The following is a 123,266-nucleotide window of genomic DNA, read 5'->3' on the forward strand; positions in this document are numbered from 1 at the left end:
TACACACACACACCTATATGTATATGATGCTAGACCTTTACCAGAAAAACTGTTTCCCACTGGAAATTACTCATTTCATTTCTTCTTATGAGAAGGGATGACTGTATATTCCAGAGTCAGAGTGGGTTTGTTCAAAACCAAGATCAAATGGTGGCTCCTATGTGTAAGTACAGAGGCATGCAAGGAAACTGCTCATCTGTAAGAACAAGACTAGATCATCTGTATTTCCTAGCCTCTATATTTACATACTGGAAGACTCTGAACTGGAAATCCAGTATTTTAGTTTACAAAAAGCACACAAGATTTATAACTTGTTGATTAATACGCATATTGCACACAAAGAAGTATTACCAGGTGTCCTGGGTGAATGCTATCTGCTGCCATAGACTAAAACCCACGCCTTTTCCTGTTAAAACCTACACAAACAAACAAATGGGAACAATAGATTAGTCAACTGAATTACGCTTTCCTAAGCCAGCACACAGCTGATGGTTGACTGTTAGCAAGAAGATGAACTGGATTTAAAGCATCAGCATGAGGAAGACAAGAGCTGGGCTCAGAGCACTGGGCATGGGACTACTGCAACCACTGATTCTACCCTATCATGAAATAGGTAACCAGTTCCCCAGAAAAGGAGGTCCTCTCTCCCTAAAAGGCAATTACTTAAGACTATTGTATAGGATGACTTCCAATAGAAGTCAACATTGACTTATGGCTTAATATCCTATTGGAGAACACAGCACAGAGATACATGTGGTAGCTTGAGTACTTAAGGCAGGATAAATAAGCCAGGCCAGAGCTTGTGCTGTCCCAGCTTAATTCCTTTGGTGGCTAAGGGAAGCAGGGCAAGTATCCCAGGTAAGGCTGTTAACCCTCACCTCTGCCTGGTCAAGTAAACAGATAGATGGAAGCTAATATCTGAAAAAGAAAAGAAAGTAGCCCCTTTGCCAAGCTTGCTTCCTCAAAGAGGAAAGAAATATTTCACCTGTTCCTGTGCTTGTCAAATTTTCCCATGTTATTCCAGTCCCAGGTTTCAATCCACTTGTATATTAGTTAACAGGAAAGAAAAAGCCTATACTGCATTGTTAGCCAAGAAAACATTGCAACCTCTGGAAAACTTCAGTGGGAGATGTTCCAAGTTAGGTACAATTCACTGCTCCTAAATTAGGACGTTGGGCTTTCTGGATAGTCACCAGGAAGGGACACGGGTGCTGTCTGAAGACGACTGTGGGAGTATGTCTCAGGTTGCTTTATACAGTCAGTAGCTTCCTGTCCCACTTATAATTTGGGGGTTTTCTAGAGTGAGAACAGAGGGATTTCAGGCAGGACACCATAGCCCAGGATGCATGCCCCTTTTCTTAGTGGCAGCAGTCAGCTCTAGGTGCTGGCATACTTATTGTCTGCTGCATCCATACCCAGGCAGGCTGGAGCTCTCGGATCTCACTTTACTAAAGTATTACACTATATGGCAAAACTTGGTAGCTGGGAGACAAATCCTCAGTTCAGATCATCAATTAAAAATGACCCGCTTTTCCTATAGAGAAGAGACAGAAGAGATGGACAGCAAGAGTCTTTTACCACAGTTCCAGTTTGTCTTCCCCATTTCCCCTCCACTGTAGGAGAGATTACAAATAAGAGTCGCATCTAGTTGGATACACTGAGATACAACTTCAGACCCTCTAAAGTAAAAACAAACCAATGTTGAGAGCTGAGATAGCTTTGAGGAAATTTAAATTCAGTCCAGCACATCTAAATGTAAAAACATGAAAAGGCTGTGGCTTCCTTGCTGTCTGGGTTTCCTTAGGAAGGGTGGGCCCGTTTCCAGATAGCATGGACTTGGGTGGAGGGAAGGGGGAAGACACTAGCAGCAACATCTGACATGAGTCTCTGCTCTCTAATCTTAAAATACAACAATGTGAAACCAGAGTGAGTGTGAAAGCTGGAGACTCCAGCAGGGTTTCACATCAATCAGGTTTTTCAGGCTGAAGTGGATCAAAAACCAGGGGCAAGACAGCAAACGTTAGATGTCAGGATGATTTCTGAGCTCTTGCACAGTCAGAAGACAAAACAGGTTTAAATCCACAGCCCTTAGATTTACAGTTCACGTCAGAAGCTCACACTGCCCCTGCCCCACTCCCAGTCTGTAGGTGGCAGGGGAGGTTACAATACAAACAATAGCTATCTTTGGGGAAAGGACACTTAAATAAATAGATCCTGCCAGCTCTCCTCCTCTGACAAGGGGCTCCGACAAGGCCTGTACTCAAGCAGCAGGGGCTTCTCCCGCAGCAGGGCGTGTGTGCAAGCAGCAGCGACGGCAAGGATTTGAGGAACGCAAGCACCAGGAGGGAGGTGCTCTTGGTTACCCAAAGGAGAGGGAATAACTTGCAGAGTAGCACAATGACAATAGACAAAAAGGCAAATTTAGACCTAATTTCAGAAGGATACATTGCTGCGAGTTCTTATGACTGGGGATTGTGCCCCCTTGCTACACAGGCCATTGCACCTGCTCTGCCACAGAGATCAATCACTCCCTCATGGTCCGAGACCAAGGTGAGACAGAATAGTGCATCTTACTCAAGCTCAGTGCCTGGGAACACACACATAAAAAGCAGGCACACAATGGCATAATTGCAGGACCCCCCAAACCCGTCAGCCCCATGCAGTATAACAACCAGCTCTTGTCCTTCAGGATTCGTGTTCAGGCACTGCCAGGAAACCAGAGCTGAGCTGGAAAGGAGATCTTGAAGATGGAACAACCATGGAGGTCGTCCTGAAAGGAGGGTCACGAAAAAAGCAAGCTAGACGTCAGGCATGTGCATACAGACTCACTAGCAATGAAAATATTTGGCTTCTGGTCAAGCATTTTGTCTTTTTTTTTCCCCAGTTGTTTCAAGTGGTTTTAAAACTAGCTGTAGGTACTCTGAATCATCTATGCATCCAGGCCTAGCATTTCAAATTTATTATTTTAAAGGCATCATGAAATACAATCATGAAGTACTAAAAATGGTAAATGAAAACAGAATTTATATGTCCCTGCTGTGCTGGGCCACTTATAAAAATACTGAAGTAATGATAATATTAAACATCAGTCTATAATAATAAGAGTTTAAGACCGGGGCATATTATTCTAGATTTTATATATTTAAAATAAATCTGAATTTAAACATAAGAGCATAGTATTTCTTTGAGAGCACCAAAACAGAAACAGATCAGGCCACTTTTTACGCTTAACCAAGGTGAAGTGAAAAATTAAACAATCAGTTTGAATGTCAGTAACTTCTTAGTTACAAAAATCCAAGTGCGTATTTGGAACACCAGAGAATCCAAGAACATAGACGCAGTTTCAGCTGCACGTACATATCATCACAAGGAGACTTCAATAGCCTTTTGAATTTTGAAACATCTATGTCAGTCAAAGTTGTCAGCTTGTGTATTCAGGGAACAAACAGAAGTACAGATTTCAACCTCCCTCTTCCACTGCCCACAGCAAGCCAGTATCTGGCAACGGACAAGCAGGAATACTCACATTCTGCTCTTACACATGGTCTCAGTTTCGAGCTGCTCGATCAGCAGGCAGATCAGTTTCCACCAAAGTCCTGACTGGTGACGGCCAAATTTGCTGCACTGATGTGCCTGTGAACCTGTGTCATAGATGCAAAGTGGAGCACATCAAAATTACAGTACTAAAAACTATTTGGATGTACCGAGTTACTGGTCATCTTGAATAAGTATGTGAGTGAGAGAGAGACTGCGTAGTTTGGTCCCGATCAGGGCTGAACTACGACAAAGTACAAACATTTATTGCAGGTTTCTGGAATGCATCCTTTTAAAATATTTAAATGTGTAGTAGAAGTTTACAATTCCCTAATTAAAAATCAACCACCTTTTACATGCTATTGTTTGCAACTGAGTTTAATGCTTATTACTCTGAGATCCCATAAGTTATTGTAGTCTCAAATATTGTGGTTTACACACATTTTCCAGACATTTACTCCCTCTGTACTGTGTACAAGAGTATTTCAATGCAAATAAGGATTTGGGGTACCTTTCTCTCCCTCCCTGCTGTCTTGACTAGACTGATTGAAGGTTACATACCTAACTTATCCAGTGCACCTACTGAGCTGTCTCAAATTCTTGCGTATGCGCTTAAGTATCGTGCAGTTAAAATACATTAGTTCAAGTCCCATATTGCTTCTCAGCTGCAAATGATGAAAATGCCAGATAGAGTAACAGTTGAATTATAGCCTTTATTACGACATCTTATTTTGGTAAGTTATCTTTCCCCAGTGCTGTTAAAATTATTTCACTTATTCAAACTTCTCTTGAAAGTGATACTGTCTAGAGATGTCAAGAGGACAGTTTCTTGAATTATTGTTTGGTAACAGCATGCTGCTCACCTGGGACATATTAAGCTGTGCAGTTTAAAAGGTCCTTATAGAATTGAGAAAGTAGCAGAGCTTACCTCCTGGCTAGCCACTGTAATCCTAGCATTTTTCAATTTTATGTTGTTTTGCTTAATACTTCCTGAATTACTTCTTTTCAGTTTCTTTGTGTGAGGATAACGCTACAGAAGAGAAGATGAGAGTAAGTCATTATCTGTCATTTATCTTACAAAATTCATAATGCTCGTCTTTGTGAAAATTACACTCTTTCAGGGCTATGCCAAATAAAATACCTCCAGATCATGTAACCATGCATTGCTAGAAGAATTCAAAGTGGTGTCAGTGTAACACAGCACTCTTTATTTCTGCCCTATTTAGTACTGTAATACTGCTGTGAACTCTTAAAAAGCTAACATATTATACTCCCCAAATGTAAATAAAGCTTCTCTAATAAGAAAGGATCAAAGAGATTAAGCTACACAACTACACAAGTTGTATTTCAAAAAATCAAGAAAAATGGGACTCAACAAAAGGAGAGGAAGGTCTGCTACATACAGTTTTATGAATACATGACACACAGGGAAACCTGGTTACCTTTAGTGCATATTGATGTCAAAATGAGCTACAACTGGCACTTAACAGATTCAGTACCATGTCAGGAAAAAAAAAACCAAGCTATTAGGGCATTTAAGAAAAGCCCAAAATTTTAAAGTCAGATGAGACAGAACCCTAACTAAGAACATGGAATAGAAAAAAGGGTGAATAAGGGTCTTGGACAGCTTTGCTACTATGGCAGCCATGAATTCAAGCTTCATCAGATTGAAAACAGCATATATTAGGAAAATAGTTTGATGTTCAGTCATGCCATATTGGATCATCTGGAAAATATTTGGGAGAGTACTATTATAGATTATAAAAACAGATATTGAAAACATAAATTTTAAAACCATAGATTAAAATATATATTTAAATAGACTATTTTTTTAATTAAAAAGTGAAGGAGAGTATCAAACCTTGTACTGCAGAATGGCGCCAACAGAACTCTCCACTCAAAGCACTGTTAAACCCATCTTTCTGTGTTGTCAGTCTTTTCAGTATTGAGTTCATGTGCCTTCAGTTGCCTGTTTCTGTTCATTTTTTACCTGGACTGTAAGGACATCCTTGGGTTCTGCTTTTGCACATAAACATCTCTCTCAGAAAATGGATTTAGGGTCAAACACTAAAGTGTACTAGGAATTTTTATGAGAGCCAAGAACTCAGCAGTTGTGATATCTCTCTTTTTTTATATACCAATACAGCTCCAGTAACTCAAATTAACTTACTTTTTATTTATACCATTAAAACAAGAGTTTAATTACTGTCCCAGCTTGCATAACACAGGTTTACTTGGTACAAAATGAAGAACTTCACTGGTGAGAGAAGCGGAGAAGAGGTGGCTGATGCAGTTATTGCCCCAAACAATGCCGTCACAGTGAGGTGATTTCAGGTGCCCTACTGCTAGGACTGGGTGAGGGCAGACAACCAGAGGTGGCACCTCTTTAGTCATCCCAGACCAAGCTGTCCTCACTTGTCATTCGTTTGTTCTGAAGATGACTTCAAATATATGTAAACTCAGTAATAATCTTAGTACATCATCCATCTTAAGATTTAAACTATGAAAGTTCCTATTATTGAATACTATTATACGCAGAAGACATGACTTAGGTCAAATTTTCAGGAGTCTGACATGACTCAGTTTATATCTTAGTCATACTGTTTTCTGAGGATCAGGGCACTGTAAGATAGTCAGCATTACTAAAGAGTCAGTTATGTTCCTTTCCTAAGCCACAGAGAAATGTGCTAGAAATGCTATTAAGATAAATCTATGGACAATTTTGGTTAAGACTTTACAAGAGTTTAAGAAAGCTTTTTTTTTAGGCCTCAAAGCAAAGCCATCCATCTGCTCTAAAGATTCATTGCTGGAAGAGTTCAGCTTCTAACACTACCATCATTGTGGCCAGCCTGCAGCAAAATAACATGTGTTATTCCTGCTGCTTTTTAGAAGACAAATCAGCACCAGTTTTAATTAAATTTAACGGTTTGGGAACTAGACTCAACATACACTTTTAACTAACAGAATTTAAATAAAAGCAACAACCATCTCCTCCTCTGGAATATGTCTGTCCATTTGCAGGTAAAGTGACATTTATCAAAACGTTAAAATTGGAATCCCAACCCAAGTGGACATACTACCTTTAAGACATTTCAGGAATAAACTGGAAATCATGTGTCTCCAGTAGGGACCTGAGTCTATGCATCTTTCAGAATCGGAGACCTTAGGAAAAAAACACACCAAATACAAGCTGCCAAGTAAAGGGAAACAGCAAAGTCAGTCCTCGGTGTGTAAGACTACTTAGCTGTGCACAATCTATTTTACAGGCTCTCCAGACCTGAGAGACCTTATTCACTCATGAAGTGGGGGAACTGGTGAGATATACAGGGGCAGAATGACTGATGCCAGACCAATACTGCATACAGAATAAACAGTCAAAGGCCAACAACATTAAAGTGAGGGTAGTTCAGCGATAGTGACACTGGATCCAAATTCAGGGGTGTGCAGAGATCTGTTATGAACTCTGAGAAGCTATTGCCTTTCTTGCAGTCTCTTTTACTGAGCTTTTTTTTTGCAAAGGCAAGAGTTGTTTCATACTGGGGGAATATGCAATACTTAGCGGTATGGCATCCCAACTCAGCATCGTAAATCAAATGCTAGATGTATAGGCACTTCAGATATTACTGGCAGAAGTAAAATTTAATATAGCATGCCAGCATGTGGGAAAAATTTAAGGTCCAATTCAATGAAGTCACTGTGATTCTGGCCTGAATCACCCATCTGCTACCTATATTAAGTAGTATAACATTCTCTCTATAAAAAAAAAAAAAATATTCCATTTTGATCGTTTGCCATGTCTTACAGTGCTAAAATTTTTGTCATTTGTCAACCTGTATTTTTAGAGCTCTCTCGGACTGACTGCCAGGGCTCTATCTTGCAAAATTAGAGGTGTTCCTAACCCAAGACATTTCAAAGCAATTCTCCTACATTAGTTTAAAAAAGATCAAATTTAAGTGATTGCAGGTGATTTTACAAGATGGATTTTAATTTTCTTAAAAAACACAATGAAATAGTAACTTAAAAAATCCTTTACATTACTATACCAGCTACCCACTCATCTACCAATACTTTGTACGAGATAGGTGCATTCAGAGTGATTATATATTGAGCATGGTGTAATATTTTAAAGGACTTACTGTAAATGATACAATTTTTTGTTCAACTAGTCACTGTATTACCCACACAATAAACATGATTGTAATCTGAAAAACACAGTCCCTAAGGACAACACAGACAACTAAGTTATCTAATATGTTAAATACATTTTTTTTTTCCCCTCAAGAGAAGTGAATTTGAGACAGCTGGTCTCAGATGCAAGTCCCATTCCCAGGATGATTCCTTACTCCTGAAGAAAGCATACTAGCAACTTTAAAGTCACAAACAGAGCACTGTCTTCCCACATAAAGTCTCTCTTTCTTCCCTTGGATAATCAAAGAGATGTCACTTTAAAGACTCACTGCGTGTACAAGTCACAGTAGAGTCTTTCCTAGACTTTGAAAAGGCAGAAAGGTCGACTGTCGTGTCCCAAGCTACACGTGTCACCGCTGCCAGAACAATTACCAAATACCCTGCCCAATTTGCTAAATACCTCAGCATGGATTCTCCATAGAAATAAAGCTCTACATGTTCTAAAACCAAGATCCTGTCACTTCCTGGAGGAAGTGCTAGCCAGTGCAGCATGCACACATCCAGATTCACTATGCGATCCCAGTGCAAGGGAGGACCTCAGCAACAGCAAATCAGTTAATGGAGATCAGAGTATTCTAGGCTCATCGGCTTCCCTTGGGACTCAGTGATCACTGGCAACTCTCAGAGAGATGTCTCAGTAGGATGTAATGGTCCCTGTTAAGATTTCCTGGAGTGGAACAGGTTCCCATCTCTTCTTGCTATAAAAACTTAATTATTAATTTTTAATTTTTTCTCTTACAAGTTTTCGGAGGATAGGGTAATGCATAGCCTTATCAGCTTTCAACTGTCACTGGAACTAGCTCTGCTTCTCTTGTGCTCTCCAGGAGTTGTACTGGCTTGGATTTTAGAGTTTATGCATGCACTGACAGAGATGCTGCACACACGTAGAGCTACATACATAAATATTAAACGTATCTATTTCAGTGATTGCTCCTTGTCCAGCTAAGTGATTTGGAAAGAATAAGGAAGTTAGCAGGGAGGTAATGGCAAAGTCACAACAGGCAAATACAACAGCGATACTGTTTGCTAGCCAAGTACATCAACTCATTTTAGTCTTTTCTAAGAGTACATTATGACTCCTTATCTGCCCCATTTTTTTTTTACTGTATCAGCTTTCAAGAAAACATAAACCATAATGAAAATACAACACTAATCTTTATCACTTACCTCACCATTATAAAAGCATTTATTAATATAAGCAGTCAGAAGGGGTGGGTTTCCTTATACAGAAGGTAGTTGTGAAAAGCTGGCTTAGAAAAACAACCAAATTTTGAGCTCAAAATGTCCCATGTTCTGTAGATGTGTTAGCTGGGGACCTCCCCTAAAGGCCGTGTCTCAAAGGCACAGCTGTGAATGACAGCTGATGTGGCAGGCACTACATAAGCATTACACACTGCTTTGGCAAGGTCTGACTGCAGGTCAATTAAACTATCATAACATTGTTTTTATTTCAGGACGATTTATTGCTTAGCCTGTTACGTACACCCCTCATAGAAACTGCACCCAAGCAGGTGCAGCGGTCAGGGAGAAAGCGGGACGATAGCAACAGCCCAGTCTCTTTCTTAGCCCTTCTAAATTCTCTAGATTGCTAGCACTGCAAGTCTTAGCTCTTTATAATTAATGGCCTCTACAGTGTCCAGAAAATCCTTGAATTGCTTTCATTACAAACATTTAGCAAGACTTTGGCTCTAAATTGAGTTATGAATTTTAAAATAACTAAAAGTGAGTTTTATTCTTTATCTAAGAAAGAATGCCATTCTTCTGAAACCATGTAAAACCATTTTAGCTTTTTCTGTAGATTTCCACCTCTTACTCTGCACCAGACACTGGGATATATAAGCACCGACATCACTACTCCCAGACAAACCAAAGCAGTTTGTCGTGCAGTACTAATCTTCTACATCCCTTCGACATGAACATTAGAGCAGAAAAAGCCAGGCTTTTCCTCCAGTGAATCATAACACACATAAGTACATGATACCACACCAGTTCATGACATTTATCTTCTGTTATCTGCGTGTAGTAAATCAATATAATCGGCATAACCAAATGATTATAAGAAGGGAGATTTGTCATTAAGGTACATACCAATTATGACATATTACACAGTTCCAGCTCTCAAATCCACTCTCCCTGAATGATGAGACCAGCAGCATTCCCACGGCCAAACCGTAGCTGCCATCTGACTACACCCTGCAGTTACGCAAACCCAATGTCTGAAATCCAATGTCCTGGATACATGGTTTAGTTCAGTATTTGCAACTACACCTTGGAACTTCCCTGGGTAAGAAAACTCAGAGTAAAATATTTTAATTTATGTGCTTGAGCCTTCTGAATTGACTTAATCTGACACTATTGACAGTAAGTCTCGAACATGTGCATTAACTACACCCTTCTCCACAACAGATTTACTTCTAATTTCCAAACTTTGTGGGAAAAAGTTCAGCATTGCAAGGCATTTCATGCCCAATTTTATAACTCCTGATTTTATATACACACATGTCACACACATGAGTTAAACTTTTCTTGTCATCACCAAGAAGTAAATAATGTTCACTTAACTATCATTTCCACCTGTATTCCCTGGTGTTTAACGGTAAGTCTATACAATAACTGCCAGAAAGGGCAGCTTAAATGTTTTACCGTGCTATATACACAGACACGCAACAATGGCAGTGCAAGTGCTGTTGACCTCTGAGAGCTTTTCTTTAATATACTCCCCAAACAGGCTACCCTGCAGAACTGGTGTCTCAGACAATCCTGAACGAACACAGTTACAGTACTGCTGCTGTTTCAAGGTGCACGCAAGCCTCCCAAGGCAGCAGTAAGAATAAAGGCAAATGATGTACTTGGAAAACAGGGCAATCTCAGTCTGTCCCAAACGTTACCAAGCTCACAAGCCCTGGCTTCAGAGAAGGGAGAGTTCCTTTGTAATGCTTCATTTCTTGAGATGGTTTATAAGGAGAATTCAAACTCCAAAGCCCTGGGACGAAAACTAAATTAAGCATAATCCACCTTATGAATTGCAGCAAAAAAAAAAAACCAAAACATTCTGGACAACATCAGGTTTTACTACACGCAATGGCTTTATGAAATGTATAAATGTTACTGTTCCATAACATACATTTTTCATTCCAAAATGCAAACTCGTATTTATTCAGGACTTTCCTTTTCAGTGTTTTAAACTTACTTTTAAAAGAAAGACACAGGATTGCCAAATTAAAGATTAATTATAGTGTTTTTATTAACAAACTTTCATTGGAAAGTTCTGGGTGCATTAACATAGGAGGCACATTGGCTTCGATGTTTGGCATTTGACAGTCAACAGAATTGCACTTCACTGCGATAGCCTTGCTACAACAGTGTGAATTTTCTCGGCAACCCTCGTAGCAAGCCTCTCTCACTGACCTATTCAGCAGATGTTTTCTATCATTTTGGTCAGCCTTCAAAACACGGTCATTGGGCAAAGAACACTGATCTACCTTGCTCCCAGCTTTCTTTTTCTGCTTTGACAGAGAGGCTTTCTTGCTTTCAACCCCATTTGCTTCTATACCACCCTTTTCATCACACTTGTCTGTCGGCTGACAGAATCCCTTTTGGTTATTTGATACACCATTCTCACATTCAGAGCAACGCACTACTAGAGGTCCTGAGTTTCGGCAGAGGAACTGTGAGGAGCTCATCACCTTTGGAACAGTTCTTATGTTTTCCTCGGGGTTTTGATGAGCATGTGAATCTGTCCTGTTTATTCTCTGATGTGCCTGAAACTGTTGCACGGACTGGAGGAAAAAATTTTTGGGCAGAGAGTTCTGTGTCATCGCTCTTTTGAGCCTTCCTTGAAGGCAACTGCAGTGGAGAACGTGCTGGACTGGGTGCACGTAACCTTCAGCAGCTTGCTGTAAAGCGCTTATAGGAGCTACAGAGCTTTGGATCTGTACAGTTCCTGGTGAAGGAGAACACTGGTAACAGAAGGTATCGCTTAACTGTTGACATGAGTGCGGACTCCATGTCACTGCCACTTGCTTATATGCATCGGGACAGCTACACTGCCTGTTCTGAGAGAAGATTGGGCATATGGTGTGTGGGTCAACAGAAGTCTGTAGCATAGCTGAACTACTAACATTTTTTATGCTTTTACTCACTTCGCTATTATATGCTGAATGCATAGGCATACACATGTTTTGGGGCCTGCTGCTGAAGAGCTCTGAGCAGATATGAGTTTCTTCATAAGTCACTTTCTCTGCAGGGTTGCAGACACCGGTTTGTGACGCCAGAGGCTCGAGCTCATAGTGCTCATGTTCCATTTCTGGTTTTTGACTTCTGGAGTCCAGCTGGTATTTGCTAACAGGATGTGATTTATTTTGACCTCTGCCTCCTTGAGCTTCTGAAAAGGTCTGAGAGAAGGCATTACACCGCAGTTTTTTTGGTAGTGGGATCTGGCCACAAGTGCCCTGGGGTCCAAGGCATCGGCACATGCACTGGAAGAAGAATGTTGCAAAAGCCCAACTAATGCACATTATAAGCATCATAAAAGTGCCAAGCTGTGTGTATGCCAACACTGTAGAAGGCATCATCATTGCTCCAGCTACAAATGTGGTCAATGCAGCCATTGCAATGGCAGAACCCATACGGCTTAAAGAAAAAATTACTTTTCCCTCTCGGTCAGGGTCAGGGGCTAAGCGATAAGCCACTCCATAATGAACAGCAAAGTCTACAGATAAGCCAACAGCCACGGAAATAGTGACAGATTCTAACACATTTAGCTCCCATCCAAGAAGAACCAGAGAGCCTACAGTAACGAAAATAGTTCCAGCTATTGAAACTATTGCATAAAGGCTTATAATTATATTCCAAGTTGTAAGAAGCATTACACTAAATGCAACAGCAACTGAAAGACCCATGGCAATAAGAGTACCATCAGAAAGACTGTCCTGAAGATCATAAAATTCGAGGTTACTCACAAACCAACCATTGCTCAGACCTTCAGGAGCAGAGCTAAGCTCACTTGAAATCCACGAGTCCACCTCTTTGTAGAACTGATGCATTTTCTCATAAGCCAGTGTGAAGAGGTAGGTGCTTTGGAACTCCAACACCACTGCCCTGATGGTGTCATTGAGGTCAAAGCGAGGCCCTGGGGTTTTACTATCTAGATGGTACCCTGTGCTTCTTTCCAGCTCCATTATCGCTCTCTTGATACATAATTCAAAAACTTCTTGTTTGTATGGAAAGCTCCAGTGGCTGCAGCAGGGGTAAAGGGATGGCTCATCGCAGTCTTGATTTTCCATCCACTGCTTAAATGTTTCAATAAAGCAGCTTGTGAAGTCTTGTTCGTCAGTCTGATAATAAAATGTTTGATTTCTTAACCTCTGACAGAAACGTAAAATCCAAACCTGTGAAGCTGGGCTAGCAATATTAAAACTGCTATCTAGTTGCAGCTTTCCTTTACTTTTAGGGTTTAAAGGGTCACCGTTATCCTCAGGTGTGACACCCCAGATTACTGTAATCGGCATGTGGAGCTCTTCTCCATGGTGGACACGTTCAAACATAAAAAGCTTTTTGTATTCCGCATCATATCGTTCAAATGGGTGAGAAGACCTGAATACCTGAAACTCAGAGAGCTCCAACGATGGCAATTTCATCTTTGGATTTACACACACAATATACGCTCCACCAACTGTTAAGGCAAGGAACCAGAAAAGCCAAATATATCGAAATTTGATAACAATGCATGGCAAAACTTTTTCAAAAAATATCCTGGATGCTTCTGACACTGCAAAAATAATCTTGTGGAACATCTGGCACAACACTGTCCAGCAGTTTTTGTTGTTGTATACCCTCTGCTGAGGTTTCTTAAAGCAACTGAAAATATTGAGAAGGTATCGTTCATGTAATACAACTACAGCAGGTAGCCACGTAACCATTAAAACATAATTCACCAAAATGGCAGTGCCGGCATAAACACCAAAACACCTGATTGCTGTGATATTGCTGACATAGTTAGCATAGAAGGCAGCAGCGGTAGTAAAACTTGTGACAAACATGGAAAGAGCAGCATGTTGCAATGTGATGCTCACTGTCTCACAGGTTCCAGCATGAGGTTTGTCAAATTTTGTGTAGTTCCAAACATCACATAAGACAAAAGCATCATCTGCTCCAATCCCAACAAGAATAATCAATGCAGTCAGATTCATGAATGGAAAGAACTCAAAATTAAATACTACCCGATAGAGAAAATAAGAAATAATCAAGGAACTAATTATTGCAAACATAGTCATCAGCGTGATAAACATGGACTTCGTGTATACACACATAACTAATAAAACAATTACAATGGCTATGGCAGGATACACAGTATCCATCAACAGGTAATCTTGAAACAATCTGTGTTTTATTCCAAACTCAATCCCTGTGACGGTTGTTACACCATCAGAAGCGTTCCAGTTCTCAAAGTTATCTAGGTAAATACTCATCATGCTTTCCCCTTTCTCAGTTGGAGAGAAGAGCATGCTGTATTTTAAAGCTGGTAAGACATAGTCAGCTGTCTTTGGACTTAGAAAATCCTTGTCCACTAGATAGTGAAGGATCTGGTAAACAGCGTTGTACTTGGTACATTTGCGAGGCACGTTTGTACACTTGAGTTGGTCCTTCCTTTTGGCGTTCATATCCCAGCAGTCTGGCCCCAGTGTTCCGTTGTAGTAGTATTTGGCACATGTGCGAAGCAGCTTCAGGGTGTGAGAGACGTCCCGTTCTACAATTTTTTGACACGATGACCTGTTGTTTAGAATAGCAATGTAGTTGCCCAGTGTCCAGCTGGGACAGCACGAAGCAGCAGTAGCTCTCTGGCAGAGATCGCCAAAATGGGAATGGGATCTGATCTGTATAAAGACAGGCAGGGCAAAAAAATCCAGTTTAAAGTAACAGTCTCAATTATTAGAAACATTCACTCACAAAAAAAAAAATCCCAAAGTGATGAAAATTCAGCTTACAGTCCTTTCGTGTAAATATTTTAAATTCTTATTTCCACACACATTTTTTTTTGATCAGCATCCTCTTACATGCAGCAGACTAAACCAGCAGTAACTCAGTATACTGACATGTCACAGTGGCATAAAAGTGGCAAAAGCATTAAGAATTTTGTAATTCTGTTGTCTGAAGATGCACTGAAGTGGTTTTTTTCCAGACTGAGGACTGTTAACTGTCTTCTATTATCTCATGCTATACTCCTGAAAATAAACAATCAGCCATACAACAATGAAGCTCCATTCTGCTTGGACTCACACACTGAAGTTCCTAGGAGAGGCAGGCACTTACCATCCAGAAAGGAAGGACGTGACAGCTTTACAACAACTGCCATCATCTGACCTCTCTTCTGCAACCTTAACTTTTGGGTCTTTTTTAGCTCTCTCGTACAGCTGACAGACATTTCCCCCAACCAGGTCAAGTCTGCCACCCAGGCACTGCATGTCCCTGAGTCATGCCGGACTTCGAAGGCACAAGCGCAAGATCATTCCGCTGTGGCATGAAGCACCCCAAAATAAGCCCTGCTGCACAAAGACAGCACTCATGCCTCTGAATGCTGCACCCACCACGGGATGAAGTTCCAAGTGTTGATTCAGGAGTGGAATGGAGGCAGATGCAGCAGCAGCAAAGCCAGAGAAGTCACAGGGACAAGCAGGCACCCGTTTCAAGTACAGGCAGGGCACAGAGCTGGGTCATGGGGGAGGACTCCTGTTGTCAGCTCAAGTGACTGCCCAAAACCTAGGAACTCCTATCAGAGCTTTTCAAAAATGATAACAGTTTAAACATTTTGGTTAAGGAATCTCCTTAGCAAAATGAGTGCTAATCCCTTATGTGGATACTCTTCTTTCACTTTAAGAATATTCCAGATTTAGTTGACACCAGTAAGAACATGATTTAGCTAAATCACCACAGGCAAAATTGAGAGTCTCTATAAAATAGAACTGAAACCCTTAAGTAACAAGGTTAGATCAGGAAAGTTTTCTCAAGTTGGGAAAACTCAATCTTGACATGGTACAGGGAATATAAGTCTTAAAAGCCAGAACTTCTGGCTTGTTATATGTGACAAATTAGAATTAATCCTTCAAATACTTAGATATATGTAAAAATTCAGTCTTGATCAAGTCTTGATTCTAGAATGAACACATACTAATAGAGCAACATTAATAAAGCCATGTGCTTAAGATTTTATCGGATTGGGCCCTGAAACCATTATCCATGTATGTTTTAAATTTAGGTGATCTGAAACATACCACTTAGCTTTTTTTTTTTTTGGTTAGCAAAATTACGTAGGTTTCTTATTAGCAATTCTTTATAATGCAGACAAAAAAACCCTGTACTTAGGGATTCTCATGGCAGTTATAAAAACTGTAATATGGACTTAATTTTGTCAACCAGTTTCTGAACAATAACAAACTGGCATTCCAAGAAACCAGGATAATTCATGTTTGATTGTTTCCAGATAAAAACACTCACACAGGCAAACTCAGGAAAAACTGAACAACCTATTAAATAAAAGGAAGCACTGGAATAGCATATCTGTATTTTTCATGGCACATCTCCAGGTTAATCCTATGAGGATATAATAGGCAAATTGGGAGGAAAGGATTGTATTGTCTTCTTGAAGTATTCAAGTTCAAGACGGGACAATGAGGTTTATATGCTGTTCTTCAACACTTGCTGCAGGCCATAAACATCCACTGGTAAAGTAACTGTTGCCAAAGATAAAGTAACATGAGCTGTCAGCTGGAAATTAGAAATTAAAATACAAAATTTAGCTCCGGATAGCTCATTAAAATACTACATTAAATGTTAATATGTTGTAGCACTGGGCTTTGTTGGTGATCCAAAGGAACTGAAAAGGCCATTTTGCTATTGCCAGATTTGGTCTGCCACTGGCAAAACTTTCATTTATTTTGGAACAAGTAAGGAAACTAAGCCGTGCAACCTGCACACATGCTGCATCTGTGGGCAGATCTGCCTGAATTGGTCTAAGCAGGAACAAAGAATCACAAATACACAGTTTTGGGGAAGCAGTCTGAAAAGATAATTTACAGTCTTTGAAGTTTATAAAATAACTGTTTACAGTTTATGGGGACAACATTCTGCAATTAACAGGTGAAAAAAAGGCTCTTCTTAAGCAGTAAAAAATTAAAACACCTCCTATAGCTATTTTATATGTAAAGTTTCCGTGAAGATTATAGGACTCGCATATGCTGAGCAGCTGCAGGATGGAGCCCCGAAGTGTCAGTAAAACATATATTTAAAATAGTTACAAGCAGATGGGAATACAATTAACACATAGGGGATATATTGTTAGCTTGTACTAAAGCAAAAACTAGTGGTGCTGAAATCCTGCTTATCTTCAGAAAAGTACATGGATTCTAAGGTTTGCATTTCCAGAAAATGGTGTCTGATTTGCCTGTCTTTGAATACAGAAAGCTTTGCCACTTATTTAAACAGAACTGTGGCTTTAAACAAGTATGAATTGAACAACAAGAGTAACTACAGCCAGAAGAGAGTCTGTAAGACCAGAAGGTCACTGAAGTCATCAATTTCTTCTGATAGCTGCAGTGCAAGTCAGCATCCTCTCCAGGGACTGGCTGCTAGCAGAACTTAGCATTCAGAAGTGGAGCATATCGCGGCACTTCATGAGTTCTACAAAGTGTTAGAAGTGCTTAGATATTGTTAGAAAGTGTTAAAATTGTTTAGACATGTTATTTGTAAGTAACAAGCATTTAAAAAAAAATTAATGAAAAAAGCTTCAGCCCTGAGCCCTGAATATCTAATTTTTACTATAAATTTACATATATAGATCAGCAATAATTGCAAAACCTATCTATATCAATTTGTTTTGTCTACTAACCAGCCAAAACCCAATGCTGCTATCATGATGCACTGTCATTCTGCTCAGCTGAGATGTTCAATTACTATATTATTAAGTAAACACCTAAATTAGAAAGAGGTTCCACAGAAACATGATGTATCTGCAACAATATTATTTATAAATATCTACCCAAATGTGGGTGCAGCTGAAATAGCCAACATTTAATTTTCTGCAGTGTTCTTACTTCAAAGGGAGAGCTATTTTTATGGATACAAGATGCATGGTGCTTGTTTTTTGAAGTAAAGTAGTTTAATCCTTCCCTCACTAAGTAAAGCAGTATTTGAAATAACATGTTACTATCAAAGTGTGCATATAGTGAGGGAAAAAAGAAAAATTCCTCAGGAGTAATGCAACCGGTACAAAGATTAATCTTCAAAGGTAATTAACTGTCCTTATTCTGTTATATAGAAATATTTTTCTTTTTTTTTTTATTCAGACTACATTGCTTCGCAATGATCTACACTACCTGGGATTTACCTGCACCTACATGTGCATTTACCTGCAGTCTATGCGACTGACCTTCTACAGTTAAAAGCACAGATTAGCATCTTCCCCCTAACTCTCAATTTTTACCCTTCTAGAAGGTAATTCTCTGCTGTATCTCCTCATTGAACTGACAGTATGAACACTCCCTAGCTCAATTCGTTCAGAAGTGAGCAAGGTTAGTTTAAATACTGTACTTGGCTCATTCTGATCGAAAGAGATAAAGGGTAATCACAGGAGCCATCCTGCTGGTGCAATAATCTCTGATAGGGAAATAAGGAACATTTCATAAGCACTTAAGGATAAAAACCACTTACACCAGAGGCCAACCAGGACAAAATGTGTGTCAGCAGACTGCCAAGGGAGATTCATTATACAATGCTCAATACTACAGCTCAACATTTTAAGTAAGCAAATGCCAGCTGTTAAGGAAAACAGTTCAGGAATTTGCTAAATTAATACAGTTGTCTAAAAGGCAACAATAAATCTAATAATAAAAATATTCCTCATGAAATAAAAGTCGTATAATATGAAGTTAATTGTTTATGATTATTTTCATTTTGGAGGAGAAAAAAAATTGAAATAAACATATAATTATTAAGAAAAGAAAAACATCTTGCTCTATTTCCATACAAAGTCACCAGTACACAAAAATTTATGATTACTCAGCAGTTCAAAGGAAAAAAAATGTACTAATTTCCAGCAAGTGACAAACATATTTCACGAACATGCCACCTGAATGCTTATTTTATTTTAGCCTTTGTCAGTTGATCCTCAGTTGAAACCAGACACTGATTTCAATCAAGAGTGCTAAGTTACCTTCTAACACATGTAAAAGCAGCTATGGTAGCCTCTGAAGCTGGCTATTACAATGGTTATTTTGACTATGCAAGGTACTGTGCACAAGGAGCCAGACAGACAAGGTGAAAACGTCTTTTTTTAATTTTCTCAGTTTTAAAGAGAAATTACTATTCTCTGGAAGTATCATTATCCACATCTAATAAACTGGACTATATTTCTAGCTACTGTATCTATGTTCCTTTGTTGTCCACCTGCCAACCTATTTTCTTTCAACCTAAAAAAACCCCCAAAAACCCAAACATCTGAGTGTCCCACTGGCTGTCGGAGAAAAATGCATATGCTATGAGGATGCAGCGAGTTCACTTGAAGGTGAAAAAGCAAGAAAAATTGATTTGCTGGGAAACAAGAACAAAAATCCATGAAATAATATTCTTAGAGGAAACACACTGCAAGAGTTAAGACAGTCCTTTCTACAAAGAAACTTCTAAAGCAACCCTCCTCCACCCCATTCTGGATGGTATTAGAAGCAAAACCAAATAAATTCCTCTATATAATCTGACTGTACAAATTGAAAGTTGTTTTTTTAACTTTGTCTGCATGCTGATTGACCATTCAAAAAGGTTGTGAACAATGTGAAGGCTTCTCATATGCTACTGAATGGCAATGGGCAGCAAAACAAAAGTTGCAAATACATGCTTCATATAAGCAAGTTAAACAAATTAAATGCCAGCTTTACTTACCCTCAAGTTATCTACATTGCACATTGACTTAATTGCATTCAAATTCCATAAATTCTCTCCTTCTGTTGAGGTAAACACCACTCGTGAATAGCGATCACCTGAAATTACAGGAAGGGGGGGTTTATAGATTATTTGGGTGTGTCTGGTATCAAAGACAGGCAAAATCTCACCATTTAAATGACACAGATGAAACCTTGTCAGGTCATGGGAATCCACCTCTTTTTCAAGATGAGCTATGTATTGGTAAGACTCAGTCCACATGAAAGTTTCAGTTTCCTTAAGCTGCTTATAGTAAATATGGTATCTTCATATTATATACCACTTAGAAGCTCTACAGACTTCTATTCAAGCAAACTATCTTCTGAAATATGCCAAACAAATAAAAATCAAAAGATCTAATCAGCAAACTATGGAATTCTTGGCACAGCATAATGGCAGTACACAGATAATAGTAATCAAAGGCTGATTTAGTAAGTAATGTGGGAATATAAATAATAATTATAAAGCTGTTTCTACAAGAATGTTTTTGCTTTAGAAGCAAATGACTGCATTGGAAATTACTGTGATATCCTTGAGGCCATTTTTACGAAATCTACAGTTTAGACATACACAGCTTAAATTACAGATTAAATCACATTTATTAGAAGACAACTTTTAGGAAAGGAAACTATTACTTAGTGACAGTGAGATCTTTATGCATAGCTAACAAGGGAAAAATATATACAAACACAAATATATGGCACTGTGTAACACAGTATAACACTGTGTTAAGAAACGCTATCACATTAATTACAATATTCCAAAAACCAAAAGACTGGATTTTTCCCACTGCTGTGAATGTACAGAATTTTTGCCTTTCACAAGACTGTAATGAAAAGACTCAGGGGTAGTGCTTTAGGATCAAGGAAAATGAAATCTGCAGATCCTGGAGCAGACAAAGAAAGATACCAGGAATGACAAAAATGGGTCAAGAGGAAATCAACTGTTTTCTTTACATAATGGACTGGCAAAGCACAATTCCTTCATGACTGCCACAACTGAGACTATGCAGAAACAGTGGTGGAAAGAATGAGGGTTAGACTATGCAGAAACAGTGGGCAGGGTAAGAGGAGTTAATTTTGCTTCAAGTTGCAATTAATGCTCAGTAGAGTTGTGACTACATTTCCTCTTCCTTACACAAGACACGCTGAGTCTAATTTGGTTCTGCTCACAGGAGCAGAAATTACAACCTTGCTCACATCCTCTCACTTAGGTGGAAGACCATATCATAATTGTTTAAAAAAAAAATAAATAAAAAGATCTGTTTTTCACTCTGGTTTTTACTGGTCACGGGTCTCTCAGATCAAGTAATATAAACAAATAATTTCACAATTACGTTTTTGTGCTCTGTTATCAGTCCTCACATATTGAAGCAGCTGCAAAAGAGTCCAGGTCATTATATGAATAAAGGCAAGATCTACATCTGCTAATGCATGTTTGCTGCCAGAACAGGACTTATCAAAGTTTTGCAGTATGCCTTGTAAAAAGTCAATAAACTTTGTCTTTTTGTCCTCTAGTTTAATTTAGACAGCTTCATAAACCTTAGGTACTTTAAGGCGGAGTTTTGTTGGGTTTTTCTTTCTTGGAGGGGGGTGTTTTGTTTGGGTTTTTTTTTTTTGCATGTGTGTAGTTTTTTTGTGTTGTTTTTTTTTTTTTCCTAAACAATCCCCTGAATTCTGGATAAGATATGACTTGTGGATGTATTTTAGGACACATACAGGAAAAGTATTTTGATTTAGATTTTTTTTAGTTAAGTTAAGGGCACAGATAAAAAACGCCTTCCCTAGGGTCAATTAAGTGCTACCTCTATAGCCATACAAAAAACACTGCTTTTACAATTATCAGCATTACCAATAACTAACAAAAATCTTTACAGGAAACAGAACCACTTAAAGGAAGCACTTTATGTAAATAAGGTTGCTTCCTAGGAAGAATCAACAGAACACAACATTTCAGTCCAATTTCTTCAGAGACTTCTGCACGTAGAAAGAAGGGGCTTATCATGAATACACTAGTCAAAAAATATCTTCCTAATAAGGCATACAATACACAGAAGAGCTCAGAAATCATTCAACTGGCAGCATGTTTAGAAGTTTTCAGCTTTCCTTATATAATTTCTCCACTTACTTGGAATATCACAGAAAAAGGTATCCTTGTGGAAGTTCCAGTCTGCTTGCCTCTTCTCTCTTTCGTAGTGATCATCTGACCATCTGTCATCTTGATGACTAAAACAGAATAAATAGTTTTACCTTACCTTAGCAAGGAGAATGTTAAAAGGAGTATCCAAACAAGTCACACGTCTTCATAGCTCTTACATATGAAAAAACATATACTACGTGACTTTGGTAGTCAAAACTGCAAACATTCGTCTATTTTTTTGTTATTATAGACTTCAAAGGAAACTACATTGAGACCAGTACTGAAATTATACAGAATTCAAAGAGATAACTAAAATGATACATTCTTTTAAAGAGCTTGTGATGGGAACTATCTAGTTCTATATGAAAGGCCTTAAGAACTGTAGGAGACTAGATTCAATATTTATATGAAATCAGTGGCAGTATATACATTAACTTCAGAGGTTATCGGAGCAAGTGCTATGTACACACAAAAAAACTTCAATAAAACAAAATGCATTTTTAATACACACCTTTTAGCTTGCTCATCTGCATATTTGAAAGGATAGTTCGCAAGCGTTGCTTTGTATCCTGTGTTTTTCACCATATTGTTCCATGTGACCAATCTCTGTCCGATGGCCGTCCCTCTTGGTTCAAAACCCTAAGACAGAACATTACAAAATTCCATTAATACTTTTCATTCCTTAGCTCAAACAGGAAAGTGGAAACATGATCAAAGTGATGGACAGTTTTCATTATGAAGCACAGTTTCCCCAGGCATCTACTTTTAAAGGTAAAATGCTTTATGACAGATGAGACAAAATAACGACCAACTGTATAGAGCGACAAGGAATTAAGAATTCTTGCATGTACTACTTCTCTCCCTGAGAACTGATCAACGTTCAACGCTTAGTTTTCAGAGCAAGGATGTTCTACAAAGACCTTTACTGCATCTCAGTATCACTCTTTACTGATTAAATATGACTAAAAAGCACTCAAGTGTACCTTCTCAATTTCTCCAAGAATAAGGTAAATCTTTAAATAACTTGGAAAAGGATTTTGAAACCATTTTAATAACTTGGTTGTTTTCAAGAAACATCCATTACATATGGACACGTACAGATACATGCTACTATAGTATAAATAACAGTAACTTACAAGAACAGTATATTTTTATTTGAGGATAATGATTAAATACAATATTTTCAAGAAAAGTCCTGAAAGCTACTCAGGGGTAAGATAGCTCATGAAAAGTAAGAAATGAGTGGGATATTCAATAGAATCTGACAAAAATTACTTTCAGTTTTTAAATCTGGATGTCATTTCACCCCCAGAAGGCACTTAGAATCTTCTTTCCCTTAACAGATCCTGGCCCTAACTCTTTGAAATCTGAGTTAGAACGTATGGTCTGTGTTGTACTGTGCTGTACATCTAAACTGGGATGAATTTACATTATTCAACATAGAGCACTTCTGTTGAAGGACATACCAGTTTTCAGCAGCAAAATGCAAAAAGAATTTAAACTAGTGGATAACACTCTCTGATGGCAACGTCATCGTTGTATCACCATTAGCTGCTCCAATGTCAAGATTTAATACTTTTTAAAAAATAATTAATTACAGGAATTACAAGGCTCTTCACCATCTCATTTCTTTTGTGGATTCACCCAAAAGAACTTGCTTCTGCAAGCCTACTACCAACTGAATCTCTCTGGAAACTGATTCCCAAACAGATTCATAGTACAGGGAACCTTTTAAGGCATGACCAGAGTCAGTTTTTTCCTCCAGGCAGATCTCAATTTAAAAGGAATGTATCAATTGCTGCACTTGCATCTGCAATTTACCAGTATTACTGAAAGAGCAGCAAACCAAAAAGACTTATTTGACAGTACAATTGATTAATATTTACCTACCAGCAATGGATCAGAGAAATCTGGAAGATCTGGAACTAATATTCCAACCAGGGCACATACCACAATTAACACAGTACACATGCCCAGGACCACCACAGGCCAGTCGGCTATCAGCGCAGCATAGCTACATGGAGAGGAGCAGAGAAAAAGACATTTCAGAAATAAAAGTTATACTCAAAATTAACCCGTACTTCTCTCAAGAATCACATGGAAACATTGACCGTTTTTCTTTGTTCTACCTTCAGGAAATTAAGTGGATGGAAATTGTTTGGAAAAGTTTATTTCTACACTTTTTTTTTTTTTAAAGTAAGACAACATAAGCCACCCTCCTTTCTATCAAATCTCCCAACTGAAGTGTTCTATTCTTATACAGAAAAGCCTTTCATATCAGACTTTTTTTTTTGCCCAGGATTCTGACAAAAATGCAGGCTTTATCTTAGATTTTCTTTGTGCTGCTACAGAAGTGATTAACTATAGGCTACTGAAATAGATATTTCTGTCTTTTAGTACATGTTCAGTATTTAAAACTGCCATAGCAATAATTTACATAAAATATTTCTACATTAAAAATGAAAAAAAAAATCCTATATGAAGCAAAATCCACCGTTTAAGACTAAAACATTTTTTTTTATATATAAATACTTTTTCCGTAGCTTTATACTTAACTTTTGGCATGGATATTATCCACGGTTGGGGATCACTAGAAAATAGATGTTTTGCTAAAAATTTAATAACAGAGAATATCACAGTTTCTTATTTGAAAGCTTAAGCTTTTTTAAGAAAAATATCAGAGAGAGATACCAATTTTACAGTAGAATCCAAAAGAAAACATTTCTTCTACATTTAAAACCATCATTAAAAGAATACTCAAACCCTAGATGCCAGTGATTCATAAAATCTGTTGTAAATTCAAAGGTGCAAAGGAGTTGTGACATGATACCTAAACTAATCAGCATTAATTGTTTAGTCTTCTAGTGTAACACATATCCTTGGATTTTAACTCCTAGGTCATTCTAAATTCAGACTGCAAGAATTTTCATATGCAAATCTAATTTTCACCATTTTATAATGCATTTTTATTTTTGTTAAATAGACAGAAAAGTATCAGAAAATAAAATGAAACCCAGTAATCTTAATTTCTTAACAATTTTTCTTACAGTAAAGACTTCAGTTCATAGAATTTATCTGTCAAGGGAAATACTGTCTAATCTTGGGAGCAAAGAGAGCACAGGAAGTCCCACAAAGTTTAAAAGGCATTAGGAAAATAATTACAGGCTATGAATCATTCTATAATGATAGAATAATTATATATTATAATTTCTCTTTACACACTAAATATTGACCCAGAAGATCCATACTCTCATTTCTTCCTCAACTGACATGCAACATAACATGAAAGTTTATAGCAGAGCGCTCTCCTTACTTATTTCCACCGTCTTAAAAGATTATGGCTCTTTTTCTGTTTCAGAGCAACTCATAATCTAATCACAATTCAGTTATCGGCTCTACAGAAATTTTCCGTTCCATTGCTAAGAAGGGAGGTAGTGCTCAGCTCCTCACTCCAGCAACAGCTTCCCAGTTTTCTAACTGTAAAATCAATGGCAGTGAGCAAGCTTACTGCTGACTTTCCGTAGCATGCGGAAACAGGCACGGTCTAGGGGTCCTAGTACAGCTTTAAGGAGCAAGGAAGTCCAAAGCACTGGGCGTATCTCAATTTCCCGTTAGATAAATGTGGAATAATTCTTACATACTCACACAAGAGATTAATTAGCAAAAGCTTGAAAAGCAATATGAAGAGTAATTTTTTATTGAAGTCAATCACAAAGGGGCAACTTGCCAAATGAGCAATTGTACAAAGCACAAGTGAAGTAAATGACCTAAAAGAATTTTCCTATTTATAGGACTAAATGTTTTCATAAACACCAAGCGCTAGATTGACTAGTTATTATAGACATTTGCTCTGAAGTCATAAAAACTATACTCAAAAGATTTATTTTCTTAGTCATCGCTACTGCCAGATTTACTGCTTTGACATGTTCTCTCTACACTCCCATTTTCAGCTGAGCAGCTTCAGTTGCTTGCTGTAAAAGAAACTATGTCTTAGGTGAAGTGTTAATGAGCCATACACAGAAGCCAGTGCTTGTTTACACCTGCAACTTTGCCCTGTTTCTTGTATCACATACTGCAATTCAGATAAGCAAAGCTGACCTGGGATAGAACATCAAAAAGGACTTAACTACACTATATTTTAATTTTATTTGTCTGAGCATCATTTGGTGCAGCTCAGGGCTCTAGCTCCAACCAAGTTGCCTACAGCCAGCCTCAATCCCAACCCACTCTAAGTGGTTAAACAGATGGCAGTATTTTTATTTTTCACCTATTAAAAAGACATAAAATGAGCTCAGTTACTTGTTATTTTCTCTGTGAAAAGAAAGATTCTGAATAAATGATCACTTGCTGATAATGTCCAAGTTCAAGAGGAAAGCACTTAAATCAATTCCTCAGTCAAGGAATCACTCACATTCAGAAAGCACATCCTTAGTGCTAAGCATATACTTAACACATTTCTAAATTCTACTTTTTGATGCCTAATTAAAACTACAGTTGGTCAATGAGCGGGGCATATGGCTATGCTGGTATAGTATAATTTTTTTTTTCCCTCCAAACTATTCAAACACTAAATAATGAATTCTCCATAACTATGACACTGACTGAAATACCTTTCTTTTATGCCATTTCACCCTCTTTCAATCTAGTTGTTAGAATGGCAACGCTGCTGTAATCTGCCTTGTACCATGACAATGCATGCAGTTTTAATTAATTTCTTTCCTTCTGCCATTTTTCACACACCTGAAAAAGGCTTGAGTTTTTTGGTGTTTTTTTTTATTTTCTTCATGTGGTAATCAATTAAAAATGCTTAGGAGATACAGGAATTAATTCAATCTATAGTTGTCTCGCCCATTTAGCACCGCTACAGACTGGTTTCAAGTGATTTGCCCCAAGGTGATCTAAGACTTCAGATGCTTTCTTTAAAAGGAGAAGGGAGGAAAAGGAAAAAAAGAAAAAAAAAAAAGATAGTGCACAACTTTTCCTTCTGATTTCAAGCTATAGTGTAACACACAGATAGTTTTAAACTTTTCAATTCAGCACCTCCATGTAGACATACTCAGGTCAAACCACTACCCAGTCTCACATAAAGAGTCAGAAACATAACATATATAATTTCCTTATCATAAAGGGGTTGCTATCAGCAATAGGCGTTTGTGTGGCTGAATTCATATTAACAAACAGATTTATGTGACTCAAAACAGACATTTAGCAAACAGGCTTGTTCTTTACTGAAAGCAAATCTTAACAGTTTTAGGTAAGCTGCTCGGTTGTTTTCTCTGACCCTTCCATTCCCCAGAGCATATGCAGTCCAAACCCAGCGTTCTTGACTGCATGGGGTTTCTGCTTTTAGGAAGAAGAAAGATCATTATGATGATATTTTTGAACTTTTCTGTCAGGTTGTTTTATCACTGTTGACGGTACAACCAAGCCACTTCACAGAATAACCCTTAATCAAAAAGGTACTGAGTCACAGGGCTTTTATGCTTGTGCCGAGTGTATTACGCACAAACAGAATGGCATGAACTAGTAGAAAATACCACACGTGCCAAAAAGGAACACTGAAATCCGCATAATTTTAAAATTCTGGCCCAGTATACTCTCTCCAAAAGCCTCTCCAACAGAAGCTATTTATGGAAAGACTTCTTAGAGGGAGCACAGGAGTTTGGCCACCATCTGTGGTCTATCCTCTTCCTGCTCCTCCAGGATTCACAGATGTGTGACCAGGGAAGTTAAAAAGCTCGTCCCGGGCTGCTCCTTTCAGTGTTTACTTAGGGACCCATTTTAGATCAATTCTTCAGAATGTTATTTGAACTTGCTGATGCTATCTGCCTCTCCTGTGGTGGCTTCAGAAATTCACTACCCACTGTATAAAGAAATATTTTTTTTTCTAATCTGTTTTAATTTGATTGCCTACTGTTTTCCTTTCCTTACTCTTGGATTGCATGGGGAATAAAAGTTTTGCCATCATCTTATCCACTGCCTTTATGATTCTCCAAACCTCCCACATGACAGTATTAGACCTTACCTTTTTGGTAACTTGAATGGTCTGGCTGGCCTGGAAGAAGGGGAAAAAAGAGAGTAATGGAAAATATATGAAATATACATACACGTGCCAATTTGTTTAATTCTTCCCATACATGGATAAGCAGATAAATTATAAAAATCAGATATTTTAGAATATGAATTATTTTAAAAGGCATACAATCATTCAATTGAGTCTTTGCAAACAAGTAATTCAGAGAATAATTATAGCTACAGCCAGCTGGGTTTTCCAAAGTGGAATTTTATGCAGCTGATTTTTGAGATTACTATTTAAGAGGCTTTTACAGTTTTCAACAAGAGACCAAATAAATTAACATGATAAAAATTCAGTACCATTGAAAACCATGACATAGTTTGCACATGATGGGGAGAGACAACCAAAACACCACATTCTGACACTGCAATTCACAAACCTTCTTATTTGTCCTTCATAATTCCACTACAAAAAATGATTTTGGACATAAATTCTGTCTTGTCATAATGCAGGAAACAGAATGACAAAAGGTACCTATATAAAATAACTTTCCTGTGTAAGTTTTTGTTATTTGTTAAAAATCTAATACAAACAACATTACTTCAATGAGGAGATTGCAAATCCAAATGCAAATTTTTCATCTCTGCTGCTGGTCAGGGAGCACTTAATTTTGTTAGCTATTGAATCAGTAAGCTTCACATAAATTTCACTTTAAAAAATTTCCCATGAAGAATTGGTTAGTCCTTTCAAGAATTTCCTGTCTATGAATGTGACATACAATCACTCCAAAGATGTAACGATACTACAGCTTCAGCTAAGTTCCGGACTTAGCCTATACTTAATATTACTTCTTTAAAAATGTATAGAAAACAATCAATTATGAAACAGCTGCTTGTATAAAATAGATCACTCTGTATTTCTGCTCTGAGGTCCCCAAAAGAATAAAGATTTGTATGCTTTCACACCACCGGAGAAACAGCTCAAACTTCAGACTCCTCAGAAATTTTTCATGGAAGTTTAAAGCTTAATTCAGTGCTCAGGAATGAGATTTGCCGTCCTTCAAAGGATAAGGCTCAACGCACTGGGTTGAAATTCCAGCCCAGGGCAACCAAAACATTCTGGCACCATCAGCTCAAGGTAGCTGTGACCATGCCCATACCAGGTGCACGTACTGCTTAGACTGTATCTATTTCTAACTCTGAGCAACCTCAGAGGTAAGGGGGAAATATAAAACTAAGCCTCAAAACCACCATGCTCTGCTACACCAAACAAAAAGTATAATCTGATGCAAACCAGCTGTTAATGAAGTAAGAGGCCATTTCAGATATATATTCAAAGCACTGCTAACTAACATGATAGCAAAAGGGTGACAAAAATGGAACTGACAGCAGAAAGTAATATAAAAGTAACCATTCCTATTATCACCTCCTCAGCAGGAAGAGTGGAAGAACAAACTAAACTAGCAAAGCTAAACTCTGATGCTAAGCTCTCTTTCACTCTTCATCTTCATTCATGATGTGTCTCAAGCAATATAGCACATAAATATAACTACGATGGAACAATCCCTCAAGGAATATAAAGCTAATATATTTGTTTTCTTGAGAAATAGAAATAAATTTTAACTGTTATAGGAAATAAGAATTGTATAAAAGCAAATTTCTCTCAGTTGTAATTCAGTGCAGTCTGGAAATGCTCCAACCCAACAAAGAAATAGAGCTCTTACTGTAGGTAGTACATAACAGTAACAATTGCTCCTTGTAGCCATGAGCAAACTGGAGAAAAGGAGGAGAAAAGCAGAATAATCAATCTGCAGTTGCAGTAACTCAAGGATTAAGGAAATGCACAGACAAGGATTTTCTGTTAAATCCAGTCACAAAAATTAAGATTAAATTTATGATGTGTCACCAACCCTCAGTTTGTAGTCCAAGATGCACAAATCTGACTTTCAGGAGTACTGAACATACTCAATTTCACAACTAATGCCAAAAACTTCTGGTACCACAACAAGAACAACAGACTCGTCAGCGGTCAAAATGTACAGAAACCTAAATAAACAGAGTTATGAAATGACTTTGCAACAGTGTGTTGCCTGAGGCTGAAAAGAAGTTGTGGCAGGCTCAGAGGACTTCTTGCTGTCCTACCCACAGCCTCAACCACAAACCCAACTTTTCTCAACTAAGGCTAGGCTGAACAGTAAGAAAGTAGGTACCGAAGACAGAACTCACTAAACTTGAATCTGAAGTTAGCAGTAACAGGACTCTGTATGAAGAGAAACGCTGAAACAGAGAAGCCCTTTCATGGACTAACTCTGCACCAACACAGAGCGCAAACTGCAATGCGTGCTTCTACGCCTGTATGAAAAAGGGGACAAAGCTACAGAGTCAGGTAGCATATTTTCATAATTGCAGCATTCACTCTTGGGTTTACAGATTGGAGAGAAATAAATCCACACATATTTAATATTAACATGGTGATTTAAACATGTATTTCTAGCTTTTATTTGTAAAAGTCTGGATTTCCACATATGTTCAGTCACTTGGGAATGCAAGTCCTGTTTTCATCTGTGCCGTACTGGACCTCACCATGAGCAACAATACCACACAACTATTTGGCACAACCAATAAGCATCCAAGGACAAGTAATACAGGCTGTTGTAATTCAAGTTTATAGTGATTATATAAGTGTTTATATGACAATTCAGGTTTACATTGTCAGATAAAATTGCCTCCCATATCCTTGGAGAATCATTACCATCACCTCCATGACTCTATAAAGTGTTAGCTGGTTCATCCAGAGAGCTACGTCCACATCACTACGCAATCACCCAAATACAAGGGTTTGCTTGGACAGTGAGGTACAGAACTGCCACAGAATCATCTGAGGTCCTCAAAAAGCTGGCTAGACAAACATTTTTTGGGACAAACCACATGTAATTGATATCATTCTGGGGACGATGCAGGCACCCTCTCAGTGTATCTTCTTACTCACCCTTCCACAGCTCTCCCAGCCCCTTCTGCATGCAAAATCTTAGTACATGTGCACGTTTTAAATCTCACTCCAAACTTTACCTTGTCTTTCATTTATGTCTCTGTAACCACAGTCAAAACAGATTTTCTTAACAGAACATGAAATTTGTTTAGATAAGACTCTCAAAAATTAACTGAGGCTAATTTGGTTTACACAAAAGAGGTAAAAATACCAACATGACCCTTCCTCATCCTCCCCCTTTCCCATCAAAACCAAACTACATTTCCCTCTGTTTCCTCCACCTGCAAAATATATTCAGTGCTGAACAAATGATGATGATTAAGTTCTTCAAAGTTAGGGAGGGTTAAAGGTCACACCTGCTATCAAACTGTTTTGTTTCAAAAAGCATGCATTAAAAAAACCTGTGTACACTGGGGTGAATTCCAGCAGTGTAACCAATCCCTTGCAGCTGTTGTGATGACTCTATTATATCAGTCAATAGGAAAAAGTTATCCCTGAAAACTATGCTCCAAAAATTCTTTAGTTATGCTCTAAAATACAGAAATGCATGGCAAAATCAGATCTTTCCCATTTAATTAACACTGCTGTGTCTAATTTCTAAAGTATCATACTTCCATTTAGCCAGTTTAAATAACGTCACTAACCTCCAAAAAAAAAAGTCTAGACAGGAGGAAAAAAAAAAAAAAAAAAAAAAAAATCATCCTCATCAGTTTTCATGAGAAAGAAACAGTGAATTCCATAACTGTGCTGGGACAAAAGCCAAGCTGATCTGGGTATTAAATTACCTCTGTGCTTAGTTCTCACAAGTTCGGTAGTGGAAAGTGACAATCACAGTTGCTTGTGACAGAACTAGCACAACCAAGTTATTACCTAAATTACAGTCACTGATCAAAATCTGATACGTAGTACGCACCAAGGGGGGAGATGGGAAGGGGGAAGAAAAGGACAGGCCCTATTCTACCACCATTTATTGCAAGTCTCAGGCCTTATTCAACAGATGCTTTGCTTTGTCTTGTCCTTCCCTAATGGCAAGTTTAGACTGAGCACCAGACAACTAGGAACTACATAAAGAAAGGATAACTAGATTGGTCAAAAACCTCAGACGTTTCTCAACATGGAATTTATTTGGTGGACCAGCATCCTTCTGTGCAACATGGTAAAAGTGAGGAATGGTGTTTTTAAAAAGCACTGCTATAATATCCAAAAGTTTATTGTAGGAAATAACAAGAGTAGCAGGAAGACAGATCAGGGCATCAATTTGGACTGGACTACTACAGCGCTAATATTCACCTCTCCAGTCTAAATAAGCACTTAACCGCAGCATTTCTACCAGTATTTTGGACAGTGAGGAAATAGAAAACGTTTGTGCCTTTGTGCGCATACCAATCTGAACAGCGACACTTCACATGTATTAAAAAATACTACTGTTTTACATATTTTTCAGTCTGAAAAAGACGACGACTAGTGCTCTAGCTTCCAGAAGGCAAATATGCCGTGCCACTCGGTCACATCTTGGCTTCAGGTTCTCAATGAAGCCCAAGTTTCCTCTCAGTTACAGCACTGAATGAGTTTTCTCATGAAAGTTAATAGATTGATTGATAATTGATAAGAGAGGGGAGTTTAGTCCTTATTTCAAGAACCACAATGAAGTATAAGCTTTTGGAAGTCATAAGTATTATTAAATCTAGTTCTACAACCTTCATGTTCCCTGGACATTACATGGAACAAAGCAATGTTTCATGAGCATATTCCTCAGCATGGGACCGTTTCCAAATGAATTTAATGCTTAATAATAAAATTATGGACATTTTCCTGTTTTTGCAGTGCATTTGTTTCATTAATCTAATGCATTTCAGTGGAATACAGACCTGAATGTGTCAGAGGACAATAAAAGTACTTAGATATTCCAAGATATTCTTTCGCAGTCTTTCTTCACAAACCACAGTCATGAGAAAGGTATCAATTTAAGCAAGCAACTTTGCCTCAGACCACAAGAAATCAATGCTAGCTGCTTCCTGAGCGGGTGCAAGTAAGCCTGCAGAAGGCTATTAGGAAATTAGGAAAGTGGACTGTGTTTTGAAATATATTTTGAAGAGAGTATTCTACCTGTTATGGAGCAACCAGCATTTTTTAAAAGTGTTAGGTGGCTATCAACAATCAAAAAGGTTGAAAAAGATACTAATAAGATTCTGGACATCAACAGTCCTGCCTACATTGATAGTAAGGTTTTTTTTTTTTTTTTATTTAAAAAATCAGGGTGGTAGAACACTGGAACAGGTTGCCCAGAGAGGTGCTGGATACCCCATCCCTGGAAAAGTTCAAGGCCAGGCTGGATGAGGCTCTGAGCAACCTGATCTGGTTGGAGATGACCCTGTTCCTTGCAGGGGGGTTGGACTAGACGACCTTTGAAGGTCCCTTCAAACCCAAACCATTCTATGATTCTACAATTATGGACGGACTCCCAGTTGGATGGACCAGAAGCATGGCAAGAAGATATGCACCAGTCTTTGCAATCAGTTTTCCTATTTCATCGCAAAAACTGGTCTCAAGATGAAAAAGCATTGACTGCTGATAAATGCTATCCCTTTGCAAATCCAGCTGAAATCCATGCTTGGTGACGTTTGAACATGAACAGTGACAGCCAACCACAATTTCAAGGCTCAATCCTAGGCACAAGTGTAGCATGGAAATGGCGACTGACAGGAACGTGACAGATTAGGAAAAGCCCAATTTTCCAAACAGTCATTCAGAGAAAACTAACTGGCCAGGTGGCTGGTCACCTTCATTTTGGCATTGAGCTGCACAAAATTTTGAAAATAAACGTAGAGCTTACAGCTATCTTTCATAAAGTAGTTCTTACAGGGCTGAAATGATCACTAATAGTACTGCAGATAACACAGCAGCAGAAGCAATCATGACAACTTCTCCAGCAGAATAGGATCCAGAAAAAATTGAAACTTGTAGACAGTCCGTAACACCTTCAGTTTCTGGCAGTATGGACAAACCCTGATTGTTTCACATAATCTTAATTCTACTTTCCTCATGCAGGTATTCATAAAAGGGATGTATTATTTCTCTTGATACAGATAACATCACATCCATAAAAACACATAGTATTGTGATATAGTGTACATTTTAGGACACAAACTACACCTTCTTTCAGAAGCACCTTGTATACCACAGGTGTTTAAACACAGCAATACCAAAAAATTCACCATTAAAAAGCCTAAAAGAGAAAAACCAATTTTGCATTCTTGCCTTTCACTTAAAGATTCACTTGAGTCAAAAATGTTAAGTTACAACACACAGCTGTACTTACTGGGGAAAAAAAAAAAAAAAAAAGAAATCAATATAAAGACTCCCATGTCTGAGGATTATGAGGTGTGTTTAACCTCAATGCTTTACTTTGCCAGAGGGAAGAATTCCCTTTGTTGGTAGATCTGGTTACAAGAAGTGATAAAACATAGCTTTTTGTCATTATTACACTCAAGGATAAGCTGAATCCTTGCAGGATAGAATGAGATATGCATCATATTGTACACCTTCCACTAGAACATACAAAAACTAAATCCCGGTAGAGGAAGAAAATCCTTGTGTTTTCAGGATGTCATTGACCCATGAGAACAATCTGAATTGCTCTTAAATACCAAGCTAGCTTTTGTTGCTATATCAGGTGTAACACCTATGTACTTCATCATGTTAACAATCACTACAATCACTCAGACTACAAATCCAACAGATTAAGTGACCAAAAACTTTTTACAAGCCTCCCAATTTAATTTTTTGCTATGATGTGTAGAGTTTTCCTTGATTCTAATAATGAACTCTAGATGGTTTTTAAACATGTAGTGTTTATTGTCGTTGTCTGCACTTAGCTTTACTTACTTACATCTATAAAGGAAGAACAGGGCAACCCACAGCAGAAGGATGTTATAAAGATGACAGAATTCAGTTCCCTGATAAGGTGCTTTTTTTAAGGTTTTACTGAAAGCAAGAAAGCTGCAAAGAATTTTCCTGTTCTCTCCCACATAAAATGTCAAGAAATAATCCAAAAGGATTTTATTTCTTTATCTCTAGATTAGGAGGATGAGATGATCTGAAACTAACTGCTATTTCAGCCAACTAAAAAGCGTGAAATCTCAATGTTGCAGCTCTGTTTAACCTTATAGTTATAAATTATTTCTGCGCAGACTATTCTTATGCATAAAATTAACCAAAATGAAAGTCTGAAGTAGATAGACCAAAATTCAATATGCTATTTGGCAACTGTATTATAGATCTCAATTCACATCTTTATAGTTGAGATTATTTATCTGCTCTTCTTGTATTCTTACCTCTTCAGTTCCAACTGAGGATCTGCTCTATGTTCACAGTAAATATGAGCAAATAACATAACCTTTCTGCAAGGAAAGCAATTGTAAGGAAGGTGTTAACAATAATAAAGTAATTGTCTGAGTGATTCTTGCTCTGAAATAGCATAAAAGTGTATGCACCCTGGGTAAAACCAGATTCCTTGAACGTCAGTAGTAAACCCTTTATACTTAACTAAGCCAAGGCTTTGTTCACTTTCTCTCTGCTGTGAAATCAGTATCAAACTTTATTAACCTACTTTGAAAAAGTAACAGTTAGTTTTGACATTTCACAATAACAAACTTCCAGCTCATGTCAACATACAACATGAAAATATGTTTCCATCAAGTCAACTGAAATGGGAAAAGCTCGATGCAATCATATTGACATCTTATGAATATGTATTTTCATTTGGAAGTTATTTTGATAAGTTTAGTGTTGGAAAATGATTCATTATATGCTAAAATGAAAACTTCTGTAAATTTAGAGCCTACAGATGACTGGAAATTGAATGCTCGTATAAACATCTCCAAGGTTTGGGGACTGTTTTTTTTCTCCTTCCTCTCCTTTCCTCACTGCTCCATATGGACAGTATACATGCAGGAACCCAGGATTTACTTCAAAAGTTTTCAGTTTAAGGTTTCTTAGAACCTCATTTCTGCAATACTGACTTCTAATGCCTTTCTCTTTCATCTTCAACAACTGACTAAATATTATCAACTGCTAGGAAAGCTGGCTCTTTTCTTTAATAGTCTCTACCTGGTTCACTTTTCTTGAAAAAGAAGTAAATCATATTATCTGTTGGAAAACCTGAGAGTGTATGAAGGAGTCAAGTAATAAACACTCTGCAAATATTTTCCTTGTATTCTTTTTTCCCTAAACTTTTCTCCAATGACTGTAGCCACTTTTAAACACAGTTCTCAAACTGTCAATAATGAAATTGCCTTCAAACATAAACTCGATTGTCTCAGCTCTAAATGACAAAGTTTATACATAATTTAAAGTATATTCTTCTTCAAAAGGTTTAATTGAAGCTATATATATATATTTTTCCTTTAACTTATGAAGCACTAAGGGCAGGACCACATATAGCACTGCTCAGCAAGTTAAACAAAAGTTCTGAACTATTCAAGACAATAAAAAAAAAGGCTTAGTAAAATACCACCATGAATCATTATTTGAAAACAAGCCAACAGCTAATTTGGAGCAGACTAATATTATTTCAAGATCCTTCACAAGTCTAAAACCATTAGTCTTTTTTCTTTTCTTGGTAATTACAGCAAATTTAATAGATATGTTCTGGGATTTAAATGATGACTAGAGTAGTTTTCAGCATTTTTACTGGCAAAAAGTTCCTTCCTTAGAAATATTTTATTTCAAAGTTGTTTTTATTACACTTCCCAGTTGAATGGAGCAATGCAAGGTCATGGTCACATCTTTCTCTGACAGACAGGAAATTAACACGACCCAAGAAATCACAACATACACACAAGAAAAATTCTATTCCATTATACCAAAGAGAATAAGAGAGGTGTACAAGAGTACTTATTTTTATCAAGGTATTTCTCCACAAAAGCTGAAATCCATGTTCTTATAGGCATTAATGAGTGACATTAAGCACATGTAAGTTTGGCTCTGGAGTAAGGAGACTTCAGACTGTCATATATCACGCTTCAACTGGTACATGCTTCAGTCTTCCTTCCTGTGCAGATGTAAGAATTTGTGAATGTCAGTCACAAGGGGGTTCATTTTCGCTCTCAGAAAACCTCCTTTGACCAGAGAGCTTTTTTGAAGACAGACTACAAGCCCTTACAATTTCTCCAAATTATTAGACTGACTATGGGACAAATGCTAGCATTTATCTTTCTCTATATTAAATCTCATCCAGCAAATTAAAATACTGTTACTTAAGCAATTTTGTTCCAAATTTAGCAAAGTATTTCCCTTCAAACATACATTTCAGTGTTGAGCTGCTGTTCCAATGTCTGTGAATTCAGTCGCTTAAAATGCCATAATTTTTAAAAGACATAAAACAAGTGTATACTCAACACAATTAAAAGATTTAAAAGGATTTACTAAGTACTCACACAAAGAAAGCTTTTTAGCTTATGCTGACATAGACGAAAAACTGTACATATATAATGCGACATCACCTTCTGTGCCTCCTGAGATCACATTTGTTTGCTCAGTAAGAAGCAAGCAAAAAGGGCAATAGTTACTGAATATTTGAAGGTTTTCAGTATTGTAGCTAAGACCCCAAAAAGGCACTGCAAGATTAAACAGACTATAAAACAGATCTAATATAATCACAACTGTTCAGCAAGAAGTTAGCAGTAAGTTCATCCACCTGACTGAATGAACTAAAGACCCTACAAAATGGAAATGTAATGCAAGAATTTTGTGGAAAGGTATTCCATTAAAATCACAGAAAATACTGGGAAAGTAGGAAAAGTGATGCATGCAAGCTTTCATGCAAGTGATGCATGATTTTATTTAAAAAAAAAAAACCACCCTAATTTCCAATTAGAGGTGACAGGCTTTCTGAAATATGATCAGGATTTCTACCTGTAACTTCCCTTAACTGTACTGATGTTAGTGGTACCATCTCATTTCTATTTTGTATTGATAGTCAAGGCTTTAAGACATTTCTTTGTTCAGCAGATATCCCAGGCAGAAATCTCATAGCAATCTTAGTGTAGCAAAATTAATGCCAAATTGCTCAGGAGCCCTCCTTATTTCCTTCTTGCACTGTGTCTGGGGTTTTTTGTTTAGTTTTATTGTTCAATTACCACTGACTACTTAAAAGCATGCACATCAATTATTACTAAATCGGAGATGAAGACAACATTGAAATATCAGAGAGAAAGGAAGGAGCTAGAGACAGAGACAATTACGGCAACTGAAGAAGAGCTTTCCAAAGTCAGTGTTCCTCATTCTGCACTTTCTCCCATCACAGAGAAGAAAGAAAAGTTTTGAGAAGCAGGAATACCCAAATCTTTCAAATTCCATCTCTTTAAGAATGCTGAAAATCAGGTCACTGACCACATTTTGTTTAGACTTCTGCTCTTTGTTGTCTAGAGCTGTCTTGTTTCACATTTGAACCTTATCACAACTTACTATTAAATTAAAAGTGCATGAGAACAACTACACACAGTCAAAGCATTCCAACAAACTGCTGTCATTTTGGCTGTTCTGCCACATGTGTTTTTTCTTTTTCCTAACTAGGTAGGTAAACGCTCAGTTTTAAAAGCAGTCTCAAAAACCACACGAATTAGTCCTTTTCAAGAATGAACACAGCTGATGCTGGTTTTCCAGTCAATTTAGCACAGGAGAAAGGACCCATGTTTTTTACCATTTCCCTCACATTATCAGCTTTATGTCTTCTGAAGATCGCAGTTCAAAGGCCCAGCAGATGCCAGTTAAGTACTAGCTCTTCTGTTGTTCAAGGAAAGGTGAGGGATACAGGGCACAGGAAATTCATCTTCAAGCACACACAGAATCTAGAGTTTGTAGGTGGCAGAGAGGAAAGGTCAAAATACAGCCAGGCCAGTAGTCAGCTGCACTCAGACCAGAGCAGGAACCTTCCAAGCCTCTTTCTCCTATTGCAAAAATGCATGCTTCAAAGCAATCTGAAGTTTAGACAACTACTAATGCTCAATTAGTACAACTAAAAGCTTGCAAAAATCCCTTGGACTGCCTAATGAATGAGGTTTTGGGGGTTTTGTTTTGGTTTTTTTTGTTTGTTTGTTTTTGTTTGGTTTGGTTTTTTAAGTGCACTTTAGTTTTCCAGGCATGTTATTTTTAATTTGGTCAGCCACAAATGGCAGAATTACAAATGGCATTGTTTTATTTGCATTCCGGTCTCTGCATGTTAGTCCTTTGCTTAGTCTGTGCAAGTTAGTCCTGTGCAAGACTACTAGAAAGTGCAGCGTGTTGTTTGCATAACCGACAATGAACAAAAATTGTCATGGGAAAAGAAAATGAATTAATAAAACCAGAATAACCTCTTAAGGTATCACACTCAGCGATAACATAACAAAAGTAAAAAATGAGTAAAACGAGCAAAAATGAGAGAGCACAGGGCAAATTATTGACTGCCATGAGAAATTCTTTCAGAGAAAGAAAAAGAACCAGTTTATTTGTTTGGTTGCAGGGAGAGCTCTTCTTCCACACGTGCACAACAGAGAATCCCACATTTGGTCTCAGATTCAGAAGGATGCATGAGACTGCTACACATTCCCTTTCCTTTCCTCAACTACATTAAAATCTCCAAGTATGCCACCAGGCTTTTAATGCTGTGACATGAAAGGGAGATCTAGTTTGTGGTTCCCATGTGCGTCCAGCCTCTTCATTCTGGAAAACCATCGAATAGAGAATTCCTATTTTAACTTGGAATAAATGGCTGAAAAGAGAATAGAGTCAGAATTTTTATGGCTTCCATACAAATTACCAGCATGCAGGAACTCCCAATCTACAGCACGAACCAAGATATTTGCAACATCCTTAACACTGAAGGAAATTATGCTAACAGCTTTCGCCTTTCAGTTGCTAAATATTGATAAAAAGTTTCAGAAACAACCTTCAAAAGCCTGACCGAAAGGATTTTTAAAAAAAATATATCTATTTTAAATCTTCCTAGAGGGAGGGAGGAAGTCTCTTTTATTAATCTATAACACAGTATATGCATATGTATTTTGTACAAAATACATTAGTACACATATCATATAAAAATGAAAATAAAAGTATATTTTATCACATCAAATACAGCAGAAGCTAACAATTTTCAAAATGGAAAATATATAGATAGGTGGAAAGTATTTTGTTTACAAAACTCTATGTAGGAGTTCTTGTAAACAGCTAATGTTGCTGAAATGAGAATATCTGAAAATATTGTATACACATGTATACATATAATCAGCTCTGCAAGCCACTCAGAATGTACAAGATAACAATTATCCTCTTCCTGGAATCGAGTAGGGAGCTGTTTCATAATAAAGTCTTGTTATTAAGATTGGTATTTGGCAAACATTCGCTTGCTTTTTAAAAAAAAAAAAAAAACAAAAACAAGAGCTTTTTATTTCTTTCTGGTTCTAATCTTTATACCAAGCAATTGGAAAGAAAACATAAAATGGGTAAGAGGCAGCTATAAGGTTCTATCCTACTTCACAGCTTTTTCATTTTTATAAATCTCCTTTTAAAAGTATTAACTAAAGTGTAAGTATTCAAGTATGTCTGCAATACTGTTTAAACTGTGCGGCACAGAACTCTCTGAGATACAGCAGAACTCAGAATCCCAGAACTATCACATAAATCTGCAGTGTCAAAATAGTTCAAAAAAAGGCTTAAATCTAATTGAAAGGAAGACGTACAATAAGTCTGAAGATATTAATGCTTTACCAGTTTCCTAACTTTGAAGCACTATGTTTTTTGCCTTGCTTAGAACATAAATTGGCCTAGCAAATGAAAACTCTGAATCCAGCAATTCAAACAAACCAAGCTTTGGAAGCTAAAACCTCCATACTAGGCTGGTGGGGGATGAGGAGCGATTTACATACATGCCAAAGTCTTAAATCTTAGCCAAACGAATGATTGCAAGGGTTTAAACTGATTCTATTTTCATATTCTATCTTGAGATGACTGCATGATCATGAAGAGATCATCCCAGATGTCCTTTTAGCCTGTCTTTTTTTTACTGGAGAGAATTTAGATGCTTTTCAGAACAGGTCTCTCTACTTATCTGCCTTAGCCAAAAGCATTAACAGTACACCCTTGAAATGTAAATAATAGTGAGTGATATAGAGCAGGTCTACGCCAAGCAAAAAGTACTTGTATGAATTTATTGGTTCAATATTGCAGAAGTGCAAGCACTACACACACTGGCAGTTTGGAGCACTTTCCTTATCAGCGATACCATCGGCTGTTTTGCAGCTCCCTGACCTCTTCTCCCCTACCTTTTGTCTCTGAGTCCACAGACTTAAGTTTTCTAAACTGTATCACCAAAAAGAGATTCCAAAACAGGTGGCATCAGGATTAGTAAAGATACAGGCAGCTTTTATCTGGTATTTTCCCATTAAAAAGTTCACACACAAGTCTGAGAGAAGCAGTTCCATTTGCTACCAGAGGCAACAGCCGTGTACAGCAGTTACCTCACACTTTCCACCACAACCCTGAGACGACTTACTGAATAATCTCTGCACATTCTTCCTTTTCTGTTCCTCTCTACATGCATACATTCTTAATTAAAGAATAGATTTTTAAAAATAGCAGGAATGATTTTAAGAGTTTCCTGGTTCTACATTTCTTTACTCTACTGTTTAGTTCTGCTAGAATATGCAACCATTCATTATTTATTTTATCCTCCTTTCATCCCACTAAACACGCTGCTGGGCTGCATAGTTTTACTCTTCCCTAGTGACCTCTAACTCGATGCTTCCAGTTGTCAAGCATCAGTCTTCATGCTTCTTCCACTTCTTCAGATTAACAGCCTTACTTGGTTCCTTTTCCTCATTTCTACTGTTTACTCGGTGAAGGTTGCTGATGATTACAGAAGCAGATGGCAGAAAAGGAGGGGCAATAACTGCCCACCGTCCCAGTGGCTCTAGGCCCCACAGGTTTCTTGAGATACATAAGTGCATTCAGTGTAAAAGGGTTACTTTTTGCCCTCCAAAGGGGCAGAGTGCATAAAGAAATCTTCCAAGGTACTACCTGAAAAGAAGAACTAACCATACCATGCTCAAAACAAGTAAGTTTAGAAATCATTTGTCAGAAAGCAAATCAAGACTTTCTACTAGTCTTGCACAGGACTAACTTGCACAGACTAAGAAAGGACTAACACGCAGAGACCGGAATGCAGACAATTGCATTCTGATACGGAGAGATGGCTACAATGTCCCAGGTAGTGTTTGTGCAGTCAAGATACTATGCCCACTAAAAAAAGAGCTATGAACACTTTTGAATTAATTACATCTTTGATATGTGTGCAAAATAACACACAAAAAAAAACTTGGCTCAAGATCTTCCAACCTCAGAAAAATATCTAAAAATCATCAGAATCATTACTATTGACAATTGACCTATTTTACTTTCTTTCACAATAGAACTTTTTGACACAATCATGTTGTAAACCACCGACCACTTATGCTACAAGCCTGTTCACCAGTCAAAAAAAAAACAAACGCAGTTCCTCAGACGTTCAAGTTATGGTATATAGATGACATTTCCATGTAATTTACTTTAAACTTCAAAGCTGAATACACGACAAAATTCCAGATCCAGCCAGCTTTAAGAGGATAGGACAAGTGTGACATTATTTCAATCTGTCTTCTTTATACACTCCAATCCGGAATGATACACCAGAGCCACATTCCTTTACTATCAGGTCACTGACAAATGTTAAGCCTTGGGCTTCAAAACCTGACAAAACCTGTCATGCTGAAAAAATCAGTTACCTGCCCAGAGCTGTAAGCATTAGCAATACAGTTTGCAAAAAGTGTTCGCCTCCCTCTGTCTAATCACGTTTCCCTCGCCCTTAAACTTAAAACTATAACAATATTTGAATGCAATTTTTAAAAATACAAAGAACCCAAATGAAAGCTAGTTTGACTACACACTGAATGTAATTAATGTATCATATGAGAACCTGCATTTTGAACAATCCTGTTCAAACATGCACATGTTATAAAGCTGGATGATTTCCAACTAGCCTTGTAAGAAAAATATCTAGAGAAGAAGCTGCTGTGCAGATTATAGGCTCAAAATATAACAAAAGAAGAGTGTGAAACAGAGATCACTTTAAAATATCACGCACCTAAGTGCCACTCTTCTGTGTCCAAAAAGTTATCTGAGCATGTAAAAACTGAATACACATTTATCATCTATTCTCCCTAGCACCATAAAGTAAATACCAATTAGACAGTGTGCTTCTTCTGGAGCATGTATCCATCCAGCTGCAAGGTTGCATTCAGTTTCTCCCTGGTTTTACCACCTATAGACTATTGCATTTAGACGCATCTTGTAGAATATTCAGAGAGAAAAGAAGCCTGGTTCCATGATAATAATACAAGTGATACAGTCAGACGTATGGACTGTCCATTAATGCAGCAACAACCAGCTGAAGGAGTTAATACGCGTACAAGAAGTCCAGCTTCCCCAACACGGCACGGGACCCGAGTCCTATTGACCACCTGTGTAGAGCTAAAAGAACAGGTAACAGTAACCGAAGCTTGGCAGCTTTTAGAAGATGGACTCATTTAATTTGCTGATCTATGAAGCATATTGCAATTATCTTTTTGCTGAGAAAATCCAGTTGCTTTAGCTAGGAAGAAGTCCAGAAATGAAACAGTAACCACTTGATAGGAATATGTAGAGTATGCTAACACATACAGTTGAGTTAAGAAGTACAGTTGCTTTAAAGGTCAGATTGTATCCTTATTGTGACTACTAACAATAACACAAACATTTACCATAAATTATTATTCATAATTTACGTACATTTATATACAAATGTACATCATGGTAAGGAAGTGCAAGACGAAAAAAAGCATCTTGGCTCAACATCCCATCAGAGCAGCTCAAACAAAGTCTTCGTATTTGTGAAGTGGTATGGAAAACATTATTTTACCATATCTGGAAGAACTTTGCACTGTTCTTTTTTTCTAGACTAAGAACAGAAACACAGATTATGCATCACATTTGTTCCCTTCCTCAAAACTATGGAATACAGACGAAGTTTAACAGTCCTCCTGCACAGGGAGAAAAACAGTGAAATAAGTGCACTCATTTTGACAGTTTGAAAAGCATGACTGACTGATTCTGTAACGGCTCAGCCTCCTGCATACCTTTGCATACAAAATTACATAAAAGTTTTCATCTTAACATGTAAACAAGGATGGGGTGGAAAAAAAAACCATGTCTGATTGTAAGCAGTTCCAACGACTAGGATTTTTTCCATTTGTAAGAAGAAGAACTGGCAGAGGAAAGCTGATTTGCACTTTATATTATTATGCTTATTTTAATCTGCTTTCACCTTAAGGAAAAAAGCTTTATTCACTTTCACTTTTTCCACATTACATATCTGTCCCAGTCTGATATTCTCACAAGTTTAAAATTAGTTCATGCATTTCATCAAGACAAAATCATTATAGCTGATTGAGAAATACTTGTAGCTCTAAGTTTTTGAGCAAGGATGCAGGTGTTGGATGGCAGAGAGAAGGGTAGCTTTTAATACCTCAGTGAAAATTCATTGAGTCTGGCTCAATGGCAACTCAGAAAAAAAAATAACCTTGCATAAAAGCTTAGAAGTGTCTTACTGCAACAGGAAATTTGATTTTCAGAAATTGCCTCTGGGACTGACTGATTTTGCTGAGAACCAGCAGGCTGTGGAATATTTTCCTTGTGATTGTTGCTCCTTGTAGCTGGGACTACTGTCACTGGAATTCCAAAGCTAACAGATATAAAGAGGCAAGTTTGTATGAAGTGGAGCAATAGAAAGGATTAAAACCTGGAACAATCCAAAATTTCTCAGTCCGAGCACAACTTCAGGTTTAGCAGATACATACACTGACAAGACATGGGGCCAACTCACTGAACCAGCTGCCCTGACAAAGAAAAATCACTTATGAATAGAATTGTTGAAAGTACTTTTCAGTGCATCTTTCTGAGGAAATATGGGTTCTGATTAGACTATGCAGACATAGCAGTTCTTTCAGTGTTTTCTTAGTTATTTCTGTACTGGTTTGTTTCACACAATATAGGTGTACACCATGTCTTGTAAAAGAGTTAATGAGCTTCCACATAACCCCAAGAAAAAAAAAGCTTTTATTTCCCCCAGAATATTCACTTCAGGAATATTCATGTATAATAGCCAAACTAGTTTCCTGACTTGGTTTCTTCTGAGAGAAAAAAAAAAGAAGTTCAAAATTCACAAAAGATTAACTTGTAAAAACACAGGGGAAGAAATTTGGTTCATCTTCCTTTTTAATCTTCTGCTTCTGTAAGAAAATGAAATAGTTACGGAAAACGTTAGCCATACTGCGAACTAATAAATAATTCAATCTGCTTACCTTATCCTGGCTATATGTTGCTGCACAGGCTGATGCTGAAAATGATCAGGCCACTGATGGTGAAGGCAGAAGGACGGAGAGGGCTGAAGACAGCAGGCAGGCTGATATATGGGGGTGTGATTTTGGCAAACAGACGCTGAATACTCAGTATGTGGCTGCATGCAGCACGAAGTCATAGGAGATGGTGCAGAGCTGCCAACCACTGAATGACATTCTTGCTTGTTATTATGGCTACTTAAAGAATGATGGTATGGACAAGGGTGGCAGCATTGCGACAATATCTGCTGAGCTCTTTGGTTGTCTAAAGGCAGAAAGGACGGTTTGATTGTACCATTAAGTTGCAGGCAGCCGTTTGGACTTGCTTTCGTTCTTGGTGTTTCCTTGGATGGGAGCTGTTGGACCGCAACATCTCCATCATTAGCTGCAACAATACCTGGGCCAGTAGAATTTGACAAGATGCTGCCATTGCTCAGAACTACAGAGTCACTGACATTGCTCATAGCCATGCTCGAAGTTCTTGACAGATACGCGATGTTCCTGAAGAAACAAATAAAGCAAAGTTTACAGAGCTGCAGTGTTTTCAGATGCTCAGAAATAACTTCAGATTCAAATGAGTAAAGCTCCTCTCATCTTAATCTTCCATAACACAGGAAAATGAAGGACTCATACACAGACTGTTAGGAATGTTTTGAAAGACTTTCGCTTGTTCAACAAAAAGTTAAGAGTGAAGTTAAATAAATATATTTTGGTTTAATCAATAGGTCAAACGAACAGACATTTGAGTCTCTGGGTCACGGCTAACAAGTAAACGGTTGAGAAGCATGGGAACAAGATGATTCTGTGCAAGACTAAGTAATAGACACTAGTTATGAAAACAGATTTTGGTATAAACTGTGTAAACATCCCCACCTTGCACTGCAATTTGCTTGTGTGCTTTGAAAGCCAGCAGGAGACAGGACCACACAGTAGAGATTGTTTAATAATCATTAAGGTGCTGGTTTCAGTAATGTCCTTTCCTATCTCCAATTTCTATTGAAAATGAGGCATACCTGTATTTTCTAATATATTATTTTTAAATGTCTTATTTAAATAAATCGAGACACTTCAGCAGACATCTGTCAAAATTTCTGGATGGTCAACTAAGAGAAACCAAAAATGAACTGTTACAAATACTAAAAAGATACCCTGGAGGTATTTAAAAGACATATAGATGTGGCACTTAGGGACACGGTTTAGTGGTAGACTTGGCAGTGTTAGGTTAATGGTTGGACTTGATGATTTAAAGGTCTTTTCCAACCTAAATAATTCCACAATTCTAAGATAGAATACAATCACATGTTTTTTTCCCCAAACTTAAAAAAGATAATCCCAGGATTCAAATATTGCTGATTGAGAAGTTTATGCTTCTGAGTGACAAGTATTCCAAAGGCAGTGGAGAAATGCACTGTGCTGTAAATAAAGGATATTAAAGAATTTCTTCTAAAGTCTTGTCTTTTTCAAGCAAAATGGAAATAAGTGAAAACTATTAACACTGGAAAGGTGACGGAATAGTTTGGCTCAAAATCAAAACTTTTTAGGTGCTTGTAGCAGCCAATTTCCCCTGTGTTAACTATAATAGCATTTTAATAAGCTTTGAAAATAATTTGGAGATCATTATTTTGTTAAATGACACAAAAGTTCAAACATCACTCTTAGATAAGAATTTGTTTCCCAAGTTACATGGAGAGGATGGAGGAGGAGAAAGAAGGAGGAAGAAAGAGCACTAATTATATACTATTTAGAAGAATAAATCAATATTTGCTTAAAAACCAAAAACAGTTAATTACAACTGCTTTGGCTAACTTAGTGTTACCTTTTTGATACTGAATTTAATTAACAGCATTCCAAGTTCAAATTGCAAGGCTTGCATCACAGACACTGAACTTTGCAGAAAGACAAAATATACAAATTAAGACAGATAAGCAAGAAAGTTTCTAACTCATTTTCTTCCCCGATACCTTTGCTGAGAGCTAAGCCTGCTCAGCCAGCTGAGCTATTTAATTGCCTGAATGCTAATTTTGAGCAGAAAGAGCTTTGCGGAGTGGAATGCTACCCCCAGCAGCACCCCCCTGCAGCACTTCCCCTAGACATAGTTAAATCCTTCACTTCTGAAACAAAAATTAATCCTCTGCTATTTGTTCTAGATCATGTGCAGAGCCAGATGCCCTGGGAACTCACTTTCATTTAGATAACCGCTCAGAACAAGCGAATACGCTGCTCAATGAACATATTTTTTACAGCCTCCAATTCCACACATTCCTGCCCGGCACCCCCTTCCCCTGGCCCAGGCAAGCCAAGCCCATGGAGGACTTTCTGCTGAGCACAGAGAGTAAATTCAAGTGGCTGGCTAAACTTTGTTTCAGCCTGAAGAGATGTATTAGTTATGTGAAATACTGCTGTGTTTGAACAGGCTTCTCTCGTGCTCTAGGCAGCTTCAAAGCCTGCTGAAGTGGACAGAGCGAGAGCTGGACATCAAGGCAGAGAAGGCTCCTCTTGAGTCATCTGGCAGCATTTTAGGAATTTCTGTCTGCTTATTTTCACATTCATATAAGGGACAGGCTGCACAATGATGCTGTTACCTTTCTGTTTCTAAGTTAGTTTGACACATCCATATCATCGCTTGGAACTGCTCTACACTGATCAGTTACCGTTCCACAGGCTGCTATCAATAAAGTACGGCGATACTGCAAATACCTAGCCCTGCAAGATGACAGATGCACCATCCTTTTTTTGGCTTTAAACCCAGGACATCTGCAGCATGCCGAAACTGAGATAACACACAGAAATTTTTAGTAGCTGTTTCAAATCACTTTATAAAGGAAACCACACATTTGCACGCAAGGCACGCGTGTGCCAGACAGAGGTGCAGGCTGACTTGCATCTGCGGAAGCTGGGCAATGCCAGCACAGACACACAGGCTTGGCATCTTCAGCATGCGTGCCCCTCGTAAACATCAACACAAGAATTAAAATTTTCATTCAAGACAGCCCTGTAGCTTCCATTTAATATGATCAAAGATAAAATGCTTTATTTTCAATAACTGTAATATCCACTTGCATGCCTTTCAGTTTAAACACAATCTTCAGGAAGACTCTTTAGAAACTAGTAAAGGCCAAAGATCACCATCATCAGTACCATAACATATAATTCTGCCCTTGTTCTCCTTTTGAACAGGCTATTAATGACCTATTCCAAGCTATAAAAATTTTAATAGATCAAGCTGATTTTTTTTCTTCCTAAGCCTTGAGAAACTATTGAGTTCTGTCAATTTTCATAGAGTCTTTGAGCAAGGCAATGGAAGCAGCTGCTTACCCTGAAGCTCTTTCAATGACATATTAAAGTAAGCAAAATTACTTTGCATGCTTCAGGTAGCCATCTGATTGAGTATTTTATTCAATCACATCTAAGAAGAACTCGGACTCAAACCAATTCTCTAGAATATGCGTGGGGTTGTATATTTGCATTTGGTTTGGTAGCTTTTCTTTTTCTAAACAAATATAAGACAGTTGATGGCACCTAACAAGGCTAATGTTATCTGAGTTTGTTTCACTCATGTTTGAGGGTATTAAAAATTATGTACCGTGGTACTTCATTTGTGTCAGAATCTATACAAGTGACTGCAAGTCCACTGACAGCAAAAACTTCACCTGCAGCTGTCACACCAAAATATATTCTTAGATTATATTCTTATCTCTGCCGTATTTTGTCTCCTCTGCCACAACTGTAGTGACTGGGAACTTAACGAGAGATGTAGTAATGGCCCAAGCAAACAGTTAACTGAGAATCTCTCCTTTAGAGGACGCAACAAGTAAGATTTTAGTAACAGTAAGATTTTAGTAACACACAAACATGGAAAATCAAAGAACCTGTTCATCATGAAAAAAATCTAAGAATATTTGAAAATGCAGTCTTTGAGAATTCTGAATTCTTTCAATGCTGTAACTTTATTTTTGCTGCTTTCCTTAGAATGCTTTAGGATTTGGTATTCTCCAACAGAATGGGTTTTTCCGACTTATTCTAATTTACATCTGAAGGCTTTGAAGCAGTGGACAGGTATTCTGAATAATGAGGTTGTAGATAATACAGATTTTAATATAGACAGGCGCACTTAACAGAAGGTTAAAGACAATTAGAAAAAGTGTTGACCTACATGTTTAGTACATGGCACTTAGGTATCCACCCCTCTAGATGGACACAAGGCATTTGAAACATTAGTATCTATTCAGAAATTATGCCAGCTGGACTGCTAAGGAAGAAAAACTATAATTACCTTTAATTACTGCATCCTTGATAACAGTAAACGCTGAGAAAGCACTTTAGCCATGCAGTTCAAAACAAGAACTTGGAAGAGTGTCATATCTGGAAAGTACCACAGTCTGTAGAGGCAATGTTACTCAGTGACAGTTTTATGGAGTAATCCCTCTATTATTTGCGGAGCTAACACAGTTTACCCAGCAGACGTCTGCCATCTGCACTGCAAGCCCTTCAGGAAATAAAGTAACGCTGTACCACACTGAAACGATGTAAGATTTGGTGTTCCCTAACTAGCTTGTTCTTTTTAGACTTGGATTAAGTTCACCTGTTTCTTTGGCTACAACTGAAAGAGTTTTTCTTTGCTTTAAAGTTTCTTTTTTTAAAAAAAGCAGACTTAAAAAAACACCGGTTCAACAAATCCCATCTGGACTCATAATGCCTGCAATTGAGAATGATACAACGGCAAATTCCAGAGGGAATGATGTAGTGGAAATTTAGTATAACCTAGTATATTAGCATAGATAATTTATAGAATTCTAGAAGACGACAGAAAACAGGTAAGCGTTGAGGGTTGGTTTAACCATATAAGAAAAAAAAAAACCAAACCTCCAAATCTGTACCTTGCACTAAAATAAAACTAAGCTGGTTATAAGACTTTACATTTTTCATTTAAGGTAGGACAAAACTCAAATTTCATTGAAAAGTTATCTAAAGTCTTTCAGCTGTAGTCAGCATCGCACCACTCAGTCAGCTGAACCTGTCCAGGTTTTCTGGACCTTGCAGACCTGTCAGCTGCAAAGTGTTGTGGTTCTGAGATGAACATGATGTCTGAAGTAACAAAAATGTCTTTTCATGTCAAAAGTTCAGATGAAACAGCTGGATTCTAAAAATAGTGCATTCTTGAAATAAGCAACATTTAACAATCCCAGTACTACCTATTAATTTTTCTTCCAGATGAAATATTATAATGGACTTATAGCCCCTTAAGACACTAAAGTTTTTTAATGTGGTAAATGGGTTACATGGTCGCAATCTGTAAACTCAGTTAAATCCTCTCCAGACTTTGTCTGCTGTGCCAGCCAGTGCACAGTCACTCTTAAGGAGGGTTTTCTCCTCCTTCGCATCACCAAAATTCCTTACGTCTTTGCTTTTTCTCAGTGCTCAGAGGAGTAACAGGTGGTGCCTAGTGTTTGATACTGGGTTTTATGGGAGATGTCTAGTTATCTATCACTGCAATGGTCTTTAGTAAGTCAAGCAGCTTTTTAATGTTTTATGGTTGCTGATCCCCATTTTGGCTCTCAGTTAGACATTTTTTAAATTCTCTAGCTCTTACTCCTATGCATTCATACGTGGTGCTTGGTTTCTCTCAATACCCTGATTCTTCCTTTTCCATTTCAGCTGTTAACCACTAGGTCTCCCCTGAAAAGCTTTCACTATACAAAATATAGATGCTTACTAGAACAAGCCTTCCCTGTCCTTTCCACTTCTTTTTCAAGTATTCAAAGTACATTTTAAAAGTATATCTTTGATCTCTAAGAAGATTCTCTAATTCTTATTTAATCAGCACACCAGTTCAGGTGATATACCTGTTAATGCAACTGCTTCACTTTGAGGATTGACAGCTCCTAGTTTTGTGAAATGCCATTACAGCCAGTTTATTTTCTGCGCAGTCTATAAACACCCATTTTCTCAACTAATGGCTCCCTGTTAACAAGCAGATATTTGGCAATCTAAGTACTTTTACCACGCAGTAGTAGTTAGAAGACAATTATTAAGCAGAAGAGATTTTCAGAAGGGAAATTTCCCCTCCGCCACTTTGTAGCAAGTGTTTTGAAAGCCACCTAGCCCTTCCATCCCTCTCCACAGCCTGAGAAGTTGAGAAGCTGTTCCATCCTCCTGAACTAGAGACGCCATGAGCTCATTTCCTGCATCGCAGGCTGGCTTAGGAATTGCAATTCCTGTGACTGGAAGTTTCCAGATATCACCGTGCCAGGACCATAGCTCATGCTACAGATGGGGACTAGCAAAACAGTGTTGGCCAAGCTGGCACACGAACTGATCCACCAGTAACAGCTGTGGGGTGAGGGAGCTGGGAAAGACTGGAAAGGGTGGAAAAAAAGAGTATTCTGCAGAAGTTCAGAAATAGATTTTGCCTTGCTTTTAAGCTAAAGTTACTTCTCCTGGCACAAACAGTAAAACAAGAGCAGTCCATTTACAGAAGCCATTTGCAGGGCTTTGACTAAAGAAATCAATTGCAGTGGTTTCATTACAAAGTCTTTTTAAAAGTCAGAATACACAACAAATATAATTAAATTATAGATAGAAACAACAAGGAGCCCTGAAAATTCTGTTCCAGAAGTTCTCTATGATCCTAAAATTTTATTTAAAAAAAAAAAGGCAGATACCTGTCAGGGAAATGGAAAACTATGTATTAAGAAAAGCTGAAAAAGATTCAAATACTTAAGAGTTTTGGAAAGAAATACAGCTACAAACAGAAACTATCAGAACAGAACATACTACTTCAAGAAAAAAAAAAAAATGTGCATTGTTCTGGAAAGCAGGTATACCTCAGCACAGTTTAAAAGCATGGAAAGGTATTAAAAACCCCCAAACACTACTTACAACTGGGACACTGTCATCACTAAATCTTATTGACACAACTTACTGACTTTCATTACCATATGAAAACCATAAAAGTTTTTGTAATTGAAATATGCTGATCCAAAACAGCTCTAATCCTGCTTACACGGAGCAGGGAAAAACAAAATATGTCTTTTTCTGGATGTAAAAGGAGTTACTCACGTTGAAAGTTCCACAGGTTTTTACTCTGTTGTGCTGTAGGATTAACATTTAAATTATTACAGCTGTAAAGGGACACAAAAGCAATACTCTAGGATTCAGCTCCAGCTATGCCTCTCATCATCCTGACTGTATTAGTGTCATGTAAGAGCTTGAGAACTCTTGACTATCTTTTCAGAAGGAGATTTTTTGTTTTCTGTCCATATTTGAAAGTTGTACTTGAACATCTTTACAGATTGTTGCTAATAATAGCATTTTTCTTCATATTTTAATAGAAGCATAACTTTACCATAACTTTACAACTACTGTATATTAAACAAGCACAACACTCGGTGAGAATGCCAGGGCACATCAGGCAGGTATACACTGGCAGTCACACCTATTTAATAAACACAAAGCAGTCTCTGCCTTCAGCTACAGAAAATATAGCAAAACACTTTTACGCCAGCAGTCCCACAACCATTTTATTCCAAAGCTAAACATGCGAGAACTGATTTTTTTTCCTCTTCAATTCTGAAGCGTGCATTGTTTTATATCTCCCACTTGCTGCTCCGAAGGCCAAACGATACGAGACCGGTATCACTTATAACAGCGCATCTGCTGAAATCCCTGCATCTCGAGCCGAGGGGTTCGGTTCTCCCCTCACCAGGCTCCTCAGCGCCAGCGGGCTCCTCTTCTAAGCTCTCCGGCTTTTCCACCCCGCTGTAGTTTTTTTACAAGCCCAGGAGTCCACTTGCATCACAAAGCCACATTTTAGTGTAAATAAACCCAAGGTACACAATGGTCTTAGTTAAACCTACATCCCCAAGGCTTTCTGAGAGCCAGAGCTGTTCCAGCCGGAACCCACGATCCGCTACGGGACGGTACGGCCAAATTCGAAGCGATCCAACCCAACCCGCTTCTTAACGCTTACCGGACCCCGAGCCGGAGAAGATCAGCAGGAAGGAAAAAGCAGCCCCCCTCTGCATCCAGGTATCCCCTCCGCGCCCGCTCTTCCCGGGAGCTGGGCCCGCTGCGCCGCTCGCCCCGACAAAGGCTGCGGAGCGGGGAGCGCCGAGCCGAGCGCAGCCGGTGCCGGGCCCGCCGCCGCCCCTCCCCGCCAGCAGGTCCGGGAGCTGGCAGCGACCCGCCGGCTCCTCCCCGCTGCCGCGGGAGCCTCGGGGGGCCGTTCCCCGCCCCCGGTTCCTGCCCCTCTTTGATCTGGGCTGGTGAAGGCTGATCCGGGGATTAGAGCCGCGCTCTGCAGCTTCGCCCGCCCGCCCTGCCCGCGTTCGAGCTCCTCCACGCGTGCTTGGGGGGCACGTTCACGGGGCAAGCACCTTGCCACCAGCATTTTTTGGAACGGAAAGGGCTGAGGAAGGCGGGACACTGAAAACAGCAAGTTTGAGTGAGTGTCAGCTGGAGTGCTTTGCAAACTCACGCCGCGTCATGTCCCCCCAGCCCCAAGCTTTTCCTCCATCGTTTGGCTGTCAGGCGTATCTTGCAAGAATCTCTGTGTGGCTACAAATCCCTGACACTGCTCCAACAACAACCAAAAAAAAAAGCAACTTGAAAAAAACAGGGCTTTTCCCTCACCAAACTTTAAGATATTTGCACCTAAAATGTCTTTTCTGGTGTTTCCTTCACACCTGAGCACTTGGGGACCTGGTAGTCCAAAAGTGAACTTCCTCACATACTCCTCAGATTTTACTTTTTTTAAGACGACTTTATAAATAGAAACTGAATTATTACAGACTATTAATGCAAAAAGCTGAAAAATCCAGGAGCAGAAGAGATAGCCTAGTTACTTACAAGTCAAAAAAAAAAAAAAAAAAGAAAAAACCCAAATTCTGGGGATATTTAAAGCCCAAATTGTAGGACCTCAAGAATAAAGCAGCAGGTCATGTTTAGAAAATACCTTGGTATTAAGGTGAGGAACACTGTACCCACTCAATTCACAGAGCTGCACTACAAGGAACTTTTAAAAATACTACTAAGGGAAATGTCACAGGCTGATCTCAACCTGCTCTACATCACAGTATGCTCAAACTAATTACTGAGCCTCACATGCTCAGAGGCCTCAGTGTTCTGGGAGGTGACTCCTGGTTTTTCCTTACCTCTGAGTATCTCCGATACAAACCTCAGAACTGGCATCCTCCTGGGGCAGATCTTATAAACCTGCCACTCCAAAGCAGGTCACAATCCACCTGGGACTGGTTTTTTTAGAAGAGCTCTTTTCCCCTCCACTGAAATACAGGAGCTGTGACTTCAAGGACAAGTTCAGCTGGTTGTAGCAAATGGAATTTCTCATCTACAAGCATCTTTACTCTTTGTAAAGCAAAAAAAAAAAAAAAAAAAATCTTACCAAAGGAAACACTGGGGCTCAGTTTCCCTCAGTGTGACCTTAGAATTATGCATCTTAACTCTGGTCCAAGTTTTCCCACAAGGCAGCTCTTCCTGCTCATTGGATCTGGTCTTTAACAGGTGGTGAGAGACTGTGCTGCTTCCCCACTTCTAAGGCGAAACTTTTTTATTTAAACCAGTGTTCATTGCCTTTCTCACTTAGCTTCAGTTGGCTATGTGGGAAATTTCACTGGCATCAGCTGCCGAGTCTCCACCTCCCACACACCATCAGCATTATCTACAACATAATTTTTCTAACTTTAACGGATTCTCTATCAGAAAACTTGCTTTCCGCCCAATGTAGAGCCATTCGCTACTAATGATCCGGAACAGTTCTTAAACAAGAAATTCAGATATAAGTATTGAACAAAACAGCCACACTACAAAGCAGATAACTTTAAATCATAATTCAAAATGGAAGTAGGACTACAATACAGTATTCACTTTCTGAATAGCTGAAACCCATAATACATGCCCAGAAACTGCACAAGAATAATCTCAAAGCTACTATTCCAAAGTCACAAAACTCCACTTTTTTAAAAAAACGTGTTTACTAATAAAAGTATTTCTTAATTATATATTACTGCATATCACTTCACTGCAGATACTGTATCACTTGTATTTGCTAAACCCCTTAAAAAAGTGTCAAAAGGCACATAATATTTGCTCATAGCTTTGATATCTAGGAGGAAAAGTGCCACAAAAATCTACAGGATTACAATCTAATAAAGCTCTTAGATTATATGTACTGCACAAAATAGTGTTACTATATCTTAGCACATCAACTTACTGCAGATACTTTGTTTGCAAGGACAACAGTAAAATGAATGTATAATGTATGCTCATAGGTTATGCTCAATAAAATGATTCCTGTGCAAACTGGATTTAAATACTGTATCATATATTTGAACCACAGGCTTGTAGTCAATTATTGCCTTTACAGTATCTGAAAAGCAAACAGCACTGTGAGTGCTAAGAAACCTTCCCCCCACGCTACGCTCTATCTCTGCAGAACCTTAATTGTCCAGTGTCCCCTGGCACACTCCTGGTTTTGACATCTCCATCATACACCCTTCAACACCCCCTTCTGCACTACATTCAGCTTTTAATGTTGCTACTTACCCCACTGTTCATCTCCAGCAATATCAGACAAATGCTGACTTCTTCATTTGTAAGTGATTAGGAAACACAACTCAGCTCTGCAGCATATGGAGTGCAGGTACAGGAAAACTGGGAGAAGGTGGAAGAGGATGGAAGAATTTAGGCCAATTCAAGGCAGATCAGGGATGTCAAGTTTGGTCTGTGGAGGCCTCGAGAAGACAAATGAGTAACACCCTGCTCTATCCACCACCTGGAAATGTGTATATGCAGAGAATCTTGCAGGACATCTGCACTACTAATTCAGCTTTGGTTTAAGTCAATGCGATCCTCAGCGCACCAGGAAGTTCCACCCATCTATGGATCTATCAATGCATTTTACAAGAGACAGAATCTCTGTCATAAATAAAATGAACTCTCGCAGCTTCACTATGCATTAAAGAGAAAATGAGCAGAATAAAATTTGACTATTACACCATCTTGAAGATTAATTACTATTTTCAGATTTCACAGATTACTTAAAAATTTGTGATTTGAACTTCAAGCTCTTGAGGACAAACATGCTGCTCTGGGCAATCAAAAGTACATTGTATGTTCTGACAAAAAAAAAATCCTTTAAACTCTGAAAAATGGGTAAACCATCTCTTATAACATCATAAGTGGGTTTTTATAATTGAGAGTTTAAAATAACATTTTTCATGGTATGCTTAACTAATAAAATCAAGCAGTAGTAAAAAAATACTACTACGGTTTTCAGATTCTATATACAATCCTTAAAAAAATTACTGTTATGATAACCAATTTAGAGATTCAAATGAACTGCAGTTTGTATAATACATAAGAAGCCTAAAAAACTGAAGCTTGTATTTGTATTTGCAAAGTACAGCTGACATACTGTGTTGTAACATATGAAGTCTGAGCATTCTCTCTTCAAACAAGATCTAAAGGATTGCAATTCTCATCCGCGATCCTTTCATAGCCTCTCCTGAGGCTAAACTGAAGATACCAGGCAATGCCATCAGGCACCAGCCACTTCTGCTAGCTTTGGCTGCCCGTGATCAAGAGCTGCTACCGACCTCCACCTTTCCAGCCCTGCAGGTGCAGCTATTCTCCGTACCTTATCTTGGCAGGATGCCTTCACATGCCTCTCTGAGCTTAATATGACATTAACCACAGATTCTTCTTGTCACAGTGGTGCCTCTTAAAGAGACAGATTCAGAAGAAGCTGAAGGATTTTGACAGTGTTGGACAGTGTTCTGGGGACAAATTGATGCTGAAGGACCATGCAAGTGCTGAGGGAAAAAGCTTTTGAAATCTTTGAAGGCCAGACAAAGGGCACCAGAGGTGCTGTAGAAATTCTGCTGAATTGCTAGTCAACTGTGAAGAATATGAGAAAATGGAATAGAGGAGTTAATTAAAGGTTAAAATGACAGAATGAGTTCTGTATGGGCACATGTGCTCTGCAAGTATTTTATTATAGCTACATTGAATTTTTATTATAATTCCCATCCACCTACAGAATTTCCTGACTAGTGTTTTTTTTTTTTTTTTCTTGGACACAATATTCTTTATTACATCTTAGAGGCTACAGCACAGTACTTGCAGCAGACAATTTACCAAATGCCATTTAAAACATACAACGCAGTGGGAGAAATGTGGTAGGGACCAACCATTTATTTACTACTTTTCATATTAAAGTATATTTTTGTGCAGCACTTGAAGTAATATTGAGACAGTGGCAGCTACTTTAATTATTCAGAGGCACATATGGCATATATTGGGATATTCTAGATTCTGGCAGTACATGGGACAGGCTAGGAGCATAGTATTGAGAGAGTTAATTGGACTGAGTCAGCTTGATCCATCAGAGATTACTAGGTCTAGACTGCCACTGATTGTGTCACATCTGACAATTTTGCAGAGATAATCTGAGTGCCTACGTGGTGATCCCAAGTGCTCTTGGTTCCAGAAATATGAGGCAAAGACACAAACTGACTTATCTAAGACTGCAGCCACGCAAATGCGAGTCATCTGCTCCTAGACATGAACTGAGCCTGAAAAAAGAACAGCTGTGTCTGTAAGGTATCACCCCTGGGATGGAAATTCTCAAAACTGGCATTTAGGAGCCTCTGAACAGACAGTGGAGTTAATTCACAACTTGTGTTACTCACCCAGAGATGAAAGATAATATTGTAAAAGATAAAAACAAAAGCACCGAGCAATGAAAAACCTGCACTTAGATCTGTGGATTTATTTCTTTGAGATACAGGATGAAGAAAAGGAAGTGAACGGAATACAAAGGTATTAAATGTAAAAACTCACTTCCTTTTACATCTGCATTCTTCTACAGACTCTTTTCCCCCCCAGGGAGCAGAGGAGACAAACTTTCATACAAAAATAGAAGCAAAACTGATTCAGTATCATCATATACCTGTGGCTGAAGCCTTAGGTATTGAGCCTTCCATTTTCAGACTGCTAGTTCCACAAAGATGAAATATTGTCTAATCAATAGATGACATGAAGCAAATTGGCTGTCCCTCTCCAGTTTCCACTCATCCAGACTTCATCAGAAAATCTTTCATAATTTATATCTTCAAGAAAGGTTGAGAATTAAGCGAGTATAGAGGCTGAAAAAAAAAAAAACCAAAAAACTTTAAGCCTTGCAAAGCAGTCTTCTCCAGCAGTAGGGACAGGGGAAATGTTAAGACATGATTGCTGATTGTGCTCTATTTGGTTTGTTTGGTGGCAGGTTTGTTTTTTTTTTTTTTAGACAAAAAAAGACTTCTGGCTTGCAGTTGGGAAATTTAAACTTTACGCACTGCACTCAACAGATACCAACACATTCTTTTAACATTATGGGAACTGGACATTTAAGGTCACATCATCTTAAATAACACTGACAGTGAAAGCACAGAAATAGATTTCTGGGGGCAAAAAGGGTCTTTCATTGTCCACGAAGTGCCTAGAACAACGTGCTCTCAGTCTCTAGTGTAATTAAAGTGTCAATTCAGTATGATATTGCAAACAAATACAGCAGGATTCTGAACTATTTCCTTTATTGATTTTTTTTAAAAGCTCTCAAAGTAGGATAGTGACATTTTCCAGGTTTTTTTTTTTTTCATCCAGCTGAAACAAGACACTCTAGCAGTACTTCTCTAACTTTTTTTCATTGAGATTCTGAGGTTTTAGAGCAGGTCATGTGAAAGTTGAGTTTTATGAAATATATGACTGTCTTGTTCTATCTACTTATAGAACAACATCAATTTAAGTATTTTTCAGTAAAGATCCAATAGAGATAAATCTTTTATTTTGCATGTTTCCAAATCGCATGTACTCTGAATTGAAATGCATATCTGAGGCTCCTTAAGTCAAATCCCACATCACACAAGTCTTGAAAACCTATTAAGTTTAAAAAATTCCCACATTGGGAGCAACTACTAATATTACTAAAATAAAAACAAAGTTGTGTATTAATCATGAAAAACGGGGGAAAAATCAAATTTAATACGCTGCAAAAATGCTTTATATGGAAAGTTTTTACGACAGTTTTATTAGCATCTCATATAGTTTTCAGATACCAATATTAAGAAAACTTAAAAAAAATAAGTCTGAAAGCAGAACTGAAGAGCTATACTTTTGATTCATCTAGAGCTCACAGTGTTTTGAAGGAATTTTTACCAGCTTGTCTTCAGTTCTAGCAGTTTTATTCTCCAAACAGAGCGCTCCAACAATAAGTTACATTAAAATGCAGCTGCATAAACATGTTTCCACACGGTTACATTTTCTCATTCACATTCCTTTCTCACAGGTGTACCTTTTCCACTATGAACTAACTACACTTAAGAGTATCTTATGTAAGTGCACACATGTATAATATCACTTGTAAAACAGTCCAGACTGACCAGAGGGGAAAAACTAACAGTATGCTTTATCTGAACATAAAATAAACAAGTGACATAAAAAGCAGCTTGTACGATGACAGTACTTAAATTACAACCACTATTCTGATGTTACAGTGAACGCGACTACTGCAGTATAATTTTTTTTCCAAGTGACAGGACAAATGCACTTTACCAATATTGTTACAGCAATTCCCATATAAAGATTAAATTGCATTTAATCAAAGAAATAACAAAGAACTGCATTTTTCCCATCATCTGGAGGCACAGATATAACAGTCCAGAAAACACAACCACCACTATTTCTATTTCAACAAGAGAGCAAAGGAAAAGTCACTTTTTCAGATTCGTATTCTTAGTTCAGGAAACAACAAGGTCTTGAAATGTAAGGGATTCTTTTAGAACTCTAAGGTGTCTATTACTTTCAAGGTAGGGACCACTGTTTTGCACTTAATTTCAGGGAAACTAGAAATGTAACATCAATATTTATTGCAACTGCCTAAGTACTGCCATATAATACATATGCAATATAAATAGTTATGTGCAAAAACACATTCATATTGCAGATACTAGAAAATTATTTTCTTGTTCATTTCATTCACTTTCACAGCTAAGAACGTAGAAGGTTCTTGTTATTCATTTAAGAGCAAATTAGGTGACAACTCTAGTTCTGAAACATTTCTTCTACCTATTGAAAGTTCAGCTTTCACCCTAGGATGCTGTTCCCTTGGCTTAGTAAAAGTAACAGGGGAGAAAATCCCTAGCAGCTTATTAATTATTTATGTTTCTAAAGGATTATCAAAATTAACTGCCTAAACCTTCAAATAATGCATGAAAGAGCTCCCCCACTTTTGTGTACAACCCACATCACACCTTCACCTTTCCTCATTTAGGAAAGTGAAATAAGCGCCACAGTTGATCTTCTTTTCTTCAGAAAAAAAAAAAAAAAAAAAATCTAAGTGTTTGGAGTAAACAAGCATCGCTAGAGCCCACAGAGGAGCTTTTATTTGATGTGAGCTTTACTGACACACTAACGAAGGCCTGACAGACAAGGAGGGAGAAAATGCTATTTGAGCACAAACTCAATGTTTGCTCTCCAGGCTGCTTGCCTGCCGGAGGGTTACCCAAACACAACTCCTGCAATGGGAAGTCAATCTTTTCTAGCTGTCTCTTAGCAAACAGATGTGAGCCTGGGAATTTCTCATACATTCAGATAAATCAAGAACCAGATCTTTCAGAACACCAGCCTCCATAGCTTTAGGAGGAGATGTCAGATTTCTCTAGGAACCTCTGATTTCACACTGTTTAGACTAAACTACTGACTATCATACTCAAGTCACAAAATTTCCAAAGCTGTTCACTAAAGTTAGTTTGATATATGTCTGTTTTACCTGCTACTCTAAGTTAAAAACCTTGAGAGTAGTCTAAACTATGAAACTTCTACATAACATTCCCATACTTTTTTTTCTTTTTTAATGCTACCTCTATTCCTTTTATATTGTGCCTAGAAATACTGAGGTGTATCTTCTCAAAAACCTGGTTTGGCATTTTCTGCAGGGCACACAGGTTCCCTGAAGCCACAGAGTTTAAAGCTGTATTCTTGTCAGTACAAAACTGCAACTCCATACCTTCCTGATCAATTCTCAAATCAAAAAAGCCTTTGGAAAGCACTCCAAGACTCTCAAGCAGCAGGAGTGATACCAGTCTTCTGCACAGGAAACCAGGGTATGGGAACTGAGAGAGCACTAGTCACTTTTGGTCATTACAGAGTAAAACCATGGATAATTTTTTTTTTTTTTAAATATATATATATATATCCTGGCAAAGAGTGACTGGGTGTATGCCAGCAGTACCACAGCTGTACAAAGTCAGCACCAGTAAACTACCTCCACATCAGACACAGAGATGGGCATCCAGCAGCTGCCGAAGACTTCTGGCAGCCCTGCGGCGGCAGCAGCTGCACAGCCATTCTGTGGCTAGGAGAAAAGTTTGGTCCCTTTGCAACTCCCTCCCCTTCAGCTCACTTAATTGGGCTATGTACCTGCTCCAAGGCATGGGCACTGCTAATTTTAATAAAGCTAAGAAATCAGTTTACTACCAAGCCATTGAACCTTTATACCAGTCTTCAGATCTTAAAACCTAAATCTTTTTTTTTTTACAATTTTAAATCTCATTTAACAGAACAGCCTTGTTTAGTCCACAGTATTTAACAGTCATCAGCCAGATAATATTTCAATATGAGCAATGCATAAGATACTGACCTGCCCAGCAAGAACGCACAGCCCAGTCAGCTATTAAAGCAGAAGAGCAGCCACAGAAAGATTGCTTCATTTGACAGAAGATATTCATCTTTGCATATACCCTTTCCAAAACAACTTATGTATAACTCTACCAGCCAAAAAAAAAAATCTTCCCCAAAGAGTTTGCTTTAGAGACAATGATGGGGGGGATAATAATAATAATAAAAAAAAAATCTAACCTTGAGGAAAGCGTCCTAATAAATTTTGTATTACTTGTTCTTCATGCTTGCATGACATATCCACTACATTTTTTTTTTCCTCACAGTGAGCAAAAAGATATCACATGGATCTGGTCATTGTGCTCAAAGTCAAATGCATACAAAGTTATAGCTAGGCATAATAAGAGACTGTAATACCCGCCAGCATTCTTCCTGCCTTTGCAGTACAACTGAGTGCAAGATGTTGGACAGGACCAGCAGTATTTGTGCGTGGTGAGTAGAAACAGGTGACTCCTTGGTTACTGGCATATTACAAGCCAGGGGTGAGAGCAAGCTGTGCATTTCAAGGGGAAGGGGGCAGGGAAGAAGGGAGAGAAAGGAACCTGGAATGCTCTGCCTGAGGTCAGAGGACAAGGAATTTCAAAGCTAGGTGACAACTTTAAAAGGCAAGCGCCTATCATGTGAAAATGTGCTGAGACGCTCACCCACACAATTCCTCCTCTTAGATTAGTTTTAATCACAATAAATTTTCTAAATTCAACTCACCACATACCTGCACAAGCTTCTTAACTGGTGTTAAAGATAGTGACCATAACAGTGAAGGACAACCAGCCTAACTGGGGAGACATGCTTCTTTCAGTGGCACTGACTTAGGTCCAGTTAGGAGAATGTATGCATATAATGTGTGTATTATAGTACATACTGTAAAGCAATAGGCTTTAGAGTTGACACTCAGCACTAAATTGAAACTTTAAAACAATTTTGCTTACGAAAAAGCATGTAATACACAGAATATAACTAAAAAGTAGAAATGCAAATCAAAGGGCTAAGCATGACACACAATTTCTGGTTATAACAAGTTATTGCTGAAGTACTTTCAAATTCTCACAAAACAACAAAGCAGAAACGAAGGGCTGTATTTGAAATGCTTACAAACTGAAATTCCAGTCCCCTACATACAGGAATTTTTTTCATTACGACAAGATGGAGAAGAACTCAGTGATTAGTATTCGAATTGGTAAAGGCATTGAATGCATATTCCCAGGTTTCTTGCTTTCTTGTAGAACGACTGCACTTTTTCCTTCAGAGCTAAACAAGTCAACAGTTCAGCAATGTCATTATCTTCTATGACTTTCTTCACAAGAGCTACATTACTATCCTACTTGTATGGCTAGTGTAAACAGTGAGCAGAAGCATTAACACTCTTCAGATTATCAATTACAACATAATTAAAATGGTCATGCTTCTTATGCACAGAACGCATCTAAAAGATACCAGCCATCCTGAGCTAGTTCACAAGGCCACAAGCAGACAAGCGAGCGACAGCAAACAAAGCTGTATTCCATTAAAATGGCACAGGTCAAGTGTGTGCCTTCAGATGATTTAATTCAAGAAAAAAAGTGTGCTGCATATTACTCAATTCTGTGTAGCACTCAGCAAAAGCCTCAGACTTCAAAAATAGAAGAACAGCCAAGTCCTATTAAGTTTACTATGCTCACCCCCCTTTACATTTAAAGATGGAAAGAAATACTTCCCTCAGGGAAGGGGGGCTCAGCTCATAATTTCTGGATTAAACCCATTACTATTAGCTGCAGAACAAAATTATTAGTGACAGGTTCACTTTACAGAGGTCACTAGAGCTTCCTAGAAACCTAAAACTGCCATTGTAAATTTAGCTAATAACAAGTGAGTTTTTTAAACCACCAAAATTTGAGGTAAACATAATAAAGAACCTGTTTTAATACCCTAATTCAGTCACACACTGAAGTACAATACATTTGCATTTTCTTCACTGCAAAGTTATAAACTGAGAAAGACATGAGTGCTGGCATGCACCACTATTACATCAACATTTTATATCCACAGATGTGGATGTAGAATTTTATTAATTTTCAACATGCTCATTTCTCTTAAAACCATAACACAACTCGAGAATAATTTTTCTGGCAAGTACAAAAACTGCACCTTGATCAGCACATTTAAAATGAGATTAAAGAGAGGCTTAAAATAAGATTAAACAGAAGCTTTCACCATGCAAAATTCTGTTAAGAAATAAATCAATTTTGCAAATATCAAGAATCTGGAAAAAACAAGAAACCACACACACAAAAATGTCACCTCCATTCTGTGTTTATTACTGCCATTTCAAAGCTTTGCTAAATTATTTACAAAGGACCTTAGAAATTGTTCAGTCCACCACTTTATAGGCTATTCTTATTTCTGTTTAAGCTTCCAAGACTGCCAATAAACTGTGTACTGTTTCATGTAAAATACATATACAGTCCTTGAAGTAAAGCCTGTTTCCCCCCTCCCAGGTAAGTGACCTCATCATTGGGTTACAAAATCTTGTTTCTCTTGCTTGTGCTCTCCCCCTCACTCTGGTCCTATAAATTTTGTGTTCCTAGCTGTACAAAGGATGCCCTTGATCTCAATCTAGTAAACAGTTGAGTAGTTAAGTAGTTAGGCTTCTGCTACTTGGTCAGAAACTTGAGCATGAAATCCTTCAGATGGAGTTTGGCATAAAATCCATATATTTTTCTTGGAGTTGTCATACAGCTGCCCAGCAATTATATCAAAGTATTGCAAGGCATTCAGAGACACTTCTTCCTTGCTGTCACAGTGGAACTTAGACACTACAGCATTGGTAGAAAGAGCACTGGGCACAGCCTGTGCTCTACAATACATCAGTAAACCTTGCTGCTTGGAATGCAAGGGGTCTAGAAGCAGTCTGGAGTGTTGCATTTGTTAATACCAAGCTCTCCACTCCTCCCCCATGCACTGAGGGCCTTCATCCCTGTTGTCTCTCCGAAGTTCTGATATACTTTGTCAGAAGAACTTCTAGAAGTAATGACACTATCCTAGCTAAAAGCACTTCAAAAGACAGGCTGAGAGAGTTGGGGGCTGTTCAGCCTGGAGAAAAGAAGGTTCCAGGGAGACCTTATAGTGGCCTTCCAATACCTAAAAGGGGCCTACAGGAAAGATGGGGAGAAATTCTTCAGCAGGACCTGTTGTGAAAGAATGAGAGATAATGGTTTTAAAAATGGAGAGAGGTAGATTTAGACTGGATGTAAGGAAGACATTTTTTACAATGAGGGTGGTGGAACACTGGACCAGGTTGCCCAGAGAGTTGGTGGAAGCCCCATCCCTGGAAACATTCAAGGCCAGGTTGGACGGGGCTCTGAATAACCTGATCTGGTTGGGGATGTCCCTGCTCCTTGCAGGGTGGTTGGACTAGATGGCCTTTAAAGGTCCCTTCCAACCCAAACCATTCTATGATTTTGGAATCCTCATTTTTAAACAGGGTAAAATAAATATCTTCAATTCTGTTGGTTCATAAGGAACTGATGGGTAAAATGGTGCTATAGCTGAATTACTGGTGAAGAAATGCAACATCCCACAAAATGGTCACGGTAAATCTCACCCTAAAACGAGTCTCACCTCACTGTCACAAGTAAGCCGCGTTTATTAGTACAGAACAGGAACTTACTAACATTCTTACAGTTTCACAAGTCTTAAATACATTTAAAATGTACTCTATTATGATTTATTTTACCAGTAGAAAGCTATTATGTAAAGATACTTTAATCCCACTGACCCTTGCCACAAGTTCTGTGGAACTATGACCAAAATTCAACAGCTGTCATATAGACTCTGAATCTGAAGTAGACTGATATTAACTTGCCATTAAGAGACTAACCTAACATAGATTGCAGATTTCATGGTCTAAATTCATTTCACTATAAATACAGTTCCTTTTGTAATTTCTTTATTCTGCTTAATATTTTAAGGGGTTTTGTTTTAACGACTAACACAACTCATGCAATAATTTGAGATACTCAGTAACACACAGTGATGCAAAAAGGCTGAAAAAGTATTTAATCAATCAACTGTGAGATTCAACATCATCCTTTGTACAAGGCACATCTGCTTCTGAACAAAGCAGGCAAACAGCCTCTTCTCTCCTGTGCCAGTTTCTCTACCATTGTGGTACAGAAGAACATGTTGTTCAGTTACGTCCTAGGCAATAGGTTTAGCTTTTCAGATGTCTATGTTGAACAAATGAAATTCCTGAAGTAATTTGAATTGTTCCACTTTGCAGAATTTGCAGAGCACTCTCAGTAAGATTCAGCCAAGAGGGGACAGGCACTTAAATACTGAAGTATTTAGTCATTCCACAAATGAAACTTCAAGGTAGTAACAAACATATAAGTAGATAACCACAATACTGGGAAATTTGTAAGAAAACTCAGGCACTGAAGTCCTGGAATGGTCTGAATTACTCTATCTCCAAATCCTATTACACTATATTTCACTAATACTAGCATATTTCTCTATTTCATTAAGTTTCACTATAGTTCCAAAGTTCTATGGGTCTAGCTCCCCTTGCAGCAACTGGCACCTAAATCCAACTTCTGCTAGCTTTCAAGATACTAGATGATCTGAAATTCATCAAACTCCATCAGAGGCTGTACTGAATTATCTACCACCTGGAAACCATAAAAATCAAAATTATATGAAGGGTAATGAAAAAATACTATAAGAACATGATGGTCATGGTAAAGTTTGACAGTCTTCCAACAGAATTAACTGGAAACGTGCCGTTTCTGATGACCCATACAACTCAGAGCAAGCTGAGTGAGAGCTAAGAGCCACAAGGGATCAGATAAGGCTACCCAGCAGGCTCTCCTATTTGTGAAGATAAACACTCTGGAAATAAACTATTTCCTTCTACAAAGAAATCTAGAATTTTTTGTTTTAACTTTTAAATCAGATTTTTAAAAAAAATTCAAAGCACTGAAATGCTTTGCAAAAGTACAGTTCTCTTTCTCCAGTCAACTCTATATAGTCTCTTTCTGAAACCAAACAACCAACATAGCACTATTCAAAATTAAGTTGAAGGATTATTTGGAGTTGTCTTGTATAAACACAAGTCAAGTATCAGCTTAAGTTACCATAATGGTCTTTATAAAGGCTTGTAAGTCACACAGCAAATTTCGGAAAAAACACACTTCAGTCTTTAGAACATACACGTTTAGGTGTTTGAACACAGTTCCAAGAATCTCCAAAAGATAAGTGAAATACACTAGGAAAACTGGTTTTAATATCTGAAGAATTACTCAACCTGAACTGAATTTATCAAGACAATTTTTTGCTATTCTGAGGACAGATGTAGCTTTCTGCTCAATATCTAACAGCTGTTGCAAACAACAGATGCTAGAAATTCTTTAAGAGATTCTACAGAAAAATCTTTTATAAAGTACACTGCAACCTAAACGCCAGGGTTTCTATAATGAAATCGGTTTCTATGCCAGGGTCTTAATTTCAGCCTACTTCATATATTTATTTGACCTCTAAGCTTTATATCCAAGAAGTTCTCATACCAGCAGCAGTTTTCCATAAAAAGACTTGTTCACTTAACAGTGCTCGTCTTCGCTCACTGAAATATTAGTTCCTGTGACCTGTCAGAAAGTAACCGAACAACAACATACTCTGGTCTGACAGAAAAAGCAAAAAACCTAAACAAGAACTTAAAAGGCTACCTTTTAAAACCAGACTTCTTGTCTGTGAAACTATTCTGCATAGAACAGTTCCACTTATTCCTTAATCCAAAAGGAAAATTGCAACCTGTCACCAATTTACTAAAAAGCTTTTCTTTTTTTTACCCACAGTCTAAGCCAAATGTGTCTCAGCACTGGATCCCAAACTTTAATTTCCTTCTACTTCTGCTATTGTTATGCCAGCACTTCTAAATATTTACCCTTCCCAGATTCCTAAAATGGAAAGAGCCAGGGTTCTTTTGTTGTGCAGATGATTTGCACAGACCCCAAGTGGAGGAGAAATTCTCACGCTTTCATGGGAGGGAACTGGATTTAGGGGACACTTTGTTCATGACAGTGTAAAGTAATCTTTAATAAATTTAAACTGAAAGGTCTTTCTAACACAGAAGGATTATATATACCTTCTTCATGTACAATGATAAACATTAAAGGTATTAATAAACATTCCTTGGAGAACTGCAGATTTACATTTTTCATAAAGTGTAGATGTGATTAAATTGCATCTGTAAGTGGAAATATTTAGCATTACACTGTTGAAAAGTTATTTTACTGTATAGGTCACTTCAGTTTCTCTTCCAAAAAAATTACTGTCATTATAGATAAGGATTTGGTAAAAGTAAAAGCTTAATAAAAAAAAAAACTTAAGGAAATACAAACAAAACGCAAGCATTAAACAACATGAAAAAGGAAAACAAGTGCCAGTTTTATGGCTAGTGAATGTTTTGGAGTCTCCACAGGGACAGCTTACCCACTGCTACCAAAGGGGGAAGCCAGCTTTGTCTTTACTGGCATCAGACTCATTCAAAGTGATGTACAAGAGAAATGCTCTGTATCCTATTTATTTATTAAATCAAACCCATAGTCTAACAAGTTAAGCTACAGTAATTCTAAAGGGGATGTAAACAGAGAAGATATTACGGAGTAAACTGAGACAAAAGCAGTCTTCTTTTTTGTAAGCACACACAGAGTTAAGTTCTCCTACTTAACAGAAATCTGTTGCTAAGGCACTTATTCCTCCTGTTGCAACAGAACAGACAGAAGGCTAATTAAAACCTCTAAAGTCATTGATCAGGCCATTTTAGCTGAAGCTGTGAATAAAAGTATTATATATTACAGTATTCGTTATTTTAAAGTTGTCAAAATTTTCACTCTAACCAGAAGAAAATCCTTCAAAAAAATCATTTTGAGCACTCAGCATCTTTTGTTATCAAAGCAAACATTTTTTTTTGTGTGTATATACCATCTGATAATGCTGGATTTCCCCCCAAATGGTTGCTGAAAACTTTGGGGATAAGAATCTAAATGAGATCATCGTCTCCATATATTCCATAATTCCTTAAGAGTCTGTATAAGTGTATGCAGTAATTGACAGGAATAGAACAAATCTTTTTTAAAAGTAAAACCAGTTTTCTGCTCAGTGGGGAGCTACAGATCCTCAACATCCAACTCAGAACACCACACAGGCAAATCAGAAGAGAGGAAAGAAAGCAGAGGCTGCCAAAACCTACTTTTCAGTCTAAGGCAGCAAAACAATTATGAACAAGCTATAATTTCTAGAAAACCAGAGGAAAAAAAACAACACTTCAGAGGTATGTTTGATACTACCAAACCTTTTTCGCACAGCTCTGCCAGTCTACCAACACCTTTACCATTTAAAACTCAGATTGGAACAGTCAGAAGCCTGCCCTAGAGAAAAAAAAAAAATATGCTTCCTAATAGCATTACTGGGTTTGGGGATTTTTCTAAGCTGATAATGCAAATAATACTAACCAGCTATAATGAATATTATGACTTTACAGGGTTATAATGTGATTTTGGTATTATTAAGCTTAACAGATACTGCACAATTGAAAAGATTTCCAAAAATAAGTATAAACACAATTATATTATTACTTGTTTGATGCACTGAGTGACACAGCTGCTGACTTCAAAACTAGTTAATTATCAGAAAATCTTAAAAAGCTGAAAAAAATGAGCCTTTCATAATCTCCTAACTGTAGTAACTGAAGGTTAAAATACTACTGAAAGCTGGATCAAACTTGAAAAAAAAAGCCTCTTTGTTTTTACAAATTATGTGTTTACCCATTTTTCTGGTTTAAAATAGTATACTTTCATAGAATCATAGAATAGTTTGGGTTGGAAGGGACCTTTGAAGGTCTTCTAGTCCAACCCCCCTGCAAGGAGCAGGGACATCTCCAACCAGATCAGTTGCTCAGAGCCCCATCCAACCTGGCCTTGAATGTTTCCAGGGATGGGGCTTCCACCACCTCTCTGGGCAACCTGGTCCAGTGTTCCACCACCCTCACTGGAAAAATTTTTTTCCTGATGTCTAATCTCAATCTACCTCTCTCTATTTTAAAACCATTATCCCTCACTCTATCACAACAGGCCCTGCTAAAGAGTTTCTCCCCATCTTTCTTATAAGCCCCCTTTAGGTACTGGCAGACCGCTATCAGGTCTCCCCGGAGCCTCCTCTTCTCCAGGCTGAACAGCCCCAACTCTCAGCCTCTCATAGGAGAGGTGCTCCAGCCCTCTGATCATCTTCGTGGCCCTCCTCTGGACCTTCTCCAGCAGGTCCACGTCTTTCTTACGTTGGGGGCTCCAAAGCTGACACAGTAATCCAGGTGGAGTCTCACCAGAGTAGAGAGGCAGAATCACCTCCCTCGACCTGCTGGCCACGCTTCTTTGGATGTGGGCCAGGATGCAGTTGGCTTTCTGGGCTGCAAGCGCACACGGCCAGCTCCTGTTGAGCTTCTCATCCACCAGCACTCCCAAGTCCTTCTCCTCAGGGCTGCTTTCAATTCTCCGCCCAGCCTGTATTTGTGCTTGGGATTGCCCTGACCCATGTGCAGGACCTTGCACTTGGCCTTGTAGAACTTCATTAACCAACTACTTTAACCACATCTGACACAAAAGCAGAGAGATAAGGCAACTAACTATAACAGTAACACTATAATAGTGTTACTATAAGTTATAATAGTGTTAATATAAGTTATGTGGATATGTGTCAAAGAAATACCTTGCCAACACTGAATAGCAAGGTAAGCCTGCCTAGCTTAAGCTTGAAAGCAGTTTTAAAGAGTGGCAGTTTTAAACAACAGCCACAGTTAATTTGTATAGTAAGAAATAGTCTTAAAATGAGAAATGTTTATACATATTTAGTTACCATTTCTGTATATAATATAAGTAACATTCAGACACCAGGCCACAGATATAAGCCTTTCAAAACAGTGTCCAATATTCTCAGGAATCTTGCCCTCTCCAATGCAGACCATATGATGTCAACTCTGGAGAGCGGAGGCAAAATGAACAGGAGGAGAAAAGGCACCTGCAAAGAGGTAGCCCAGTTCTAGGCATGACGATGCCACTCTGAAAGGCGCTGCATAAGGAGAAAAGCAATTTGAACTAGCTCTTTGTGTTAGTCTTCAAGAAAAGATTTTAATGATACTGAAAATAATTCTTAAAGGGAAACTGAAAAAAAATTAAACTTCAAGCTAGATAAAAAAAAGAGAACATGTTCACAAGAAAAAGATGTAAATACTTTTTCCATTTTTCTTCCATCCAACACCACAAAACATGACACTATGTCCATATTTCCCACAGTCTAATTTTAACCAATGCTTTAATTGTCACTAACAGCTAGAAAAGATGTCACTTTCTGGTCCTGGATTAGTTACCTTGAACACAAATGGGCTGTCAACTGTAACAGAAGCCTTCTCAATACAGAAGAATTGAAATCATGAACTTCCCAGAGCCTGCACAGAACAACCCTTTCCTTCCTTACCCAGTCAACGGTGTGACTCATGAGAAACAGCTGACTGCACACAGAATGAAGTCCCTGCTGGAAACCAGGCTCATGTGTTACATTTGATGTACTTCAGGCAAGTGAAAAGCTTCATTATAACATTCCAAGCAGGCTTTCAGGAACCGCGGCACACTGAATTAGGGGCTAAAGGAAGAGGAGTTGTCAGTTGTAACTGCATCAGAAAGAAAAACAGGAACACATTTCCTGGGGTTTTTTAAATTACACTTCAAGAGCTATTGTTACTAATAGCTGCTCCAAGCTGTAAAAATTGCAACCTCAGAGGGCAGAAGTCAAAGAAACCCTACTGATTTTCCCCGGATTACTCACAGAATTAATAAGATCATTTGGGAGCCAGCCTTGGGGTTATCAGAAATTTCTCGTCACATACCCACGGTACACTTTCGCAGCATTTCTGTTTACAACTCTTTAATGAACTGCAGCACCGAAGCGGAAATCCTCTTGCCTGCTAGCAGGTCATGCTGGAATGCAATTTGGTTATCTATATATTTTGCGTTTCCAATAGCAAAGTTAGGGAAAAAAATGAAGCAGATAAGTCTTCAGCAGTTTTTCCATACACTGCTCTAAAATATATTTACAAAAGTGTATTCACCACAGAAAAAAAATAAATGTCATAATATTGGTATAAAAGTTATTATTGATATTAAAAGCAAATTATCTTAATTATTCATTACATCATTAAACATAACATTGGCTTAAAGTGCCACAAAAAGTGTTCCTTTTAAAAATATTTTTAAAACCAATGAAGTCTCTGGCAGGTAAAAAAAAATCCAGTGAGTTACAATAGCTGAATTGAGCGCTGCTGTTTTGACACATGAAGAACCCTAAACTTTAAGGGAACTGAATGAAGGCTATGCTGCAGACAGACTCTTATCAATGAAGGAATCATGGGTTTTAACTACAGGCATGTTGTCACTACACTACGTTTAGGCATTTAGAGGGTTTTAGCCTAATCATTGCCACTATTTCTGCAGAAGTATCTGATATTCTGACCATGAGGTTTCCTACATTACTACCTATAAAGAACAAAATAGACACCAAGTTGGATATCACCTTTCAGTATCCAAAATGTGTCTTGCCAGCCAGAAGCTCAGACATTCATTATGAATTTGTGATGGGAGGTCAGCAGGAAACAAAGCAGAACTGATATGCCAAAACTCACCAGGTATGGGATAGTCTCTCTAAGGCCACAAAAGTAAGTCAGAACTGGGTAGAAATTCAGATTGGACAAATAAAAACTAAAACCAAACCAAACCAAAACAAAACAATAAAAAAACAACCCACGCATGACAAAGCAGAACCTCAGCCTGCCCTTACTGTGAAGGGCTCAAACATCAGTATTGCTGGAAATGCTGTGCATTTGAAAGTAAATCCTTTCCTTTGGATTAAAATACTTTAACAGGGTGAATCTGCCTAGTAACCAGGGTAACATCATAGGAGAGCAGTGAGACTGAACATTGTCATCAGGTTGGAACCCAAGGATACGACCAAGATATGGGCTGGAAATTGTACCAAAACACCTCCCTTCCATCCTTTAAAAGGAAAAAAAAACAAAACAAAAACACCAAAAAGAGGTGAAAATCCCCAAAGCAGCCTGTCACAGGTAAGATGTTGACTTAACTTAGTTATCAATTTGAGAGAAATCACAATATTTGTGGAAGAATTTTGCTGGTTCAATCAGTATAATCACTGGAGAGTATTAAGATTATCAAGCACTCACTGTCACAGCTTACTGAGCAATACTTGGCTTCGCTTCCTTCCTACATCCCAGGCAATCCAAAATGGATTCCAAGCAAGCAGAAAAATTAAGAGTCTTTAGCCAGTTAGAGCTGTTTTACATGAAAAGTTATAAGCAGAACAAATCCAGTACAGAGATAGACAGAGGTACCTGCAAATTATGCATTAGCTTAGTTTCCAAATGGAAAGTTAAGGCTGAATATGGAGTGAGGTTGTGCATCTCAACTGCTGTATATGGGAGTTCACTGTCCTGAAAAGAGTTAGCATGGCAAACATATTGACCATCTCACTGTGTGTTTTTTGCACACTAGAAAGAGCCTTAAAACACCGAGATACCTTAAGTCATAAATCCTACTGTATGACATGCAGTTTTAAAAAATTCCATTATACTACTGCCTGCTATCTAGGCACTGCTGATTGACCGTTTGCATGCATGTGTTGAAAAGACTGCTGTCACATGCAACATTCTGCACCTCTCTTCATCTTGTTTGCGTTCGCATGAACTTTTGCCCACTCCTGACTGATTACGCTTTTTGTACAGGAAAAGCTTAAGTGAGTTTTAGAAAATCCTTTGTCAGGGCAGATTCTCCCTCCCCTTCTCCTCATACAACCCACTGTACTTTAGGGGGAAAGAAAGAGAGCGGGGAAGAAAAAAAAAAAAAAAAAAAAGATAAACAAAGCTTTTAATAAACTCTTGGGACAACACAGAAATATGGGTGCATATAAATTTGATAAGTCAAACTACCAGTTATCTACACATTTTGTCCCGAACAATATGAAAACAAAAGATATCTGTTGCTCCCCCTGTACTGCTACAGCACCTGGCTAGAATAGCTGCATGTCCTGGCTTGGATGATTTCAGTCCACTCCTAACAGCAGCTCTTGGTCCCATTCTCCTATTTGTAATATGTTCTCTCTGTTATTGGTAACATGAGTTGAACTTGCCAGCTGAACAGGCTGCGAGCAGCACAGTTTGCCTGCCTGCTGGACATTGCTGCCTTCAGCTACTGTCAGCTTTCTACAACTGTTCAGTACAGATGTCCTTATATCTGGATATTGCTTCATGAGTTAGAGCAGCAAAGCGTTGGCTGGATCCCCCAGTTAATGGGACAGATGTACACTGGCTGGTGATATTGATGGCAGTAGGGATGAAGCAGTTGGTTGTAAGTCATGTGAGTTACAAAAGAAGATCACAGTCTCGGAGAAGTCACCTAAAGCGACAAGATGCAAGGATAACTTCCATTACCTGGAAATGACAGTCACATGAATTTCCCCATCTGTCAATCTTGAAAAAACAGACATAGGGTTCTTAAACTAAGAAGGTAAAAATGGATACTTTCCTTTCCTGAAAGTCTCATGGCTGGTAGCATCTGAAGGTACCTACCAGCTTTCTTAGAGTTTTTGTGGACTTGAATTGTTTTTGAATAGTGATTACCTGGGTGCCTAGAAATGGCATAGCTTTTCTCTGAACGGAGGTGAGAGTTTAAGGTTGTAGTCATTCATCCGAACCAGCCATATCACTGGAGTTTCAACAGAAGTCTCATATGCTTTTGCTATTTTTGAGCCAACCATATTGCTACAAGTAACTTCACCCTACTGTTATTGAGTTGAACTACTACTAGCCCAACATCTTTATGGGTCCTTACAGTTTTCCTGCAAATCTCTCTATCAAAATAGGTTCACACTGATTTTTTTTTCCTTTCGTGCTGCTTCACCAGTAATCCTCTCTCAGTTTGTCTAATATAATAAAAATCTAACTTCTGCTTTTCCTGGATGATGACTTCTTGTCAGAACCATGTTTAACTTGTGAGTTTTAGATCAACATGCAATGTTTACATAACAAGATTAGTAAGCATATCATCACCTCCCCCTTCTTTCTAAAAGGTAACTGGTATGGATTTAATATTTCACCTATCTTCAAGCAGAAGTTTTCAAGTATCAAAAAAAGTGAAAGAGGACAGTATCTACTCTCTATTTAAGTTCCAACTTCACCAACAGAACAGAGCAATTATCAACATGTACCTATTTAAATAGTTATAATTCTGAGTATTAAAAATAAAGAAAATTTTAAATGGCTTTTTAACCTGAAAACAAGGATTGAGAACTTAAGAGATACCAAAACACTAAATATACTGCATGTGGAGTGGTTCAGAAAGTAACTATACAGCTTAGACATCAGCAGTAAGAAATTAAGTTCTCTAACATGCTAGTTGCTAGCCAGCTTCAGGCAATATCCACTAAAAAAGTTAACAGAAAACTTTTGCACTGCCAAGGTAAATTGAATGGATGGTTTAATTTCAGGACCAATAGTCTCAAAGAATCAAGAATTTCTAGTTGGGTATGAGCTTGTTTCCATTGAAGTAAACCATCAAGTTTTGCTTTGTTTTTAATAGAAATCTCATTTCTCTACAGTAAAAAGCTTTCAACTCAGTAGAAAGGAGTGACAGAAGGGAGCAGACTTGCTTTCAAGAACAGCTTGAAGTTATTTTAGCACACCTTGAAGATTACCAATCCAGTCAGAAGACTCCCAACCATATTCCAATCAAGGCCTCTACTAGTCATTTTGCTCTGGGTACAGAAAGCTACATGAATTTGCAGTTCAAGGAACTGTAAGCATCATGCTGATCTTGCCTACTACATTAATATAAAGTACCTCAGTACCCAAAATGTAATCAAATATGTATAATTTAAATAATCAAAAGGTAAATATTTGTGTGCAAGCTGATGGCAGATTTCTAATACTCTTAAAACCTGATTTATTTCAGGAATATTATCTCACATTTATATGTTCTTTACTTGAGGGAGAAAATTAAGTAGTACAAACTATTTGTGCTCATTTACCAAGATGACATCTCTGCAGAAGGATATTTAAGAGACAGAGAGATCAGAACAAAGTTTCTCATTATCAGTATCAGAATATCATGCCAATTAAAACTTTCTAAATATTTTTCTATGAAATCAATTTTTTTCCTTAAGGTTCAGAAGAGAGTTAAAAAGCAATAGCTGTACTTGGATTGAAAATAAAGACTGTGAACCGATTAGCCTCATGAGGGCACGAAGGAATCTCAGTGTAAATTTTTTAAGTGGAGCTCTGCCTGGAATTTCAACAAGGTAATTAAGTATAGACCACTTCAAAGTGGGACATGTCTATACTGATCACTGGAGCATACAGTACTGCAGAAGGGGAAAGTCAGTACTTCAAACAGCATTTGAATAAAAAACAGATTTTTTAAAAGTCTGTACTGTACAAGAAACATAACATACTGACAATATTTAAGCAGGTTTGATTTTCATTTTTTCAGTTAACATTATTTACACCCATATACAAATATTTCTTTCCAAGCAGCAGCACTTAGCTGTTGACTCCAAATCCCTTAAAATAATTAGAATGGTTTTAAACATTAGTTATGCCATGGTTCCTAATCTTTCTATGCAGACTGCAGGGTACTGCAAATCCAGTTTGTCTCTTCTCTAGCTGACCTTAGGTAGTACTGCACCTCAGCTTGTCCTGTTTGAGTTCAGAAGCGCGTTTCTAATGTCTCTCCTCTAGCTCACATCATATACAACGCTACTTTTGTTGATATATCATGTGTCTCAACATCTCAGCTTCTTTATTCTGTCTGCTATTTTTCTACTTTCAAACTCCAGGCTTTTGCAGATGAGAAAAAAACATTGCTCTGGGCCATATGTATATTACATCGTATAGATTGCCCTGAACATTGATTATTCCTAATAAACTCTTCCTTCATACTCACTGACTCCTTCAAAAGATTTCCAAGTCACAACTCCTCTCCACAAAAGCTAAGCTGTCAATATATTCATTTTATATAGTGTCTGATGCAGAAGTTGAACTTACACAATTCATTCCTGTCAGCCTGGAAGCACAAGTGAAACAAGTGTTTAAATCAGAGAAAAACAAAACAGTATCAGAGAAAAGAATTGGCTGCTGGGCTTCAAGTTAGCTGACGTCGCAGAACAGTAGCTAAGAAAAGCAGTATGGCAACTGATCACTCTTTTGGCAAAAAGGAGTTGCAGCTATTATATAAGATCCAGATTTTTTTTTTTCAGAAGATGAAGAAATTAACTTGTCTTTATCCTGAAATAAAATTCTTACTCTTCAGTTTGTTGTTTTCAGGGTTTCTTTTATAAACAACGCTGCAGTTCTGAATTTATGATGTCTATATCCCAATATCAAAACAGATTTGCATTGCAAACACATTTTGTGGGCTGAGGTGCATAGGCTCAGCGAATTGAAACTTTGCCCAAGATGACCTCAGCCAGCTGTGGACAGATTCTAGGTGTGTTGTCAGAACTGGAAGTACAAGCCAAAAGCCCTGGCTCCTTTTCTGGAGACCTAGACAGAAGGCAGTATTTCACTTGTAGGATGGAATACACAGAAAGTAAAGTAATACACCTGTCTTTTACAACAGAAAGTAATTTTGATAGATTACCAAATAGGTCACATCTTCAAATTACCACAATAAGATTCAGGGTAGGGTTTTTTTGTTTGTTTGTTTTTAAAAGACAAATATATCCACTCTTTCAGTCATATCTCGTTCAATGAGCTTCAGAAAAATTATGCCATATTCTGCATATTTGCAAACTGAGAACATATATTAGCATTATGCATACCACAATAAAAAGAGAACGTTGCCTGTTCAGCTGAGCATCTCTTCCTGCACGTATACACAGATGAAAGCAGCTGTTGCCACTAAGTATCTCACAGAGCTGAAATGCATTTGAGAAACTCTGCTCCCTTTCCCAGTCAGGACACGCTCTTACAGACTGTAGCAAAGCTGGATGGAGTAAAAAGTAAATGCAAGTATTGAGGTGGTTTGTCATGCCTCCCCGTCCTGTAACAAGATATGACAAGATACTCACATAACTAAGAAATGAAAGGACTAATACAAATATCACTCTCTCTTGTAATTGTTAAAGCTAAGCAGCAACATTGTAAGTGCACACTTTCATTTTACAGTACACCACAAGCAAAAACTAGGCTTCTTGCACTAAACTATTAAAACATACAATTTGCCCATCAGATCACTATAAGAGTAGGCAAAAAAAAGTACTGTCTGCAACACTGGCTTATACTGTAAAAAATAAGGAGGTGGAAGGATGAGGTAATGGAAAGAAGGAAAGCAGTTTATCACTCCACTCACTCTCCCCTCGTAGAGAACTTTGAGCACTCCAGAACAACAGAGGACTATGTTCCTACTCATGACCTTTCTTTGAAAAAGTGCTGTACAAAGCCTTGAAAAGTAACAGAAAAGTCAGGGTGGAGGCAGAAGTCTGGCATTCCAGCACTCCCACTCCCAGCTTAATACTTAGAGGGAGACTGCTTGCTGCTTCACAGTCTGCTGATTTTCATGAACTAAGAATGCTTAAGAAATCTTAACTTCATCTCTGCATAATGTCTCAAGTTAATCACGTTAACGTTTTGTTTCTGGAATCTCCAATATCACCAATGGCAGTAGTGGACCATTGAAGGTGAGTGTTCAATACGAAAAAAAAACCCTAAGAATCTCCTTGCTCCAGAAGATGGCCATATGTCCTTTTTCTTCAGGATTTTAGAGACAGGTTAGTTTGGTTTGCATGTTTTTAGACAGGTGCGCACCTATAGTAAGAGAAATTACATGAAAATCAGTACAGAAACGACATTTCTCTCCAACATTTATCAAGTCATAAGAAACCATTAGCAATGATACTGAAGCACATCTATTTGTGGATCAGAAAAGGCATTACTCCTTTCTGTAGCTCATGAAGTTATTTCTCTTGCAGAAACTAGCTACAATATTATACACTGCTGTGTATACAACTATAGGTATTTACATTTCTGTGATTGAAATATAGTAATGATTGTGCCAAATCAATCCCCAAGATAACAGATTTCTCAGTCTCCAAAAATGACAACATATGTGACTCTTCAGAGAAAAATATAACTACTGCTACAAGATAGACAACTTCATGGGGAACATGTTCCCTAGAAGTTATTTGAGTCATAAGCTCACAACCAGGAATTTTTTTTTTTTTACTGTTCGAGTAATGTTTCACATTTGGAGTCCATGATATATTTTTAAGATAAGTTTCAGATATGGCAGAGGCCCTGTGACTACAACATAAATTCTGCAAACATATCCAAATTTTCTCATTTCCAAACAAACTATGCCTCTTATAATCCATCTCATACTTCCAAGAATTGCAATTTTTGCATTAATATAAACTGCACAAATTTCTAAAAGTGGTTACTGTTGGATACTGTTTTCCCTACCATAGTACTGCTTTGCAATTGAATTATTAAAACTGCCATGGCATACACAAAGAACATACAGCATATCAACACAGATGGGTACAGACAGTCAGGCTCTTTGGGCAACCTGGTCCAGTGTTTGATCATCCTCACAGGAAAAGGATTCAGTAAAAAGAATCCTCATTTACTTAATTGCCTTTTAAATCTAATTCATTCAACTTTTCTGCTTCCAGTTCTTCAGAGATACCAATGGCGCATTTGATCACCTCTAGTTATTCAGAAAGTCAGTTACTGTACTGGCAAAATGCATCTTTGATGAAGAGGTTACAGGTGGTGGTTGCATTATTGTTATTGATCAATTCCTCAGATCCTTCTCTCAAAGGAAAGTTCTTGTCAGTATTGCAGCATCTTTCTCTAAGCCTCTGTTTTTTTTTTTTCTTCTCTGCCAGCATCAAGAAACCAATTCCAAATCACAGAATTTCCATCTAATCTCCATCCTAATTCTCCCTAGTAAAACAACACTCTTGCCATTCTTGACTATAATACTTTTCCAGAAGGCAAAAGGAAGAAACTCCCTATCAAAAGACACTAGAGTTACAGAAATTATTTACCTTGCAAAGAAAAAAAAGGAGTGCACCATATTAAAAAAAACCAAACACACACACCTATACACAGCATAACTGCACAGAGAAGTTAATCAGAATTTGGAATTTCTGTCCTCACTGTCTGAGTTAAGAAGTCTCACACATTCATGCAACTTGCATGTTATATTCCCACCTTTTATTGTTTCCCCCTCAGCTGCCTCTCTCTCAGGCGTTTGCATACAGCACCTTCATTTTCTTCCCACACCTCATGTCCTATGAGCATAATGCAGCTGGATGAAGCCACCAAGAAACTGGCATGTGGAAATTGCAAAGCAGGAGAAAGAGAGCAAAGTCTTATTACAGTCAGTTGTTGCTGGTCTTACTGGAGCTCCACGCTCAGGAGTCTCATTAGAAAGAATACTGTTCCCAGTTGCAGCCTAACAGTGAAGAGAAATAAAACAGAAGTTAAAGCAAATTACCTGCTCATGACAAGAGAGAATTCAATAAAAATTTAAATTTGGCACCTTGATATCTTTGAAATCAATCAGCCTTTAGAATTCACTGCCACATGATGCTAAACATGGGACATAGCAAGATTTACTGCACTGCAAATTTTTATGCTTGACAAGAACATTTAGCTGCTCATATTATTAATGCCAACAGAAAGACTATTGGAAGAGAGATAAAAATTTGATGTTTAATATGTTAAGCTTTTCATGTCTCTGGTTCAAACCATAACAAATAACTTCACCTTCTCTAAGGTGCTAAGATTTGTTACAAAAAGATTCCAGCCCCATCCCTGTCCCATCTCTTCAGCCCCTGAACTGAGCTGGTTCTACTACCAAAGACCACAGAAAACCATTCTCCCCCAGACCCTCTCATCTAGGTTATATTTCTCCCTTGTTGGCAGGCTAAGCTGACTCAAAGGTGGACCTGACGCATGCCAGAGCCAGTGCAGAGACAAGGCTATTGCCCTAGCTTAGCTGCAGCATGCATCTTCATTCCCAGAACAGGAAGCATTTAACTGCTTGCTGAAACATTTGTCTTACGCTGTCTTTGAAACTGACATTTTAAAGCTAAAGTCTCTCTTCATTTATTCTAAAGGAAGCCTGGATGACTAGCAATGACTATGTCCTTAACCATTTAAACAGCTAAACTTATCCATGATGAGCTCTATCCTAAACTACTAAGCCAGGACTGCTCCAGCAGACAGATTCTCCCAACTACTCACCACAGCACCTTCTGCAGCCTCTGAGACTTCTGGTAGCAGCTGACATCAGAAATGACACAGTAAGCAAACAGATTACAAGTCAAATTCAACACAGTCATGTCCATTATTCTTTAAATGTCTCTCTCTGTTAAGGACAGATCTTATTTTCTATTGCTACTTCTCCTGAGACATCCCATATACTTTCTTCATTCTTCCTGAACTTGCTTTTACTCCAGCTGTTTAATGGTGCACTCCTCTTTCTTCCTGCACTTCCAGTTCCTCTATGCTTGCAAAAGCATCATTCCTCCTATATGTACACATACCCAGTATTCTGACAGGCCTTATTGAAATCAGTGCTTCCTTCAACTGCTCACTACTATTAATGCTCACTCCTCTGCCATCTCTATCTCATTTCTGCTCAAACTACCAGAATAATAAAACAAAGTAGTGACTAAATCAGAATAGCCAGGGGGTACTGGACAGCTCTCCCCTTCTCAACAAGCCTTCTCGTGCCCTAGGGTTGATCTCATGTATGTTTCATGTTAGTACCAGCACCAAGTTAATATTCACTTTCAGTATCAAGATTATACCAAACAGTAATAAGTCTCAACTAAATATTCTCAAGAAACTAAGTTCTAAAATTAATCTTTAAAAAATATTTTTAAGAAAAGTCTAATAGCTATTAGAATAGCAGAAGATAGAAAAAAAAAAAGACATCTGGTTGAAGCAGTTTCGAAGCATAGTATCAATTATATACGAGTTTCCAGCATTTCATGATTACAAAATGAAGTTACCAGTTATATACACTGAATTATGACAAACTATGCAGTCTTTCGATATTCAAGTTCTTCTTGTGTGTTGACCACCACACAACTAGTACTACAAAAAAATCTTCAACTCAGGCAAGTTTAACTACAGGAGACAGTAAAAATCTTTCTATTATGATCTTATGGCCAGATGACTATGACATGGCCTAGCAAAAAGAACTTAAATAAATCTGAAAATGGTATTGGATTTCTAACCTGTAGCTAAAGGTACCAAAAGTAAACATGTATTTGCATCTGTTCCGTGAATGGAAATAGTGGAACATGAAGGTACAAGTACACAGTGTTTTTAACATTGCATGCAGGTAAGAAACGGGCCATTCCTTTAATTCTGTCTCAGAATTGCAGCTATTCCCTATAAGCTTTAATAGACAGGACAATTCAGCTAGAACATCGCAATAGTGACACCATAAAAGAAACATCAGAGACAGAATAGGGGAGAAAAGGAAAGGCATACCACCTTTCAGACTCTTCCCAGAAGAGGAGCAACTTTTAGTTATTTCACTTCTGTAAAACCTTTAATTCAGGCATTTAAATAAAAATTCCATTGCATGTGCTGAACACAGTCTCCTAAAGAGACAGACGACTACTTTACTATAGGTAAAATGTTATAAAATGTTTTATTTCCTTTCAAAACTCAAAGGAAGTTACAGAATCCTTAGAAATCCAGTGAAAAAAAAAAGTATATATTTTACATGAGGTACTGTAAATTGAACTAATAGAACAGACACACACCAACATAACAGTTGCAAAAAGATACAACCGTAATTTACTTAAGTTCAGCTTTGCTATATACATTCTATATAAGAACATTATTCCTAAAAGGTGAATATATAAAATCAAGTGTTAACATGTTAATTGCAAAACCAGGATGGAGCTCTCAGAAGCTATCCAGACTTTCAGCCACTCTCAGGTCACTGCTTCTTGCTTATGACAGGTGGATTTCCATAAGAATGTTTTGTTTTTGTCAGTCAATTACAGCTAAATCACTTCACTAAGGTTATACTGTGCAGATGAACCCATCAAAATCCACACCTGTTCAGACAGACAATTCAGTAATTCCATCTGAGCAGTATTTTTTTTTTTTTGCTAGACGCACTAGTTTGCCCTAGCTCAAATCATTATCAATTTCTAACAGCCTAAATGAAGTAATCTGGTCTTGTTCTAATTGCCACTTAACTCCACATCACCTGCAAGAAAAAAAAAATATATAGACACCAAAACCTAAGATTATTCTTGTGAACACCACTATCAGCACTCTGTGTACCCAGGCCAAGGAGCAACCACAAGAATCCAGTCTGGACACAACAAGCCCTGGATATCCAGTCCCTGGCTCCTCAAGGCTCCCCTGAGGACCCAGAATGTTTCAACAGCTTCAGCAGGTTTTCCATGAGACATTATTGTGACTACTGCATTAACTAGAATAAGCAATTCTCATCTTACAGCAATTTACTAATCTCCAGCTTCTCCCATCAATGTAAAGCTACAGATTAATATTTTATTTGACAAAGACCAAGTCGACACACTGATTTTTATCACATTTTATTGACATCCTCTCCCAAGACCAACTCAGATATTTTCCCCAAAAGTATTTTTAAAATTAGATTTTGTAAGCAAAATAAGTTCTTTCCCTTAGAAGCAGAATCCCATTTTGTGCAAGTTTAAGATACTAAATAAAAAGCACACTGATTCCTTGGGGAGTTGATTCTTTATTAATATAAGTAATAAGGCTCAAAATTATATTTTTTTCCTCAAACAACTGAAACAGCTCTGTAACAAAGCAGCAAACATGACAGCATGAATATGTCACTGTATCCTTTTAGCAGATAATTTCATTCCACAAGTGCAAATTTTACCATAACTACCTTCCCCTGCTTCTCCCTTCTTACAGTTTTCCTGTTTTGTAACACTCTGGAAACTCAATATCTTGCTTTGAAACAACTCCGAAAAACTGGCCTATGCCCAACTTGCAAGTGATACTACAGTTTAAATACCTTCCCAGTAAAGTTGCACAAACTTCAAAATACTCTGGGATCAGTCATTAAAATGTTTTTGTTTCAGTTACAACACTAATGAAAACCAAATGTCTAAATTTATTTTAGCTAGCTTAATGGTCTAGGGACTTCGCTTCAGAGAAAGTTCTGAATCAACCCTCATTTACTCAACTGAATAGATTAGTCAGTAAAACATTGTACAGCAATATGGATAATACTTTAAAAAGACTTAATTATACGAGTGTTTCAGACACAGATTTAATTAAGGAGGCCAAATTAATTGCCTCAATTTGATTCTTCTTCTCTAAAGCCTTCAACTACAGTGCACCCAGAGAATGTACTTTTAGCTGCAAGTTTACAAGATTCAACTTGCAGATTTAAGACCCAAAACTAATGCTACACTACAGCATAAGCTATTGCAAACTGGATGTTTTTACTACCCAAATAAGGCGCACAGTAACAGATCCTGCCTTAAGTTTAAGCCTTCCCAAAGTGTCTGCTTGTAAAAGATTTCACTGTGTTACGCAAGCCTATCTGTAAGTTAATACACACGCCACATTCAGTGAACATAGGAATATTCTGCGTGGGAATCGTAGAATACTAAATGAAATGTTTCATACAAAGCTGTCTTTCAGCTAAGAGTCATGACATTCTGCTGCTGGTTTAATCCATACCCTCTACAATTAAGCCAGCAAATTCTATGCTGGTTTTGTACAGGCTTAGCAATCTATAATGAACTGATGTTTCAGCAACATTTTACCCCCAAATTCGTTTCAGAATGCCCTGTACATACTTCTCCACAGCAAAAAATACCAAAGTTGCACTAGAACAAAATCAACACAGCCTGACACAAATGCCTACACTTTCAATGACAACATTGTTGACCATCATCTGTATCTCAAGATATTTAGAGCATGCACCACCTGTTTCCAACTAGCATTCAAACTGTCCAACTGCACAATTAATGACAGCTGCTAAAAAGTCTAAAATATCAGGGAAAAGAAATAAAAGTTTAACAGCAGCTATGTAGGATTGAGGCAAGCTACAGTCTTTTGCTAAATTTGAGTCATTATAATACACACAATACTCTAGTAACATATATTCGCTTTTCACTGCATTCTCTTCAAGACCATTTTAACTCAAAAGTTATCAATTTCTTTGTCTGCAAGAATGCCAGAGTCTGTGTGTAACAGTCATCTATGCACTTCGAGTTGTACACACTCAAGAAATTCCTAGCAGAGACTTCCCACTATTCATCCCTAACACGTACATCCATGCTATTTACCCAGAACGTTTAAAACATCAAATAACCTGCTCAAGAGGTGATACCAAGCACACAAATTCCAGCCCAAAAAGAAAAGTTGAGATTCAGTCATTTAAAATAAACTGTTTACTCTCTAAGATAGGTAAACACTGATATACAGCAAGAAATTAAAGGTCATTGATCACTGATCACACAGCAAGTAGGCTTTATAATATCAATTCTAAATACAGTGCCGTTTTATTTGTAATTGCAAAGTTTACTTAAGAACACTGACATTCTTGCCATTCTTGTTCAAAAGTATTTAAAACACTCCCATGTAGAAATCCTTCTTTCTAGGCACATCAAGACATTGAAACGAGTAACTTCTTACATGCTTATTTCAGAGTTTCAGAAAAACATCACATGCTTACAGTAATTAAACTAATTTTGCGTATTTAAGAGGCTCCTTTTACAGAAATTAGAAGATAGACTTCTAGTACTAAATAGTTGATAGATGTTTTACTGTTAATCTCAAAAGGAGGGGAAAGGAATAATACAGGAAAAAGGGATACTTTACACTACTACACTCACATTTCACAAAAAAAATACCTCCACAACATAAAAGGCATCCAAGGCCTTAGGCCTCTGCCTTGGTCATGATGTGATGTCCATCATCTATAAACATCAAAGTCAAGAGCGCCAGAGGCAAATAATTTTTTTTTCCTGAAAGTTTCAGCTAAACTGTCTCTAAAAACAACTGCCAACATGATTATACACTTAAGTTATTTAAATCCAAATGAAAAAGTACGGTAAGAATAATTTCTTATTTCTCTTTCCTTTCTAAATCCTTTACCACTTTAAGAGAGAATCAAGACATAATGTTTATCCACATAAGAGAAATAACTATATAAGACAGAAAAGACTGAGCAGTATGAATTCAGCCACACCAAGAAACTAACTATAAAAGTGTCATTTTTCAAAATGAATTTTCTCAAAACCTGGCAGCCTTACAGAACAGTCACATACATAGCTCTAGCCAGCAAAGAGATCCTCTTTTGAAATTTCAAATAGATACAGGAATGTCTTCATTTATTAAACTGCGCATACCTACCTATCTTAATCTATCTCGGGCATTCAGCACAGAAGATTAATAAATAGCATGTGGATTAAACAAGCAATAGCCCCAGAGATCAAGAATAACAGATCTCTGCAACAACATGGTTGGAGAGAAGTTCCCGCTCTCACATACTGTTTGCACAAAGCAGAAGTGCAAAAATCATGAGCTCTCAGGAGAGTCCCATCTGCACAGAAGTGAACTTTAAGTTTTAAACCTAATCTATGGTTTGGGACAAACTTCTGAAAAATAAATCTACTAAACAGTAACACATATTCATTCCTTTCTCATAGGAAAACAATCACATCAAAAGCAGATTATGAAGAAACAACACTACTAAATAATTAAGTCTCAAATTCAGAATTCTAAGACTGATTTTTTGTAGCTCATAGAACAAGCTTCAATTTCTCACATGAGATAGCGAGTCTTTTATGCAAACGCACTGTGAGGAAAAAACAAATATTATGTCTTCTCCAGTGAAGCAGAACATAACACATCCCATAGATTGAGCATTCTCACCTCAATGCCTCATCTACTTGTTTATTAAGTTCAAAATTTAGGTCATACCACATGAGCTGTTCCAGAACAGTAATATGGAGGCAAGTATTGCTTAAGACTAAGGTGGCTGCACAGCTTCCTTCATATCAACACATTCACAGAAACAGTCACCTCTTTTAGAATAAGATAATGACATTGTCAGTTAATATCTCATTTTTTTTCCCTGAGGTGTTCTCACTGTGCATTAAGGGTTAATCTGAAAATATTTAACAGAGATTGCTCCATGAATATTTAGAATTTTGATGGCTGGTAGCGTCAGCTTTGGAAGCTAGCTGTTGCATTGGGCCAAGAGGATTGATGGAAAATGAGGTAATCCAGTAGATGTATATAGCATTTCGGGTCTTCTTCCCCTGTCACTAGCCCAAGTGGCTTTTCTGCCTACGGCACAATTTCCAAGTATGGAAAATAGACATATGGGATGATTAAAAAAAAAAAAAACCCACAAAAAAAACCCCAAACAAAACAAGCTGGCTTTTACCTAGAAATCTACTTGGAAAGTAGGCTTGAACTTCCATAAAAGCAGACTAACCTAAGAGTGTTTGGTTGCTGGTGGTTAGTAGCAGAGAGACACTTCGGTATTGTTAAGACAACACCTAATGTAATGAAATAAGCATAGACTGCAAAAGGAATTCATCTCCAAGCACTAACATTTTGTAACATCCTGCTGAATTTGCACATTAGTGGTATATGGACTGTAACAGAGCTACCACGGGGAGCATACAGTATCAGGCCTCAAAGTCCAAAGCTAGAAATCTGTTTCTCAGTGATTCCAGTGACTATTCTTGCAACTGCATTTAACCCTAGACATGTGGCACTAGCCTCTTCAAATCCATGCCTGCTTTCTTCCCAAAGAAGTTGAACTCATGTCGAAGAAAAGTAGAGCTTGCCTCACTGTTCCACAAGATAAAGGTCCTCTCCCTGACACACACTTGTGACTGGATGTTTGGCTACATGGAAGAACCCAACTAAACTTTATCTCCAAACAGGTACAGAAAGTATAGCATATGTGTTTCAGATTCTGAATGGAAAATGAAGATGTTTAATAGTGGTGGCTACTAAGTGGTATTTACCTTGCATGAATCATTTGAGATATTTTGCACTACACCTATAAAAGCAATGAAAGAGCTCTTCTATTAACAGGCATAGTTTAAGACCACGTCTATCTCTATACCTGTCACTTCACAAGGATAACTCTCTGGCTATCACTACAAATACCAAATACATAGAACATCTTGTTACCTCCATTTGGAAACTCAGCTCAAACATACTGCACTAAAATTAGCACACTCCAGGGTATTTTATTTACACATTTTAAAATACACAAGACACTCCCTTGTAGAGATATTTCAGGTTTGTGAAACACAGAAGGTATAAGACTACAACACTTCTGTCAAAATACTTTTAATAAGCTTTACATGTGAAAGAACTTTAAAATGGCTGACAGTAGAGCTAGTATGGAAAGGGACTGGTACACAGCACTGTGCTACATAGATAAATGATCATGCTCAGGCTTCCCCTCGAGTCAAGAAACCTGACTTTGATTATCAAGTGGAAGGGGATAGAGTCATTGTGGCTGTGGAGCTCCAGTATTAAGCTTATCTCAGCACGCACACAATGCTCAATTTTGCCAAGAAAACTGCTGCTAGTTGTTTCTTCTGGCTTGTTAAAAGCGGTCATCTATCTTTCACTGAGCTGCTTTAGTAGGTGTTTCTCCTCCTTACTCATCTTTCACTTTCAACATGAGGACGTTCACTTTTTCATTCTTTTCCACTATGTTGCCTCTTGACTTTTAGATTCTCTTTTGGCTTATTTGACCAAAAAACTAACCATGTGTCCTGCAGCAATTGTTGGTCTTGTCCTTAAGGACTGCCCAGCTTAGAATGATGCATGAGCCGTATTTAGTCTACCTGTATCTTCCCTATAACAAATATAGGGTTCATTTTCTTCAGCTTTCAAACATGCCTACTCATGCCTCGTACAGTGTGACCCAGGAAAGGAGTAAGTTAATATTTGACTTCTGTTTTAATTGTCTGCTTCTTCTAGTGGTTACTTAAAGTCTGGTGTGCCACGAAGGTAGTTTGCATGGGCTTGAAAGTCAACAATCTGTATTTCTCAGTCAAGATTTGAGGGGTTATATGAACACATCCATCTTTGCGATCCTTATTTTGGAAGAGGAGAAGCATAAATGAGTACTTTGGAAAGAGCAAAGCAGATGGTTTAGAAGGCAGCACTGACCAGAAACATACTTCAAGTGTTGCATTATGCAAGTAGTCTCTCCTGGGCATCTGATCTATGCACGCAGTTTTATGGTTTAATTTTCTTGTTATGCCAGCTCTTAGCCAAAATTCACCATCCCCTTTTCTCAGATCATGGGAAGTCTAGGACCTTTCCTTGCTTCATGAAGATGCATGAAATATAGCAGGTTTTGCAGAAGCAATGCTGCATTCCTCAGTTCCCAGGCACTGCAATAATACATGTACAGTGCCTACCTATTTAAATGCTGATTGACAGGACTCCGAAACACTACAATGCACATAAAATCAGGAGGCTCATTTAACTACAGAGGGAAAAAAGGAACCGGACAACTGACAAGCTAGTGCAAAGTAAAGATATACACATGAAAATTTCTGCATTAATTCATTCCTAAGTGAACTTAATCCGTTTGCAAAGCAGGCAGTAGAATTTACATTCACTGCCCAGTTAACTCCCAACGTGAACAGCATCATATGGATGCAGAACATTCATTTGAAAATAGCTAACATGAACCTTCTCTACCTCATTCCCCTGTAAACAAACATTAAGAACCTGATATATCCATGGCAACTTGTGCTGTGGAAACCAGAATTCAACATAACCTTTTAAAAAATGATGCCAGCTCTTTCACAAAGAATCCACTGAAGGAACTATAAACTCTGTAGGGTGACACTATAATAATAAATTTAAATGTAAACGTCAGTGTAGGCCTAACTTAAAACTCGCACCTGCAGAAAGAAGCCTGCAGGGATTTCAGTCTGATGCTACCATTTTTAAAAAGTTTTTCCATTGCCCTCAAGACCCCACACACCCTCTCACTCTTCAACACTGCTGGCTTGTTGAACCAGAATGACATCATACTAACATGGCCCCCAGCCTCTTAAGGAACTTAAATTTAAAAAGAAATCCATAGGATAGTTGTATTGCTATAACAATGCTAAAAGTCAAATCAGTTTATACTGATGCAGCCTCCTCACTTAGAAGAGCTAGGTAGTAAACTGAACTGGATTCCAATAAAATTTAAGTTCTGCAAGCCTCCTGTACCCTTATAAACCATGAACAGAGCCAAACATCTATACTATACATCTGAAGTCTTTGAGAAAGGACCTATCTTCAACCTGAAGATACTACAGCAGAAGTAGTCAAACACAACCTAAGAACCCGTGAATGAAAACCCTGGGCTTACAAACTAATTTTTAATGCAGAAAAATACATGTCTGAGATCTTGCATCTCTGTAGCTACAGACAAAAAATAATCCTTACAGCATTACGTTCTATGTGTGGAAAACAGTGCCAGGAATTAAACATACCCTTCAGCAAATCATAATTCAACATAATATCTAAAATTAAGATGCTGACAGTTCTGTCTCCTAGGCCCAAGTTCCTGCTACCAGACTACACTGCCTCCGATTCATGCATCTTAATTGCTAGTTCTGGGAAAAAGGGTGTGCAAGATAAAGGCTGGTATCTGCTAATGAGGGAATGTTTTATTTTATATCTTAATACTGACTCCGAATAATGAGCAAAGCAATCTGAAATCTCAGAATCTGATATCAAACTTACCATAGAGTTTGAAGAGTAATTTCTCCCTTGTCCCCAGAGCAATTTTACATGAAGCTGGGGAAGAAAGATGATTCTGGAAGTGTGCAGCCACAACTAGACACTTAGTGGTGCCAACTGGAAGATATTTACAGTCATGAAATGGAAGTGAGCCAGAAGACTTATAAAAGTATTTTCCCCCCTTTCCCCCAATGCAATAATACTTTTCTTTGAAGAGCAGAGAGTGGAAATGAGGGAGTAGAGATGTGCGATTTTGATAGCAAGACCCATCAGCACAAAATGAAAAGTTATTAACATGGCCTCAATGCTATTAAGCACTTTGATAACTTTTTAATTTGGATGCCCTTGCTTTCCAGAAACCCTTCTAGGATTTTCTAATACTGTAACATAACGGTTGGAAAGGAGCTCAATAAATCAGCTAATACACCCTCTCAAGACTGAAGGAGAACAGCACAGCCGATCTGTGCCTTACAAGGCGCTCTAAAAATGGAAATACCACAGTCTTCCCAAGCAAACTATTCCAGTGTTCGTTTTTTTTTTCCTGGTGTCCACTTACACCATCTTTGTTGCAGTTTAAGCACATTACCAGTGGTTCTGTTGTCAGAGTAGATTGAATGGAAAATGCTCTCCTCTCTTCTTGTTTATATCTCACCTGAAGACAACTTTTCCTTCTCCCTATAGTCTTCTGTTCTTTAAGGGAAACAGTTCTAAATGTTTCTGTGAATAAAATAATTACATTTTGAAGACTTTGCTCTCTTTCCTTTCCTCTGTACTCTCAAAGTGCTCTAGCTCTTCCTGAGGTCAAATGCCTAAGCCTAGAATGAAGGACTGTCACACGAGTTATGGAAAGTTATCCTGCTTGTGTATCACAGTACCTCCAACTGGTTTGCAACAGCTATGTTAACAGAATCCCATCCAGTTTGTTAACTTCAACATCCCCAGATCTTTGTACAAAACTTATTCTACTTCCCCATTGCCTACCTGTACAGGGATGATAAATAAATGGAGGATCTTGAGTCTTGTCCTTATCCAAAATGCATATTCTTCCCAAGACTGCTTCTCCACTTTTTTTTCAATCATTCTGAACCCTAACCACATTTTCCAGTGCTCTTGCAGCAATTCCTAGCTTCGTACCATCTGCTGCTAATATTGCATAACCTTAATGTTTCACTTAAGTCAAAATTAGTGACAGAACCCTGCAGAGACCATTCAGTCTAGACATTCTCTGGTCTGACAGTGATCCATGTAACTATTTAAGGTTTTCACCAACTTTACAGTATTTAAAGTAACATTCCTTGCTTTTCATAGAGACAAAATTATTAGAATAGCTCCTTTAACTAAGAACACATCTGTTCCTCCCAAATAAGACTGGATAACTGGATACCACGTCACAAAGATTTGACTGCTTGTGTATTTTGTTTGAGAAAATCCACATTTATGTTTATTTAACACCTTTGTACTTATTACTTGAAGAGCTTACCAAATAGTTCATATTTGTTGCAGTGTTTTTGCAAGTGGTCTCCAGTTCTCTAGCAGTTCTTTTCCACCCACCCACCTTAGATACTTGTACTGGCTTGCCTTCTCCCCATTCAAAGAACTTTATCTGTCTACTTAGAAACTGATAGTGGTTCTGAGACCAGGAACCAGGTGAGGCAAAATAACCTTGTCTGAATTTCATGTGCTTTTTTAAATTAGCACTTTTACAAGTGTTCTTCATTATTGTCCTTATCTCAGGAAAGTCACTACACTTCTGTTTCTGGGGTCAGGTAGACCTTTGCAGCTTATCCTGCAAAAAAAGATAAATCTGAAGCAACAAGTGCACTAAACATACAGTTCTCAGATCACATTACATTTCTTCACCCAGTAGCAGGTCAACCCGTTATTCTTCTTGCCATCATATAAAATATCCTGTAAGTACACCATCTTAATTCTAGTAGGCATAAGAGGATGCTCTTAGTATTAAACATGCCTGAAGAGACACAGAAGAAGAAACGTAGAAAAACCTATACAGAGACAGGAACACACTAATGTAAACAGCTTACTTACATATGTTGTACAGTATAATGCTTTTGTATTTGTGCATTTCTACTGTTTAACCACATTTACCTTTTAATTTTTATTCTAAAATTGTTTAACATAAATTTGTCAGTGTCAGACCTCTTAGCCAGTATGTGCTTTTAAGCAAATTTACAAAAAGAAATCCATACTTTAACGAAAGTATGAAACTAGAAATTTAAAATATTTTTCTGAAAAAGGTTCATCCAAACTTTTCAAAAAAGGTTGCAACCAATTGATCTCCTAGAATATTTTCAACACTCAGCTCTTTTATTAGTTATCTGCACCCTAATTTAGTGAATTACTCATCAGCATCTCGCATTAAAGTTATCAATAGTCCAGTTTGGTAAATTGAGAAAACTGTCTTATGTTACAGATGGAAATGATTTAACTGATCACCAAATACCTCATTAGTGCTAAATGAAGTCTCTTGCCTCTTGCTCTGGTTGAGCTGTACCAGTCACGCTGGTGTACCTTTAACCATGTGTTAAACTTGCTAACCAGAAAACTAACCTAAGCCAGTAGTTTTCTGCTGGCTTAGCAAATTGTACAATCTTACGCCATGAACACATAAGCAGAAAGCAAGACCATGTTAATGGCCTTGCACGCTGTAGTAGGAAGTTCTGATTCATATTCCTCAGCAAGCTAACACATTAGGGATCAAAATCCATGAAAAAAGTTAAAACCCTCTCAATTTCCACAGAAAGCAGTTTAGTTTGTAGAACTCAACCATATCCAAAGCAATAACAGCCAACCATGTGACCCTCTTGTGAAAAGGCCATGGAAGAGAAAAAAAAGGAAAAAAAAAAAGGAAAAAAAAAAGAAAATCCATCTGTAGTTTGTGTTGGCCAGGCCAATCAATATACTTAGTCATAGCTCAACAGCACCACTTACAAAGCAAGTAATTGTTTTCCCATTAATGCCATGTCTACCATTTCTTAACATAGAACAAGTTGCCAAAGTACTGAGTTTGCAGCAGATCTCAAACTCGCTTTGCTTGACAGTAGATTAAGCAGAGAAAAACAGTTTACTGATACAACAGTTAAGCAGTTATACTGAAAAAAAAGCCAGTTACAGTTCACAGTCAATGATAACACTACTTTCTTCAGCTGTCTTAATGTATAAACATTATCACACAATGATAGATTTATAAATATTACACTCCAAAATCCTTGACGCAAATCCTGCTTTTTCATTTCATAAAGTTTCACCATCAAAGAAAATACATGGTGACTAATTCAGGCTCCAAAAATTTCTAGGACCTTAAACTTTACTGTCACACAAGTGAGTTCTAAACTATATGATCTTATTTTTAGTTTTAATAATGATTTGGATTTTAATTCCATTATGGTTTTATAAAGGTATCAGTATGACATACACTTCACATGATTTAACTTCGAAGAGTTAAGATTAAGTTACTGAATTCTTGCAATACCTGCTGTAGTTTTTTTATGGTATTAAAGAAGCTATCAACAATAAGTGAGAACATATGTTTAAGATTAGGGTAAAGTTTATTCCAAGAGGCAAAAATTCCCTTCAGCTTTATATAATCATTTTGAACAGCATACGTATTAAAGAAAATATTGTAACTTACATATTCAAACTATGTGGCACAGTACTCTAATTTTCTAAGCCCAAAACATTGTAACTGCAGCAATCTTTAATTACTTAGTTCTCAAAATCCCCCTCTTAGTTCCTCCCACCCAAAGAGATCTCCACATCACCCAGTTTCTATGCAACTTCAAGAACTGCTGCTCAACAAGGGTGTTTCAATATTAAATATTTTTACCTTTAGAAATGGATCCTATCAGCTGTATTGCTGAGCATAGCAACTACTTTCAGCAAACAGAAAGGGGTGACAATTCCTAAGAATGTCTTTTAAGTTCACATTAAGTCTAGAAGCATCTTCAGTCCAAGTCTACAGGTATCAAGCACCCACCATGTCTTACAATTAATAGGAAAGTGAAAAACGCAGATGACAACAGATGAGTCCTCATCAGGAAAAAAAAAAACCCAAAACAACCAACAACAAAAACAACAACAAAAAAAGAACAACCCACACACAAACTTGGAAAACCCCAGCTTTAATTCCAGCACTACCTTAAAGCACAAGTGTAAGCTGAGCAGTATCATTCCACTCACATTCCAGGTAGAATGGATTTTGTGTTTACAAAATGTGTCTTCTCAAATCTCACTACTGATGCTCCATCCTGTCTGTAAATATTTATGTTACACACACAATTAAATATGACATCAGTAAAGAAGCCTTAAGGAGATGCACATTGAAAGAATCAATTTCTTTAGTCATTTTATGTCTACAATACTTGTAAAGCATACTCATTGATCAGACAGGTACAAGTCATTACAGGAATATTACAATGCTGTACTTAAACATTCAAACCTGAAACAATTCTCATCCATACTCTCTTCAAACACTCAGGAAAACAGCAAATGTGCTACTTTTCAAAAGCAAGCCACAAGCATGGTATTAGCTGTGGCAATAAAACTTAGTGCCTTTGAGATTTACTCCTTGGTACAGCTCCAATAGGCGTATCTTATCACATGCAAGGATGGCAATGGCATAAAGAAATACCAGGAAGTCTAAAACAAGGCTGTTTACAGCCCTTGACTAACATTGGTTAAATAAAGACAGAAGATAAAGAATTAATGCTCTAGGCGGAGGGGCAGATATTCTTTACAAACCAGAAATAACAATAGTTTAATTTCTAAACGCTGCGGCTCTGCACAAGAAAGCGCTATTCACCCAGGAATGTGTTTTCAGATGACAAGGGAAACATTTCCTCCTATTAAAGCCACAGCTATCTCCCTCCTATTTTATCTGCATGTCAAGTTCATTAAGAAGGAGAAACTATGAAACACTAAAACACAGTATCCATCTGCTAATAGTTATGGCTTAATTTAGTCATTTTTATTAGTTTGTGCTACGTAGCACAAGAATTATGTCGTACTATAGACAACATGAGACTGGTTTTATCATGCTGCATTTGTCTTTTTCTACAAAAACAACAGATTAAGATACACAGTAAGACCTTTCTTCAGATACTTGAATGCAGCAAGCTAACATTATTTCCAGTCACAGGTTGACTACACCAATTCCAGTCATAGGTTGACTACACATACACCAGAAAGCAAGTTTTTCACCTCTACCATAGAGAATAAAGCTGGGGGGAGAAATAAGGACAGGGAGGGCAGAAAGTGTGCTTCATGCTTGGCTTCTGTAAGCTGAGCACACTGTGACCACCACTCTGGGCTCTGCACCACTGAGGACACCCAGCATGGCACTCTACAGTGTCCCCCTTGAGGGTACCCACACAGCCCCACCTCAGCACTCAGGTTTCCTGTTTGCAGGGATGGGCTTCGCATGCCCCTATTCTCATCTCCATCCACACACTCCAAGATCATGCACCTGACCATCACTGGTTCTTCTTCTGCTGTGCATCACTCCTTTCAGACATATTTCTATTTGATTTCAAGTGGCACTTTCCTGCCTATACACCAACCAGTTCTTCCGTCTGTCCTCAAGGCCACCTTTCCTCCCCAGAAAACTTTATTCTTGCAAAGTGTATGCTACCCTACATTGACATTAGGAGGAGGACTTGTGGGTGTTGGTTGATGAGAAGCTTCACATCCCCTCTACTCCACACTTGTGAGACCCCACCTGGAGTACTGCGTCCAGCTCTGGAGCCCCCAACATAAGAAGGACATGGACCTGCTGGAGCAAGTCCAGAGGAGGGCCACAAAGATGATCAGAGGCCTGGAGCACCTCTCCTTTGAGGACAGGCTGAGACAGTTGGGGCTGTTCAGCCTGGAGAAGAGAAGATTCCAGGCAGACCTTCCAATACCTAAAGGGGGCCTACAGGAAAGATGGGGAAAAACTCTTTAGCAGGGCCTGTTGTGATAGGACAAGGGGTAATGGCTTTAAACTGAAAGAGGGTAGATTTAGATTAGATATAAGGAAGATATTTTTTACACCGAGGGTGGTAAGGCAGTGGCACAGGTTGCCAGATGAAGCTGTGGATGCCTCGTCCCTGGAAGTGTTCAAGGCCAGGCTGGATGGGGCTTTGAGCAACCTGGTCTAGTGGGAGGTGTCCCTGCCCAGCGCAGGGGAGTTGGAACTAGATGATCTTTGAAGGTCCCTTCCAACCCAAACCATTCTATGATTCACTTCACAACCTTCAGGGTCCCACAACCCCTGGCTTTGCACCACTCTATTTTCCAACACTTCTTTCCTTGCTTTTCTTTGCACTACTCACCTGCCTTGATTGCTTCCACTTTTAGATCTTTCCCTTTATGATTCACCATCTGACACTGGTTCTCATTCCCCACAACTCTCCCAGACAGATTTATTTCTCTTAATATTGCATGCTGCAGAATCTCCCATGGAACAATTTGGACTGCTATTAATAAGCAGAGAGTAAAGGTCAGCTTAAAAAAAAAATATATCTTTCATGTTTATAAAAATTGTTTCACACACAGCTCAAGACCTTGCAATCAAGGAATCCTCTCCATTATTCTAGCTTTCACCAACTCAGCTGGACTATGCTCCTTGATATCCAGAGCATTTCTCAAAAGTTCTTGACTTGTTGGATTTGGTATTCAAAAAATTACATGACAGATAAAAGTCACAATTTTTTTTACTACTGCAAGCCTCAAAAAATCAGAATTCAGATGGAAATTTAATGTGGCTGTTCTATTAATGTCAAGACACATGCAACAACAGCATTACCGTATGACAGCTCAAGAAGAGATCCTGTTAAAAGGGTAAGTTACTGTAACAAGGGTCTCATTTTTACAGTAAAGCTAAAAAGTATTTTGTTTACAACAAAACACTGATCTGTTAATAGTTATTTGCATTAAAAACATCAGTGTCAAACAAGTAACAGTTCCAAGTTTCGACTATTTTAGCATTACAGTCTCAGTGAATGTACGATTTAGAGGCTACAATCCACTCTTATTCCAAAGTGAAAGCAGCTTGCTTTCTTAAGGCAGAAAAGCAACCTGTTTTTTTTTTCTTTGCATACAAGAACATTTTCACACCTTCCTATAGTGTTTAATTTTTGCTGCATTTCACACCAAAGCCCAGCTGACTTTGTAAAAACTGCTCACAGGAAGTCACACTAAACTCAGAAATACCATATGGTCACTGAACAAGAAAATAGCCATGGTTACCAAACCAAATTAATGCCATTGATCACTTTAAAGAGAGATAGTTGTAGGCTTGCTAATTATCTGAGGTGCTTATTATGTATTTCAAAGTTTGAAAGTAATTCTATACTTCTATCAAAACTAATAAATCAATCATTTCTGTTAAAGGCTTAGAGGAAAAGTAAAGCTTACTGCTCAAATCTGTGATCAACATATGAGAAACATTACTATGAAAGCCATTCAAAAAGCCTCCTCATGGGAAAGGGTAACATTATGAGAACTAAGTGTTTTCACATGTTCTTTTTACCTTTGTTCTTTTATAGGCTTATTTTTCACCTCTTCTACGGCAAGCTTTTTTTTGGAGGCTACTAATCTGAATTCCATCTCTTTCTTCTCAAGGTCCCTTGAGACCGCTCTCCCTCATCAATGTCTTTTGTTCCTGCTACGGTAATTCTCTGATCAGTCAAAAATAGCTTCACATGGCATTCTCCAACAGAGTTGGGAATCTGCAATGGTAGCAGATTTGGAAAGAAGGAGTGAGAAAAAAAAAATAATTTAAAGGGAAATACCCTACTTTTTCAGCAGTGTTGTAAGCCTGTCTGCTAGAAAAAGAGAGAACGTGCTCCATGCTGAAGTCATGCCTCTCATGCACCACTGAGCAAGAGAAGGCAAACCAAAGCAAATATACATGACAGACCAGCCACCAAAACTGCTCTCACCCAGGTTCCATGAAGGCAAAGTCATCACCGTAGCCTCACTTATTGCATTATAACCTACAAACAATGTTAACTCTGCTACAGTCAGTTCAAAAGCAGGTTAAAGAAAAAAAAAAAAAAAAAAAAGGAAAATCCAACCCTTGCATTTCATTCCCTACATATAGGCAACGTCCCCCAAAAGGGAAAAAAAACCTCCTGGGTTATGCTGCAAAGTCTCAAACCCTAACGCAGTCTTCCATACTTTGCACCACTATAGTATCAAATGCCAGTTTTAACATCCGTCTGCTTTTAACGGACGTACACATTTAAGCTTCTAATCTCAAAATAATTGTGTCCTCAAACTAGGCTATTATATTACTACAGGATATTACTCACTTTGCTGTAAAGAAGGAAATAAATCTTTCTGCAGAATTTGATTTTCCCTTCTATTTAACGGCTTCCAAAATACTTTGTACTACTACAATCATGGTGTAGTTCAACCATTCTACTCCTAAACACAATACCAGTGTCACAAGCTGTTTTGTTTGTTACTTTAAGATTAACATTTAAAGATCATTACTTAAGCAAAAAAAAAAAAAAAAAAAAAAAGTCCCTGGATATTTGTTCGCCTCTTTAATTTGCATCTCAGTTCACTTGTACATTCAGCAATCAGCACAGCAGCATCCCAATACTAGTTGCAGTTTCTGGGAGCTACTGAAAAACTAAAGAAACACAAGTCATTTATTTTAGATTCAGAGTCAAATGTAAATATATGTAAAATAAATACAACTCATGAATGTTATAAACATTATAACATACTGTGTATGTTTATGAGCACTATTATTTGTTAGAGTCAACCACTTAGTGAATACAAACCTAAGTATTTGCCACAAGTCTATAAATGCTAATGTTTAAGGTATTTATATTTTATTGATACACATTTCCCCACTCCAAAACCTGTTTCATACTTGATCTCTTCCATCTCCATCACCACAGCCTGTTTGCTTCAGGCTCTTATCCCTGTGAGCAGTTAAGAAATCCCATCTTCCTCTCAGTCCCTGTCTGCCCCAACTGCTTTCTTGCCTCTTTATCCCCCTGCAATTCCAGCACTCGACACTTTTAATGCTGAGCACATTCATTCACTGACAATTTGGATGCCTTATCCTAACGGTTTATTAGTGTTTTACTTGCAATTCTGACTAGACAGGGTTTGTTCATTTAAAATACACATGTGCTACAGACACACTTTAAGTAACTACAGCTCTTCATAACTCTCCTGAAAAGAGCTGGCTCTCATTTGCTGACATACAATGTGAACCACCAACAGTTCTGCAAAATCATATTTTCCAATCTTACCCAGAGGCTGAAAAAAAAAAAAAAAAACCCAACCAAACCAAAACAGATGTAGTGTCCGATTGCCTTCCCTACAGAAGTGCTTTCAATTAAAATTTCCAAGATCTTCTCCTCCTCTACTAGGAGAAATATGGCAAGAAGCCACCAGGTGAGCCGTCCTTCAGGTAGGAGCTAGCCCACCCTGTAAGCAGAGTACAGCAATAGCCAGGTGCAATGGCTGCAGATGCCACCACTGACACCATGGTAACTGGCTACTTGCAGTGGATCCAGAAACTGAAGAGGCTTGCGTACCACTCACGATGTACGCATCTCTGGACAGACCTCTGCCTTAACGGTCTCTCCAACACCTCTCCAGCGTTTCCACCACCACCGGAAGCAAAGCTTAAGCAGCTTATCAGAATATTGCTTGTGCAGAGGGCAGGAGTTACTGTAACTTGATTTCCCAAGACAAAGGGTGCCATGGGAGTACCCTTTAGGAACCACTGCCTGCAGACCTTATGTTCTTACAGACCCTTTGCTCCTACCAAACAAACCAGGCAACTACAGGTAGCATATGTCTGAACAAAGACCAAAAGCACACGAAAGGCTGATCATATTTCAGTTCAGAATGAAGGGAAAAAAGTTAGGTGCCTGAACACCTTAAAAAAAACAAACAACCCCAGATCCCACTAAAACAAACACAAATATTCAGAAACGAGGATAAAATAATTAATTTTTACATAATGTTTCAAAGGGAGGATCAGAAGACACAAGGACATCGCTGGCTGCACAGCGGCTGAGAGGACAATCACAATCGCCTGCACGCCCCCGCCCCAGCGAGACCTCTCCCCCCACCGAGGAGACGCCTGTACCCCCAGACCAGAGGGTTACACCCCCGCTGCAGCCACCGCCCTCGAGCCGCCGGCCCGACCTACTCCCAAAAGCGCAAGCGGGGGGTGCCGCCTCCCGCACGGAACGGGGCGGGGGGCCCACGGCACTGAGGGGCTGGAGGCGGAGGAGAGACGTCCCGGCAACAAGCCCGGTGGACGAGAGGCGGGAGGGCTGCCCGCCGCCCCGCCGAAGGGCCCCGCCGCCGCCGCCGCCGCCCGCGCCGGGCTGCCGGGTGCTCGCCGGAGCCGGCTGCGGCTGACGCGGCTGGTACCGCCCTCCCGCCGCGGGGGCCGCACACCTCAGCGGCGGCGGCGCGGAGAGACCGCCCCGCGGGGCCAGCCCCGGCGGGCTCCTCTCACCTCACGACCGGGGGCGGGCGGGGAAAGCCGCTAGCTCGTACCTGGCGGCTGCCGGTAGCGGGGTCCCGGAGGCAGCTGCCCGTTGTTGTGGCCCGGGTGGCGGCAGGAAACGAGCAGCCCCCACGGTGGCGGCGTCTCCACCGTGGCGCAGTTACCATGGGACGGACGCCCTCTCCCTCCGGAAGTCACCGCCGGGAGGGCGGGGAGGAGACGGGGGAGGCGGAGGGCTGCGCCATCTTGAGCGCGGCGCCCCGCGCGGCGCCTGCCTTCCGCCATCTTGAGCGTGGCGCGGTCGCAGAGCTGTCCCGAGGGCCCGTCCCGGTCCCCGTCCTCCCCCTGGGGTGGGTGCGGGGGACCAAGCCCCTTGAGCTGGCAGGGATTATGTCAGGGAGGTGCTACTCTCCAAAGAACGACAGCCTAGTACAGCTTTAAGAAGAGATCTAAGCAAAGGGAAGGTCGTATCTAGGGTTGAAACTATCCTCTTCAGTATAAGAAAATTACAGTAAGGAAAAGAAAACAAGCATAATGCTACCAGTGGAAAATCTGGGGTTTTTTTATCTGCAGGAATTAAGGAAACTAAACCTGGTGCTCTCAGCAGCTGCCCTGTAACTTGCCTTAGAGGGTCTCCTGGCACCGCGGTGAGACAGGGAACGTGGCGGAAAGGCCAGGAACAGCAGAGAGGAGAGGAATGCGATGAGCCGCCCAGGCGGGCACCTCAGCCTCACCTGTGGCTCCAGCAGCCAGGCCCACAGCAGCCTTGGGACAATTTCAGCCCACGCTGTAACACAGATATCCGTTCTCTGGCCCCCACAGTGTCCCTGTGCATGCAACAGACCATCCTTGCTCTTTTAAAAAAATGTCAATTTTGAATATAAAATTACATATAAAAAAGAATGTTATCTAGATGGGTAAATCCAGCGCTGAAATACTAGGAAAAGCTTACTACAGCCATAATTGTGATGTCTTGTGCATATACTTTAGTTTTTAATTACATGATTGCATACTATTTTGTCCCAAAGGACCTCTGTCTCATTTAGTGCACAGAATGGGCTGAAATACAGCTGCATTGTCAATCAGAGATGCAGTTTCCTAACTTTTAAGTGCTCGCTTTTGCAGCTGGAATAAAAGTACATCTTTGTGATATAATAATAAAACATTGAATAGTCTGCAGTGATCCCTTTCATGTGACAGGCTGTTACACTTCTGTCCCATTGCGAGGGTAACTGGCTTTCTAAAAGTCACCCTGAAGCATGTGAAACACCTCGGGTCAGGCAGTCGAAGGTTTGAGAGTCAGAGACACCAACTCCCTCCCTTCCTCCTTATTCTTCCTCTGGGGTTCACTTGACATGGTTTTTATTAAAGGCTCAGTATAATCCTGGCTTCTGACTCAGACCTCATCCTAAATGCCAGCGGCATGTCTCCTGTATCAACTCAAGAGTTTGTATTTGGTGAGACAGGTGTAGGATCACAGAATGAAATGCTGCAGAAGTTGATGTTTTTAACTCTGTCAAGTCTGGCACTAGAGCTGCATTCAAGGAGCACAACAGTGAATGGGAGAGAGCATATGAATTTTAGAGGAGACTTCTCTTCTGTGAAGCAGCATAAGCAAGTGGAAGAGAAAAAGCTCCAGCCCCTCTGGTTGCAGAGGGGTTTTGCTGCCGGGTCTCATTGCTTAATATCATGTTCTGCCACTTCATTTCTGATTAGGCTGATTTCTTCTATAGGCTGAAGCAACTACTGAGTCATGCAATATAGCTTCTGTAATTCCTATGAAACCATCTCTTTTTTTTCCCACAAAATATATCTACAGGATATCATTTATGCTTCAGTGATCCTCCACTGAAATACACTAACCTCAAGAAATTCAAAAATACCTGTGTTTCCATGCTACAGCCCCTGTCTTTTAGTGCCATCTAGTGTTCACGCATGGAAAAGATGCTGTAACTAATGGAATTTCTCCTCATCAGATCGATTTGCCATAATTAACACATTTTGGAAACTGATAGACGGCACTGATAGAAGGTATCTTTGTAAGCTAATGAAATATTTCTATATATAAAAATCTGGAGATATATCAATTCACATTTTTATTTTATGGCATTAAATTCTGACACAGATCTCTCTTACATTAATTAAATTAAAATTAATAGCAGTCACAAATCAAACATATACATACATCATTTACTTCTGCCTATGCTGTTCTCTGCAACTAATTAGATTGCTTTAGAAAATAGCAGTCAGAAAAAAAAATTAAAAGTACTGAAATAATTTATCAGTTTGTTTCATTTTCAGCTCTCTGGAAAACGAGTAGCCATCCAGATCAGAACCCAATCAAAATTTCATTTGCAAAGTAAAATTGCAACGCTTAGAGTGACAGATCTTTCAATCTATCTACAAAAAGGAATGAGCTGCTTTTAGAAATAAGGAAGAGACAAAAAGTGAGGGATTATCCAGGAATCATGTCTTCAGTTTCTTATCTTTTTTTCTCTTGATTTCTGTCCTTTTACAGTGACTTCTAGTTCTTAGTCTCATCCTCAGTCCATGGTCAGGAGTTAAATAGTTCATAACCATGGAAACACACTTGTTTGTCTTTTACTATTAACGCATAAGAGACAAACATAGAGAATCATAGAATCATAGAATAGTTAGAGTTGGAAGGGACCTTCAACGGTCATCTAGTCCAACCCCCCTGCAAGAAGCAGGGACATCCCCAACTAGATCAGGTTGCTCAGAGCCTCATCCAGCCTGGCCTTGAACGATTCCAGGGATGGGGCATCCACCACCTCTCTGGGCAACCTGTTCCAGTGCTCTACAACTCTCATTGTAAAAAATTTTTTTTCTAATATCTAATCTAAACCTACCTCCTTCTAATTTAAACCCATTACCCCTTGTTCTATCACAACAGGCCCTACTGAACAGCTTCTCCCCATCTTTCCTGTAGGCCCCCTTGAGGTACTGGAAGACCGCTATCAGGTCTCCCCGGAGCCTCCTCTTCTCCAGGCTGAACAGCCCCAACTCTCTCAGCCTGTCCTCACAGGAGAGGTGATCCAGCCCTCTGATCATCTTTGTGGCCCTCCTCTGGACCCTTTCCAACTGGTCCATGTCCTTCTTGTGTTGGGGACTCCAGAACTGGACACAGTACTCCAGGTGGGGTCTCATCAGGGCAGAGCAGAGGGGGAGAATCACCTCCCTCGACCTGCTGGCCACGCTCCTCTTGATGCAGCCCAGGATGCGGTTGGCCTTCTGTGCCGCAAGGACGCATTGCCTGCTCATGTTAAGCTTCTCACCCACCAGCACTCCCAGGTCTTTCTCCTCAGGGCTGCTCTCAATCCATTCCCCGCCCAGCCTGTATTTGTGCTTGGGATTGCCACTACCCAGATGCAGGACCTTGCACTTGGCCTGGTTGAACTTCATGAGGTTGGCACGGGCCCACCTCTCCAGCCTGTCCAGGTCCCTCTGGATGGCATCCCTCCCTTCCAGCGAGTCGACGGCACCACACAGCTTGGTATTATCGGCGAACTTGCTGAGGGTGCACTCTATCCCACTGTCCATGTCGCCGACAAAGATGTTGAACAGGGCTGGGCCCAACACGGACCCCTGAGGGACGCCACTGGTGACCGGTCTCCACTTGGACATTGAGCCGTTGACCACCACTCTCTGAGTGCGGGCATCCAGCCAACTCCTTATCCACCGAGTGGTCCATCCATCGAACCCATGCCTCTCTAGTTTAGAGAGAAGGATGTCGCGCGGGACAGTGTCAAAAGCTTTGCACAAGTCAGGTAGATGATATCCGTTGCCCGTCCCTTGTCCACCGATGCTGTTACCCCGTCATAAAAGGCCACCAAATTAGTCAGGCACGATCTGCTCGTGGTGAAGCCATGTTGGCTGTCACCAACCACCTCCTTGCTCTCCATGTGCCTTAGCATGGTTTCCAGGAGAATCTGCTCCATGACCTTGCCACATGAGTGACTTATAAAATTTCCCCATGTTACTGTGAAGAAAGTGTTTACTAGCCAGTACACATAATTCCTCCTTGAAGATCTCAGATTCTGAATTAAAATACAAATCCTGAGTAGCAGATACAATAAAAATAATATTAATACAGAATTTCATACAATAGTTTTGTGCATACTCAGAGCCTTATATATATTTAACAAACATTACCCTCCCTACCTGCTAATGAAAGAATTGGAAAGTCATTCTCTGAATGAGTCCAGCTAAAAAGGAAACAAAGCAAGGTGCTCAGCTGCTTTCATTTCAGTGAAAATTTAATTAGAGCAATTTCAGATCACACTTCTGGCAGCTGTGTTTATCACACATTCTTCAAAGGATAGGAATTAGCATTGACTGACAGTAGCATCAAAGCTCATTTATTCACTCGCCCACATCCTACCAGCCCTTCTGAGTTTTCTATTTATTTAGCACTTTAATAATGCCACAGTAAATAAGATTTCATTTTGGGGCATGCATGGTTTTTGTCAAGCATTTAGGCAGATTTCTTACAATGTCACAGTGGAACCCCTCTTTGCAGATTTGATGAAAGACCAGCTAACTGTTCTCCAGAAGAGATATTTTAAATGGTTAATAAGGACGTAGACTGGGATACAGAATTTCTTTTTCTTTCTTCTTCTTCTTCAACAACAATCAGAAAATATCTGTCTTTCAGCAGGGGGAAGAAGTGCCAGAAATTACCTGTCACCCCTTAAGCTGAAGAAGACTGCCTGAGTCCAAAGCAGGTCACAGGGGTTTTGGGGTTTGGGGAAGCCGTGTGGTACTGAAGACTCAGCTCTCTGTTTCACAGCTGCTTTGTTCTTGCCAACTCATACTGAGGCGTGTGCGCTGCCCGTTGACTTGCAGCACACAACCTGCTATCATCTCTTGTGAACTAAAAGTAGGTTCTTTCTGGTAAAGAACATCTTTTATTTCGTATTTGTGCAGCACCTGGCAAAAGAGGACTTGATCCCCAATTAGAGCTGCTGGAGCACAGGAATGAGGTGGATGGATCATAGCTCAGCTGCCTCTTTTGGAGACATATATAGAACTGTTGCCACATCAGATCAGACACCAGAGACATCAGCAGCAGGAATCTGCTGCCTACATTGCAACCTCAGGCGCTGGGGTGACAGAGAGAGAGCATAAGCTGCCCCCTCAGGCTGGGGCCCCATGGGCTTATTCTTCAGCTATCCGCGGTAGTTTGCATATAGTCATGATTGTTCATGGATGACAAAACATAAGAAAATTATGCCACCAGAAGAGAAACTTTTTTTCAGTTGCTTTCCGAAAAGAGAGAAAGCAAACAACTCCATTTGATTTTTCAACAAGTGGAACCCAACTGAGCTGATGTAGCAGGTTCACAGCAGGTGCCCTTCCACAAAAGATTCCCTCCAGATCTCACCTTTATCCTCAACTTGCCAACATAGATATCACCAGGTACAAACTAGAAGCAGCAGAGAGGCAACCTGCCAAAAGCTGAATAGGGTGGAAAAGAGCTCCTGTGTATATTACTTAGACAGAAGTGGCTGACTGCAAGTCTCCTCTGTTGTGCTTTGTTTAGTTACGAAATCAGGAGAAAGCCAGTAAGAGCAACTCTGCAAGCAAAGGGACAGTGTGGACATTTACTGCCTTGCAGTGAAACATCAAAACTGATGATGGAAATGGTTGTTCCTTCCCAAAGGTTTATTGTGCCACAAGCAGAACAGTAGTCTCCCCTAGACAGTGTTATCTGCATTGGCACTAGCTGAAAGAAAAAAAAATCAGAGCTCTCACTTAAAGGCGTAATTCAGAATGTGAACAAGGAACAGCATAGCTAGACGTACGATGCTGAAGAGAACTCAATTTTTTTTAAAAAACAAAACAAAACAAAACAAAACAAAGAAAACAGATGAGAGAATGACTAATGGGAATAAATTCTACTGCTTTGACCACAGCATTACTTTATCAAATCCTAGGACTTAATATGCAACAGAATTATCATAAGTCAACAGGTCTGTGTAACGGAAATAATTTAAGTTTCAATATTTCATCCAGAAGTGCAGACATGCCTGTGGAGTGTGCCATCTTAGCTGGAGCATTTGTTGATGGTGACCCCTGGTTTATACAGCAGGAGTTGAAAGGTGAAGAATTCAACTGTCCAATTCTGAAATTAGGGAGAAACAGAAATGCCAAGGAAACGTGACACTCGGCAGCCTGTGAGAAAGTAATGTAAAATTCACGGCTTTCTGGCACTTATAGTACTTGTTATGCAGAAACAGGCCGAATTCCAGTTTTGCCTGGAGGTTGTGTCACTTCCAACCTTTCCTGTGGGATTCAAGCATGCTTTATAGTGGCCATTTGCATGTAGGTGAATGAGATGTCTGCTTTCAGTGATTGTGTTTCTGAACTTGGTTTTCACTAGTTGAGAAAGAAAACAGCTTTTTGGGGGAATATTACTCCTGTAAAAAATCCTCATGCTCTAAACCATTGCAATCAGTCTAACCTTTTTTTTTTTAAAAAAAAAAGGAAAAAAGAAGCTTAGCACATGCAACAGAGTAGGACTGATTTGCATTTTCAACTGAAAATGTAGTGACAGGAGAATTTAGTTTATTCCATTTAGCCAGCCAGAAATTACACAGGTCTGTGCAAAATCAAATTTTGGACATGCTTTTTCTCAACTACCACAAAACTGTTAGGGAAAAGCATAATTTGAAGACATCTCTTCAAAAGTATTGTCCGGAAAACTTGCCTTGCATAGTGCTTTCGATAATCTATTCTTCCAGATATTCTTCTCACTTTCTTTATGCATACAAGTTAATTGAAAAAAATGCAATGAGGAGTAGCTTAGGACAATACTCAGTATCTCATAAGGAGATTACTGAAGCAGCATATCAACTAGGATAAGTATATTCTTTTATCAGCTTGGTTGGTCTATAAAGCCAATTTATCTTCTTATGAAAACTGACCAACGTTTTAGTTTGCAAAAAAATATGGCATCTGGAGAGCAAGAATTCATAAAATCATTATTGTTAGTGTTCAGCCATTTGCTTTGCTGAATATTTTAAAAGGTAAATTTTACATGTTTTCAATCAGCTGAAGTTCTTTTTTTTTTCATTCTGTTACTCTGATGAAAGAGAAAAAAAAGACCTGCAGCTGCCTAGAATGAAAGAGGACTTTGCAGGCTGATTGAGGTACACCAGGATATTGAATTCCACTGCAATGCCCCAAGCAGTAAGTTTTCCATATTCAATTCCATATTCAGAAGTGATCAGCTAATGACAGATCCAAGATCCATGCATCAGAAAATAAGAGCTTTAGTTAAATAGGAAACAGATGACAGAAGCTCCAACTATCTCCTTAGCTTAAATAAAGTGGCAGATGCCACAAACGCTGTGTTCTTCCTCACAAAACTCCTTTTTCTCTTCAATAATTGTGTTACTTTTTTCTCTACTGAACATTAAAGTCTTGCTGTGCTGGGCAGACGGAGGTGATGTGTTATGCCATAGCCTGATAACAATTCATTCATAGCCTATAAATTATTTTAATCAGAGATGTACTGAAACGGCAACATTCAGTATTTAGTAGTTGGGTGTCGTAATTTAGCCCTGCTCAGGACCAGGCTGTGCAGTCTCTCACTCACTCCCCTCACCTTCCAAGGGAATAGGGAAGAGACAATACAATTAAAAAGCTCGAGGTTTGAGATAAGGACAGGGAGAGATCATTGAACTTACTGTTACAGGCAAAACAGACTCGACTTGGGGAAAACTATTTATTTATTTATTATTAATAAAACCAAAGCAGGATAATGAGGAAGAGAACAAAAACAACTTCCCCTCACTCCTCCCTCTTCCAGGCTTAACTTCATCTCAATTATCTCTACCTCCTTCCCCACCCTGAGTGGCACAGCGGGGAAGAGGGAATGGGGGTTACAGTCGGTTCATCACACGTCGCTTTACACCACTGCTTCCTTGTCAGGGGAAGCACTCCTCATATTCCTCCCCTGCTCCTTCGTGGGGTCCCACCCACGGGCCACAGTCCTTCGTGAAACTGCTCCGGCTTGGGTCATTTTCCCATGGGGTGCAGTCCCTCAGGAATGGCTGCCTCTGCATGGGCCCTCCACGGGCCACAGCCTCCTTCACGCATCCACGTGCCCTGGTGTGGCGTCCTCCACGGGCTGCAGGTGAATCTCTGCCCCTCCGTGGGCCTCCATGGGCTGCAGGGGGACAACCCGCTCCACCGTGGTCGTCACCACAGGCTGCAGGGGAATCTTGGCCAGGAGCTGCATTACTCCTCCCCCTCCTTCTTCACTGACCTTGGCGTCTGCAGCCATTCCTCTCGCAAGAAATTCTTCACAACAGGCAGGCAGGTGCCTCTCGGGTTCTCTTCACATCTCCTCTCCACATCTTGCAGCCGGGCTGGGCCGAGTTGGGCCCAGTTGGCTGCCTGGTGAGAGGCCAGAGGGTGAGGCCTGCAAGGCCCACAAGGCTCACGCCTCCTCCTTTCTGCCCTCCACTTCTGCTTCTTCAGTTCTTCTTTTTTTTGTTTTTCCTCTTCTTAAATAAGTTATCACAGAAGCGTTATCACTGAGCATTCTGTCACCACTTGGCTTGGCCCTGGCCAGCGGCAGGTCCGCCCTAGACCCAGCTGAGTTCACTGGACAAAGTGGAAACTTCTAGCAGCTTCTTGCAGAAGCTGCCACTGTAGTCCCCCAAACCTACTAAAGAAAACCAACACATTGGGTCACACTTTTTGTGTCACATTCTGAAACTTCATTCATATTTGCAAAAGCACTTTGGTAGAAACCCACTGTATCCTTAAATGATCCATCTTCGACACCTTGTACCTCAAGGTGGCTTTTTTCACTCGGACTCCATGTAATTCCTCTCAGAGCTCTCTCTACCATCTCCATGTTCCTGAAGACAAAACAGTAAAACATTAATTGGATAAAAGGCAACTAATTTTGGTATTTTGTGTTAGGAGCACTTAAATATGATAGTTGTCCCAGTGCTTCTAGTTACCTTGAGCATAGAGGCTCCATCACATACAGCTGATTTATGGCTGTAGCTTATGTGGTGAAATAAGAAGACATTTGCAATAGCAAAAGCCACAAAACATAGTTAAAATAAATCATGAAAAGCAGCATGGTTGCTTTTGTGGAAACAATGTGGAAACACCATCTGCAAATCTGCTGTTTAGAAATGGACCAGCTTTGCTTTAGTGGCAAAAAGCTGCAAGAAGTCAATGTTAGAGCAGGATGGGTGAGCTGCATTCACCTCTGGCTCATGTTTCAAGCGGAGTCCCAACTGCCAAGCCTTCTTTGCTACGCTTTTCCTCTCAAGTTACTTGCTCCCCTACGCAAGCCTGATAAAATGTGATTAAATAAATTTATGTATCAAAGGTTCAAATTTAAGACCGTTAAAGAGAAATAAGAATAGCATTTGAAGAATGGGAATCAAGCTTAAGTGTAAGATCTCTGAATATGCTTCCCAGTCTGAGGTCCCTTTTTAAAACTCAGTTACATCATGCCTAAAACTTGGAATACTACACTACCATTTTTATTTATCTGTTTTTCCAAGTACACATTCACTTTCAAGAACAAACTGGCACAAGCTGGTACTTCAGTGAAGTTGTGTTGTGCCTAAATTGCAAGAGCTCATGCCTGATTCATCTCTGAAGTTACAATTCTGTGTAAAACTACCAAGCTAGACAGTTTCAACAACTTTTGTGACCCCTTCATGTATAGGCCATCTTCAGCAATGCAAAGTTAACTTAAAATGACAAAGTTCACAGTCTTCTATCCCCACATTTAAAAAAAAAATCCTCTTTTCTGTAGAATTATATTACTAGAAAAACTCGACTTCACCCCAATTTTCATTCATCCTTAGTCAGAAAATTTCACCTGGTTGATCGACTATGCAGTGTTTCCTCAAGAAGCACTGGGGCATGACTTTGATCAGCTAAACATCCAGTACAATAATCACTGTCACAGCCGTCAATAACCAGTCTCTCAGCATAGCAAAGCAGGGCAGGTTATTTTCTTCCTGGCAGGAATTAGTAAAGGGTAATTGGAGTTGAGTTACATTATTCAGCTGGATTACCCAACAGCCAACAACAGTAATAAAAACAGGAGTGTTGCAACAGAGCAACACACTTTAGAGACTTTTGGTGAGCTGGTGACAGAAAAACATTTTAGAATTTGGTTTTGTGGAAGGGTTTTGTATCACCCACTTGTTAGCACTGAAGTATTTTGTCCCATGTGGGGAAGAAAAGGACTTCCAAATGTTTGAAAGCATGGGTAGGAGTAAAAGAATGTTTTTTCTCTAGCCCGTGTTAAGACAACTCTTTGTTTGCTTCACTGCTGTAAATCACAGAGGAACTAGAGCATTTCAGAGTCTTTAGATTTGACAGAGATGGTCACTGATTCAGCTGTTCCTATCCCTCTGAGCATTTGCCCAGGATCCAAATATACAAGCTGGAGAAAAGATTCTTTTGTGGAAGGGACATAGGGCAAGCCACAGAATTACTTTTCCTTTTTTCCATCACGCTTAGACTTTTTGAAAAGACTAGTGAACTAGATTAAAAGAAAGTGGAGTGGTAGAGCCAGTGGTTCAAAGTTAGGACACATGCTTTGGAGGTTTCTTCATTACCTTTTTTCATTAAATCCCGTACTTATGTTGACTAATGGAAAAGGGACATTATATACTATGATCGTATATAATCTTCCCCCTATGACTCATGCCTCCTTATCAGTTAGAGAGAGCGGACTTTGGAGCACTGCCTTTGGAGCGGGTCAAGATTACAGGGCAAGGAAAGCTGTTGACTGTAGGACTCCACCCTTGGTCATGGAAAGTTTGGAAGATGTGAATGAAACAGAAGACTGAGGAATGAGAAGGAAGAAAATATGTTTATATATATATATATATAAAAGATGGTTTTATAACATGGGCAGCTGAAAGGTGACAGAGAGTAAGACTCCATAGCAGCTTCTGCCCTACAGCTCCCGTATGATCCCTGTGTGAATTTTGGCAGTTCAGAGCTGCGTGATGTGTGCTTGCTGGGCTCTGGTTTGAAACATTTGCCATCCTTTGGCAGGAGCGTTGACCATTCATAGTCACTACAGATGCGCACACAATAGGAACACTATGCACAGTGCAACAGGCTAAATGTCCCATGACATTTCTAGCTGGATACTCTAAGTTAGTTGGCTGCTGACAATCTTGACTCCTGCCTTTGTATTGTAAAAAAATATATTTGAGAGCATTCAGATGCTTATCTGACACCGCTCTTCAAGAACCCAGGAGGAGATGAACAAGTCCCCCTTCTGTACTACGTTTTGATGTTGCACAGCAAAGAAAAGAGGACAGACAGATACATGAAATACACTGAAAATAGACCATGCTCTGTTGAATAAGTAACTATCCTGTGCATAAAGTCCTAGGGAAAAAATGGTGCATGACCCTGTAATTAAAGCTTATCATCTGCATAAGGATGGAGGACTGAATTGAGATTCCATGTAGCTATTCGTACTTTTTTGCATAACTAATTTTACTGTCTTAAGTTGCTTTTTGATGTTTAACTGCAATGTAATAATTTTTAGTTATAATTAATACATCATACAGTAATAAACAAAGATTAATTTAAGCATTTGCCGTAATACTATATGTGGAGATGTGATATTTATTTAAAAAACCACTGGCAGCAAGAAGTGTATTTAATGTGAGAGGACGGAATGGTAGCAAGTAGCTTCACGTTGCTTCAAATAAAAAAGGTCAGCCATGGGTCTGATTTTTCTTAGAAAAGTTGCTTTTTGGAGAAAGAGTATATAGGCATTAGCTAAGAGTATTTCACTGTCAGCACAGAGGGATATGCAGAGCAGGGCTCTACCTTGAACATTGATTTTTAGTAGTTTCATTAGTGAATGGGTTGATGCAATAGATATGTCTAAAATTATCTTTATAAACAACTGAGAGTAACATGGAAAATAAGAATACAATTCAAAATACTGTCTATAGAAAAAAATATTCTGAAAAAAAACCCTGGAGGTAAGGAAATATTTTCAGGGATCTGCATTTAGACATGATGGAAAACAGCTGCTTAGGTAGCAAATATGCACTACTCTGTATTGGTGAGCCCCAGCTGGAGGCTTCTGTTCTGTTTTGGAGATGACAACATTTGAAAAGCATGTGGACAAGTTCGAGAGAGTCCAGAGGACAGCAAGAAGAACGACTAAGTATCTTGGGAACTAAGACTAACGCAGAAAGATGCAAAAGGATGGTGGTGTTTAGTCTACAGACGGAAAAACTAAGGGGAGGCACGGTAACTGTCAAACACAGGAAAAGATCGTGAAAGACAATAGTTTGTCGATAGGACAAGAAAGGAACTTGAAATGCAGACAGCATGATCTATGTGAAATAAAGAAAACTCTATCAGTGAAAAGATTAAAAACACTACAACCGATTATATGGCAAGCCGATGCAATAACCTTTACTAGAAGTCCTTAAGAATAAATTTGACAAGCCTGTCAAGCTCCTTTCTGGGTATTGTAAAACGTGTCCTTTGGAAAAGATCAATAGGCTGATACCAAGCAATCTACTCTGAATTATTTAATTGTTGGTAGTGCTTATATCATTTGACCACCCCCCCCCAAATTTTAAAAATAATCAACTGTTTTAAATCTTGGTGATAAACCCTTGAGACAATGCCACCAAGTATTAAAAGAAGGAGAAAAACCAGCACAGTATCAGCTTTGTTGCTTCAATAGTGATCACATTCCAGTTAATCCATCATTAAAGCAAGCTAATCAATCGTATTAAAAAACAGGAGAAATCTTGTGTTACTAAGAAATTAAATGGTTGCAATTCAAACTGCCCAAAACCAGAGATACAGTCTCCGGGAGAGTGCTTTAATTTTGAACAAAAAGACAACCTTATCCATGAAGTTGCACTAAACGTAGTCCTGTACCATTCAGCTTGCAATACGAAGTGATCTGCAAGTTTGCAAAGAGGAAAGCCTGTAGCCTGTTTTAATTGATCTCCTCACACTAGCCAGATTAAGCTAGTACATTGTTTGTTTTAAACACTGCCACCATGACCAGCAGATATTTCTAGAATAGTTAGCGTATACAACAGCTATACAGGGATCTGAATTTGGAAATATACAAGTCTTGGAGATACATCACCTGTATCCCGTTTGCCAGTTTGTCAAACCAAACAAGACAAAAAGGTCAGACTCGCATGTTCATGTTAACCTCAGTTGCGTCGTGTTTAACATAGCTATTGGAAGACTCACTTGTCTGTCTTTGTAAATACTACACCTTTTGTATTTCTGACTTTCTCTAGTTTTAATACTAATGTAAAACCCTAGTTGCTCACCACCAACTAACCGATGCCCAGCCAGTCCCTGAGCAAAGGAAGCCCCTGCCAACCTCCCTCCTCTCCATTTTTATTGCTGAGCACGATGTCATACAGTGTGGAATATCTCTTTGGTCACTTGGGGTCAGATGTCCCTGCTGTGTCCCCTCCTAGCAGCTTGTGCACCCCCAGCCTGCTCGCTGGCGTGGCAGTCTGAGGAGCAGAAAAGCCCTTGGTGCTGTGCAAGCACTGCTCAGCAATGACAAACACATCCCTGGGTTATCCAGGCTGTTTTCAGCACAGATGCAAAACACGGCCCCTTGCAAAGCTACTAGGAAGAAATGTAATGATTGAGCTCATCATACGGTCACATTTTGGGACTTACATTGCTCTGTCTTAAAACTCTCCTGGCCATCACTAGGTCATGGCAGTGCTTCAGGCTGGTCTAGGTTCTGCCCATCCTCCTGGGGCATGACGGTCTTAGCAAGACCAGCCTTCAGACATCCCAGGCCCTGAGACCTGGGGAAAGGCCCAAAGAAAGAAGAGTTTACCCTTAGTGCAAGAGGATCCCGTTAGATCAGGGGACAGAGCATGAGATCAGAGAACCCTTGAGCAAAGTGGAGATGCACAAGGCCCTACTGGGCCCTGCTGGGGTGCACCCTCCAGTACTGATGGGCTGGCAGACGGGCGTACAAAACCACTCCAGAAGGGAGATGTGCCTGAAGACCGGAAGAAAGCAAACACCATGTGGGTTGATGAGCAGTGCAGTGAAAGGAAAACTGGTGGAGTGGCCAGGCCCAGAGGATGGTGACCAGTGGCACCAAGTCTAGTTGGAGGCCAGGAACCAGTGGTGAACCCCAAGGCAAGGGGCATTGCCAGGAGTTGGAGGGAAGTGGTCCTTCCCCTCTGCTGTGTTCCCTTCCCCTTGTTCTGGGCTCCCCAGTGCAAGGCAGATGTGGCCATACTGGGGAGAACCCCCAGCCCAGTGCCCCACCAGGGCCCCTCCTGGTTTACTTTGGATTCAGAATGTTGGTCAGTTGGAGCCAACAGCCACCAGAAGGGGCAGGACAGAGCTGTGCTGCCACAGAGAGGGGCTGGGAGAAGGCAAAGTCTGGCCAACACTGACACCAGCACCCAGCACCACCCTGTCCTGCAGCAGAAAGGGATATTCCACAGAGCTGCCTGCAGGATGGCGCTTCGGGAGCTATGAGAGGCCCTGGACCACAGCGCAGATGTTGACCTGGGAAGCCAGCCTGCGCTGCTGTTGACTGTCATCTTGAAGGTGTGCCCTTCTGACCTGCAGCTGGAAGAGCTCCTGGCTGGCCTGGAGTGTTCAGAGGCTCACCTGGAGCCCTTGGCATTGCAGGACTTCCTCCAGAGCATCCCCACCAAGCTGCTCATCATTGACCTCTACGAGGACTGGATGGCAGCGATGCAGAAGAGCAGCAAGGAGGAGAAGATCTCCAAGCTGAAAGCATACGTGTGGGCAGCAGCCTGCCTGTTGAGCAGGAGCCCTAAGCGCTGGCTGAGAGCACCTGGAAAGCTGCGCAACACAGCCGCTGTCTCCCACCTGCCTTGGGCAAGCCTAGGGGATGGCTGCAGGCAACATCTGCTTGTGTTCCTGTTCCCTCAGGGTGGCCGAGAAGTTGCCTGTGGCCAATGTCCTCGTCCTCAAGCAACTGCTGTCCCTCCTCCAGCACATTGGCCATGACACAGCTGCCAGCAGGATGAGCTGGAGCAACCTGGCCATCTGCGTTGGGCCAAACTTGGTGAGCCCAGCCAACGAGGACCTGCTCCTGCTGGAGGCCATGCTGGAGGTGACTGAGAAGGTACGCTGGATTGAGCAGCTGGCTGCAGCCTTCCTGGCCCTGGCTTGGCTGCTCTGAGGTTCCTGGCAGCCTCCTCTCTTGAGCAAATGCTGGCGGGGTGGCTGCCTGGAAGAGCAGCCCCACAGCCTCAGCCTTCTGCGCAGAGGCAAGGGTCCGGAGTGGGAGAGGCTGCTTGGTCCTTTTTCAGGCAGCTGGGTTGAGACCAAGGGTTTGATGTGTGCTGGTGGAGTTAATGATGGAGAACTGCAGGGAACTCTTTGCAGAGGAAACAGCTGAGCTTTCCAGCCCAGCAGCTGAGGAGTTGCCAGCCCTCATGGAGAGATCCATAAGTAAGAGGAGGGACTGAGGGTTGTCACAGGTTGAGGCTTGGGATGTCAGAAAACTCGATGTCGTTTCTGGCAGTGCTGGGCATCCAAGTGTTGTTGTCCTCTCAGCCTTGCTTGTCCCGTGGCCTCTGTTTGGGCACTGCCTCTTGGGGCACGAATGGTTTGCTCTGCAAGATGAGCAGAAGCCTGCAGACAGGGCATTGGAGGGCTGAAAACATAAGTGGTGCAGGGCTTTGGGTGGGTTTTGCTTTAGCTGTTGTGTACTTCCAAGAAGTCACTTTGCTGCAGGTGCTTTTGCTTTCTAGATCTGCATGTGGAAGAGCTAAGTGTCCATGCAGTCATAGCAGGCACCAAGAGTCAGGCAGAAGCCTTGCCACATGTTCCTCCCTCGCTGCTCGGTGTCCTCAAAGAAGCTGGGGGAGATATGGCGGTGGAGTCTGAAACGGGAGAGGTATGTCAGGTCCCCAGACACTGTGACAGTGTGTCTGGTGTAGGAGGGGAGTTTCTGATGAGGCCAAGTCGCTGCTGTGCTTCTTCCTGCCAGTAGAGCTGCTGTGTGTGTGGGTTATTCCTCCACCCCCAGGAATCATACACAGTAAGGAAAACTGGCAGGGTAGTTTCTCAGTTGCACGGGGCACGTGCTTCATCAAACAAAATGCCCACAGAATACCTACAAAAAGACAGAGGGGAGCAGCTGTCAACTTCAGAGGGGTTTTGCTCAGGCTCTGCTTGGTCAGAACTTCATCAAGTCTATTTTGGTGGGGCGAGGGGACTGTGCAAAGTGTGGCTGATGCAAACCAGCCAAAGGGATCTCCTCTGGAGAGTTAAGGTAGCAATTTGGCAAACAGTCATTTACCACTCCAGGTCATCTCCTGCCACCTGCTAACTCTGACACCTCCAGTTTTGCCTCCAACCTCCCTGAGAGCGTGGCAGACTCCCTGGGGCACCTAGAAGAACCTGCAAGCCTTTCAGAAGATGGAAGGTAAAATGAGCTTGCTTTGGTTAAAACCAGAAGTGACTCCAGCGGATTGTGGCTTTCTCTATCTAGTACCACTGTGGGATGGAAAGGTTTGCAGGATCTCCCTAGCACAATGAAAACTGAAGAAACCAAAAGAGAAAGCAGGCTTGGAGTGAGAAGAGGGAAAGCCAACCAGAAAAGAAGATGAGAAAAGGAGAACATGTTTTGGGGAATTGAAAACTGAAAAAAATGCAGGAAGGTGCAGCCAGTCAGGAAGCCAAGGTGTGTACCAGGTTCTGCCGCCCATCTTTCCCAACTCTCAACACTGCTCTAGGTCAGTCCAACTCACCGGCAAGGGATGGCAAGGGGATGGTGCTGCGCAGGATCTGGAAATGACCCCGTGGCAGGTCCCCAGGGGCTCCCCATTGAGCCCTGCTGCATGGCACAGGGGCACTGTACATCTCTGAGGGCATCAGGCATGGGAATGAGGCACCAGAGCCATCCCACAGTCGATGCCAGCAATAGGTCTCTCTTCTCATAAACAGTGTTCGCCAAAGAAAGGGGAACAAAATCCTGCCTCTCCCTGCCTCTATGGATTTATCAGAGCTTTCTGACTCGGTCATTGCAGGTGCAGATTCATTTTCACTGGCTGAAAATTCCTGACTCCCCACAGTTGTCCACAACAAAATGATCTTTTCTCTCTTCTGACTGTGTCTGCCACAGGATATTCCAGAGCAGAGAGCTGTTGTTTTGTGATGAATCCTTGGGAAGGAGTTTGGGATGGTCCCTTGTCCCAGCATCCTTTCCAGCAGGCATCAGGGCTGAGTTGAGGAGCTTAGAGGAGCGAAACCAAAGCACAGAGTCACACAGAGGATGGAGGTTGGAAGGGACCTGTGGAGGTCATCTGGTCCAGCATCTGCTCAAGCAAGCTCACCTAGAGCAGGTTGCCCAGGACCACATCCTGATGAGTTTTGCCTATCTCCTAGGAGTAGCACCATGAGGTCAGAGTGAGGGAAAGACATAGGCAGGGCAGGGTGGCCAGGAAAAGCTGTACGTCCTTATGCAGCCACAGTCACCTGCAGCCCCTGCCAACCCCCACCCCCTAGTTTGATTGCTGAGCATGGCATCATATAGTGTGGGATATTCCTTTGGACAGTTGGGGTCAGATGTCCCCCCTGTCTCCCCTCCCAGCCTCTTGTGCACCCTCAGCCTGTTCGCTGGTGGGGCAGTCTGAGGAGCAAAAAATCTTTTTTGCTTTTCCAGCTGCAGAATGCCTCATTTGCCCACCTCACAGCCTTTTACCCCCCCACCTTGCCCCTTCCCCATGGCCATGAGGAGGCCAGCTAATGGGCTTAGCTTTGGCCAGCAGTGGGTCTGTCTTGGGGCTGGCTGGAATAGGCTCTGTCCAATATGGGGGCAGCTCCTTCTCACAGAAGCCACTCCTGCAGTCTCCCCACTACAAAATCCTTGCTACATAACCTCAGAGAAAGCCTATACAGGCATACACAGCATCACACCACTTTCTTCCCAATGGGCAGATGCCTTGAAGAGGCCCTGGGACAGGACAGCTGCTGGAACACAGAGCAAGGGATTGTCAGAGCTTGTCACTGTTCCTGCTCCATGGCTTTGGCAGTCACCTTTACAGAAGGGTAGCTGCTCACTCAGTCAGAGAGCATGTGTGGGCTCCTGGATGTCACCACATAACTAATTACAAAGATGTCCTTTTCAGTGTAACCTGTTTACTTCTTCCCATTTTAAAGCTGCCATACCTGTGCTGTGTGCACACCCTTTGTGCTATGCAGCCAGCTAGAGGGCCTGCTGCCTCTACCGGCTCCATGCTATTGACCAGAAACCACAAAACTGCAGGAAAATATAAGCTCTGCTGACCCTTAGCGGCCATAATTCCACTACAGTACTGTGAGAATTTTTTTTTTAACTCAAGAGTGCTGTTATTCTGGTGTTGTTACGCACTATGTTATTTTTTTTTTTGGAGGGGGAAACTACTGACTAACTTGCTGCGGGCAAAATTTGGGAAAGTACTGTCAGCAGAGAAGAGGATCTGAGTATCACAGAGGAGAATCATAGAATGGTTAGAGTTGGAAGGGACCTTCAAAGGTCATCTAGCCCAACGCCCCAGAAGACAGAAGAATCCCTGATGGGTGCAGGACAAACTGTGATAATGAACTGACCTTCCAGGAAAACAGGAGTCAGCAACAAGTATTCCGGGAAATTGACACCAAAAAGGTATAAAAAGTAACTCGCTACCTACCCAAAATGAGCTTTTCTGCAAGAGCTTTTCTGCATGAGATCTCCCAGACAGACCATACCACAGCTACAGAAACATGGACCAGCATGATAGCTTCTCACCCAAATAGTTCATGCTCTCAGGACAAGCCAACTAACAATAAACCGATGTTCCCAACCACAGAAGACGACAAGCAGAGCTGACCCTTCAAGGCTAACTCCACTACACAGACACAGTTTCCATAGCTCTCAAAAGCACAGGCATATCATGTAAGCTCCCGACGCTCCTCAGGTCACCCCAGCAGCAGCAGCAGATCTCTGTCAGTCAATGCCTCTGAATTGCTTTGGCCTCTGCCAGCAGCTCTGCCCTATCTGGAATTCAGTTGCCTTAAGGTCCTGCATGTTGCAGTAGAAATGAAGATCTATCCCACCACTTGTCTTCATCTGAACTTCGGAACTACTGTGCACTTCACCACTGGGCCTCGACATTACCTGCTTATTAAGCAGCCACCATTTGGGAGAGGGGACCACATTCGATATCCTTGTGCTTCTTCAAGCTGTTTCTTCACCGACAGAAAACAGCAACATCTATAAAATGTGCATAATCTGACTTTACTAAAATGCTAACTGCTAGGCACGTCTGATGTAGTGTAAAGTGGAGCTGCCCAAGAGAGAATCTCTTTTTTGCATTAGAATTATACACCAGCTGGCCATGAGAACTAGGGGAAAACTGTAAGATTTGCTATGTTTTAAACAGGCAAATAATTTAAGAAAGTAAGTCTGTGCTGTCAGAGGAGTTCCCACATCATGCACACAACAAAAAAAGCAAGAATGCCAAGTTGCATCAATCCTAGAAAGGGTATTGTGGCATAAGAGCTGTGATTGAGTCACAGATCTGGCCAAAATCACCAGCCCAGATAACAGGAATTTGCTAGGCACAAAAGCATGAGATGAACTATTTATTTAGGCTTCCCATCAGCTTTGATCTGATCTGAAGTCACAGTTTAAAGAAAAATCCTGCCAACTTTTCCTACAATATCCAGCCCAGGATAACAACATTCAGCCTTGCATTTTCCAAAGCTATTGAAAAAAAATGAGTATAGGACTTGCTGCTCAGATGCCCACCAGAATCTCATTTTTCATTTTCATAAGGCCAAGTCTCTATTTGTTATGGCTTCAACAGAAAATCTCCTAATATAAACAGAAGCAAGCAATGTGTCGACATTTACATATAATCTGAAAAGGCAGTTTTGTGGGTTGAACTGTGTACTCATCTACTTTATGCCAACGATGTTAGCTATAAGCGTAATTCATGGTTAATTCACTTCTTAGTTAAGTGTGCAAGAAAATAAGGAAACTGATAAAACATGGAAATCTTGTTTTTTTTTCCCCCTCCGTCACTTGGAAGTAGGCATGAAAAGCAGCCTGCAAGGCACTGGAAAAAGCACACGGTAAGATAGGTAGGTCTTTCACGTCCAAGCAGCTGGCAGGCTTTCTGAAGTCTGAATGAAAGTGTTCCAAGTAACTCATCAGCTGTTTTCAAACCAATGTGAGGGAAATCGTGGTCTTCAGGAGTTCCCAACACAAACCAAGGCAACTTTCTGTGACTTGAAAATCCGTTTCAGAGTTCATAGCAGGTTGCTGCTGAAAAGATCACTTTGCTGAAGCTGAAGGGATTTCCTTTCAGGAAAGGAAAATAAAAATCCAGTCCAGCACCTACATGCTAAAATTATGAGCGCTCTCCAAGTGTAACAACCTGTCTAGTTGGCTTACTGGTTGAATGGATGAATCTGATGTCAGATAAAAAAAATCCTATAAAGTAGAAAAATTTTAGTTTCTAAATAGGGGAGGAAGATTTGTCTTAAAGTCAATATCCAGGACATTGTCAAATTCCCAATGCTATGCTCAAAACAGTCTAGTCTTCACATTTCTGTAACATTATTTGATATTATCAAAATTAAGTAGAAGATAGTTTTAGACAGTCAAGCAATTTGCATTATCCGAAGACCACATAGAAATTTAAATCCTTTAAATTACTAGGAAGGAGGAAAAACATTATAGAATCAGGTATAGATACTTTTACTGAATTCACAACATATATGAATAAAAACATTTTTTTCTGTAGGTTTTTTCAAAGTACTCTGTTGAGGGAAAAAAGATTTCTTTCAGAAGGAAACAGACATCAGAGTCCAATAGACTCTGAGAGAGTCTCTCTGAAAGAGACTGTTTTTTTTTTCTTCTAGAAACTGTGCTAAAACTGGAGAGGCTAAAAGGCATTAGCGTGTATTTACACTAAAAATTGAAAGAGACAACCATGCCTCTGTGTCACGAAAAGTCGAGAAGGAAGACAGAGACGTGAGAAGGGGGGGCTCCCTCGAGCCCTTTGCAATTTGATCAGCTGGCAGGTTTCCCAAGAGAGACCAGACCCTTGCGCCTGATTTGCCTACCACGCTCTGGTTAAAGACAAGGGGGATCTCCTCGCACCCTTTACAACTTGGCCAGCCTGCCAGGCTGACGCTGGCAGCATCACTGAAACCAAAGTCCCTCTTGGAAGCCCACAGGATCAGAGGAGATTTGCCTCACCTATTCAGGGACTCTCATGAGCGATGACAGTGAGATAAATCCCTTAAGTCCCCGATGCAAACTATTAAAGTTTCTGGAAACTTGTATTAATTATATCAACAAGAATTTGTTATATAGGTTCCTGACAAAATGCAGATTTGAGTGATACTGGTGATAGGTATCAGATAGGCTCAGTCTGTCGACCGATCTCAAAGTTTCGATGGTGGTCTTCTTCCCTAATATCCCCCTTTTCTTAAGCCATTTTATACTGGTTTTTACCTTTAGGTGGAGCTTGAGTGACTCTAGTCAAAATTCAGAATGCATGCTCAGTGAGGCGTGGTCACACGTTGGAGGTGGGTAGCTTTTGGGATGGAGGTGTGTTTTGGTATTATAATGACATTACAATGAGCGAAGTTCAGCTACAGGACACGATTTCACCATTGTTATTGAGACAGCAGCTGTGATTCATCCTCCTCGATAGCAGCTGCGTGGTTATCTTTGCCAGTCTTGATAACAGGGATGAGCAGTGGTACCTCTGCACCACTCTGTTCCCTGTCTCAAGGACGTTGTACATTCCGTTAGGCCAGAGTCAGCCTTGTCCATGGCAATCGCATTCCATTCCCACGAGCAGCAACTGCGTTTTAGCT

General features: G+C 39.4%; 1 protein-coding gene across 7 annotated transcripts; it reads right to left on the reverse strand.

Annotated features, from left to right (window-relative positions):
- Positions 1-10,941: 10,941 nt before the first annotated feature.
- DISP1 (dispatched RND transporter family member 1) lies at positions 10,942-101,521 on the reverse strand. Of its 7 annotated transcripts, none has more exons than XM_086744950.1 (8): positions 101,420-101,521; positions 45,244-45,780; positions 27,854-27,883; positions 23,719-23,842; positions 22,340-22,467; positions 21,817-21,914; positions 19,651-19,748; positions 10,942-14,597 (listed from the first exon to the last, which is right to left on the reverse strand). In XM_086744950.1, exons 2-8 carry the CDS (start codon positions 45,747-45,749, stop codon positions 10,953-10,955), a joined length of 4,629 nt encoding a protein of 1,542 aa, XP_086601076.1. In that variant the 5' UTR covers positions 45,750-45,780; positions 101,420-101,521; the 3' UTR covers positions 10,942-10,952. The 7 variants fall into 7 exon arrangements, with proteins under 7 accessions (XP_086601076.1, XP_086601078.1, XP_086601077.1 ...); XM_086744952.1 differs by having other exon boundaries at positions 101,379-101,508; XM_086744951.1 differs by lacking the exon at positions 101,420-101,521 and adding an exon at positions 53,249-53,392.
- Between the last annotated feature and the right edge of the window lie 21,745 nt (positions 101,522-123,266).

The sequence above is a fragment of the Chlamydotis macqueenii genome, chromosome 3, assembly GCF_036417535.1.
Source record: "Chlamydotis macqueenii isolate bChlMac1 chromosome 3, bChlMac1.mat, whole genome shotgun sequence".
Classification (NCBI taxonomy): domain Eukaryota; kingdom Metazoa; phylum Chordata; class Aves; order Otidiformes; family Otididae; genus Chlamydotis; species Chlamydotis macqueenii.

Excerpts from the sequence above, each read along its gene's own strand:
- DISP1 (XM_086744950.1), bottom strand. The coding sequence starts at position 45,749 with ATGGCTATGAGCAATGTCAGTGACTCTGTAGTTCTGAGCAATGGCAGC. Across the intron at positions 22,468-23,718 it reads ATTTCTCTGATCCATTGCTG|GGTTTTGAACCAAGAGGGAC; the intron begins GTAGGTAAATAT and ends GTTCTGTCTTAG. Across the intron at positions 19,749-21,816 it reads CTTTTTCTGTGATATTCCAA|GTGATCGCTATTCACGAGTG; the intron begins GTAAGTGGAGAA and ends CTGTAATTTCAG.